Source organism: Girardinichthys multiradiatus, chromosome 15 (genome assembly GCF_021462225.1).
Source record: "Girardinichthys multiradiatus isolate DD_20200921_A chromosome 15, DD_fGirMul_XY1, whole genome shotgun sequence".
Classification (NCBI taxonomy): domain Eukaryota; kingdom Metazoa; phylum Chordata; class Actinopteri; order Cyprinodontiformes; family Goodeidae; genus Girardinichthys; species Girardinichthys multiradiatus.
This window is the reverse complement of record NC_061808.1, coordinates 20,472,313-20,616,491: the sequence shown is the minus strand read 5'-3', so window position 1 is coordinate 20,616,491 and position 144,179 is coordinate 20,472,313. Positions and strand designations below refer to the sequence as shown.

The 144,179-nt window shown below is 39.3% G+C and overlaps 5 protein-coding genes across 9 annotated transcripts; 1 reads left to right on the top strand and 4 right to left on the bottom strand.

Annotated features, from left to right (window-relative positions):
* Nucleotides 1–48,606: 48,606 nt before the first annotated feature.
* Nucleotides 48,607–50,091, bottom strand: LOC124882295 (mitoregulin-like). The gene is made up of 3 exons (XM_047388600.1): nt 49,875–50,091; nt 48,956–49,193; nt 48,607–48,840 (listed from the first exon to the last, which is right to left on the bottom strand). Exon 2 carries the CDS (start codon nt 49,127–49,129, stop codon nt 48,959–48,961), a length of 171 nt encoding a protein of 56 aa, XP_047244556.1. The 5' UTR covers nt 49,130–49,193; nt 49,875–50,091; the 3' UTR covers nt 48,607–48,840; nt 48,956–48,958.
* A 7,154-nt stretch (nt 50,092–57,245) lies between these two features.
* On the bottom strand, nt 57,246–79,328 carry scml4 (Scm polycomb group protein like 4). 5 transcript variants are annotated; one of them, XM_047387282.1, is made up of 7 exons: nt 79,174–79,328; nt 76,572–76,854; nt 67,879–68,081; nt 66,136–66,265; nt 60,864–61,073; nt 59,202–59,347; nt 57,246–58,277 (listed from the first exon to the last, which is right to left on the bottom strand). In XM_047387282.1, exons 2-7 carry the CDS (start codon nt 76,813–76,815, stop codon nt 58,152–58,154), a joined length of 1,059 nt encoding a protein of 352 aa, XP_047243238.1. In that variant the 5' UTR covers nt 76,816–76,854; nt 79,174–79,328; the 3' UTR covers nt 57,246–58,151. The 5 variants fall into 5 exon arrangements, with proteins under 5 accessions (XP_047243238.1, XP_047243237.1, XP_047243239.1 ...); XM_047387281.1 differs by having other exon boundaries at nt 60,864–61,076; nt 79,174–79,325; XM_047387283.1 differs by lacking the exon at nt 76,572–76,854 and having other exon boundaries at nt 60,864–61,076; nt 79,174–79,311.
* Nucleotides 79,329–84,729: 5,401 nt separating this feature from the next.
* Nucleotides 84,730–101,755, bottom strand: sec63 (SEC63 homolog, protein translocation regulator). The gene is made up of 20 exons (XM_047388477.1): nt 101,498–101,755; nt 100,794–100,893; nt 97,989–98,103; nt 97,734–97,846; nt 97,578–97,639; nt 96,313–96,371; nt 96,149–96,199; nt 95,945–96,053; nt 95,645–95,739; nt 95,357–95,489; nt 94,830–94,922; nt 94,586–94,731; nt 93,324–93,471; nt 93,055–93,137; nt 92,840–92,908; nt 92,584–92,736; nt 92,314–92,496; nt 92,003–92,203; nt 89,314–89,418; nt 84,730–87,196 (listed from the first exon to the last, which is right to left on the bottom strand). Exons 1-20 carry the CDS (start codon nt 101,619–101,621, stop codon nt 87,059–87,061), a joined length of 2,280 nt encoding a protein of 759 aa, XP_047244433.1. The 5' UTR covers nt 101,622–101,755; the 3' UTR covers nt 84,730–87,058.
* A 2,034-nt stretch (nt 101,756–103,789) lies between these two features.
* Nucleotides 103,790–108,267, bottom strand: iyd (iodotyrosine deiodinase). The gene is made up of 5 exons (XM_047388096.1): nt 107,939–108,267; nt 105,073–105,264; nt 104,779–104,938; nt 104,495–104,651; nt 103,790–104,347 (listed from the first exon to the last, which is right to left on the bottom strand). Exons 1-5 carry the CDS (start codon nt 108,135–108,137, stop codon nt 104,165–104,167), a joined length of 891 nt encoding a protein of 296 aa, XP_047244052.1. The 5' UTR covers nt 108,138–108,267; the 3' UTR covers nt 103,790–104,164.
* A 1,555-nt stretch (nt 108,268–109,822) lies between these two features.
* ppp1r14c (protein phosphatase 1, regulatory (inhibitor) subunit 14C) lies at nt 109,823–135,954 on the top strand. Its single transcript, XM_047388098.1, has 4 exons — nt 109,823–110,338; nt 127,396–127,479; nt 129,386–129,418; nt 133,014–135,954. Exons 1-4 carry the CDS (start codon nt 110,105–110,107, stop codon nt 133,086–133,088), a joined length of 426 nt encoding a protein of 141 aa, XP_047244054.1. The 5' UTR covers nt 109,823–110,104; the 3' UTR covers nt 133,089–135,954.
* Nucleotides 135,955–144,179: the final 8,225 nt, after the last annotated feature.

The following is a 144,179-nucleotide window of genomic DNA, read 5'->3' as shown; positions in this document are numbered from 1 at the left end:
AAGCTGGCATTACTTAAAAATTATGCATAAATAGGGCTCCACATGAGATTTAGCTTAACTCCATAAAAGTGAGCAAAGTTATTTAAAATTGTATGTAGACTTAAAAGTTGAAACTCTGAATGCCCCTAAGACATTTCAATACCCATAATACTTGGCCTAAAATATCATCAGAAGTATTAAAAGAAGATAAAGGGAATCTGCTCTTTTTTAATGAGGAATTATTCAATATTGAATGCTGTGAGCAGCAAAAGTGTGCAAACATCTAAGATTAGCTGTCAGTTCATGGGTGCAATCATTTTTATTCAGTAGAATGACAATCAGTGCTAAGTCTTTCTAAAACGGTCTTTAATTAATGATTAAAGCCCTCTTTAGACAGCACATTAATTAAATTATATTAGTAAACACCAGTGTATGAAGTGTGTATGTAAGGTTTTGAACTGAACAAACTCAAAAACATAGCAACGTCTGTGGTTTGCTCATTTTGAAGGTCCCCTACAAAGGAACCAAATGTACTAGTAGTTAAAAATATTCCAGAAAGGGACTCTTAATGCATTGATGACATAATTAACCTTTTATGATTTTTTTGTCCCGCACAATAAAGTAACAAGCAAGACTGACTCTGATATTGCATCCTCACATCTGAACACAGGGGTTACTAATGTCTTTGAAACAATAATGGTCAAACTAACAGTGAAAGTTAACCTCTTATTGCTGCTGACCTTACAAAAGCAATGAAATGCCATTTTAAGCTTCAACCAAACAATCAAATAAATGTGTTTGATGGTACTTTATTTAATAGACCTACACAAATTTGTTCCTAGTTTCGAAGTGGAAAGACCATCTTTCCTGTTCCTGTTGAGGAAAAGCTATCACCACCAGGTATCATTGTAGGAATGGTGTTCTCAGGGTGATGTCTGGTTTTCCACTGGACATAGCGTGTTGCTTGTAGGTCAAGAAGTTGTGAAAATAAAGTGGACAACAATTTAAACACGTTTGACGTTCTGAGGAGCTTTGTTCTACTTGATACACTTGTGAATATTAAAAACAGTTCACAAAGTATGCTTCTGTTCTTTTGAGTGGACAAAACATTTCAAGCTGTGGCCTAGTGGTTCTGCTTGGAATAAGCTGTTAAATATTTATGAGTCACAAATCCCATGAGTTGAGTTCTGCTCGCATACAAAAAAAACATCATAAATGATTTCCAAACTTTTCCTGCCTTTAATGCGACATATATCATGTACACGTCAACTAAAAAACAAATCTGTTCAAAATAATTAAAAAGGTTTAAAAACCTGGTCGCTAAGATGTAAACATCCATCCAGTACTTTGATGAAGCACCTTTTGATATAAAAACAGCATTTCATCCCATATCTCAACTTGGCAATATTTACTTACAGTTCTCCAAAGCTTTGACTTGAAAAAAATGAGTTCCAGCTAAGCATTATGCTGCCATTACTATGTTTTACTGTTCATATGGTGTTTTTCTTTTTGTGATGTCTAGTACAGGGGTTGAACAATGAAACTGAAACACCTGGTTTTAGACCACAATAATTTATTAGTATGGTGTAGGGCCTCCTTTTGCGGCCAATACAGCGTCAATTCGTCTTGGGAATGACATATACAAGTCCTGCACAGTGGTCAGAGGGATTTTAAGCCATTCTTCTTGCAGGATAGTGGCCAGGTCACTACATGATACTGGTGGAGGAAAACGTTTCCTGACTCGCTCCTCCAAAACACCCCAAAGTGGCTCAATAATATTTAGATCTGGTGACTGTGCAGGCCATGGGAGATGTTCAACTTCACTTTCATGTTCATCAAACCAATCTTTCACCAGTCTTGCTGTGTGTATTGGTGCATTGTCATCCTGATACACGGCACCGCCTTCAGGATACAATGTTTGAACCATTGGATGCACATGGTCCTCAAGAATGGTTCGGTAGTCCTTGGCAGTGATGCGCCCATCTAGCACAAGTATTGGGCCAAGGGAATGCCATGATATGGCAGCCCAAACCATCACTGATCCACCCGCATACTTCACTCTGGGCATTCAGCAGTCTGGGTGGTACGCTTCTTTGGGGCTTCTCCACACCGTAACTCTCTCGGATGTGGGGAAAACAGTAAAGGTGGACTCATCAGAGAACAATACATGTTTCACATTGTCCACAGCCCAAGATTTGAGCTCCTTGCACCATTGAAACCGACGTTTGGCATTAGCATGAGTGACCAAAGGTTTGGATATAGCAGCCCGGCCGTGTATATTGACCCTATGGAGCTCCTGACGGACAGTTCTGGTGGAAACAGGAGAGTTGAGGTACACATTTAATTCTGCCGTGATTTGGGCAGCCGTGGTTTTATGTTTTTTGGATACAATCCGGGTTAGCACCCGAACATCCCTTTCAGACAGCTTCCTCTTGCGTCCACAGTTAATCCTGTTGGATGTGGTTCGTCCTTCTTGGTGGTATGCTGACATTACCCTGGATACCGTGGCTCTTGATACATCACAAAGACTTGCTGTCTTGGTCACAGATGCGCCAGCAAGACGTGCACCAACAATTTGTCCTCTTTTGAACTCTGGTATGTCACCCATAATGTTGTGTGCATTTCAATATTTTGAGCAAAACTGTGCTCTTACCCTGCTAATTGAACCTTCACACTCTGCTCTTACTGGTGCAATGTGCAATCAATGAAGACTGGCTACCAGGCTGGTCCAATTTATCCATGAAACCTCCCACACTAAACTACAACTACAACATCAACTACAGAACTCTGTGACAACAACACCTCGGCCCTAAAGTGAGAACAGCAGCTACCAGAACGCATAATTAGACTGCAGACCATAAGTGGAAAAAGAAAGCCAGTTTTTTCAACGATGACTGGAGAGGCAACACCGTAAGTGCTTCCTAAGTAGCATTAAGAAGAACGCCAGACACAGACCAAAAGGCAGTGATTTCATCTCAGTTAATGGAAAAAAAAAACAATCTTCTTATAAGTCACAAAATGTCAGAGATGTTTGGAAAATAGTAACAATTATCTACTAAAACGTTCAGAATGTTTAAAAGAAGTCTTATTTTTTATTGTTACCTAACTTTTTGATGGTATAACTATGTCTGTGTGCAAGAGGAAAATAATGAACAAGTAAAAAAAAAAACCCTATTTTTGTTGAGGAATAAATAATGACACCCTGACATTTATTACTTCAAAGGACTAAAAAAACAAAGGCATATCAGAGGCACATAATTTGAACATCAGCATTTGGAAGGAGGTTTGCCCTGTCTTAACAGTTAGTTTTGTGCTCCTGACAGTTGAACTGAGAGTGAACACCATGGCAAGTTATGGATGTGGTGTTCAGGAAGAACATTGAGTGTGTAAGGGATTTAAAGAGGTCTCAAAAGAATATAGTATAGGAAATTCAAAAAAAAACATGCCTAGGTCTGGCTGTCCTAGATAGTTTACCCTAAAAGTAGATTGAAAGATGCTAAACAAGGTCTCAAAAACCCTAAAATGTAATCAATGTACCAACAGCAGATTCTTGTTGCTGTTGATATGAAAGCATGTCTATACAATCAGAAAGTGACTCAGTGAATCAGAAGTTTAACTTTCATGGGAGGTGTGCAAGAAGGAAGCTTTTGCTGTCACGGAAAAACATGAAGGTCATCCTGAGGTTTGCCAGAGAGAGTGAAAAAAGACCTGGGATTCTGGAATAATGTTCTTTGGACATCTGAGTCCAAAATGTGATTATTTGGACACCAGAACAGAAGGCATGTTTGGCTTACACCATATACAGTATTCCAATAAAAGGAAAAATTCAACGCAACTGGGAAGCATGGGGGTGGAATTGTGATGGTTGACAGATGTTTGCTGCAGCAGGACCTGACCAGCTCACAATCTTAGAATCCACCATGAATTCTACTGTGTCAGTGGGTGCTTACAGTAAACGTAAGGTTATCTTTGAAAAAAGATTAAGTTGATGCTGAACTGGACCTTGCAACATGACAATGACCCAAATGATACCAGTAAATCCACTAGATGAAAATTAAGAAATGGAAAACTAAGGTTATTTCAACCAAAGGCTTTGGTTGTAAGGTGTCCCAACGGTTTCCACAAAAATACACAATCTCCTCTTGTCACAGTCTTGTCACTGATTCACTTTATCGTTAATTATTGAATAAAATAAGACTGTTGTTTAATGTTTTCCGTACATATAATTGAACAACTCAACAACACAAACTTAAATAAAAAACAAAATTTTGAATAATTTAGTTTTAAAATGTGGGTCCTAATTTTTTCACATGACTTTAAAGAGATCTAGGCACTAATAGCACAGCAGTAATGATCTGAGATATTCATGCCTCCAAAAGTATAATTGAGATCATTATAATCATTGGAAAAGATAAAATGGTTTTAAAGATTTTTTGTGACTTATGACTGCCATTTATGCTTTTTAAGTTAAAAATTAAAAAACAATGTTTTTGCCTCCTACATGCAGCATTTTAACATGCTGTGATTACTGGTTATGACTTCTTTTAAGGACTTTAATCCTTTGCTGTCTTCAGTTTCTTTACTGTTAAAAATGTTTTTATGAAAAGTAAAAGTTTAAAGTTTAGGTTGTCAAAATATAGGGCTTGAAAGTAAAATGTGTGGCAAATATTTGCATAAAAAGATAATTTAAAAGAACAGGAATGGAATTATACACTCATGACCACACCATATGTTAAGGTCAGTTCCCTGAACTAAATCTGGGTCAAGGTTGGGGATTTCAGGAATATTTCAGGACACACACCAATGCAACAGCCAAGCTCTATATTTTTAAGTATAAACTTGATGTTTTTAAAAGGCTAAGTCACTGTTCAGCCATAAACCTGAAATTCCAAGGACAGATCTGAAATGAATAGTTTGAACTATTTGTTTTTTAAATCATAATGGTGGCAGAACTCCTCATAATACATTTTAATTTCAATACTTAAATCTGTACCCAACCTTAGGTAAAAAATAAAAAATCAGTCACCATTTGGCTTTAATTTCGCAGTGATGCAATCACAGCAAACATAATTATAATTTACCCTAGCGGCTGATGTAAAATTAAAGAGACAATCATTCGTCTACTTTTTGTTTTCTTTTTTGTACCTAATAAAATATCATGTAAACTAAGAAAGGAAGTCAGACTCAATTGGGAAAAAAGAACAAATAAATGAAGAAGGTTTTAGCCTGGATGAGCAGCAAGAGTAGGCAGATGGCTGACAAACTCAGGCGTAAGCATAGACAACTCTCCCAAAGGGGTCTACAGAAACATTAAGCAGAAAACCGTTCCTTTACATAACACAGCCACAGAATTATGTTGCTTTTGCTTTTCAAATTTAGTAGAAATCACTTATTGTCAGAAGAACTTTGATCTTGGTACATATAGATCACTAGTAAGACTAGCAACATCTAAATCACACCTATATTAAAAACTACTTAACACATTAAGTGTGGCATTTTTTGCCAAATAGTAACAATCAGGTAGAATAAACATATCATAAAAACTCAAATAATATTTGAACAAATACCTTGGACTTTTAGACAGCTACTTCTCAAAGTTCTTGTTGCAGTTATAGAGTTGAGAAAAAGTTTTTCTTCTAGATTAGATTTCCTTTGGTTTTTGCACTACATGTTACAGATCGTTAAACAAATCTTAATATCAGACAATAGTAAAATACCTAATATAAAAGGCAGTTTTCAAATTATTGTTTCATTTATTAAGAGAAAAAAGCCATCCTGACTAACCTGGAAAAGGCTACCATACCTGTAGCCAAAAACAATTACTTACCTAGAACCTGTCTGACAGCATGAAGAAGGCAAAGAAATCTAAAAAAGCCACACATCATTACCTGATCCAAAGATACATAACAAGAAATAAGACACAAAATCACTGACTTTTTATTCTTTAAAGGGTAACAAAGGCATTTGTAAGGTTTTAGGACCCCAGTGAACCACAGTGAGAGCCATTACAAAGAAATGGAGAAACTTCGAACAGTGCTGTTCATAATTCAACAATAACAAAGGGACAATTGAGATAAAATTGAATCCCTGGGAGAGTTTCAAGGCCAAAACCAATGCTGCTCAAAAATAATACAAAAGCCCATTTTACAAATCATGGCTGAATTAAAACAATTCTTCAAAGAAGATTGGACCACAATTCATACACAGAGATGTAAAACAGTCCCTGCCAATCAACCCAAAAGCTTGATGGCACTGGCACAACCAGGTATTATAGTTAGGGGGCAATTACTTTTCCACATGGGGGCAGCTTGGTTTTGATAGCTTTTTCCACTGAATCATTATATAAAAACTATCGTTTTTTCTCAGGTCTTTTTCTGATTTTAAACTTATTGATGATCTGGTGACATGTAGCAAATTGTGACAAAGAGAAAGAAAACAAAAACAAGAAATTTATAAGAAGGCAGATGTTCTTTTTCACAGCACTGTAGATGCCCTGCAACCCATTTTTCATGTTAATGATTAAAATATAGATTTGCAGTAATGGTAAAGCCTATGGTTCTTACATTTGTGATGCTGTTGATCAGAATATGTGCAAAAAAAGCAGATATAGATGCCAGTGTTTGTTTATGTACCCATTTATTTATATATTGGGAAGCGCAACATTCTCTTTCCCCACCCTTGCTGCCACATTTGATTCATTTAAAGAGCAACGTATTTATCCTCTGTGATAAGGTAGTGATTTGGTGATGTGTATTTCAGCAAATGAGTGCTTCAGTTTGTTTTAAAATGTTGCTGGGCTTTGTTAGATTCACTTTTATTTGCCCCTTTTCCCTCCAGTGTAGATGCAGATTATTTGCTAATCTGTGCCAAGGAGCAGTGGATCTTGTTTTCCTTTTATTACGCATGTCACGCATCTATAAATTACTGACAACTGACAGCTCTTAGTTAAGCTTTATATTCACTGATAGAATTTGCTTTTCAAACCGCTGAGTGGGCTGTTTCAATCAGCAGGGTCAGCCATCCAATTAGCCTGTTGTCGAGACCAATAGTGGCTTCAGAAATGATTGAGTTTTGTGTGATCGGGCTGTAAGTCAAAGTGGAGGGCTGTGGCTGTGTGTGTGATTACCAAAAGGTGTTCTGTTTCTGGAGCACCACAGCGTATAAACTGAGCCTGTTATTGGCACTCTTGGGTTTATCTTAATGAAATGTACGTTACAAAAGAATTATAAATAAATAAATTGTGTAGAATGAGAAATATTTTATATTTTATAAAATTTCCTTCCTAACTTTATTCATCATTCCCAGTTTTGTATTAAAAAAACGGATTTGACAACCACCGCCCCTCAATAATGAATGCATAAGACTTAATGCAGCACACAAATAAGGTAGAGAAGCCTGTAATTTGTGATCGATTCCTAGAGAGGACATATGCGTTTCACTGCTCAATCTGCAGATCAGACAGCATGAAGCCTAATATATATAAAAAAAAAGATTTCACATGTATGTCATTACACAAGAGGCCTTCCATGGAGAGAACGATTAAGGCTACAAATTGTTCACCCACAGAAGATAACTGTGGTTTGAAAATTGGATTTGTGCCAAATGCAACATGAAAGAGGAGCGACAAAGGAATAGCGCAAGTCAATTCAGGACTCATATCATTGACTTATACTATGGTGACTCAGAATAATATGAATACCTCTTGAGCATTTTCACATTTTGTCACAGAACAACCACAAATTTTAATGTGTATTTTGTGATTTTACATGCTAGACCAACACAAAGTTGCATATAATGGTGAACTTGAAAACATAAAGTGGTTTTCATTGTTTGTATTTTTTCTGTTTTTATACATACAGGGGTTGGACAATGAAACTGAAACACCTGGTTTTAGACCACAATAATTTATTAGTATGGTGTAGGGCCTCCTTTTGCGGCCAATACAGCATCAATTCGTCTTGGGAATGACATATACAAGTCCTGCACAGTGGTCAGAGGGATTTTAAGCCATTCTTCTTGCAGGATAGTGGCCAAGTCACTACGTGATTCTGGTGGAGGAAAACATTTCCTGACTGGCTCCTCCAAAACACCCCAAAGTGCCTCAATAATATTTAGATCTGGTGACTGTGCAGGCCATGGGAGATGTTCAACTTCACTTTCATGTTCATCAAACCAATCTTTCACCAGTCTTGCTGTGTGTATTGGTGCATTGTCATCCTGATACACGGCACCGCCTTCAGGATACAATGTTTGAACCATTGGATGCACATGGTCCTCAAGAATGGTTCAGTAGTCCTTGGCAGTGACACACCCATCTAGCACAAGTATTGGACCAAGAGAATGCCATGATATGGCAGCCCAAACCATCACTGATCCACCCTTATGCTTCACTCTGGGCATGCAACAGTCTGGGTGGTATGCTTCTTTGGGGCTTCTCCACACCGTAACTCTCCCGGATGTGGGGAAAACAGTAAAGGTGGACTCATCAGAGAACAATACATGTTTCACATTGTCCACAGCCCAAGATTTGCGCTCCTTGCACCATTGAAACCGACGTTTGGCATTGGCATGAGTGACCAAAGGTTTGGCCAAAGCAGCTCGACCGTGTATATTGACCCTGTGGAGCTCCCGACGGACAGTTCTGTTGGAAACAGGAGAGTTGAGGTGCACATTTAATTCTGCCGTGATTTGGGCAGCCGTGGTTTTATGTTTTTTGGATACAATCCGGGTTAGCACCCGAACATCCCTTTCAGACAGCTTCCTCTTGCGTTCACAGTTAATCCTGTTGGATGTGGTTCGTCCTTCTTGGTGGTATGCTGACATTACCCTGGATACTGTGGCTCTTGATACATCACAAAGATTTGCTGTCTTGGTCACAGATGTGCCAGCAAGACGTGCACCAACAATTTGTCCTCTTTTGAACTCTGGTATGTCACCCATAATGTTGTGTGCATTTCAATATTTTGAGCAAAACTGTGCTCTTACCCTGCTAACTGAACCTTCACACTCTGCTCTTACTGGTGCAATGTGCAATCAATGAAGACTGGCTACCAGCCTGGTCCAATTTAGCCATGAAACCTCCCACACTAAAATGACAGGTGTTTCAGTTTCATTGTCTAACCCCTGTACATAGCAATATGTATCTACCAGCTTGGTATGCATCGAGACTGAAAGTTGTGATCATTCTTCTTTGCAAAATAGCTGAGGCTCGGTCAAACTGGATAAAGGGTGTCTATGAACATCAATTTTCAAGTGTTGTAACAGATTTGCTGTTGAATTCAGGTCTGGGCTTTTACTGGGCCATTCTAACACATTCACTTTAATCTAAAACATTCTGTTATAGTTCTGGCTACATGTTTAAGGTCCTTGTCCTGCTGGAAGATGATCTTCCGACCCAGTCTCAAATCTTTTGCAACCTCTAACAGGTTTTCTGCCAAGATCACACTGTATTTAGCTACTTCCATTCTCCCATCAACTTTAATCAGTTTTCATGTTACTGCTGAAGAAAAGCATCCCCACAAAATGATGCTGTCACCACCATGTTTTACATGGGAAAATACACTAAAGTTTGTAGATGTAACTTGACAAAATTTGAAAGAATTGTCAGGATTTTGTAAGTCAGTGTGTAATTTATTTAAGCATGCTATTTTACAAGACAAGCTGAAGCTATGCTGTACTAGACAGAGACACTGCATATCTCTAAAAAAAATCTGTCTATAGCTTGCTTGGGTTTGCACCAAAAAGGCAGGGCAGGTTGTAAAAAAATGTGATACAGATTCTACCTAAGGGACTTAATAAAAGTGAAACAGAATCAGTCACATTTGTTGCATTTTGCTGTAAAATACACTGCAGGTTCCATGAGAGTAATCATTATGAGTAAAAAAGATTTCACTGTGTGACAGATTTTGAGCTCAACTTTCAATGGTATTTGCCTAAGACTCGGGTGTCAAAAAGACTTTCCTCTAGCTCGTGTGCTTGGGTGGATACATCCATATCTGTATTATGAACTGAGATAGGTTAAATATGTAATTGTACTGCACCTCAGCCTTAAATTAATTATTTTAATATAGCTTCAAAGTGTGTTTCTTTCAGTACGTTCTTCATCAATGATGAATGCCTTACATTTCTCTTAGCTGCATTGTTAAACTCAGTCTCTCAGTCTACTGTAGTCAATGTTTTTGATATTAAGAGGAGATAAATAAGTTAAAGGCTTTGCTTACGCAGGAGGCAGCTTCATAGTGTTCTCGAGCTCAATGTTTTGGCTTCACTACCTGCAAGATTTTGATTAAGTGTGACCACTTGTATTAGTGTTGGTTTCACCAAAAAGGTCAAGTGAAATTACACTGTCTGTCCACACTGAAAAAATATATGATGGAAAATTTAGCTGCAGAGGAGCAGAATGAAAACTTGATTGAAACCATTATGAAGCTAAAACAAAATTGTATGTTGGACTTAGAAACAAATTACATCTTCTTCCCTTCGCCTGAACACAGAAGGCCTTCATCTGAGCAGTCTGACAGTTAAACACCATGTTATGTTGCTCCAATAGTAGAGAGGAATGATTAAATAAGTTCTGCTACAGGTTTGTAATGAGTATGATGGCTTGGCAGTTGTCAGTAAAACACATGTACTGTTTGACCTTTGAAAACGCTCCCTTTGTGTTTAACCTGTGTGCTCTGCTGTTCTTTAAATGGGATTGACTGGCTCAATGTTTAAGTAACATGGAAAGCTCAGAGCAGTGGGACTGATTACATTTTAAGCACTAACCCTGAGCCACTTTTCAACCAGATGAGGACAGAGGAGTGGTCAGGTTGACGAGTCTGGTTTGACTTGACCTTATTGAACGTGTGCCTAACTACTGTTATGTTAAAAAAAAAACGGCAACAGGGCTGAAAAAAAGATTTTGGTTTTACAGTGAGATGTGCTTGCCCCAGTAAAGATTAGTTTTTCTTTTAGTTTCCTTTTTTGCCATTATTAAATGTTTCAGGTCACTGAACACATTTTGAGTTCTAGATTTTATGAAGAATCCTTCTTTGTACACTGACCTCCAGAGGTGGAATCTGAGAATCTGGTGAATCTGAGAGGTACAATATGTGCGATCGCGCAATAAAAGCCAGTAATAAATGCGGTAGCAAGTCCAAAACAACTCATTCTGTGAAGCTGAACCATTTAAACTGCTTTATTTCTCATTTTATGCAACCAGATACTTTCATGTGTTTTGTTCTACGGTGGGTGAGTACACTGAGTGCAGATAAGCTATATTAGTTGCTTAATTGGCGCATTTAATGCTTAATTTCTCGGCTAATTATATCTTAATTAACCCAGCAACTGATTTAATGTAAACAACTGCTAATATATACACGTGTATATATACATATATGTGTGTATTTATTAATATAGCAATATCTAGTCTGTCTTTAGTGAATTATTTTTGAAAATCCTGATGTGCTCGTTTCTGTTTCCTGGTGGTACATTATGATTCATGCATATTGACTCCAGCCGTGCTCCAGCATCCGGCAAAAATAGACTCCAATTGAATTAGATGGCTGTCCGCACGCCGCAGAACTAGTGCTCAGCCATCTGATGAAAGCTGACTTCCTTCTCCTGACTCTGCTGCGTCTCTCTCTGATAGTGACTGAAATATATCTAAAGAAATATCAGATTCTCCGCTGCTGCCTGTGTTGCTGGCCATTTTAGCAGCAGCCAGGTTACGTGCGGAGGTTCCCCTTTGTCTTCATAAAAGAGCGCAACAAAATCGCAAAGGAGTAGTCTGGAAATGGTTTTTTTAGTGAAATTTATGACCATATATCTCAACAACTGTTCATTTTAAAAAAATATTTTATCAGTGTTTCCTGTCCATAAATGTAATTGGATTTATTATGAAAATTCAACATCACAGGCACTTTAAGCTCAAGCACACTTAGGTTATGAAGCAGAACTATGATCTGAAGTACAAAAGCACATCCACCCCAGAATGTCTCAAAAATTTATAAATCAAATGTTTTGAAGTGGCCTGCTCAAAGTCCTGTCTTAAAGAAGCTGTGGAATGACTTTAAATAGCCAGTTTATGTTCCAAAAACTGTTCATTGTGGCTGAATTAAAACAATTCTGAAGAGTGGGCCGGATTTCTTATAATTAATGTAAAAAGCACTTTTGCCAGTTATTAAATGTCTCTTGGCAGTGTACACCACCTGTTTTTAGGTTTAGATGTTGATCAGGTTTTTACATCAGGCCAAGTTAGTATGGATAATTTGTTCCTTAAAAAATGAAATCATTTGAACTGTTTTTTGTATTTATTTAGTTTATCTTTGTCTACTAGTATATTTGTTTGATGAACTGAAAACTTTAAATGTGCCAAAAAAGCAAAAACAGAAAACAATCTGTAATATATATAGCTGTATATATAAACAGCTATGGTCATAACAATCTGGGATTCATCAGCTTTACTATGTGCAAAAAAAAAACTATTTGAGTGGTTGCAGTCACTTAAATTCGTTGAGACAGACACAGCCAACATGCATCAAAATATTGAATCTCTCCATGGGCATCCTCTCTCTTCCTTGCTCCTTTCCTCCATTCACCCAATCCAGTGTTCTGTCGGTACACAAGCACAAACTCAATCAGCTTCTAATGATTGCTTTATTGACGAGGCGGGGAGCTATTCACTAACGCAAGCATGCAACAACTACAGTCCAAACGAGCTGAAGAAAAGGGAGTAGAAACATGGAACCAGCCAGAGATGGGGAGCCGCAGGAGTTGACTGGAATTATATATACTCTCCACTGATAAGACTGCAGATTAAATCACCATGAGTTTTGCATAGTTATGGCCCCAGGGGCTTCTAAATCTATCTCAAATTAACATTTCTGACCAAAAGTTAGACATAACCTTAATGTTGAACCGGAATGTTAGATTTAAGGTTTAGTTTGAATTTAATCATTGTGATCATTGTTATGGTTCAGGGTTCTTAAAAGTCTGCTTAACCGCAATTTCCAACATGGCTGCCACATGTATATAACTGAGGGATAACAGTGGTAATTCATTTTTACTTGGATTTTTGAAGTTTTGTTTCTCGCTAAATCACTAACACATAGTATTCATCCTCGAGTAATAAAACTTTTGCAACAGTGATTGAATGTACACAATGCAGAAAAAATTATATTGTTATTGCCTAATGTTCTAGGACACTGAGATCAATCAGAAAATGCCACTGCTAGCACAGATACATTTGTTGGTAACAAAGAGTCCCAAATGTAAAGAATGCCACTTCCTAATAAATTAATACTATGACACAATGGTGTAGCAATCATGCTCTGGAGGCCAACCAGGAGGCATGGAGGACCCATGGAGAGCCTTGCGAGGAGACAAGTAGATCGGATAAATTCACAGTGAAGCTCTTCATCCTGGTGCACACGAGTCTGGACACCACGATGGAGCTCTGGAGAGCTGCACTGGGGCTGCTAGAACCCTTGGAGGAGCCCTGGACAAAGTTCAGGAGAGTGACTTAGACACCAGGGGTACTCTCAACAGAGCTTGGGAACAAGAATCTCAGATGGAGGCGAGCCCATCCCGGAGAACTTGGGATGACTAACAAGAGGCTGAAGTGGAGCTATATTGTAGAAGGCTGAGGCAGTACAAGATATATCAACAATCTATCCTGCACATATGAGGAAAGTAATAATAATCATGAAGTGTGAGTCACACTGTGAATCTCCCTCAGAGACACACAGTGCAAATCTCTGAGGAAGAACCTGAGACATGAGTCTCTGAAAAAGGGGCTGTGTTGGTGTGAGTGCTGCAGAAGATACCTGGCACTGACATCGAAGGTGTCTATGATGCCCAGTATTGTGTTGCACTGGGTTGGGTCGTTGACTACTTGGGCTGAAGCAGACAAGGACGTAGAAGCTGCTGCTGCTGCAGACGAGTTTGTGGGAACCGCTGCTTCTGCTGACTAGGGAATTGCCGCTACTGTTGTTGCTGCTGTGGATGTGGAAGCTGCACTAGGCTGTAGACCATGCTGTGGTGTAGAAAAGGCTGAGGCTCAGGACCACAAAGGGGAGGCTGGGGCTTGAGAGCGCTGAGGTAATGTCAGCTTAAGGTGAGGAGCAGGCTTTTGTGCTCAGACCACTGAGAGGAAGACCACTGGGAGGTATTGAGGAAGCAGCGGGAGGTCTGGAGAAGTCAAAGATGCTGGGGCAGGAGTGAAAGTGTCAACCAGACTCCATCTCTTCCAACAGCAGTGAAGGAGGCAGGATCTCTACATTAACATATAAGTTTCGTGCCTCCTCGAACTGCTACTGGATCCAGTTCTGCAGGGTCCCTAGGGCGACTGTCTGCTTTGTCCAAGTTTTGGCTGGATTTTTCTGTCAGGTTGTGTGGGCTTTGTGTGCAGACAGGAACTCAGGTGGAACATGTTGAACTATATTTAATAATAAAACAGAAAACTTACAAGTCTTGAACAGATCAAGCGGGACATGGAACACAGACGGTGAAAGGGGGAGTGGAACAGACAGAGTAACAGTAGAATCCAGCAACAAACTGTGAAAGACCCAAAGCTTAAATATTGATGCACAGGTGGAAAATGATAAATGAACCAGAAGAGCTGATCACAGGAGATGTGAAACAGCTGTGGCAGAATGTGAGCAGGGAAACTAAGGAAGGGAGACTAATTAACACAAAGAGGGCTGAACTATGACACAAAGAAACTACTAACTAAAAGAAACAAGATTTACACTGATCTAAGATAAATATATCTAAAGAATAAACTAAGAAACTAAACAAAGGAATGAACTAGAATGGAAACACCTTACTAACAATAGCAATAACACAGACAAATGAACTGAATACGGCGGGGCCAATGGAGCACAAATAAACAACAAGGAAATGATGAGAACACAAATGGAAACCAAAGCCCAGACACCCAAGTATTGTAACGCTCAATGTCTACCTGCAGGATGTTGAGATCGTTTTGAATTATAGTGTCTTGAGCAATTATATCCCATACTCCATGCAAAATATTGAATTTTGAATTGAATTTTGAAATAAATGTTCGCCCAGAGAACTTTCATTTTGACCGTGGCTGTCTGCTACATAAATATTACACACAGTCATGCTGTTATAAACCTTTATTACTTATTCATACGTGTCTCCAGAAATGTTTCCATATTTTTGACCCTTGAGTAGAGTGCTATACAAACCTATTTCAGCCTTTCATTTTAGATGGGGCTTGTAATCGCTACTCAGAGTGAAACACTCACAAACAAATCTTAGACTATTTGGCCTGAGACATGAAGGAGGAGGAGAAATTAATGACTTTTTTTTGTCTTCGAATCTGGAAGATAAATGGGTACAATCTGACTTGTTTTTATTTAAAAAAAGAGTTAGATTAAAACAGATATTTGCTGAAATGATTGTGCTACAGATGGAGAACAATCGGTGCTGTGTATAAAAAATGCATTTTGCTGTCCTGTATGCCAAGGTAAAGGTCAACATACAAAATCAACAAAGCAGCTCAGCATGAAACTACTTGCATAGTTGTTGCAGAAGGTGTCCTGACTAAACCGTGCCCACATTGTGCATTCAAGCTCTGTAAGCACATTTGAATAATGGCTAAGGATCCAAACAAATCACTTCCTTGAAGCATTTTCCTGCAGAAATATTTTAACTGTCCTTGTCGTCTGACACATTTGAGGCAGGGAGAACTCCTCTGCAACTCAGCCTTGTACATTATGTCCTCATATCTGAAGGAAATCCATCAAAATGCTTGCTTGTTTGCTACACAAAAATATGTGTGTGCAGATATGTATGCGTCACTGCCAAAGCTACTGGAAAGAATGAAGATGCTGACGGGTACTGGAGCAGGCATTGTGAATCAGCTTTCATGCCATCTTCCACCTCTTTTTACTCTTTGTCTTGTTTACATGTGTAAGCTGCTCCAAGAGCGGATCCCTGATTAGGGATGTGCCTATCAGTACTTTCCATATATGTGTTAACATTTGCGAGACACAACAGACTCAAAAAAGGGATGGGAGTCTTTTAAGGTTTGGGTGCTTGTGTGGCATGCTTCAGCGAAAAAAAGAAAAAAAAAAACCTTGTGCATCCAGTAGTCTGTGCATGTTTGCGTGGGTATTTGTGGTGTTTTGTAAAAAAAAAAAAGCATCAGAGATTTCTTTCAAAAGCGTCCCCCGTCTCTTCTGTGACAGAATTCTGAGTGCCAGAGCTGCCGACATGCCTGTTCTGTTCTGTATGGCATTCTGCAGAGATCCTGACACTGCATTTGACCATTATATAAACTAAAATTGCATAAGGAAACCCGTGTTTAAGTTACCTTGTACCTCTTGCATCTTTGAGAAGGATATTTAGATGAAATATGTGGCAATATAAAGTTTACACTGCACTGTTTGCAACTAACTGGATTTACCTTAATGTGTATTCCTGAATGAATGTTATGGCCTGTATCATATAGAGTACAGACGCAGCACAAACAACTGCATTCTCTCACATTTGCTGGATGTAGGTTATTGGATCGGCGTTACTGCGGCAGTGTTGAGAGCCTGACTTAGTTCAAGGGGACTGACAGCATGCATTTATCACAGGACTCTGCAAATTAGCATGCTAGCCTGTGACCAGCAGCTAGCACTTGCTCCTGGGGGAACCTGAGTTGATGTTGTGCATTGAGTGAAGGCGTTATCACTGCCCTGACTTGGCGCTCTGACACAGGTTAGGGCTAATCATCCCCTGCGGGAGAATCAATAGCAGGTGCAATTCAGTTGGAAAGCACAAGAGGGAAGAGAGAAGGCAAAGAGAGGAGAGGTGGATAAACAAGGATTTAACACAAGGTGGAGTTTAGGCATACTGGCACATGTGTTAGCACAACTGTTTCCACGTTTATTGGAAGCACAGCTGGCAATATTGCAAGAACAGATATCAATATTAACTGATGACCTCTGAGGTAGCAAATATTTCAAAAATATGTTTAAGTGTGTTTTAAATGGATGCAGCTGCAAATAAAAAATACATTGACTCGTTTTAACAAGTTAATTTATGTTTGGCAAGGGCCCAACAGACTGTTTTCCACAGTGGTCTAACAGAGAAGAGCCAGCTACATTATAAGTCTCACAATTATTTGCAATAAAGTGACCTCAGGACTTTAGTGTTGTATTTTAGAAGGTCATAAAATGCTTTTAGTGTTCCAGCAAAGAGCTCTATCGTGATTTAAGAATAGATGGAGAGTTTAATACAGAACTCAGCATGATATTTCACTGTAGCTTTCAGCCAAGTGTAAATTTTTAATGTGGTAGGTATTATTTGGATGCGAAGATATTACTTACATTGCTTCAATTGTTTGCAGATATTTGTAATACAACAATCATATATACTTTACTGAAAAACATTCATTTAAATGAGGACCTGTGCAAACCTGATTAACTTTTTGAATGCAATACAAAACATTTAAATACCATCAGTTGATAATTTTATGTTACATACCATCTGCATGTTGTAGTCTGACATGTTGGGTCATTTTTTCTTCTGATTTTGTTTTGTATTTTGGTGCATTTCTGTCAGATTTGGATCTTTGTTTTGTACTTATGCTCCATTTGCACGCATAAATCAGACTCTCCAGGTTGGAACAATCAGGTGGAACATGTTCTTGTCAGGATCTGGGTTTGTGTTTTTGTGCTTGCCACATGTCCTCATTCTCAGGTGGTGCTGGAGCTCTCAGGTGTGCTGGGTGACAGGTGCGACTTATTCCACTGATTGCCAGGAGGAGTACTTAAGCAGGAGGCTGCCAGCACTTCAATGCATGAGTGTTTTGCCACAGTGGTACAAACTCGAGCCACACTCCAAGTTATGCTTCGTACTTCGACCTGGTTTAACTTTTTGTTTTGTTCCTCTGCAGATTTTGAAAGCCTAAGCTTTGAATCTATGTCACTGAGTTTTCTGCACTACGTTTCTGAAAGTTACTCTGGAGGATCAAGCCTGTCTTCGTTGTGAGGATTCCTATCCTGTGATCTACCTCCGTTTGGATTTGCATCAAGCTGGCAGCTTCCTGTCCTCTTCGTCTCCTGAGCCAAGCCACAAGCGTACCCTGTCCACCCTCCAACGTCAGCCACCGCACATCAAACTTCGTTTACTGTAACCTGAGCTCCACAGAACAGCACCAAGTGAACTCTCTACGGATATACCTGCTTAAGACCTGGATCCTGAATCTCATTCCCCCTGGCGACCTGACCATCATAACTCAGTAAGCCGATCTCTGTATCAATATAAACTATTTGCTCTTAGTTTTGTTTTTCCCTCCGTTAACCGTACTCATCCATTCTCTTCACTTCTCTCCTTACAGTAAGATATTTTGTCCGTTCCGTTCCTGACTATATCTTCAATAAACAACCTTTATTTTACTTCCTCCTCCTGAGTGTTTTCTGTATGTGGGTCTGAGCTATTTCGAACATAATGACAGAACACTCTCGCCAACAAGACCCAGCAGAAGAACTCAGGAGGGCTCTCTCTCAACAGGCTAACCAGATCCAGTTTCATGATTCCTCTCTTCGTTCCCTTACAGAACAGCAACGTCAAACCAACCTACAGATAGAACAGATTGCCACCATGTTACAACAAACGCTAGGTACTTCATCCACCACTCCTCCAGATGGCGCTTCTGCGTTTCCGGAATCCTTTCAGTCACCCCATTTTCGTGATGTCACATCCCCTAGTCTGGAGAAATTCTCTGGTGAGGTGGGAAATTGTGTTTTTTTTTTTGCTTCAGTGTTCTTTGGTGTTTAACCGGTCCCCCCAGTCTTTTCCTCATGATAATGTAAAGATATCGTATATAATTGGATTACTGACCGGCAAAGCTTTGCAGTGGGCTGAAGCCCATTTCCCTGATTGCAGAGAGTTTGGTAGTACTTTTGATGACTTCATTAAGGAATTTAGAAAAACGTTTTCACCTATATTCGACAAATCCAGTGCTGGCTGACGTTTAAGGGCCTTAAAACAATGTCACAGACCCATTACTGAGTTTTCTATTGAATTCCGTACACTGGCAGCTACATCTGGCTGGAATAATGAGGGTCTAAAAACCTTTTTGCATGCCTTAGATGATCCTCTAAAGGATGAAGTAACCATGGTAGAGGAGCCTCCTACTTTAGGTGAGGTTATTTCATTAGCAACTAGGATAGATAACAGAATAAGATAAAGAAGAAGAGCCCGAGCAGAAAGGTCATATTTTCACCCCCAGTTAAGGAGTAATTCTCCATCCGTTGTCAACGCCTCCTCAAAACAATCAGCTACCGAACCCGAGCCCATGCTGTTAGGAGGAACCCGCTTATTTTTTGAAGAAAGACAAAGAGGAATAGTTTCTAGGCAGTGTTTTTAATGTGGTTCCGCAGATCATTCCGTAGCAACCTGTCCTGCCTGCCCTGGGCCGTTAAAAGACAGGGTCCACCGGCTTTGAAGGGGGGGTTGGTGGACAAAGCTCAGAATAGTAAAGCCCCCAGATTCAGCGTACCTGCGACTCTTTTAGTGGGTCAGCGTACATTGACGGTATCTGCACTTATAGACTCCGACTGCGAACAGAATCTCATAGATCTGGATTTTTAGTAAACCAGCCAGGAATAGAAGCGGAGTCCCTTGAATCACCACGTTCAGTTTTAGCTTTACAGGGAAAGAGACTACAAGAGATAACACAACGAACCAAGCCAGTGGAACTACTGTTATCTGGCAATCATGGGGAAAATACATCATTTTTTGTATTTCCAGTATCTCAAGGTTCTCTGGTTTTAGGATTCCCCTAGTTACAACAGCATAATCCACATCTAGACTGGTCAAGGTGTCATATAGTCCTGGTCCGCTAACTGCCATTCATCTTGTCTAAGATCAGCGTTCACACCAAATCTACCCCCACAGGCTAGCAGTGACGACGAAGGAATCGATTTGACTCATGTACCTCAAGAATACCATGACCTGAAGGGAGTGTTTAGCAAGAATAAGGCTCTATCATTACCTGCTCACAGACCCTATGATTGTGCAATTAACCTTCTTTCCGGCACACCTTTGCCCTCTAGCAGACTACAACATTTCACGTCCTGAGCAGAAATCTATGGAAGACTATATCAATGATTCCTTATCAGCAGGTGTTATTCGTCCTTCCTCATCACCACTAGGGGCTGGTTTCTTTTTTGTAGGGAAGAAGGATGGTTCATTGTGTCCCTGTATAGACTATAGATCACCATTCAGAATAAGTACCCACTTCCCCTCATCACTTCTGCTTTTGAACCCGTTTATGGTGCCACGGTTTTTTCTAAATCAGATCTTCGTAACGCTTACCACTTGGTCAGGATCCACCAGGGGGATGAGTGGAAGACGGCTTTTAAAACGCCGTTGGGTCATTTTGAGTATTTGGCCATGCCTTTTGGACTGTGTAATGCTCCTGCAGTTTTTCAAGCTTTGGTCAACCACGTTCTCAGGGATTTTTTGAAAATTTTCATCTTTGTATATTTAGATATTCTGATTTACTCTAAGAATATGCAGGAGCATCGCAAACACGTTCGCCAAGTTCTTCAACGTCTCCTGGAGAACCGCCTGTTCGTAAAAGCCGAGAAGTGTGAGTTTCACTAGTCATCAGTCACCTTCCAGGGCTACATCCTTGAGGGTGGACAGGTACGTTCTGATCCAGAGAAAATAAGAACTGTACTAGAATGGCCGGTGCCGGACTCACGCAAATCTTTGCAGCATTTTTTGGAATTCGCCAATTTTTACAGACGTTTCATCAAGGACTATAGTCTCATTGCTGCATCTCTAACAGCTCTAACTTCTTCTAAAATCTCCTTTTCCTGGTCATCCGAAGCCGAAGTGGCTTTTTGTACCCTCAAGGAGAAGTTCTCTCGCGCCCCCATCTTGGACCATCCGGATTCTGCAAGACAATTCATCCTGGAAGTCGACGCATTGGACGTCGGGGTTGGAGCAGTGCTGTCGCAAAACTCTGAAGATGGAAGACTTCATCCTTGTGCTTTCTTTTCTCGCAGGTTCAGCAATACAGAGAGGAAGTACGATGTGGGTGACAGAGAACTCCTGGGGATAAAGTTGGCCCTTGAGGAGTGGCGCCACTGGCTTGAGGGGACCAAACATCCCATCCAAGTCTGGACTGATCACATGAATTTGCCCTACCTACAGTCAGCCAAAAGGCTAAACCCACGTCAGTCTCGCTGGTCCTTATTTTTCTCTCATTTCGACTTATGTATTTCTTTCAGGCCCGGACCTAAGAGTACTAAGCCTGATGGCCTCTCCAGACAATTCGCCACAGACGATTTGGTGAGGAAACCTGCCCCCATCATACCGCCCAGTTGGACGGTCGGGGCACTTAGATGGGAGATTGAGGACACGGTGTTAAAGGCTCAACAACAGAAGTCCGATCCTGGCAATGGGCCACCTAACCGTATCTACGTCCCATCTACAGTGCGAGCTCGATTAATTAACTGGCTGCACACAGCAAGGTTTTCGGCTCATCCAGGTGTTAATAGAACTATCGCATTGGTTCAAAGGAGGTTTTGGTGGCCAACATTACATAAAGATGTGAAGGAATTTGTTCATTCTTGTGCTACTTGTGCTAGGAATAAGCCTTGTAACCAGCCCCCTGCAGGTCTTCTCCAACCTCTTAGCATCCCAAGTCATCTCTGGTTCACATAGCTTTGGATTTTGTTACTGGTCTTCCCCTCTCTTCTGGTATGACAACTATTCTCATTGTAGACCGTTTTTCTAAAGCCTGCCATCTCATCCCTTTCAGAAAACTTCCTTCAGCCCTTCAAACCGCCAAACTCCTCACTAAACACGTCTTTCGTCTCCATGGAATTCCACAGGACATCTTGTCTGACCGAGGTCCACAGTTCATTTCGCAGGTTTGGAAACAGTTTTGTTTAGCTCTCGGAGCCAAGATTTCATTAACTTCAGGTTACCACCCACAGTCTAATGGTCAGACCGAAAGATTAAATCAGCAGCTAGAATCAACCCTACAATGTCTCATGTCCACTAACCCTTCTGACTGGTGTGCATATCTACCTTGGGTAGAGTGTGCTTTAAATTCTCACATCTCCTCTGCCACTGGACGTTTGCCTTTTGAGGCCTCACTGGGCTATCAGCCACCCTTGTTTGCTGCTGATGAAAGAGAAATCACTATGTCATCTGTCCACCAACATGTTCGCCGCTGTAAGACCATTTGGAACTCAACTGTCCAGAGCCTCAACCGCACTGCAGATCAAAACAAGTGTTTTGCTGACAGCAAACGCAGACCTGCACTGGAGTATCGACCTGGACAAAAGGTTTGGTTGTCGGCACGTGATGTGCCACTTAAATCCATGTCTAGGAAGCTTTTGCCTCGTTTCATTGGACCCTATGAAATTGAGACGGTAATTAGTCCGTCTGCTGTTCGTCTTCGCCTTCCTGCAAGTCTTCGCATCAATCCCACATTCCATGTTTCCCAGACAAAGCCAGTGGTCTCAAGTGACTCGTGCTCTCCGGCCGAACCCCCACCACCCACCTTGGACCATCAGGGGCGCCCAGTCTACGCTGTCCGACGGATCGTGGACGCCCGTCAGCGAGGTCGGTTATGTGGGTCCGAGCTATTTTCGAACATAATGACAGTCTTGAAGTCGGTTTCAGACTTTAAAATTTGAAGATTTGTCATTGACCCCAACTTGCAATCCAGGTGGACACTTTTAAGTAATTTGGTCACTTATAAAGCACATTGGTTGGGATACATTTTATTTAGAGGTAAAGGACTGAACACATTTTTATTTATGAACATGTATATTTGTATTCACCTTCATCAATACTTCCGCAAACTCCTGCAAACGTGCAGTTAGGTTCCAATTATTTATACAGGTAGCACATTTGTGTTTAAAGTTAAATTTAAAGTTAAAATTAAATTCATTTAATGAAGCGGGTTGTTTCTGATTGAAAATGACACAGGCATCTGCTAACAAGATTTTTGTGTGTCTGCACTGGTACATTTGACCATTCTTCTTTTTCAACAAGCCTTAAGTCTTTGAGTTTGGAAGGCTTACATTCCCTCCATCCTTTTCATTTGCTCCATCCACAGATGCTCGATCAGATTTCAGTCGGAACTCTGGTTGGTCCACCTAAAAGCAAGAATGTTTCTTCTAATCAGAGGAAACATGTCGGTAAAATTCAAAGATGACTTACCTCTAAGAGATGAATATCTGTTAGGGGTATGAATAGGTTTGAGCTTAGCTTGAGCAACAAAAAGTCTGTACACTTTATTTGGTTAATGTTTACAGTTAATTGTTGTTTACCATTAGCGCATTGCCTTAAAGTACCTGTGACATCGAATTGTCATGAAATTAAAACAATAAATCTAATTACATTCATGAAAAAGAAACATTGATAAAATATTTTAAAAAGTAACTTCATGCCACTGAAATGAACAGTTGTTACGATATATGAATTTAAAATTCACTTAAACAGCATTTCCAGACTGCGCTTTTGATTTGTTGCTCTTTTATGATGACAAAGGGGAACCTCCGCACATAAACTGACTGCTGCTACAATGGCCACCAACAGAGACAGCAACGAAGAATCTTATATTTCTTTAGATATATTTCAGTGACTATCAGAGAGAGACACAGCAGAGTCAGGAGAAGAAAGTCAGCTGTCATCAGATGGCAGAGCACTAGTTCTGCGGCATGCGGACGGCCATCTAATTCAACCAGAGTCTATTTTTGCCGCATGCTGGAGCACGGCTGAAGTCAATATGCATGAATCATAATGCACTACCAGGAAACAGAAACGAGCACAACATCAGGGTTTTCAAAATAATTCACTAAAGAAGGCCAATATCTCGCTATCTTAATAAATAAACACATATATGTATATATACACGTGTATATATTAGCAGTTGTTTACATCAGATCAATTAGATCAGTTACTGAAAACTAAGGTATTATAAACCGAGCAATTAAACATTAAATGGCTTATATTGCACGATCTACTTATGATTCTTGGAGTTTCTCCGGGCTCTGCAGCTCTGCAGACCAGAGCAGATACAGAGTAAATCCAGGGTTACAGTAAGGCACTAAGTGAAACAACCGGAGGTGAGGCTGAGCAGCATGGAGCAACAGCAGCAGACACAAGGGATAATTCAAGATCTAAAGACACCAGCTGATTGGTCATTGTTTTTAACTTATTAGAATCTTTAGAGAAACATTTATTTAAATATAACGTATGTGCATGTTAATTATCTTATTTTAATAATAATAATTGCGGATTATTATTATTAAAAATAAAAATAATAATTTCGGATTTTTTATTTTTAACAATAACTGCTGATATCTAAATTTACTTTTGCAACAAGGAGGTGTAAAGTAGTGTAGACTAACGGCTGCTGTCGTGGTATTGCTGCCACCACCAGCAATGCACCGTTTCACCACAACTTGGCTTCTACCTGAGTCTTTTATCATTGACGCTCACTCAATGAATGACCAGAGACCTCCCCTAAATGTAATTTCCAATTAACTTTGGTCTTGCAAAATTTTACATTGAAGTATACTTATTTTGTGTCGCAATTGTCTTTTATCACGTCGTTAATATTATGTCAAATACTACCCAATTCCTTCAATATTAAGATGTTTTCTTTCAAGTTCTGCATTTGTGGGAAACGTTTGTGTCACAGGAACACCTTTGAATACAAATTTTTATTTTTGTTAATACAGATGAATTATCTTTAGTTGTAAAGTTCACGCACAGATGCCACGTGTCCCAAAATGAATATATTAACACTATATTAGGGGTGAAATAGCTTGTTCTTTGAAATATGTTCATTTTCAAAAACGGATAATTTCAACGGCTCTTTTGAATGGCTCTTTGAAATGAACGGATCCTGAGGATTCAGTTCCTTTCAAAGAGCTATAAGTCCCATCACTAATGCACACATAATATCAGTAGTTCTGTATTTAAAGAGCTATTAAAAGCCTGACTACAAATACATTTTTACTCTTGAAACTGCATCAACAGTGGCACATTCAGATACTTACCAAAAAGACATCAAACACACTTAATGTTGAATAGCAGTGGAAAAAGATCAAATTAATGATGGTTGAATTTGATTTGACTGCTTCTATTATAGGGCTTGTGATTCCGACTCACTGCTGCATTGTAAAAACTTCCTAGGACACTTGATTGGAATATATTGCCAATGTTACAATGTGCTACTCAAAATACCTGCTGAGCAAACCCCTGTGAATATTTTCCTCCTATAAGAAAGCTGCCTCACCTCCCATCTTGCATTCAGATATGTGAACGAATCAAATTAAATGGAACAGCTTCGGATTATTAAAAATATGGAAGTGAAGTGATTCTAAAATCAAAGAGCTACACCTTTTTCCCCCACTGGCATCTGATAAAACAAACTCAAGAGGCTCACAATTCCACAATCTTCCTCTAATGTAGACATTTAGAAATTAATATGTGCAAAATGTAACTTAGAATATTCAAAAAAGGACCATGATTTAGTATTGTAATGAATAGCTTCATTATGTATGCTGGAACACTTAAAATGCTGTTTTGAATATTGTTGAAAGAACAAATTACACTGTGAAAGAGATTGGAGTATTTTATTCTTAGTTTGTGGCTGTTTTAGGCAGCTTCTTCTCAGCTGGTACTGATGATGACCTGTCCTGTTAAACAAACATAACAAATGGATAAAATACCAGTATTGTGACCAGTCTTTGGAATTAATTGTTTTCCAGTGTATTGTTAAACAAATGACTTACCTCTGTCTCTTCCTCTGTAGGGTGTTTGGGCTAAAAGATTCCCCTTTGGCCTGAGCACCTTTTAAAGGTTCCAGAAGAGACCATTATAAATTGAAGGGGAGGAGTAAACTGTGTTCATGTTAGTCTTTAGTGTTAACGACTTAAACCTAGGTAGAGACTTGTTTTAGAGATGTTTAGTAATAATGTTTGTTAAATAAAGTGATGTTTTAGCTACATTGTATGTATGTTAGTGTATATGTTTGTTTCGCCTGTCATGGTAGGTCTGTTAATGGGAGAAGCTATAAAAGGCTGCCGGTTAACAAACGGACGGTGGCTGTAGCTGTGACCATGTGTGACTTGTGTAACAGGGTCTTGTACCTGTATATCTTCAGTGTTGGTGAATAAACACCCAGTGGGCCTGCACCTTTTCTCTGCCTCAAGCCTCCTGCCTTAATCAGCTGTCAAGGGCCATTCTAACAAGTATCATAATACTAAGCCTGATCTACAACAACATTTTATAAGTGTTCTACAGTGTTTTTGTGGTTCTTTTAGCAACCATTTACCAAAGGAAGCTTGCATTTTCCTGCCCTGATGTGCATAGCATTAGCAGCTAATTAACAATCAGATTTCTCTCCATGTGATGTCAGCTTTTACACCCCCTAACTGCATAGATCCGGTTTTGCGCTGGAACTTTATTTTGTTACTGACTAATAGACATCTGCTAAAGAGCACAGAGGATGCAGCTCTGCTTGTGAGACTGTTAATTGTATTTTCTCTCTTAAAATAATTTTTTTCACTTGGTTATATATCATATATATGTGTATATTTATATATATATATATATATATATATATATATATATATATATATATATATATATATAGATGACCAACAGCTCCTGTGGAAGGTTGAACTTCTTGAGTTGCCTCAGGAAGTACAGTCTCTGCTGGGCCTTCTTTTGAACAGTGTCTATGTGTGAAGACCATCTCAGGTCCTCAGAGATGGTGGTTCCTAAGAACCTGAAGTGGTCCACGGCCGATAGTGTTGTTGAGGATGGTGAGGGGGGTGTATGGGGGTGGTGTTCTCCGAAAGTCCACCACCATTTCCCCAGTCTTGAGTGGGTTCAGTTCAAGGTAGTTCTGACCGCACCAGTGTACCAGCCGATCCACCTGCTGTCTGTATGCAGACTCATCACCGTCCTGGATCAGTCCAATGACAGTGGTGTCGTCTGCAAACTTAAGGAGTTTCACGGACGAGTCCGATGAGGTGCAGTCATTTGTGTACAGAGAGAAGAGGAGTGGGGATAGAACACACCCCTGGGGGGCACCAGTACTTATTGGTCTGGATCGGGAGAAGATGCTCCCCAGTCTCACCTGCTGCTGTCGGTCTGTCAGGAAGCTGTTGATCCACTGACAGGTGGAGGCTGGGACGTTGAGCTGGGTGAGCTTCTGGTAGAGGATGTCTGGTATGATGGTGTTGAAGGCCGAGCTGAAGTCTACAAACAGGATCCTGGCGTACGTCCCTGGGTGGTCGAGGTGTTGCATGATGAAGTGTAGACCTAAGTTAACAGCATCATCTGCCGACCTGTTTGCTCGGTAAGCAAATTGCAGGGGGTCCAGCAGGGGGCCTGTGATGTCTTTCAGGTGCTTCAGCACCAGCCGCTCAAAGGATTTCATGACCACAGACATCAGGGCTACAGGCCTGTAGTCATTTAATCCTAGGATGGTGGGTTTCTTGGGAACCGGGATGATGGTGGATCGTTTGAGGGAGGAGGGGACCTCACATTTCTCCAGTGACTTGTTGAAGATCCTTGTGAAGATCGGAGCAAGTTGATGTGTGCAGGCTTTCAGACATGATGGGGAGACGTTATCAGGTCCTCCAGCTTTCTTTGTTGTCATGCGCTGAAAGAGAATATTCAGTGAGAATATTTCATTCATTCAGATCTAGGATGTGTTATTTGAGTGTTCCCTTTATTTTTTTGAGCTGTGTATATATATTGTCCCTTTGCATCATCGCAGTGCGATGTCACAAACTCCCACCCTCCCTGAGGTTTGGCAAGAGTCCAACATTAAAGCACAGCATAAAACTCCTAGATCTGAGAGGTGAATGCAATTTTGAAATCCTAAAATGGTTGTTCACACGAATACACACTAAAGTTATTAATAAATCAAGTCAAATTTTTTTCTCAAAATAAATACATAAATCTAGATTATTAGAAATATATTACCATCCTGTCTTTCAGTGTTTAATAACCCTGTCACTCTCCTAGACATAGCTTTTACTAACAATATGTGGTCTTTTTTCATACGCTAGACTTGAAAACTGTCCCAGAGTTTACCTGCTTAGGTGTTTTTCTCTTCTTGATGAAGCCACTTAAGGAGCTACTACTGCCTTTAATGTTTTACTTTTCTTTTACCTAAAAAGTACTCCTAGATCAGTGCTTCTGTGTTCTCTTTGTGTCTCTGCTCTGTCCTCTCAAACCCCCAGTCGGTCATGGCAGCTGGCTGCTGACACTGAGCCTGGCTCTGCTGGAGGTTTCTTCGTGTTAAAGGAGAGTTTTCCTTTCCACTGTTGCTACATGCATGCTCGGTATGAGGGATTGCTGCAAAGTCAGCAACACAATGCAAGCGGCTGCCCACTTGCTCATCCAGGATAAGTTAATATTGCAAGTCACTGACTCGATGCTATCTGCTGGGTTTCTTTTGATAGAAAACTTTTTAATCAATTTAAATAATAAACTGAATTTCACTAAATTGTTTGATAACTAGGATGTATGTTCTTGAAAACATTGAAGCCTGCTCATCTGTATGCCCCTTCCCCCATTATCTCCTGTCTACCAAACATCTAACTTAATTTGATCAAAGTGTCTGAACTTAAGCAGATTAATTAGGCAAAAGAAAGTGCGTGCTGGGAGAAAAATTAGATGTCAATTTGTGCATGACATTCATCATCTTTGTTTCAGTCTGTCTCGTTTGGGTGCCTCTCAGGTGCTTGATTTTGCAAGCAACAGCGTCTAAACTCAAAGCAGAAAAAAGTGTTTGCTGTGTGCCGGTGAATACATTTATGTTCTGCTTCATAAATATAAATAGCAGTGTGGCTTATGTAGTGGTTCCTAATGTTTTACAGGATGCTGTGGCAAATCCACTGATTAAAAAAACTGCCTTGAACCCCCTACTCACATTTTGACCAATCTTAAAAGTCCTGTTTTTTTTTCAAAAATATTGGAAAAAAAACTTTTTATGCAATTAAATGACTTTCTGGATCTTGGAGATTTTCAGTCTGGTTGTAAATATCAACATAACTCTAAAACATTGTTGAGGGTTTTAATGATGTCCTTTTAGCAACTGATTCTGGAATTTTTGTGATTTTAGTACTTTTAGGTCTAACGGCAGCATTTGATTCTTTAGACCACAGTATTCTAATACCGTGTTTGGAACATTGAGTGGGGATTAAAGGTGCAGCTTTTCACTAGTTTTGTTCATAGCTGCAGGAAGAGTTTCTCTGTTCATACAGAAAATTGTAAAACCATTTCAGCACTTCCCTCCTGTGGAGTTTCTCAAGGTTCAATTTCACTTTTCTACGCAGTATTTCATGCATGTAAACAGTGTTGAAACATCTCGTCTTAAAAACACTGTAGTAGGACGTGTACAACTAACTAAATGTTGCATAAATAATAAAGAACTGCTAAAAGCACTCAAAGTAAGAATGGTTTACTACTATTGCTGTGAGTAGCAACCATCTTGAATGCGGAAGTTGGGTATGGTCATGTTGCCCCAACTTTACGACTCGTAATTGGGACTTTTGGGGGCATTCCAGTTGAAATGTCCTATTCGGAGAGCGGAAATTCCGACTACCAAGTACAAATGGAAAGCACCATTACACTACAATCAGTCATCCACCCATTCATACAAACTTTCACACACTGACTGTGGTGGGCTACATTGTAGCCACAGCTGCTCTGGTGCAGACTGATAGGAGTGGGGCTGCCATACAATCGACAACACCGGGCCCTCTGACCTTCATCAGCAGGTAAGGTGGATGAAGTCTCTTGCCCAAGACTGAGATAGATGGAGCCGGGGTCCGAATTGGCAAACCCAACAATTACAGAACGAACCCCTACCTCCGGGGCCACCGTCATCCCCATTCAAATGAGATCACTGTAAAACCACTCATCAGATCTCAATCCAGTAAAGTGTTGTGATTCTGTGGAGATTTGCATTATGGATGTGCTGCCAACAAATCTGCAGCAACTGAGTGATGTTAATATGTCAATATGGATCAAAATCTCTGAGGAATGTTTTCGACATCTAGTTCAATCTCTGCCGCAAAAAATAGAAGTTGTTTTAAGAGATAACAGATCTCTCTGAGCAAGTAGCCTTAACATGGCACTGTATTTATCAGTGTAAAGGTTGTGGACTGTTCTTTTCAGCTACTTTTGGTTGTAGCTAGAGCACAAAAAATCTTTGTAAATATGTTCTAATAGCATGTTTTTTAAAAACATGATTTGCATGTAATGTTTATCTGTTACAGAAATGTTCTAAGACTTGCTGTAGTTTTGTTCTCCACTTGTCCAGTGTCTATAGATAATTTAAATACCGGCCAGTGTTCAAAACTATTATCTATTATTCAGTTAAATCACTTCAGACTTTTTTTTACATTTCAACCTTAAGCTTCTTTAAGCCTATTTAATAAACACTTACCTTCTTGGATGCAAGAATTTATCTTTATAGGATTATGTGATTGCTTTCCTTTTCTGTAAATACCAAAACCAAAGAAAGAAATGAAAGAGATGAGAAAATAAAATGTTCCAAAATAGCTTTTATGTATCTTTGTAGATATGATCCCACGTTCTTTGTTCATGTTCCGTATAAGACCAACTGAAATCTGCCATTCAATGTAATGACAGGGATGTCAGTCACCAATTTTGCCTAAAATACAAAAAACGTAATTACTTTTGATAACTGTGACCGGAGAAGATCAGCAACTGACTCATATAACGTTCCCTGGAGAAAACATAAATCCAGCTCAGCTTATCTCACACAGACACCTTTAAACTCCCTAAGAGGGGAGATAAACAATGTCTGTCGCTTGAGTGTCAGTATTGATAAGCCTGCATGAGCTCACCTTTTCCCTTACAAAAATCAAGAGGAGCTGTGATAGCTTGCCATATTAGACATGTTGATACAGCCTAAACACTTCAGGGGAGCCTTTTGAGAGCCAGTGTTTGCAGGAGGTTCTTGTACATCATCTGTCTTCATTTGATTATTCAGACAGCCAGAAAGACACTTGTTTTGTTCTGATGCTGGGGACGTAGGCTTGCCGACAGTCAGGCGCTGGAGCAGGAGTGCGTCTTGTTAGCTGAAGTGATTCTGGGCTGTCTCAAAGCCGAAACATCATGAAGCTAATGCAATCCAAGTAACAAGCAGCCTTTGATGCCACGTTTGATGGTGAGCAGATGTTCCACAGATGATAGCGCTCCTCTCAGCGTGCATAGTGTTTCTGTGGATGTGCCATGTCCATGCGTGTACAGTGTTTCACTAAAAGCCTAACACTTTCTGTCTTCTTTCTTTGTGTACAAGTGTAAGTGCTGAAGCAGAACACAACTGTGGAGTCAGAAATGTAAGATCAAAGGTAAAGAAAGAAGAGACAGAAGATGAAAGAGGACAATCAGGTTGAAATGAGGGGGTTTCTGCATTGCTTTCTGTTATTGCATGGAAACGGAAACATTGCCCATTTTTTTTGCTTAGAAGTTGCAAAATCTAAGCAAAAGGCACCACAACCAAAGGTTCTATTCTGTGCATCCATTTACACAGCCGTAGCGGATGTAGAGTGTTGGAAAATGTCCAAGTGTCATTGGACATCTGATTAAACTGCAGCACTGACACATTTGAGGATGAATGTATGACGCTCTTCAGAGTGAGTTCCCCTCAAGGTCCGAGATATAGATGAAAAGACTGGATAAAAAGGCCAAAACGAACAAAACCTTTCTTGTGTGGTGTTTCTTACAAAGGCCTGAATGCTGTGGCAGGTAACTAAACAAATTAATTAAACAGATAACAGTTAGTGGGAAATCCCAGTGTCCTGGGCCGAGGTCAGGCAGCGGGTAGTGGGGGAAGTCCCAGTCCAACCAGCCGGTTAGCTTAGCAGCAAGACCGTTCTGTAAGCAGATCTCCGCTGCTCTGAAAACTCCGAAAGAACATTTCAAAGTAGGCTTATTCTTGATGAATTGACTGCACAGATTACGTTTTGAGGTCTACTTTCTCATTTAAAAATATCTTTTTGTGACAAATTAATAGTATAAAAATTATACATTTGTATACTGACCACCGCTATTACCACAGCTGCTGTTGCCAAGCCTCGCTGAACACAACCCTGTCCCTTTAACAATGCCAGGGAAATCTGGAAAGACCGGTCTCCAGACGTACTTCAGTCCACGACCTTTTACCCATTAAATTTAAATTACCCTGGTAAATTTCTATCGAAACACGACCTGGGTTTTCAAATGCCTGCAGCTTTCTACAAGCAATTGAAAATGCCAAATGGCCCGCACTTGTATAGCGCTTTATCAAGTCACCAAACACCCCAAGCACTTTACATTACAATGAATCATCCACCCATTCACACACTCACAGTTGTTGGCTACATTGTAGCCACAACTACCCTGGGGCAGACTCAGAGAATTGAGGCTGCCATACAATCGGCACCACAGAGCCCTCTGATCACCATCAGCGGCAAGGCGGGTGAAGTGTCTTGCCCAAGGACACAACAACTGAGACAGACAGAGCGAGGGCTCGAACCAGCAACCCACCGGTTACAGGACTGACCTCTACCACTGTTTCTCCAAGGGGCAGCAAGAAATGAAACAGATTCTTTGCATACTCTAGGGAAAATTTAGGAGTAGGCATATAACAATTAAGCAGGTCTTTGAACTCTTGAAGTTCCTCTAATGTACCAGAAAAACAAAGAATATTTCATCTATATACCGAAAAAAAACATTTAAATTTTGGCACAAAATCACGTGATCATCTTCAAATTTACCTATGAATAGGCTGGTGTATTTAGGTGCACATGCACTAACTCCTGCAGGTAGAAATAATTACCACATTTAAAATTGTTTTTGTTCAACTCTAATTTAGACAAATGCAACAGGAAACCTGTGAGGGGTACAAGACTTTCTCTCTTATTCAGATAATATACTAATGCTTCTAAACCCTATTTCTAGGGAACGTTAGTATATAGACTGACGATATCCATAGTGTAGAGAAGGTCTGTATCAGAAAGACCTGGATTGGATGAAATAAGGTTTAAGAAATCTGTAGTATCTAAGTGACTTAGTATGAAAATTAATGTATTTAGAAAGGGTTTCAGTAAGAGACTGATTATCTGCAACTATGGGATGACCAGGGACAGGTTCTTCTTTAGATTTATGTATTTTAGGACTTGTATAAAAGACAAGTCTTATACGGTGTTGTTGCCACAAAAAGTCATATTCTGTTTTTGTAATATAACAATCCTTAAGAGCTTTATCTAAAAAGCTCTTTATCTCTTGTGCAACACCTAATTTAGGATCGTAGGTCAAAGGTGTGTAAAATTATCTATTTCCAAGCTGCCTAATTTTTTTTGTCCTACTTTTTCTACCCTGCCAGTGTTTTTATAGACCTGTTTCTCTGATTGTTATTCATCAGTTTGTCCAGAGCTCTTCTTCCTCGTGTTATCTGGATTCTCTATTTTCTTTTCTTTCTTTAAATTATGAGACATATTTTCTTTTTTTTTCTTTAACACTGAAGCTGATCAATGGTTAGGGGGAAAGAAAACAAAGAGGTAGAAATATTGAGACCTATTGTTTTTAAGCATCAGTCAACATTTTTGCAGTAGTTAAATCATTTCCCCTTCCACCAGTCTACTAGGGAGAACTGTTGGAAGGGCAAATCCAAATGGTAGAAACTTGGTGACCATGAACAGCATAAAGCTTAAGTCCAGTGAGGCTGCATATCATAACCTTTCTTGCTAGTATTAACAGGTATTTGTCTTGCAACACCTTCTCAGTTAGGCCTGGACTTTGACTGATACAGGGGTTGGACAATGAAACTGAAACACCTGGTTTTAGACCACAATAATTTATTAGTATGGTGTAGGGCCTCCTCTTGTGGCCAATAGAGCGTCAATTAGTCTTGGGAATGACATATACAAGTCCTGCACAGTGGTCAGAGGGATTTTAAGCCATTCTTCTTGCAGGATAGTGGCCAGGTCACTACGTGATACTGGTGGAGGCAAACATTTCCTGACTCGCTCCTCCAAAACACCCCAAAGTGGCTCAATAATATTTAGATCTGGTGACTGTGCAGGCCATGGGAGATGTTCAACTTCGCTTTCATGTTCATCAAACCAATCTTTCACCAGTCCTGCTGTGTGTATTGGTGCATTGTCATCCTGATACACGGCACCGCCTTCAGGATACAATGTTTGAACCATTGGATGCACATGGTCCTCAAGAATGGTTCGGTAGTCCTTGGCAGTGACGCGCCCATCTAGCACAAGTATTGGGCCAAGGGAATGACATGATATGGCAGCCCAAACCATCACTGATCCACCCCCATGCTTCACTCTGGGCATGCAACAGTCTGGGTGGTACGCTTCTTTGGGGCTTCTCCACACCGTAACTCTCCCGGATGTGGGGAAAACAGTAAAAGTGGACTCATCAGAGAACAATACATGTTTCACATTGTCCACAGCCCAAGATTTGCGCTCCTTGCACCATTGAAACCGACGTTTGGCATTGGCATGAGTGACCAAAGGTTTGGCTATAGCAGCCCGGCCGTGTATATTGACCCTGTGGAGCTCCCGACGGACAGTTCTGGTGGAAACAGGAGAGTTGAGGTGCACATTTAATTCTGCTGTGATTTGGGCAGCCGTGGTTCTATGTTTTTTGGATACAATCTGGGTTAGCACCTTTCAGATAGCTTCCTCTTGCGTCCACAGTTAATCCTGTTGGATGTGGTTCGTCCGTGGCTCTTGATACATCACAAAGACTTGCTGTCTTGGTCACAGATGCGCCAGCAAGACGTGCACCAACAATTTGTCCTCTTTTGAACTCTGGTATGTCACCCATAATGTTGTGTGCATTTCAATATTTTGAGCAAAACTGTGCTCTTACCCTGCTAATTGAACCTTCACTCTCTGCTCTTACTGGTGCAATGTGCAATCAATGAAGACTGGCTACCAGCCTGGTCCAATTTAGCCATGAAACCTCCCACACTAAAATGACAGGTGTTTCAGTTTCATTGTCTAACCCCTATACATTCTAACACATCAGCATGCTTTGATTTAAATCATATAGTGCAGCTCTAGGAATATTTTAGGGTCACTGTCCTGCTGAAAGGTGAACCTGATTCACCTGAGCTGTAAATCCCATGGGTCTCTTGGCTGCTTCTTTGATTTATGTTCTCCTTGCTATGCCTGTCAGTTTCGGTGGAGATATCTTGGTAGGATGTCAGCTGTGTGCTTTCCATCACTAAACAATCCAAGGATCGCTAGAGTTTTTTTAATGTAGGCCAAATAAATTGTTTTTGAATTCAAAATCTTTTTTACTTTATCTCTGTGCCAATGAACACAGAGATAAATTATAGACAAAAAGCTCCTCAGATGGCTCCAAGTTGCTTAGGTTAACTTTATTGATTCATCCTTGAAATGTATTTTGCAAGTAAAGTTTCATAGTAGATAATTCAGTATTCAAAAGAGAATGAAAGCAAAATAGCAAAAAAGAAAATGCCTTTTTAAATATTGGTTGTTCTATAGACATTAAAAATATCCATGTGTAACAGTCACTTTTGCCCTTTGGTACTTCAGGAAGACTTCATAATTCTGATCCTATATCCATAAGGAACATGCATTATTCCATGTGCTGGATTAAACTAGCATCTTTGTGCTTCATGCACCATCACTCACTGCACACATACACAGTAGTTTAGCTGTTTGACCACATTCATCATCACCTGGAGGCACATCAGTGATGGCTCAGTATTGTGCTTGAGCGCTTTCAAAGGAGCACTACATGAGAGGCATGATTTCCTGAGAACTTTTTTTTTAACCTAACGAACTTGAAGTGAAAAACCTTGACGACAAACCTTTATTGCTTTATGCCCAAAAGGGTCACCCTGGGAGTAAATGATCTAGGCCATGCAGCCAGCCTGTTACACATGCATAGTATGTCTGTATTACTTGTGTTTTACTGACAACATGAGACAGCTGTGACTCTTTTGAGTATCTAGCTTGCATTTCTATGGTATGGATATATGCAGCTTTAAGTAAATTCCACTTCAGCATTACCTTTCTACACATCTGATACTTTAGCATATACAGTTTGATCTCCACCTAATCGTAGGAATAAATGACTACAGGCCTGTAGCCCTGACGTCTGTGGTCATGAAATCCTTTGAGCGGCTGGTGTTGAAGCACCTGAAAGACATCACAGGCAAACAGGTCGGCAGATGATGCTGTTAATTTAGGTCTACACTTCATCCTGAAACACCTCGACCATCCAGGGACGTACGCCAGGGTCCTGTTTGTAGACTTCAGCTCGGCCTTCAACACTATCATACCAGACATCCTCCACCAGAAGCTCACACAGCTTAACGTCCCAGCCTCCACCTGTCAGTGGATCAACAGCTTCCTGACGGACCGACAGCAGCAGGTGAGACTGGGGAGCATCTTCTCCCGATCCAGATCAATAAGTACTGGTGCCCCCCAGGGGTGTGTTCTATCCCCACTCCTCTTCTCTCTGTACACAAATGACTGCACCTCATCGGACTTGTCCGTGAAACTCCTTAAGTTTGCAGATGACACCACTGTCATTGGACTGATCCAGGACGGTGATGAGTCTGCATACAGACAGCAGGTGGATCGGCTGGTACACTGGTGCGGTCAGAACTACCTTGAACTGAACCCACTCAAGACTGTGGAAATGGTGGTGGACTTTCGGAGAACACCACCCCCATACACCCCCTCACCATCCTCAACAACACTGTATCGGCCGTGGACCACTTCAGGTTCATAGGAACCACCATCTCTGAGGACCTGAGATGGTCTTCACACATAGACACTGTTCGAAAGAAGACCCAGCAGAGACTGTACTTCCTGAGGCAACTCAAGAAGTTCAACCTTCCACAGGAGCTGCTGGTCATCTTCTACACTGCCATCATTCAGTCTGTCCTGTCTTCATCCATCTCAGTGTGGTTTGGCTCATCCACAAAACAGGACAGGTCCAGACTGCAACGAATAATCAGGACTGCAGAGAGAATAATCAAAGTTGACCTTCCCTCCATCCAGGACTTATACAGGTCCCACACACCCTTATACAGGTCCCACACACCCTGCACATAAACTGTTTAGAGTTTTACCTTCAGGTCGCCGCTACAGAGCACTGTTTACTAAAACCAGCCGCCACAAAGACAGTTTCTTCCCCCAGGCTGTTTCTCTGTTGAACATTCAATAGGGTACAGAACAACAGCATACAAATGTTGCAAATGCACCATTTTATTATATATGTGTAAATTGTAAATTGTAAATTTGTATATTCTGTAATGTGGAATATTGCATTGTGCATTGTATATTGTACATTGTAAATTGTAAATTGTAAATTTGTATATTCTGTAATGCAGAATATTGCATTGTGCATTGTATATTGTAAATTGTAAATTGTAAATTGTAAATTGTAAATTTGTATATTCTGTAATGTGGAATATTGCATTGTGCATTGTATATTGTACATTGTAAATTGTAAATTATAAATTTGTAAATCCTGTAATGCAAAAACAGAACAAAAGAGCAAAGTGTACCAGAGGCAAATTCCTTGTTTGTATGTACGAACTTGGCAATAAAGCTGATTCTGATTCTGATTCTGACCTAGGTAAGGCTGCCACAGGTTTATACAGACATATAGAAAAATGTCCATGGTACGAATGTAACAACTCTGAAACCCTATATATACAGTATGAATGCACCACTTCTACAGAATTGATAAAAATGCTACACAAATGTTGCAGCTATGACCCGATGGGAACATAACTTCATCTCATGTTACGCTATGTCTGTCTGCATTAATGAAAATTAACTCCACATGCCAAATCCCCAAAATAGCTGGCCAAACAGAATAATAAATTGTTTACCCTTTATAAAACGTAGTAATGGTTTATTTGCGGTATTGCTAAGTCCGACTTAAGTGTTCAAAGTACGACTAATTGGGGTTTTCTCTATGTTTTTAATTCATATGTGTTCTTCGAGGGGCTCACTTATATTTTGTACAGCCACAAAAACCTGTACCCACTTTGTTTCCCATATTGTTGTGAGATTTCCATAACAAATCCGAGTCCAAGTTAAGAAGTCGTAGATTTTTATTCAGCAACAAAAGACTCATGGAACCTGGTCATAAAGAGAACCAGGATTGACTGGAATAGATGAATTTATATTTCCAAGTACCAAATATATGTCCAACTGGGACCTGTAAAACAACCGGATCATCTGCTCCTACAAAGAATGTTCAGAAGGCAGACAGACGGATGACTGGTTGATTTGTGGAACCAGCTAACCCAAATACAACACAAGAAACATAATCCAAGGTTTGTTTTAATTACAACATAAAGAATAAGGTGCGTTGTAGTGAACTTAGCCGTTGTAGTGAACGTAGCACCTGATTCGGTTCTGCACAGGTCGCACAGTTAAGTCCTCCACTCTGTTTAGTGACTTTAGTGTTTAATGTAAATACCAGTGGGTTTGTGTGTCAGCTGTATTGCAGCTGCGCTGGGGTGTGACATTTTTGAGGTGAAATCAATAGAACACAGTGCTTAGGAGTGGCACACATGCATAAAAATTAATTAAATAAAAAATATCTTACATAAATATGAATAGATTTATACCTCTTTAGGTTCTGAAGGTAATCATTATCCTTGTCACCACTTGTTTCTACCACTTGTTAGCAGTCATCGTGAAAATGTAATCCACTTTAAAGAGGCTAACATAACAGGGGAGCTAACTGTATTTTCTGATTAATTCAGCTGATGATTATTGACCATAATGACCCCTCGTCCCATTGCTAGCTGATAATCAATTGTGGAAAATAAACAAATAAGATGTCTCCATCTTACTGTAAGTAGACGCATCTGTCTATCCAATCACAATACAAAATGGGGGAACATCTTGAATGATGCACATATTTTACATAAGTAACAGGACTTGTTTCATAAAATGTGGTACATTTCTTCATATTAGAAGACACATACATGGCAGGTAAGAAATTGTGTGATTGCTGTTTATCCTAGCAAGCCAAACCTTGGCAGTGGAATGAAGTAACAAATAAATTATCTTCGTTCTGCCAATTCTGACTTTATTCCAGCGGTGCGTTGGTAAGTATTGTCAAAATAACAGCACACAAGTTTTCTATTTGTTTGTGGGATTTTTGTGGTCGTTAAATTTTAATGTCGTTTTTTTTTTTTAAATGGTAAACTATTTATATAATTTAGTCCACTTTTAATCTCATGAACTGAGCTTTGTACTTGTTCTTGTGAAGGGAGGAACTTGCATAACACTGTCAGTCGATCAGCTGGTAACTTCCTCTTCTGATACCACACAAGATACCAGTGCCCACCAAAGTGTTAGCAAGAAAAAAAACCTGTTGTAGGATTATGGTGCCTTGCAAAAGTATTCAACACAGTGGGCAGTCACTTGCATTGTGTAGTTAACTCTGTAACAATCCCTTTCCATAACAAAACAGAGTGCAAGTTAAGAAGCCGTAGATCTTATTGGAAATGTTGTAAAGAAATAATATGGGGTGTTCAATGAGTCTAGAACCAATAACTTTTTCAAATAATCTACAGAATTTCTCTGTCTCTGAACCGATACATACAATTGTATGTGTCACAACCCCCCACCCCCCAGGATCTAATTTCTCCTCTATCCATCTGAATTACAATGCCGTCATTATTATTCCAATGCTGGAATTATACACTCCGTCAGCTGGAATGAGCAGTTCGCACAGATGAGCTGACTCTGTGTATGTGTATGCATATTATCCTAGCTGGAACTGTGTGTGTGTGTGTGTGTGTGTGTGTGTGTGTGTGTGTGTGTGTGTGTGTGTGTGTGTGTGTGTGTGTGTGTGTGTGTGTGTTGTTTGCATTGCAATTTTGGAACATTTTCAAAAAAAAGCGCAAACACAAGCTGTCACACTTGGAATTTTGCTTTCCCATAGTAAAACGTTAATTTTATGGCCCAGGGGAATTACAGCAAAGTCACAGTCTGTGTCAAAATTAAACTTTTCATAAAGGAGTTACTGCCATATGTGAAAGAATACGTAATGTAACACACTGCAATGTAACACACTGTTTTAAAACAGTATGTGTGATTGATTCCCCTTTGGGAAATGTCAGGGCTTTTGGATTATGCTACATTATTTAGAAGGAAACTATAGTTGGACAACATGCCTTTTTCTGTCTCTGTCCAGCTGTGCTTACATAAGAACACAACCGGCTGTTGTCAATCTGTCCTCGTATTAGATATGCAGGTATAGTCACAAATAGGCCTTGTTGTCATACAACTCTAAACTAATGAAACATGAGGTGAGCTGAGGATACTTTCACTGTAGCAGCTCTGCAGACAAATTCACCCGTTATGCGGAGCACATACTGCTCCATTGACCTTCCATAAGTTTGTTTTTCAAACTCTAAATCCTTTGCTTTCTTTATATTTCCAAGCTGTGTCTTCAAACTGGTTTTAGCATAATCATTCAGTCAGTTGGAGCTACAGAGTGGCATCTGGTGTATCTAACTGTCTGATTCTGGCCCTAAACCAATTATTGAATTGGTTTAGGTTTTCTTGTTCTCACAGGAGTATTTTAAAACTGTCTTTATAGAGTATACCTAAAACTGTCTTTTATTTTACATTTCTACTTTGCCTTTGTTGTTTTTTGACGAGGTGTTCCGTGTTTTCAGGTCAGGTTTTCAGCATCACTGTCAGACATCGCAAAGACTGAGCTCTTTGGCCACTCTGATGAAGCATATTTGGAAAAAGTCAAAGTATGCTTTTAAACCTAAAACATTTTGCCATATGTCGAGCATGGTGGTGGTAGCATCATGCTGAGGAACTGTTTCACTGCCAGTGCTACTGGTGTGTTGTTTGGGTAAAATAATGAAGGACTACCCCCAAATTCTTCAACTTTACTTGATATTAACAGTTTGCTGACTGAAACACACAGCAAAACTGGTTTTTATCAAGCATAAAGCAGACTATTGGAATGGTGCCGACCTCAACTTTTTTGAATATATATATATACTGTGCATAAAAGCAAATTCCATGCAGGGAAATCAACCAATTTAAATGAGGTCTTCATACTCTGATAAGAGTAGTCAAATATCCAGCTAGAAGTATTCCAGAAGTTGATGACCTTTTGATGACTAAAAATTATAATATAAATGGATTATTAAGGGTAACTTTGTCTTGAGTAGACCCATTGTTAGAGAATGTAGAGAGCCACAGTGTGTGTTTTTCTGGGAATTATCTTTGTTTAGAAACACTATATCCAGAAAATTATTTTAGTGGCTCTTCAACTACCAGTAAAGGGATCATAGTGGGAAGGTTTATATCTTTTAACTGAAACAGCGAATGCTCTTTTGAGAGTGGATTACAACAAAAAAACATAAAGACGAGAGTGAATGACCTCAGTGAACAGTCTGCAGCATTACTCCTAACTGCTTTATGTCATGGCTGTCATTTACTTTGGTGCTTTTATTCAGAGCATGACCTTCAATTTAGACGCTCTCTGAGGGTAATCCGAGGCAAACACAGTGGTTTCTCTGCCATGACCACACTTTGCATTAAATTAGAGAAAGCAGCAGGTTGATTGGAATGCAAATATCCAGATCATTAATGTGGAAGGAGATGGGAGTGAATAATTCTATTGCTTACATTGTCATACCCATTTCTGATGTTGTTTCAATAAGTTAAAAGAGAGCATTTTTTTCCACCCTCTTTTGCAACATATGTTTTCTTATTAAATACAGATAATGGGAGAATTAAAACACTGTGCAAAATCTTCGCAAGTAAATCAAAAAAGGATGACTCATGTTCCTTCAACCTGTATTTTACTTACCATCCTCAGCAACAAAGCAACGTGAATTTTAGAAGTAGCATATTTGGGATACAAATTTTCTTGATGTAGGCAGATACAAGCTTGTTCACAATGAAGAGAAGCCATGTGGAGAAGTCTACATCCCATAAATATATACAGAAAAAGAAAGTTCTCAGTGTTTCTTGAGTTCCCTCAGACATCCAACTGCAAGACAAACTCACAGACAAGCTCCCACCCACATTTTGTGTGCTAGCTTTATCGGTTATGTCTGTATAATGAGGACACGGGGTACCATGGACTGTCGTTCAGAACAAGTTCACTCAAAGCCCAGGCAAATATACACGCAATGCATTATGTGAGCAGTAGAGTCTTATGGGAACAGTAGTTTTACTGCTAAAATATGCTTTTAAAATACACATCTTAACTTAAATGATTTATTACTTTTACTCAAACAAACACCTTTTGTAATTATTTAGTACATCTAGATTAGTTTACCTAAACTTATGTTTTTTTTTTTTTTTATATATGATCACAAATCCATTTGATCAGGTGGATTTGAAACTCAACCAAACATGGTAACAGTCCTTGTAGGCCTAAGGGGATTTGTGTCTCTCCTGAGAAGATCTTGGAGTGTGGGCAGGCCTAATAACTGTTATGGTAGTACCAAAAAGTGGTACTGAAATTTAATATTTGTTTGGCTTTTACGCTTTATAGTTTAGTAATATCACTTTTAGGAACATGTTTTTGTTGTCAGGTGGGTTGATAAGACAACAAATAAAAGGATTTTATTAGTGATTACTTTAATGTTACTGGTCTTTGTCTAAGATAAAGGTTTGTAATAGTTGTATGTTGTTAATATAATATCCCTACCAACTCAACCAATTCTTAGCTGTCACACAGAACAAAGGAGTTGTGACTTTGTGTTTACATAAAAACCTTCTAGAAAGGATGCTTCCAAATAAGCCTAGAGCAAATAATGTGAGGCAAAAATCACATCACAATTTTAATGGAGATCTTATTTGAAATTTACAGCTGAAACCAGAAATTTACACAGATTTCTTTTTTCTAAAATGAACCTAAAATAATACTGTTAAGATCAGATAAGATAACCAAGATTATTTCTATTTGCTAAATATCAGACTGATGATAGAATATATTTTCAAATGTCTTCAAGGTAGGAAGTTTACATACATATCCTTAATATTTAACAGAATTAAAGGACAGGTTAAACATTTTACATATCCTTCTATTAAACACAACAGTTGTGAAAGGACTGACAGAACTGATGTAACTGAATCAGGTTTGTAGGGTCCTTTGCTCGCACACACCTTTATCAGCTCTAACCACAAATTTTCTGTGTGTAATTTGCCAGAATGATTATGCTCTTTGACCATTTGGAAGACCCATGTGTTCCCCAACTTCCTGGCTGATGTCATGGGTTGTTGCCATAATATTTTCTACAAGATGTTCTTTACTCATGATGCCATTTATTTATGTGAAGTGCACCAGTCCCTCCTGCAGCATTGCATTCTCATAGATGCTGATTCAAGCATACTTCATTGTTAGGATCATGTTCTCAGACTTGCAAGCTTGTAATCATTTCCTCCAAATGTAACAATTGTCATTATTGCCAAACAATTTAGCTTTGCTTTTCTCAGATCAGAGAACATGTCTTTAAAATTGAGGTCTTTTCTACCTGAGTGCATTTACAAACTGTAATCTGACTTTTCATTTATTTGCTATAGAGTAATGGCTTCTTCCTTGCTGAGTGGTCTTTCAGCCATTGTCTGTACATTTCTCGTTTCACTGTGGATATTCACTCTATCTTAAAATCTTCAGCCAGCATCTTTACGCTTTTGTTTTGAGGTCAATGCGCACATTTCACACTTAAACACTTTCATCTCTGGGACACAGAACCCCTCTTCTTCCTGTGAATGCCATCATTGCAGGACATTCCCATGCTGTTAATACTTGCATATTATTGATTAAACATTTCTTTTTCTGATACATTGGCTGATTTCTTTAATTATTTCAATAATATCACTCTAGGAAACAATGGGTTTGAGGTGTTGGCTTAAAATGCATCACCAGGTTTGCCTCAATTTAACTAACATGTTGTGAATTTACCTATCAGAAGCTTACAAATACATAAAATCCTCATCTAGGCTTTCCAAATTGATTGTGTTTATGGGTGTGTTAATTGCCTAAAAAAATATTCACTATTGAGTAATATTAGAGAAGCAGCAGTGCAAAGGGATTGGTAGATGTCACAGTACAGTCTTTCTCTACATTTTCTTCTAACTCTCTCATATAACACCTTTTTATTTCTACCACAGCAGAAGCCTTTATTATTTATCTGCTTCCTCTGTCATTTGGATTGTAAAAAAACTCCTTTTCTCCTCTTTTGTCTCTTCTCCTCTGCTCCCTTGCACTCCCCCGATGGCCAGCGGGCACAATCACACAACCACAAAGCCATTCAAGGAACTTATTAAACATGACACTCCCTGAGCACACTCAATATAGACGAAGGACACACGCTCTAAGGTCTTTGTGCCAATTAGGAAAATCAGATCAATCACAGCAGTCAATGTGAACCCTTTCTGCCGCACATTATCTCCTTCAGTCACTAAGCTGTCTCGCCTCACTTTGAAAATGCATCTCAGCCCCACGAACCAGCACTACCTGTTGCACACAATAACCCACAGCTTGTCTCAAAATAAACAGGGAAGAGACAGTTGGCGTCGACACACATGCATGCGCTTGCACTTCACTCCAGAAAGCTATTCATCACAATTTAGTGGGAGTATTAGACACTAAGGGACAATAACACCTGCCTAGGATCCAGGAAACAAAAAAGTTTCACATTTCTTCCCTCATGGCACACATGGTCACACTTTTTTAGTCCTGGTGGGCTGTTGTCAATCCTTTAAATTTATCCTTTCAATACTCAATTTGTTTAAAGAAAACGTTTAAAAAATCTTAATACATTTTCATACATTCTATCCAATGTATGATGGATGAAATTGTTATATAACACAATTTTTTTTATGTTATTTAAATGTTATGATATATTTGGCATAGATCTTATAAACTAAAGGTTGTGATTCCTCATGTTCCCAGGATAGCAGAATGCGTATGTCTCCGTTTGGCACATCTTGCAATTGAATCTTTGGTCCAATATTTTTACTAAAATAGCACCAGCTCAGACTGGATGGAGAACATCTGTGAACATAAATTGTCATGTCTTGCTACAGATCCATAATTAGATTTCGGTCTGGACTTTCATTGGGCCTTCTAACACATAAATATGCTTTATACTAAACCAATCCATGGGCTGTATGTTCAGGGTCGTTGTTCTGTTGAAAGGGGAACCTCTCCAGTCTCAGGTCTCTTGCAGTCTCTAAGAGGTTTTCTTCCAGGATTGCCTTGTATTTAGCTCCAACCATCTTTTCATCAACTCTGACCAGCTATCCTGTGTCTGCTGAAAAGAAGCAACCCCACAGCATGATGTTGCAACCACCATGTTTCACAGTAGGCATGACATTGTTACTGATGTAAAAACAATTAGGGGTATGAATAGTTTTGGAAGGCGTGTATGAAACAAAACTTGACAGATTTGTTGTGAGATTTTCTTGATCAAACAGAGCGCAATTTAGGAACTCTTAGGTTTTGTGGGAAACATTTGTTCTCGCTGTTTGTTTTTGTTTTCTGGGGGTTTATTAAGATCAGATCCAATAACTTGCATCCCTAAAAAGTGTCAATATTTGTGTTTTCCTTCATGATTGCTCAGTATTTTCCTTTACCCATCTTCTCATCAACCCTGACAAGCTTCATATTCCCTGTCAAAGATATTTCCCACAGCATGAAGCTGCCACCACCATCCTTCACCATGTCAGTGATGTGATTTTCAGGGATACCTTTCCTCCACATATAGAGGTTTGCAAGTCAAACAAATTTTGTTCTCCTCTGACCAGAGCACCTTCTTTCACGTTTGGTTTTTTCCCTACCTGGCTCAAGGCAACTTGCAAACAGGACTTATGATTTTCCTTTAACAATGGCCCTTCTACCACAAGATGTTACTGTTTGCAGCAGGCAATTCTCAGGATAATGGGAGCTTTCTATACTCAGGCCTAATGAAAATGCCAAAAAGAGTTCACAGGGGAACAGCCCAATTAGCTATCTAAAAGATGTTTTCATACAACTTAATGTGGAATATTCAAATTACCTAAGCAGAATATGACCCATACTGCATCTGGCTCCAGAGTTTTGATTAAAGCAATTAAGTTAACTAAAACTCACCCCTAGAAATTAGCAAATTTTTTCTTGTGTTAATAAAAAGCATTGAATCATCTCCTAAAATCTCCTCGAGCCAGCAAATGTGGAGCATCATGGTATAAGTATGTATATACATTGAAATTAATATGTATTCTTGGATGAGTTAAACTCATTCGTCTCTGCTGATAACCCCTCTTATCTAGCCTCTCAAGTCGCCGATGTAGTGCTATGTGAAAAAAGGACATTTTAAGGTTGTGTCAAAAGCTTGTTGAGACATAGTAATAGGGCTGCACATCTGGTGATAATGAAAAGAGATCTGCTCAAAATATATAATTTCAGAGTCAGAGCTTGGAATGCTGCAGGCAAAAAAAGTTGTTTTCTGCAGCATAATTTGCTAAAGAGCACCATCTCCCCCTACAGACAGGCTCCGAGTGGTCAACATTTACAGCAGCGATGGACTAAGGTTTTAGGGTTCTTAAGGAGATTTTAAATTGGGCCCACCAGTTCATCACGAATTGTCATAATGCTCATGGTTGTTCGTATTTAAAAATCCAAAATCAATCCTATTTTGTTCTTTTACTTTCTTCCAAGCAGCCAGAATTTCTTGTATGCTTTAAAAGGAGACTAGATCAGTAACTCTCCCAGCTTTTTAAATGCTTTTCTAAGGAAAACAAGTTGTAGGAACATAAGGTTAAATATGACCCAGAATGTCATATGACGTTGTTTGTTGTAAATTGCATCATCATTTGTGGCTGCACTATGAGAATATTGTAACATTTTATAATGAATATTATGTCAGACCGGGTGAATTCCTACCACTCTTTCCCCCCCAAGTCTGTATTTTGATAAATGAAGTAGTTTAGATAGTTTGGTGGAGTAAAATAAATACTACTAACAATCTTGTATTTAATGATTATTTAAAATTACAAATTTTTTCTCCTTGACATTTGTTTTATTTTGTTCTTTTATAAAATATAAATCTAACTTTAATATTAATTTATATGTTTTATTGAAGCATTTGCTAGTTATTGACCCCGTTGGTTTTTAAGATGATGACAGCATCAAAGCACCAGAGCTGCAGACCGCTGTTAAGACTATAGCTCTGTCTCCTGGGCTGCAACTTGGATTATGATTTTGGAGGACTAACACATTGGACCTTTTCCTATCACTAAAAGCCACCTCAACCAAACAGCGATGAATGCCATCTCTACTAATCAGTCGGACCTTTGTGAAAGAGTCAATCAGGCAGATACTGTTTATGTTTTGATGTGGCTTTACTTAAAATACTGCAGAATACTCAATACATCATAGATCAAAAATCTTGTTTTTTTGTTGTAAACTATGCAGAAAGAGGAACAAGGTCTCAATGCAAAGCTTAAAAATTGTATTTTTCTTGAAAATTTCAGGACAGCGGGGTGGCTTTGATTAGCGACCTCCGACACTTCAAGACCACAATCAGTCTCTCTCAGCGGAGTTATGTTCTGCCCATGTTTTTGTGGGTTTTCCATAGTCTTGTTTTTTATCCCACAGCTCACAAATACCATCAATGAGTTAAATGGAAAACCTAACTGCCCCCAATCAGTCAGCCACAACCAGTCACTCTAAGCCAGCTGCTTTAGGGTTAAATAATTTTTGAAATGACATTAAATCAATATAGTCCATCATAATTTTTATAAATATATATGGTTACATAAATATAGGTCTGTAGCTACTAATTCTGTAAAAAGTTGGCAACCTATGCACCATACTCTTCAGCATCTGTTAACCCCGCTCCCTGATTTTACTACTCCATGGCTGAGTTGCTGTCGTTCTCAATCTCTTCCACTTTGTTATAATAACACGAACAGTTGACTGTGGAATATTTAGTTGCAAGGAAATTTCACAACTGGACTTGGACAGTTGCACAGGTAACATCCAGTTTTGGTACCACACCAGTGATTTTGAAGAGGTGACCCAGTACTTTTAACATAGTATGTATGCTCACAGAATGATGATTCATCTGAGTTGTATTTCACTCGGAAATGAACAAGGACATCATGCGTATGTGGCAATAATAACAGCCACATACCAGAAGGCCTAGAATGTGTCAACTTTAGAAAACTTTGATGATTGTAGCTTATATTTTATATATTTGATTTAGAAATGTTCATTAACACACTTTTAACAAACTGGTCTAGTCAAACATTTTCTTTTTGATCATGGTTATAATAGGTTTAAAAAAAAAGCTATTATAACCCCCAATTTGCTGTTATTCTTGTCTTTATATAGATTATAATTAAAAATTCTACTGTGAATGTCTATGTGCAGCCTATTTACAGGCTGTAATATCCTCTTTTATCCAGCAGATGGAACAGTCACGCCAGAAACGTATATTATTCAATGTGATTCACTTTCACGGTCAAACTTTAGGAATATTAGCCATTCACCACTCTGTTTAACCTCATGTGAAGTAATCTCTTTCAAACAATAACGAAGGGAAAAGGAAAATATAATTTATTTGCTCATATATGAAAAAGTTCCACTGCTACAAAGACAAATGTGCAGCTTCTTCTATTTTGTACATGTCCACAGAGGATGTTTCTTTCTTTTAATAAAGGTTTCTTCAAAGGAGCTTTTGCAGGTACATCAAGATCAGACTTGCTTTACAAGGTGTGGTAAGACCAAACATGAAGAACAAGCAGGATGAACCAGCTTCATGGAGCAGACCGCCACCTGTCAGATGAGTAAGATAGAGAATTAAATGGCTGAAAAGACTCGTTGATTTATCTTTGTAGCTTGTGATTCCAACAGATCAACAGACATGAGCTGAACTCTGACGTCACGTTACCATTCAAGCCAGGTCCAGCTTCTTCTGCGTCTCCGCCAGTTTGTCCTGCAGCCGCTTCTTCCTCCAGTCCAGGAACTTCCTCCTCATTCTGTTGGCCTGCCAGCCCGTCAGGAAACCCACGGCAAAGGAAACCACCACGGTCACCTGCAAAGTCCTCTCCGAGACGTCTCCCATGTCAACCTCCCGGAAGCAAACCGCGTGTTTGCGTAAGTCCCAGGACACCGGAAATAGGTGGTGTCTAAGCAACACAACGTACATTTCTTTTCAAAATAAAGGTCAAAAGACTCCTTCAAGCTATTTTGAATTTTATTTTTCCTTCCCCAAATCTTCAAGACCACATAAAACCTAACTCTGAACGTTTAAAACAAGAAAGTATCACCAATCTAATAACTTAATGAACTTTTTCACATTTTGTTACATTACAACAAACTTCAAGTCATTCTATTGATATTTTATGAGATAAACCATAACACTAGCATAACACTAGCAATGATCAAAATGATGTCATCTTAAAAAGTGTGATTTTCTTTCATTATAGCCAACGTTGTCTTTAGCCTCCAAGGCTAAATAAAGACTGCCCCGTTCACTTTGTACCAGGCCTAAAAAGTAACTTCGCCAAGGCCTACTAGTTACACAATTATCTGCCTAACAAAATTAAAACGGTGCCTTTAATGTTGGTGAGTGGTGGCTTTACATTTACAAATATGTCTAGAATTATTGGATTCTCTTGTAAAGGCTGCATAGCTGCACAAGCAATAACATATTATATTTCTCCCTCTCTAATATTTTCTCTAAATTGTATTCTTCTCAAATCATATTTCAGAAAACTGTCAAACTAAAACGCAAAATTACAGAATGAACTAATTTTTTTCTGGACACACAAGCATGACCAAACAACAATCATGTGAACATGACCTACCACAGTGTGTAAAGGAAGCTGACTGCTCTTCATCACTATTACTATCCATAGAAAGCTGACAGGCCTTTTTCACAGCTGCTACAGATCCCCAAAGACTCACGATCACTAGTAGTGACTCAGACACTTTTTGAAGATTTAGGTCCCAGGTTCGACTCCCGGCCAGGGGTCTTTAAACATGGAGTTTGCATGTTCTCCCCGTGCATGCGTTGGTTCTCTCCGGGTACTCTGGCTTCTTCACACAATCCAAAAACATGACTGTTAGGTAAACTGGTCTCTCTAAATTGCCCTTAGGTGTGACTGAGTGTGTGCATGGTTGTTTGTCCATGATTGTTTGCAGCTTCTGTGCTGCTACCCACCCATTACCCTATTAAGACAGTGTCTCGCCCACGGCCAAAATTGAATAGACTAAAAAATAATCTAAAACGAGGAAATCAGGAAAATCTAATAAAAATAAACACAACTCAGACTAAAAATAAAAATAAAACAATTAAATGTGGCTTACTGAACACAAAATCTCTCTCTTCAAAGACTTTGCTAGTTAGTGACCTGATTTGTGACAATCAGATTGATTTATTTTGCCTCACAGAAACCTGGCTGCATCAAGAGGATTATGTTACTATAAATGAGTCAACTCCTACTAATTGTTTAAATTTTCACATTCCTCGAAATACTGGGCGAGGAGGAGGAGTAGCAGCCATCTTTCAGTCCGATTTAGTGAATAGTCCCAGACCAATCAATAGCTACAACTCTTTTAAATATTTAATCCTTAATTTTCCTCATCCAAATTGCAAAGCACTAAAACCATTTCTGTTTGTTGTTTTATACCGTCCACCAGGCCCTTACTTTCAATTTTCAAATCAGTTTTCAGACCTTTCATCTGATTTAGTGTTAAATACAGATAAGGTTATTATAGTAGGGGATTTTAACATTTATGTTGACAGTGAAAGCTTAAATATAGCCTTTAATGCTATCTTAGACTCAATTGGCTTTGCTCAAAACATTAACAAACCTACCCACCTTTGTCTTCATTCTCTGGACCTTGTGTTGACATATGGCGTGTTCCCTCTGATTAATAGCCCCATTTTAGATGTGATTAATTTATCTTTAGTAAATGGATATGTACCACAAGCTTTTAAGGTAGCTGTAATTAAACCTTTGCTTAAGAAACCTTCGCTTGATAGAGATGACTTAATAAATTACAGACCTATATCCAATCTTCCATTCTTATCTAAAATCTTTGAGAAAATAGTTGCTAATCAAATGTGTGAGCATTTACACAACAATAACCTGTTTGAAGAGTTTCAGTCAGGCCTCCAAGCTCATCATAGCACTGAAACAGCTCTGCTGAAAGTCACTAATGATATTCTTATGGCCTCAGATAATGGACTTGTGTCTGTACTTGTCCTGTTAGATCTCAATGCTGCATTTGATACAGTCGATCACAATATTCTCTTAGAAAGGCTGGAATATACTGTAGGGATCAGGGGAACAGCGCTAGGCAGGTTTAAATCTTATCTGTCTGACAGATTCCAGTTTGTTTATGTAAATGATAAATCATCTTTAAACTCCAGGGTTAATTGTGGAGTACCACAGGGTTCAGTACTTGGGCCAATTCTCTTTACTATATATATGCTTCCAATAGGTAAAATTATCAGGCAGCATAAAATACATTTTCACTGTTAGACTGATGACACTCAGCTTTACTTATCCATGAATCCTGATTAGCCCAACCAGTTAGATAGACTACAAGCATGTCTTGAAGACATAAAAACTTGGATGACTTTAAATTTTCTGCTTCTAAATTCAGACAAGACAGAAGTTGTCGTCTTTGGACCGGAGTCTTTAAAAAAGAAACTGCTTAGTCAATCACTTAACCTGGATGGCATTAAATTGACCTCCAATAATAAAGTAAAAAACCTTGGTGGTATTTTTGACCAGGACATGTAATTTAAATCCCATATTAAACAGGTTTCTGGGATTTCCTTATTCATCTCCGGAACATTGCCAAAATTAGAAATATCCTACCCAGGAGTGACGCTGAAAAACTAGTCCATGCATTTGTTACTTCAAGGCTGGACTATTGTAATTCATTACTATCAGGATGTCCACAAAATGCAGTTAAAAGCCTTCAGCTGATTCAAAATGCTGCAGCAAGAATTTTGATGAAAATTAAAGTGAGAGAGATCATATTTCCCTTACTTTAGCTTCCCTTCATTGGCTCCCTGTTAAATCCAGAATAGAATTTAAATTTCTCCTCCTCACATATAAAGCTCTTAATGATTTAGCTCCATCATACATCAGAGATCTGATTGTTCCATATGTTCCTAACAGAGCACTTCGTTCTCAGACTGCAGGTTTACTGGTGGTTCCTAGAGTCTCTAGAAGTAGAATGGGAGGCAGATCCTTTAGTTATCAGGCTCCTCTCCTGTGGAACCAGTTCCCAGTTTCAGTCCGTGAGGCAGACACCCTGTCTACTTTTAAGGCTATGCTTAAAACATTCCTTTTTGATTAAACTTATAGTTAGAGTGGCTTAGGTTATCCTGAGCTATCTCTGTAGTTATGCTGCTATGGGCTTAGGCTGCTGGAGGACATAATGACCACTTTCACCCTCTTCGCTACATTCTCACACTACTCTCCAATTTTGCATTATTTGCTGTTATTTCAGCTTTTAACTTTGTTCTCTCTTTTCTTTTCCTAGAAGCTACAACTGGCTTGACTCTGTGTCTACCTGTGACACATTTCTGGAGAGGGGCATCGTCCAAGCTTCTGCTGGCAACAACTTAATGCTCAACCTCTACCGATGATCCACATGGCCCTGTCTTTCAGTGTTTAACCCTTTCTCTCTCCTAGACATGGAAATTGACTGAGCTTTTACTGTGACTAACTCTATGTGCTCTCTTTCAGACTCTAACCTTGAAAACTGGCACAGAGTTTATCATTCTTATTATTTATTCTTTCTTTCTAGGTGAAATGACTAACGGAGCTACATCCATTAACATTCAATTTTCCTTCCCATAGAAAGGACTCCTGGATCAGTGCTTCTTTGTTCTCTTTGTGTCTCTGCTCTGTTCTCTCAAACCCCCAGTCGGTCGTGGCAGATGGATACACGGCACCGCCTTCAGGATACAATGTTTGAACCATTGGATGCACATGGTCCTCAAGAATGGTTCGGTAGTCCTTGGCAGTGACGCGGCCATCTAGCACAAGTATTGGGCCAAGAGAATGCCATGATATGGCAGCCCAAACCATCACTGATCCACCCCCATGCTTCACTCTGGGCATGCAACAGTCTGGGTGGTACTTTTCTTTGAGGCTTCTCCACACCGTAACTCTCCTGGATGTGGGGAAAACAGTAAAGGTGGACTCATCAGAGAACAATACATGTTTCACATTGTCCACAGCCCAAGATTTGCGCTTCTTGCACCATTGAAACCGACGTTTGGCATTGGCATGAGTGACCAAAGGTTTGGCTATAGCAGCCCGGCCCTGTATATTGACCCTGTGGAGCTCCCGACGGACAGTTCTGGTGGAAACAGGAGAGTTGAGGTGCACATTTAATTCTGCCGTGATTTGGGCAGCTGTGGTATGATGTTGTGTGGATACAATCCGGGTTAGCACCCGAACATCCCTTTCAGACAGCTTCCTCTTGCGTCCACAGTTAATCCTGTTGAATGTGGTTCGTCCTTCTTGGTGGTATGCTGACATTTCCCTGGATACTGTGGCTCTTGATACATCACAAACACTTGCTGTCTTGGTCACAGATGCGCCAGCAAGACGTGCACCAACAATTTGTCCTATTTTGAACTCTGGTATGTCACCCATAATGTTGTGTGCATTTCAATATTTTGTGCAAAACTGTGCTCTTACCCTGCTAATTAAACCTTCACTCTGCTCTTACTGGTGCAATGTGCAATCAATGAAGACTGGCTACCAGGCTGGTCCAATTTAGCCATGAAACTTCCCACACTAAAATGACAGGTGTTTCAGTTTCATTGTCCAACCCCTGTATGTACCTGACTTTTGTGAAGTGCTTTGAGATGACGTGTTGTGAATCGGCACTATATAAATAAACTGAATTGAATGTCTCTGTGTTGCCCTGTGATAGACTGTGCGACCTCTCCAGGGTGTACCCTGCCTCTCGCCCGTAGACTGCTGGAGAGAGGCACCAGCCTCCTGTGACCCACTTTGGAATAAGCGGTATAGAAGATGAATGAATGAATGAATATATATATACAGAGAAAGAGAAAGAGAGAGAGCATTTCCCCATTGTCATTCAATTTCTCATTTTTGCCTCTGCTACTGATGCACTGGCTACTGCTGCTTTCATGGATTTACAGTTTTACTCATCAATAGTTCTGGTCTGGATACATCATTATGTCCCAATGACTTTCTCCGTTCTCTTTACAATGCTTGGCATGAGATCCTGGACTCTATTGCCCCAGTAAATTAAAATATTCCAAACCCAGATCTGAGCCTTGGCTGAACAACAGTACCACTTGTCAACTCGAATAGCAATGCAGAAAGGCTGAACGGCACTGGAAGAAAGACAAACTGCATGATTCTTTGGTTTCCTTACGAAACATTCTTGCTCAGTAACAAAAATCTGTTGAAGAGGCAAAATATCAATTTTGTCCATTATAATCACTAACAGCAGCCATTGCCCCATAGTGTTATTTAATACAACTCTGTTTTACTGCTAATGCTAAGCTTGAGCTTTCTGTTGTCTGTGCTAGATCTTTTTTATTCGCATAGTTTGAACCAGTGTCTTGTTTTCTTCTCGACAACATAATTAATATTATAAAACCTACAAACTGCCCCTTTGACTTTCTTCCCACGAAATTGATGAAAAAGGTTTTAACCCTTCTTTAAAAAAAACACACACACACACCTTGAGCCTTTGGTTCTATCAAATTTTAGACCATTTCTAATCTGCACTTTCTCTCCAAAGTTTTAGACTGTTTCGCTATGCAAATTCAACAAATTGTAGAAGAAAATGCTGTTTTGGAAAAATTCCAATCTGTCTTGAGATTTCAACGTAGTACCAATTTTACCATGTTCTGTTCAATGGCTTCTCCTCATCTACTGCTCCTCTTTCTTTGTAGCCCATCTGCTTTTTTCCTTATATATCCAGCCACTTGAATCCGTCGTAACCCATGATTTCAAATTCCATTGCTATGCAGATGTTTGCAGATTTATCTGCTGTTAAGGCCAGGATGCAGTAATCCACTACATGATCTTTTAGACTGCATCTCTGCAACCAAACAGTAGCACAGCCAGGATGTTTCATTTTTAAACTAAGAAAACACAGAATGCCAAAGCTGCTACTGACTTTGGACTTCTGAATGCTAAATTCAGGGACTGTGACAAAAACCAAATGGTCATATTCGAGAAGGATTTAAAATTTGACCAAGAAATCGCCACTGTAGTTCTGTCTGGCTTTTATCATTTACACCTTCTAAGGTCAAGACTTTTTTGTCAGTTCCAGAATTGTCTGTTGCGACACTTTCTATGTTGGTGTCCTACAGTCATCCCGTAGTTGCCGAAAACTTGTTCAGCATGCAACAGCTCGTCTTTTAACTCACACTCCAAGACAGGATCACATTACACCTGTTCTATCCTCACTATATTAGCTTCCTGTTTATTTTAGAATAGATTTTAAACCTTTTTGTTTTTAAAGCTCTTACCGCCCTTTCCCCATTTATTTATCTATCTGAGTTATTGAGTTTTTCCTTTCCCAGTTCAGACAGTCAACATTTACTCACGGTTTCACCAACAGAGTGATTTTTAGAGTTAAAGACTGTATTAATATGCATGTTAAAGTAATACTGTTAGGCTTAATACTACATTGAAAAGACTAGACATATTTAGCAGAAACAGATATACATATTCATACTTTCATATTCAATTACATTAAGTGTAGCAAAAGGTCTACATACCTTTTCACTTTATTTCAAACAACCAAAGAACTACTAACAGAAGTTTAGTCAGTTTTCAAACAACCAAACTATCAACATTTACATACTTACCCTAACTCGAACAAAGTACATAAAGTTAACAGAGAAAACTCTTTAAATATTTTTGCTTGTCCATAAAACCAAAGTTTGCTGCTGTGTTGTGCACACTGCTGTGGTTTAGGAAAGAAAAAAATATAAAAACAAATATTGGAATTCAAATTGTAGTTTTTGTAACCATTGTTTAACAAATCCCTTCCCTCCTGTTAGGTTATAAAACAACATCACAGGTGTTGGACATCTCAAAAACCACTCTTCAATCCATAACAGAAAAAAATATGCAAACCTCCCAAGATTGATGGGTCCTGTCAACTTGAACTGACAGGTTGGGTGAGGACAATATTAACCAGAGGAGCAGCCAAGAGGACTATGGTAACTCTGGAGGACCTGCAGAAATTTACAGCTCAGGTGGGAGAATCTTTCAACAGGATTTTTTCAACTTAACTAAGAAGGATAAACTAAAATACAATTGTGAAGGACATGGGTACAAAAATTGTTAATGGGAATGGATGTAATGGCATTGTGTGGGTGTGAAATGGGGTACAATTTGGTAAAATATCCGACTGACCCAGATCCAGATTTGGGACATTAATCATAAATAGATGGAAGATGAAACAAAAAATGGGCGGAAGTGCAAAGAAATCCAAACCCAGAAACATGACCTTCCCTGAGTACGGAACCCATGGACCCCTTTGTTTCACAATACATATACAGTACTGTGCAAAAGTTTTAGGCAGGTATAAAAAAAAAAAAATGTAAACAAAGAATGCCTTCAGAAATGTAAATGACGATCGTTTATTTTTATTAATTTACAAAATGCTAAGTGACCGAACCCTAACAAAGCCAAAGTCATTAAGAACCATCCTTAGCGTAAAGAAGAACAATAATTACTGGAAGTGATGGTATGGACCCTGCAGAGCCTTGACCTCAACATCATCAAGTGTGTTCCATGAAGAGACAGAAGGATGTGAGACAGCCTACATCCACAGAAGATCTGTGGTTAGTTCTCCAAGATGTTTGGAACAACCTATCCATGTTCCTTCAAAAACTGTGTGCAAGTGTACCTAGAAGAACTGATGCTGTTTAGAAGGCAAAGGATGGTCACACCAAATACTGATTTTATTTAGATTTCTCTTTTGCTCATTGACTGCAATTTAATGAAAATAAATGATTAAAAATTCCATTTTTGAAAGCATTCTTCATTTACAGCATTTTTTCACACCTGCCTGAAACTTTTACACAGTACTGTGTGTAGCAAGCTCAGTAGGATTTATTGGCAAACTAGGCAATAAAAACATTAAGTCATAATTACACATCCTGTACCTCATTTTAATACAAATAACCAGTATAACAAGTTTTAAAAAAAAACATGTTTAATGAAAGGTTTGCCATACGTTTACCACGTGTCACTAGTTTGTCTTGCACAGCATGAGATTAGACAGTCATTCACTTTAACAAAACGTTTGTTATACAGCATCACATGAGAAAACTCTTAATGCTACATAGCTTCCTTTTACAATTTTACAATCAAATACTCCTTCAGCTGTGGCATTTATGCTCAAAATGATATGATATGAGTTATTGCATAAGATGAATGACATCTTGTTGAGAGTCAAAATTAGATAGTAATACAAGACATGGTTTACCTATATTAAGTGTAGATGTAGTGGCAGCACCAGGTTGCAAGAGTTTGAAAAAGGCTCTTATTGGAGAAGCACCACTGATCCATTGTGCTATACAGCAGTTTGTGGTGGTAAAAAGGTTCACAGATCAGTTTCTTTCTCTCACTTGTTGATGAAATAGAGAAAAGACAACAGGAAAGCCCAGATACCACCGCAGCAGCTGTTCGCTGTCAGATAATCTTAAAATCCACAATTTAAAAATGGGTTTTACAGTTCCAACCCGGAGAAAAATTACATTTAGAAAGAAAATATTGTATTAACTAAACTAAGTAGTACTTCTAAACCTTTGTAGACCTGCAGCTGAGCACTCTGTGGTCGTGATTATAGTCTGATTAAATTAATGCTGCTGATAATTCTTGTTAGCTGACGTCTGTGTGGAGCAAAACTATTTACAAGTTAAAGCCACTTAAGTATCAAATAAACACAGTTGCAAATAGTCCCTCTATGTACATATAAAATGTTCAATTTGTCAACAAAAAAATGGTTCAGATGCAGTGAAAGCACCAAGGTCTCAACTCCACCTTGTGTTCAGGACATTGAGGTGATGTTTTTTCAGCATGAGCCTTCAATTCTCTTACAGGAAATTACGAGCGATTCTGTCTGAGTCTGTCGATGTGGTAACAGAGTTTTAGCGCAGGTCCCAGCTTCAGTCCCAGGTACTTCATCATCATCTCACTTTTTAGCAACAAGAGCGCATCTCCGTCTATTTCCTGAAACACAACACAGCCCCTTGTGAGTAATAGCTGCAACATGAACCTCGAATACAGGAAAAAATAATACAACACATAACAGACACATTAAAATAAATACTTCTTTAACACGTGAAAGGATCAGTTTGGTTAAAAGGTTATAAGTAGTTAACATTTCACTTGGAGAAGATAAGTCTGGTCCAGATTTACTGGTCCCACAGGCTGAATCTAACAGCTAGGCTAAAATGGACCAAAACCAAAGCAGATTTCTACCATCCTAAAACACTCTGACCTCTAGAATAATCTTTAACAGTTTTTACGTTTGCAATGGCTGTTTTTACACAGAAGTCGATGATTTATTCACACAGGACATTGATGTAGGCACAGTTTGCCACAAATGACCTTCTTGTGTGAAACACCTACTGAGAACAGAACATGTAAAGCACCTGAAGACTAATCGGAAGAATAGCATAGTAAGCAGTGTTAAAATCCATGAAAATGGTATTCACTGAAAGCACTATGACACTAGCTTTAAATGCCGCTTTACACTTGTTCAAACACATGTTCTACCCTTGGTGCATTTGAAGTTTCAAGTTATTTTGAGAGGGTATATCTCTTTTGGTTTTTGCCACTCTCAGATTAGCCTCTAGCATCAGCCTTGGGAAGCATTAATCTGGACTTAGCCGAAATAAAAATGTCAAGAGGGTTATTTAATGTGGCTAAGATATTAACTGTTTATAACAATTTCACAGAAGGTCACATCACAAATCCTGATCCATTTGTTTGATAACAGATAACCAGGCCATGGATAAACAGAACTTTTATGGTTTATAATTATAGGTGTACCCTATCTGACAGTGAATGCTCATACTGTATATGAAGGTTTCTTCTTTAAAATACTTTTATTACTACAACGGGAAATGTAATACTAAAAGTATAACTCACATGCTTTCTGAAGGCCTCAGCATGGGGTGCCAGGGCTTGAGGGTCAGCTTCTTTGATGAACCACACTACATCCTCTACACCCCAGTTGGATGGGTCCTTTCCAGCAAGACGCTTGCCATCTCCAGTGTCTGGCAATGGGCTGAGGGCTAAGTAACACAGAGGACACAAAAAAGTGAAAACGATGAAGTCACATAAATACATCATATACATCATATAAATACTAACAAGACCTAATTTGTGTTACAATCCAGGCTCCATAGGTTGGGATACAAGTTAGTACTATATTTATTTTTTATTTTTTTAAGGTTTTATATATAAGGTCATAGATACAACAATCTCATCCTTACCTAGTTTCAAAAAATAATCTGAAAACCTCAGATGAACAACATATGTTACATCACACTGTGTCGTAATTTAAACTTTAGGCTGAATTAGACAGTGTTAACTTCCAGCTTTCTAAATACACCTAATGAAATTATCTGTACCACATAATTTAAGCACCTCTACAAAAACATGAGTTTTGGTAACTTGCCGAGGCGAAGCCCTCATCTGTGTTTAACAAAATGAATCTTCACTAAATGGAAACTCAGTTTAGTGTTGCAGAGTTGCATCCAAACAACCCACAAGAGAACTTGAAACAATGTCCTTTTTGAGAGATTGTAGCTGTTGACATTTCCCCCTCAATGAGCCAGCCACTGAGCTTGTCTGTGTACATAAGAATTCTTAAATACTACTTTTTTATTAAATACTACTATGATGCCTTGTAATTTTAAATTTGTGGTTCATCTGAGCTTGTATTTACCTAATTTTATGGTAGATATCTGATGTAATTTATCCTGCTACCGGTTACCTCAGAATAAAAATACAGTGCATTTACATTTTAAATTTGCTATGACTGCATACCAAATTTATAAAGATGGGTTCCGAATATGGGTTTTAAAATTGCTCAAACTTTCTTTGAAATGATCTCTAATATAAATATGGACATCTATACTAAAGCCCATTTCGCAGAAAGGAAACTACATACAGTGCAAGTGACAGACAGAGGAGTCAGAAAGGAAATAAAGGGCAGGATGTTATGTACACTGATTTTGTACACTTGGACGGAAGTGAAAGAGACATAATAGTGTGATACAACTTTAAACAGGGGAATAAAGATAAAAAAAAAAATAGTTTTACATGTTCCAATGGTAGTCACTTCTGTTGCATGTTTAACCTTTTTAAATAAAAAACTGACATCTCAAGGCATAGAACAACACAGCCATAGAAGTTGAAACAGAAATATAGGTACCCATTTAACAATAAGACTGCCTTCATACATGATTTAGAAATGCTTAACAATTCGTTTACCAATTAGGTGGGAAAAAGGTTATAAACAATTAATAAAACATTTGGTGATAATTAATCAAGATTAACAGTAAAACTGGGAGAGCATAAATACAAAAAAATGAGTCAATACTGTCCCCTTTATTAAGTATGTGTTATATTCATGTTATATTCTGTTGTGTGTTTAACCTTTTGATTTAACATGTTATATTCCTGGTTTATAACATGTTTATAGCTGAATAAATAAGTGGCATAGTACAAATACATTAATTCTTTATCAGTAGTATAAAGTGTTTCCGGTTTCTAAAAATGCATTAACAGCCTAAATTGCCTCACCATTTCTGTTTCCGTCCTGGAAACTTGCCGGGCTGGAAGCTTGTCTGCATAAACCTAATGGAGTGGAGCAGCTGTTGCTACGATAGATGTAAGAAGGCTTGGTTTGGTACTGGGATGCCATGATGTTGAACGCAGAATCACTGGGATCTACGGTGTAGCGCTTGGAGTCTGCAGGCGGGTCACATATGAAATCATCAGGCAGGGATGTGTCTGCTGAGGGAAGGAAAACAGGAAGTAGCGTAATTATTTAGAATCACTGTTTTACTTATTTAGTATTGTTTTCTTTTAGTATAGCAGCATTTGTCTATGAGCACATCAGCACATTTTAGACTACATAAATTAATCTAAATGACATCAATAGGTGTAACTCTATGGGACCTCATGGATAGCTGTAGTAACTTTGAAAACAGCAAGTCAACTTTTCAACATGTCTATTAAAACTGTTAGCTGAAGATTAGTTTGTTTTGAATCTTGGTGCCCCTTGGTGTGAAACAGACGCTTTGTTACCCACAGACCCATACCTCCGCTCACATGTTAGCACAAACCTCATTCTCAAAGCTTACAAAGATTACTGTCTATTAATTCTATAAATGTGAATTTTCTTTTACAGATTAAAAAGTGTGTTTTTATTGGAGTAGGTGGCTATGCATACAAAACAAGGATGAGCATTTGCTTATGGCTGACATTCCCAATCAAATATGAGGGGGGAAAATTCTTTGTCACTCTGCTGTTCTGGAGCCTGATAACAGATGTGAAAGACAAAGCTTCAAACCCTTTCCTTCTCCCACGTTTGCCCTTAGATCGAATATAATTCAGAATAAGAGGAGAACTTTTATACAAGGTTTCATCAGTAAATACAGAGTGGGTGGATGTCCTTAAATGTCTCTATCCTCATTTCAATTAAACATCAGATTTGAGCGATTTATCCCCAAAAATAGGGCTGCCAGTTGAAGTATTGTGACAAAGTTAATTTTCCTAAACCAACCAGGAATGCCATTATTGAATACAGCACCCTCCCCAATTGGTTAGGAATAAAAATTTCCTAGATAATCTATTTAACTTAAAAAGTGTAATAGAAATAATAATGATAAAAAAAACCTTTAGTTATATTTATTTTATGTTAAATGCTGGGGGTGGCATTAATTGTGGATAAAAAAATTGTGATAACTATTTTTTTAAGGTGGGATTGTTAAATTTATTAAAAGGTGTGTGTTTTGAATTTTTTCCGTGTAAGAATATGCTACCATAATATCAGAAAGCAGTGTATTTCTTTATTAATGCCAAACATCTTTCTATATTGCTGTGCCATTGTATTTCTGCAGAGTTGCGTCTGTCTAAAATATGATTATCTTATTTTCCTTTTCCACACAGCAGACAGCAGTTTATTTTCCATACAAACCCTTTATAATGCAGATATAAAAATAAAGAGCTAATCTTCAGTGCAGCTATCACAGCCCATTCATCGTGTGGATATAAAATGGAAGAGAGGCAGACAGTAATTCCCCTGTATTTGTTTCCTTTGTGTCAACCAGTTTTCAGCTCGTCGATAATTCAGATGCCTTCTGGTTTTGACCGAGCAAGGCAGTTATGGATTTGCCCGACGGTGGATTTATAAGATGGCAACCACTCCACAGAGACGCTTCTGGATTACCTCAACAGCGTGCTCAGGCAAAGGTCAAACGTATTTTATTGTATTCAGAAAAATCAATTATGGGATAAGATCTGTGAGAATGAATATGAAGGATTATGTAGACACTCACATACTCCTTATATTTGTAAAGTACACACATAAAGAACAGAACAGGCTTCTTGTTGGCTAATATGGCTAATGGCTAATATTGAAGTGAAACAGTAAAATGTCAAAATCATTTTTATTACAGGATGAAAAATTAGCAAAATGCTGGAAGTGTTTAAAATGCTTCTCCATTTCACCAGAGCAATGCTTTACATATCTGGGTGACACCACAGGAAGCGCACAGATTCATGCATGAGCCAAAATGCACTCCTGTGCCTTTCTCGGTTAGTCCACACTCTGAGATCAAACACTTTTTATGATTTCCATAGAACAAAGAGCTGAAGGCCAGTCCTCAAAACAAGCGATTCCCACTCTAATGTCAAATACAGCAAAGCCAGTATTCGGTTATTTTAAAAAGGACATCCATTTCAGGTGGGAGAAAAAGAAACTCAGATGGATTTCTGAATTCAGCATTTCCTGTTTGTGAGTTTTAATTAAAGATACATGTAGACAATAAAAGTAACTTTGAAGTATTAAATGGAAAAGCAGAATACTTGCTTTAGTTTGAAAGTATCTAGTTTTAAGGTTAAACTATTCAAACATGCACATGGATGTATTCGGTACTAAGTAAGCAGACCTCTAGGCACTTGTGTCTTTAGAGATCATAGCAGACAGGTAACATTTGCTTCTAAAGCTGGATGCATTCACCTTAGTTAGAGATTATATCACTGAACGGAATAAGAGGATAGAAAAAATGAAATATAGAAATAAAAGAAAAAAAAAAGGAGAGTTGCATGTGTACAAGTCCTTCTCAAAAAATTAGCATATTGTGATAAAGTTCATTATTTTCCATAATGTCATGATGAAAATGTAACATTCATATATTTTAGATTCATTGCACACTAACTGAAATATTTCAGGTCTTTTATTGTCTTAATACAGATGATTTTGGCATACAGCTCATGAAAACCCAAAATTCCTATCTCACAAAATTAGCATATCATTAAAAGGGTCTCTAAACGAGCTATGAACCTAATCATCTGAATCAACGAGTTAACTCTAAACACCTGCAAAAGATTCCTGAGGCCTTTAAAACTCCCAGCCTGGTTCATCACTCAAAACCCCAATCATGGGTAAGACTGCCGACCTGACTGCTGTCCAGAAGGCCACTATTGACACCCTCAAGCAAGAGGATAAGACACAGAAAGAAATTTCTCAACGAATAGGCTGTTCCCAGAGTGCTGTATCAAGGCACCTCAGTGGGAAGTCTGTGGGACGGAAAAAGTGTGGCAGAAAACGCTGCACAACGAGAAGAGGTGACCGGACCCTGTGGAAGATTGTGGAGAAGGGCCAATTCCAGACCTTGGGGGACCTGCGGAAGCAGTGGACTGAGTCTGGAGTAGAAACATCCAGAGCCACTGTGCACAGGCGTGTGCAGGAAATGGGCTACAGGTGCCGCATTCCCCAGGCCAAGCCACTTTTGAACCTGAAACAGCGGCAGAAGCGCCTGACCTGGGCTACAGAGAAGCAGCACTGGACTGTTGCTCAGTGGTCCAAAGTACTTTTTTCGGATGAAAGCAAATTCTGCATGTCATTCGGAAATCAAGGTGCCAGAGTCTGGAGGAAGACTGGGGAGAAGGAAATACCAAAATGCCAGAAGTCCAGTGTCAAGTACCCACAGTCAGTGATGGTCTGGGGTGCCGTGTCAGCTGCTGGTGTTGGTCCACTGTGTTTTATCAAGGGCAAGGTCAATGCAGCTAGCTATCAGGAGATTTTGGAGCACTTCATGCTTCCATCTGCTGAAAAGCTTTATGGAGATGAAGATTTCATTTTTCAGCACGACCTGGCACCTGCTCACAGTGCCAAAACCACTGGTAAATGGTTTACTGACTATGGTATCACTGTGCTCAATTGGCCTGCCAACTCTCTTGACCTGAACCCCATAGAGAATCTGTGGGATATTGTGAAGAGAACGTTGAGAGACTCAAGACCCAACACTCTGGATGAGCTAAAGGCTGCTATCGAAGCATCCTGGGCCTCCATAAGACCTCAGCAGTGCCACAGGCTGATTGCCTCCATGCCACGCCGCATTGAAGCAGTCATTTCTGCCAAAGGATTCCCGACCAAGTATTGAGTGCATAACTGTACATGATTATTTGAAGGTTAACGTTTTTTGTATTAAAAACACTTTTCTTTTATTGGTCGGATGAAATATGCTAATTTTGTGAGATAGGAATTTTGGGTTTTCATGAGCTGTATGCCAAAATCATCCGTATTAAGACAATAAAAGACCTGAAATATTTCAGTTTGTGTGCAATGAATCTAAAATATATGAATGTTAAATTTTCATCATGACATTATGGAAAATAATGAACTTTATCGCAATATGCTAATATTTTGAGAAGGACCTGTACCTACCAATTGTTTTCCATAGGTGTCTGTGAATCATTTGGAGTACCGTATTTGAAAAATTGTTAAAATCTTTTTTTTTTCATAAGCACCATTTGATAAGGTTAAGCATGGAGAAAATGTGTTGGGACATTTAATTTAATAACATCAAATTGAGATAAAGGATGTGTTCTTTTGAATACATATTAATAAATAGAGTTATTTTAACCTATAGAGAAATTATTGTGAAAATCACAATAAAACAAAAGGACTACCTATATATCAGTAGTCCAGCATGACAAAGTGTAATGACAACTAGACTGAAAGATAGAGCTGTAACAACACATTTAGCTCACAAGATGACAATATGAATCTGAATTTGTGCAGGGAGGTAAAGATAAGGGTTATGGTAAAGAAGCCTTCCAACCTCAATGACGTGGAGCCTATGCCTTCTGCAACACTAACACAACAATCACTCATTTTGCCTTTATAACCGCTTTGTGTCCGCTAACATAAGATATCATTACCTTGAAAAAAACAGCTTTTTCTGCTAATTTTTTGAGAAGGACCTGTATATTGAATGCAATAGGTCAAACCTGCCCATACGCACTCCTTGCACCATTGAAACCGACATTTGGCATTGGCATGAGTGACCAAAGGTGTGGCTATAGCAGCCCGGCCGTGTATATTGACCTTGTGGAGCTCCCGACGGACAGTTCTGGTGGAAACAGGAGAGTTGAGGTGCACATTTAATTCTGCCATGATTCGGGCAGCTGTGGTTTTATGTTTTTTGGATACAATCCAGGTTAGCACCCGAACATCCCTTTCAGACAGCTTCCTCTTGCGTCCACAGTTAATCCTGTTGGATGTGGTTCATCCTTCTTGGTGGTATGCTGACATTACCCTGGATACCGTGGCTCTTGATACATCACAAAGACTTGCTGTCTTGGTCACAGATGCGCCAAAAAGACGTGCACCAACACTTTGTCCTCTTTTGAACTCTGGTATATCACCCATAATGTTGTGTGCATTTCAATATTTTGAGAAAATCTGTGCTCTTACCCTGCTAATTGAACCTTCACACTCTGCTCTTACTGGTGCAATGTGCAATCAATGAAGACTGGCTACCAGGCGTGTGTATGTGTGTACCTTTTTGGACCTGTGGCGTGGCGGAGTGGGGGACAATAGCAGCATCTTGCGGGATAGACCCCATCTCAGGTTCTGGTGTGCTGTTGGGAGGAGAGTTGGCGAGTGGGGACATCACCATTCTGGGCTTCAGCTGCACAGGTATGCACACAAATTAACATTTTGAAATCAATGCTGCTCTAGTATAGATTCTGTTCTCTGAAAAACAGAGTGGACTGGAACATATAGTGCCATGCATTAGCATCCTTTTAATCCTATCTGATTAAAGGAATAAAATCTAATCAATGTTTAGATACAAAAGCTATAGATAACATGTAAAAGCCCCTATAAACAAACCTCTGAGGATGAACAGCCACTGCTTTCAATTTTAATATGTCGCTGCACTTCTGAAACTCATCTTGAACAGAGGATGACCCAGACCATTTCAGTTATCACCTTCTGGGTCCTCTTGTATGCAGCTACAGTGCTGCACTGAGACCCAGGATGAATTCACACTCACAACCACAGCTCTGTAGAGGTTGCTTGTAAGGAGTGATGTTTGGTATGGTTTACTACTGTTTCACATTCCCATTGATCAGGTCTTTAATCCACTCATAGAACTGCACAGTTGCTCCTTTTAAAAGACACATCAAGTACTATTGGTGTGCAAAACAAGAAGATCAGTCTCCAGGAAAAAGGTGTTCTTTTCTTGCCAGTATTGGCTACACGATTTAGCCTCTTCTAAATTCACCAAAAGATTTAGCCCCCAAAAAATTCACTGACGTTGTTTCTACAAATAATAAAAAAAAGCTTAATTTTGACAGACAGACTTATCAGTGTTTGTCTGAATGTGTTTGATGTCACTGCTGCAGGTTGATGATTGTAGGAGGAACTTGAACATGAAAATATTTTGTGTTTTACCATTAAATAACGTGATATTGTGTCAGGTTTTCTACTGTGTTCTGTCTGATTGTATGTGAAAGAAAATATGATGCAATGTACCCACATCATGACTGTGCTGTGGTCATAAACCAATTTGATTCAGTCTCATTTAACACAGTTAAGTCAAGAGGAGGCCCTCTGTGGAGGAGTTCTCCTCTGTTCTTTTCTGCTGTGATGTCTTTGCACATCTACATGTTTCATAGCCAAAGGTGAATCCTGCAGAACATTTGGCCTAAAAATATTTGCTTTAGCCTCACATTTTCACCTCCTGCGCTGAGAATCCAGAATTTGTTGCCGTTTTTACCTTTTTACACTTTCCCCCAAAATTATACGCCAATCCATATAGGTATAAAAAAAATATTGTAATTGGTTTTATGTCATGTTAATTTTTCTGAGAATTTGGGGGTTTTGTTAGCAGTAAACCATAAGCAAAAATAAATTATTTCAGTTTGATTCAAGATATTTATAGATCAAGATTTCAGAGATTGTAGGTTGTGAAACCTTAAAGGGCTCACAGCTTACTTCAACATATTTTCTGAATACTAACGTATACATTTCTCAGTGAAACTACTTTATAATGAATAAAAAAAGCAGTCAGTCATAATTTCTTGATGATCAATCATGTCTTTTGCAACCTCTGAGAGTGGTGGTGTCTGAGCCAGGCAAAAACTCATACTTTACATGGTTACATCCTGTGTAGACGTACAGATATCTGCTGTTGTATTTTTCCCTACACAGCTTGAGTAATACATTTTTAACTCTTAAAGGAAGAATAAAAATAATAAATTCAATAGTTGTAATTGAAATAAAAAAAATTCTAATGACCTTAAAGCCGGGTTTCCTTCCCCTTTTCTTCGGGACCTTCAGGGGCAACAGAGAATCCACATAGTGGCTCTGGAAATCCAGCTTTCGGATAGGTGGCCGTCCTCTCTTCCGGCCAGTTACTTTAACCTGGGGGCCCACTATGAATTGGTCTTCCAAAGTTGAAGTTTGCATCTCCGAGCCAGCAGATAGGGTATTCATCCAACCTGAGAATTAGCAAGATGTTCTTCAACACAAATGAAAGTAGCAAATGGAAGCCTCTTATCTAGAATCAAACTTTGATGTGCAACTTGAACGTCCACACACACACGATGTCACACTTTCACAAACACGCAAAGAGGAATGATAGGAAATAGTAGAAACAAAGCCACATAAAGCTTTGTACTCAACCACACCCCTCCCCCCTCTCCAGCTGCAAAGATTGCAATAAATATCATTACTGCTCTGCAAGAGACAGACAAAGCCCCACATGCACACACACACACACACACACACCGACACAGAACGCTTACACAAACACAGGAAATAAAAGCGAAGCAGGTAAACCCACAACACTCACACAATTTACCAATCAATGAAGTGTGCTGTCTGTAGCTTTGAGTGTTTGTCTCAGTGCCTTTCATTTCAATGGCTATTGCTGTTAGATTGCAGCACCTCAGCACCTATTCATGAAACCTGATCAATAACCTGAAATATTTTCTGAATATTAACCCTGCTTCCACTGAAGCACAATGTCACTTTTTTTGTTTCTGCATAAATACCAAAACAATCAGATTGACTGCGGTGTTAACAAAGTGTGAAATATGTGTTTGAAGATGACACGTCATTTGTCACTGCATAAACAGACAGTGAGGAACAGAGACAGACAGATCACGTGAGGTGCTGCTTTTTTTTTTCTCCAACTGAAATAAATAAAAACCAAAGCTTTAAACTGACCCTGAAGCATCTTGAGCCTTGCCTACCATGCACACAGCTGTCTTGTAATTCCTGACTCCGAGTGACGCTATCCACCAGCTGCAGGTTTCCGGAGACTCCCCTGACAGCTCTGCTTGTTCCCAGCTGCTTGCTCGCTCACTGCTGTCAAGTCGCTGGCAACTTCACGAGCCTTTCTCTCTCTTTTTCTCAATCTCGGACTACACCCCCTATCCCCGCCCTCTCCACCCCAACCACCCCTCCCTTCTTTTTTCACTTCTCCTCTAACCCCCTCTTCCTGTGTGTCCCCTTTCAGTAGTCATAGCAACACGCCTCTAACATCCCATGGCAGCCGGCAGACGTGCTGTGCTCAAAGTGATGATGGGTGTGTGTTCGCATGCATGCGTGCGTGTGTGTGTGTGTGTGTGTGTGTGTGTGTGTGTGTGTGTGTGTGTGTGTGTGTGTGTGTGTGCTTAGTTATAATGTAATTACAGTTGCTGCAGCTCGGGGTGTTTCTTGCCTTCACAAAAAAAGAGCCATGGGATTCAAACCGCAGTGTTTTGTGCTGCAAGGCGTTAGGGTTGCAAACTGTAATCTCTGCTTCATTAATTAAGGAAATCCTTTTCTAGAGATAGATTTTAGAAATATAAACAACTAATATTTGTAAGTTATTTTCCTGTAAGCATCTCAAGGTTACAACAGATTGTTCTGCTTTGGATAGAAAAAATATCAGTCAACACTGCACACTCTCATTTCACCTTTCATTTGCAGACTTTGCCTTTGCGTCAGCTACCACATTGTTGTTGTTTTTATAATTAAATATCACAAACATGGAAACAAAAAGGAAATAAAAAAAACCTTAGCAAGGCTCTGTAGTTTCTCTCCAGAAAAAAACAGGCTCCACAATTATTATTTGGTCTTACTGGTTACAGATGTTTTTATTTCTTACTACAGATTTGTTGCTCCCAGATGGTCGCGTGAAATCCTGTTTACGTTTAAAGTTAAACTCAATAAAAATTCAGGTAAGCTCTTCTCCACAGAAGCTTCCTCTGCCAGCATCTAAAGAGATTTGTGAGGATTTGTCTGAATAGGTTGCTCAAGCTGTGACAACTCTTGATATGGGCAATATGGCTCAACTCCCAGGGCGGTACAGGTCGGGGGAAGAAGTAGAAAAAAAAAAATCAGACTTATTTGCATGCAAAGTCAGTGCAGAGAGGCTCCTCACCAACATGGTGAAAAGTGTAAGTCCTGTCAAAGATTATGCCTATATGGGCACAGGGGTTAAAAACACCTGACCCAAGTACAGAGGTTTCAGTCCAGAAATGTGCCTAGACTTCAGTCCAGGCACATTTCTTCCGCCCCCTCTCTTCACCCTTTTCATCAACCTACTTAGTAATAAAGGCCACTAGTGTCGGTAAAAAATCTTAAAAAAAAAAAAGATTATACCTACATCAGCATGATGCAAAAGTCTTTGTCTTTATTAAGCTTTTAAGGGTGACCTATTGCTTCCTTTTAAACATTTGGGATAGGTCTTTGGGCTATACAGAACATGTCAATTATTTTTTTCGCACAAAGTCATTCTCAGATAATGAGATTTCACCCCATCAGTTAACCCTTTTTTAAGCTCCTTTCAGAATGAGCCGCTTTAGGACTGTCACTTTAATGCAAATTAGCTATATCTTGAAAATGAAACCTATAAGACACAACATTAAGTACTTACATTTCTGTCATCTGCAGGTTTGCCACAAACAGTAGGGACTGTATTTTTCTTCAGTCTTTCTGCAAATCCTAACGTGTACTGATGTAAGTTCTCAAAGCAGTCTGTGGGGAAGTGATTCGCGCAAACTAGTACTGTCTTCGGGAATGTGACTGGAACATTGCCCTCAAAAATAAAATGAAGCCACGAATCTCTGTTATCCGACAGCGGGAGAATGTGCATGGACACATGTGGGTCTTTGCAGCAAACAGCAGAACATCTGCCTTTGAGGGTAGCCATTGTAAAGCGCATGTAAGGTGAAACCACCCAGCAAGACATGATCCTCTGCTGAAAATTATGCTGGTGGACCTCTGCTTCAGTTGGTCAGGAGACTTGGCTAACGTTGCTAGGTGCCAGTGTAATTGTGACGTCACAATTGCATAGCTTTTGGAAGCGCACTTTTTCAAGAAAAAAATAAAACATTCATTTATAGCCAAAAAACGGCTGAATGGTTTGGGGTTTTTTTTTGCGTTTGGACTGTTTGTAGAAGCAAGACTCAAATGGAAGTATAAAACCGATCAAAAAGTGAATTTGGCATAATAGGCCCCCTTTAATATTGGCTCTAAATTAGGTTTTTTTTCAAGAATTCCAGACTGCATTTGATCACATTAAAGACCTAAAAACCTTTGAAGAGTCTTAACTGGACCACAGTATTCTACTCCAGGCACAGACCGGTTACGATTATCAAGGTATACCAAGTTTTAAACAGCTATGGTTTCTAGACCACTTAATTTTCTTGCCATATCTTTTAAAAAAGTATGCTCCATCTTTCAGCTGTATGGAGCATCAATTAATACAGTGCGACCACTCCTCCCCCTGTTGCTGCACACTGCTGTTCAGCTGGATAAAATAGGGCAAAGTTTTTTTTCATGCTTACAGGTAAGATCAATTCAGCACTTTGCTTAAGGACAGAACCTTATATCAGCCCATGCCTATTCTATTGAAGAGAGCTTCTTTAAACACAGTGAAATATTTATGTAAACCTTATTTTAATGTTATTTCTAAAAAAAAATAAATCTATATGCCTATTAAAATTAATACATATTTTTGATCTAATGTTAGCCTGCTATAAATCTGTATCTATAAGATCAGTATTCTTTCAAAGTTCTTAACTCTTAATAAGATAGATGGTTAAAAGTTACTGTTTTTTACAGAATGGGCTTTGTCAGGGCCAAGGATGTGTGTGTAAGTGTGTATTAGGTGATGAGTAGGACAGTGAGCGAGGTGAGTATGGTAAGTGTGGCTGTGTTTTGTGGCATTCATACTGGAAACACCTCAGCTCTCAAGCTGTTTTACCACCAAATGTGACAGCCTAGTTAAACGATATTGGTGACAATAAAACACAAGGTCTAGGGAAATGAAGCTAGCCACTATCTATGCAGGAAAATTGCCTGTATGCCTTCATCTCTGACTGCAACCATAGGAGGCCTGTTAGTGTGTGTGCTCAGCAAGGGGGACCCATTAATCAGGATGGTAATTACACATTGAGATTAATCCTAACGTCCCTCCTCACTCAGTCCCGCCCCATTCCAGCGCATCACATTATACATGGAGACAAACTGGGAGAGAACAGATAATCATCTCTTAGTTAAAAAATGGGCTAATATGAAGGGGAGAGCAGCAGTGTTTGCAAGAAAAAAAAAAAAAAAAAAAAAGAGGTGCACCTCTGAGCGTCAACTTTGCATGATGCATTAGAGGACCAAAGACTAATTTGTTTATGGTTAATTAAGCAATAAAGAGTTCACGTGAACCTTTGTGCACAGCTTTTATTTTCTCAATTAAGGGACATTTTGTTTCTGTAAAGTGGAGAGATAGATGAGATGTTTTGAAGCTGTTGGTGTCACAGCAAACGTATTGCAGCAGCAGTGATTAGCATAACTTAATCACTGGCTTCAGGGACAAGGGAGATTTGAATCTTTCTTCACTTATATATGCAGGAAAAGGTAACTGTACATGCAAATGGTTCCAAAAATTTAACACATATAAAAACTATGCTTTAATCATGCCCCAACTCATAAACTCATCAAAATAAAAGCAAATAATTTATGTAACTTAATGCCAGCTCTCAAATCCCCAGTCTTAATTATATACAGAACCGATGTGTTTTTAATGTGTTTTCTAATCAGTGTTACATTATTCCAGACCCCTGGTACCCCACTCTGAATTTTATTTACATCTCCGACTGTCATGATCCTGGTGTGTGTGAGAGAGATCTTTCACTGAACAGAGTTTCTGTTGGAGGGCTTAGCTGTCCTGCTGCAGACTGCACACCTGTCTGCAATCACTTCATCTGACTGCTGGGGATTTAAGGAGCTATTGGATGACCAGACGTCGTCTGATGATCAGCCTTCTTGGTAGAGCCATGCCCCATGTGTTTTTCTTCATCATTTCTCCTTGAGTATTCTGCTTTCCTTTGTGGAAGATTACTTTAACTGTACCTGCTTACTTCTGCTCGGTTATCTTAGCTGTGCACATTTTGTATTATTCTAAGTAAACCTTTTATCTCTATTTCATTATGAGTTATGTGTGTGATTCTGCTTGTGGGTCAGGAAACTATCTAAAAACATGACACAGGCAAGGTGTTGCTATGGCAACAGATGGCAAAATCGGACCCTGCTCCAATGTCACGTGAGAAGGTGTGAATGACCAAAACGCATACACAGGAATGTGCATTAAATCCAGTCAAGCACTACTTCGAAGTGAATTCATTAGACAATGAAGCAGAAAAGAAAGGCGAGTACTCCTTAGTTCACCATAAGTGGGTGTCGAGGTAAACCGCAAGACTTTGAAATCCTTCTAAAACACATCTATAAAAAGGACACGAAAGATTGTGTTTAAAAGAAGTGAATAGTTTTGTAACCTGATAGTGTTAAATACTAAAGCACATTCAAGTGTTTAACATTTCACTTTCCTTTTTTGGCTCATTTCATCGTCCACTATAGACCTGATTTTATTGTTTAAGCAACATGTAGAGCTTTATATCTAGCCTTGGTTTAGACCGATATGTTTCGTCTACAATTAGGCCTGGTCAAAAAGTGGTCTAAGCCTTAACTGTGTATGCTCCACAACAGTCTGCAAAAATACAAAAGAGCCTATAGCTAAATTTAAAGACAGCTTCAGTTTGCGTATGAATTAATTTCATCCCTTTTTTCATTTGTTATTAAATTATTAAATCATTTATTATTAAATTAATAAAGTGTAAAAATAAAGTGCAGAAGCGTTGGTTCCATACCTAAACTTTAGAAAATTGTAGTAAATATGACAGCTTATTTATATATTTGTGCTATACTGGCAGATGAAACCGTTGACCGTGGCACATTTTTGTCTAAAGTGTTAAACCTCTAGGCTGTGCAGGCTGTTCACTGACAAGATGGAAATCACCAGAAACAAGATTTAGTTTGTTTTCATAATAAAATGGCAGCTGTTAAGCATGACTGTTAATTTCCAACCAGTACTACACAACAGCAGCACTTCTTTTATCAACCATCTCAGTATCTTCTTACACAGATGATACCGACAGAATGTCTTTGAAAGTGATGAGGAACAGAGTTTAATTTGTCAGTCATTCATTTTCTATACTGCTTCTTCCATAGTGTGTCGTGGGGAAGCTGGTGCCTAACCCCAGCAGTCTATGGGTGGGAGGCGGGGTACACCTTGGACAGGTCGCCAGTCCATCGCAATGCAAGTTTAATTTGTACATGTAAAAAATCCCTGAATTCTCTATAAACAAATTTTAATAATTGAGAGGACCAGAGATCAGCACTGGCTAATTCCTCTACCAAATACAGGTCCTTCTCAAAATATTAGCATATTGTGATAAAGTTCATTATTTTCCATAATGTCATGATGAAAATTTAACATTCATATATTTTAGATTCATTGCACACTAACTCAAATATTTCAGGTCTTTTATTGTCTTAATATGGATGATTTTGGCATACAGCTCATGAAAACCCAAAATTCCTATCTCACAAAATTAGCATATCATTGAAAGGGTCTCTAAACGAGCTATGAACCTAATCATCTGAATCGAGTTAACTCTAAACACCTGCAAAAGATTCCTGAGGCCTTTAAAACTCCCATCCTGGTTCATCACTCAAAACCCCAATCATGGGTAAGACTGCTGACCTGACTGCTGTCCAGAAGGCCACTATTGACACCCTCAAGCAAGAGGGTAAGACACAGAAAGAAATTTCTGAACAAATAGGCTGTTCCCAGAGTGCTGTATCAAGGCACCTCAGTGGGAAGGAAAAAGTGTGGCAGAAAACGCTGTACAACGAGAAGAGGTGACCGGACTCTCAGGAAGATTGTGGAGAAGGGCCGATTCCAGACCTTGGAGGACCTGCGGAAGCAGTGGACTGAGTCTGGAGTAGAAACATCCAGAGCCACCGTGCACAGGCGTGTGCAGGAAATGGGTTACAGGTGCCGCATTCCCCAGGTCAAGCCACTTTTTATCAAGGGCAGGGTCAATGCAGCTAGCTATCAGGAGATTTTGGAGCACTTCATGCTTCCATCTGCTGAAAAGCTTTATGGAGATGAAGATTTCATTTTTCAGCATGACCTGGCACCTGCTCACATTGCCAAAACCACTGGTAAATGGTTTATTGACCATGGTATCACTGTGCTCAATTGGCCTGCCAACTCTCCTGACCTGAACCCCATAGAGAATCTGTGGGATGTTGTGAAGAGAACATTGAGAGACTCAAGACCCAACACTCTGGATGAGCTAAAGGCCGCTATCGAAGCATCCTGGGCCTCCATAAGACCTCAGCAGTGCCACAGGCTGATTGCCTCCATGCCACGCCGCATTGAAGCAGTCATTTCTGCCAAAGGATTCCCGACCAAGTATTGACTGCATAACTGTACATGATTATTTGAAGGTTGACGTTGTTTGTATTAAAAACACTTTTCTTTTATTGGTCGGATGAAATATGCTAATTTTGTGAGATAGGAATTTTGGGTTTTCATGAGCTGTATGCCAAAATCATCCGTATTAAGACAATAAAAGACCTGAAATATTTCAGTTAGTGTGCAATGAATCTAAAATATATGAATGTTAAATTTTCATCATGACATTATGGAAAATAATGAACTTTATCGCAATATGCTAATATTTTGAGAAGGACCTGTACCTACCAATTGTTTTCCATAGGTGTCTGTGAATCATTTGGAGTACCGTATTTGAAAAATTGTTAAAATCTTTTTTTTTTTTCATAAGCACCATTTGATAAGGTTAAGCATGGAGAAAATGTGTTGGGACATTTAATTTAATAACATCAAATTGAGATAAAGGATGTGTTCTTTTGAATACATATTAATAAATGGAGTTATTTTAACCTATAGAGAAATTATTGTGAAAATCACAATAAAACAAAAGGACTACCTATATATCAGAAGTCCAGCATGACAAAGTGTAATGACAACTAGACTGAAAGATAGAGCTGTAACAACACATTTAGCTCACAAGATGACAATATGAATCTGAATTTGTGCAGGGAGGTAAAGATAAGGGTTATGGTAAAGAAGCCTTCCAACCTCAATGACGTGGAGCCTATGCCTTCTGCAACACTGTAACACAACAATCACTCATTTTGCCTTTATAACCGCATTGTGTCCGCTAACATAAGATATCATTACCTTGAAAAAAACAGCTTTTTCTGCTGAAGATGAGATAAGTTTAGATCATCTAGCAGGCCTCAGGGCTATTTGAGGTCCTCAGAATGATTTAGTAAATTGGTACAAATTTGGCCCACCTACATTAAATACAGACATGTTTTTTAAAATAGATGCTGACAAACTAAAATTGTTCAGAAAACCCTGCCAGCACTTTTCTCATTCATTATTTTTGTCCACATGGCAAAAAGTTAGAGACACTTCTGATCTAGAGATTTGACAAGTCAACTCGTGATCTTAATACACATAATAATAGCATCTTCAATAAACATTTATTTTTGCAATCAAAATTGTGTATAGTGGTAAAAGGTACTGTTTTTTTTAGCTTTATTAGTACTGATAAAGTCTCCCCTACTTTGTGTGCAGGCCTCAGGGTCTGGGCTTCTCAGTCTCTTTCCGACCAGCTCTGACTCTCCCTGCAGGTCTACTAGGTGCCAACAGCCCCGCCCCCGGTGGTCATAGCGATCTAGACGTAGACACAAACGTACACCCCTCCCGAGGACGCTGGGACGCAGCCAGGTCACGGGAAGTGAAGGAGGTGGAGCAACAGATTCTTGGTGGGCGGCGGCAATAAAATCCCGGCCACCACGCAGTCTCATATCCTCACACTCCACCAGAGGAGGGCAACGTTTATCACACTGGATACAACAGGAAAGAGAATCTCATGATACTGTGATTCTAATTATAAGGTCTGAGAATTGATTAAGACGTCTACAGATTAATTTGAAACCCCTTAACCTTTGGGTTGTAATTAGTTCAAAACTAAATAAAAAAATGAGGACAGAACATGAATGAAAAAAAAAAAAAAAAACAAGAGAGAAATTCAATGTTGGAAGCTGTGAAAGAAGTTACTACCAGCATGTCTTCAGAGGTCACAGACAAACTGGGAGACTGTTGTTTTATTAAGGATCAAAGTGTTGAAACAACGTGCCTTTGGACAGAAACATGAATGACATTTGGCCTCCAGGGACCTGTGTACTGGGACGCGTGTTGCCAAGCTTTAGTCTCCTTTTTATATAACAGAACAAACTTGGAACTAAAATCCCATGTAGGGAGCAAATCTTATTTTCTGCTAATTTTTATTTAGTTTACCAATGCCTGGGCTTTATTTATCACCTTGAAGTGCTTTGAGGACAATCCTTTGCAATTACAGCTTTTTCTGTCTTTCTTTGGGGATAATTGGCTTTTTGCCATTATTGTTGTTCAAATGTTCAGAGACTCCAACTTGTATAATATAATGTGTAATATAATTACGTAAAACGTACATACACGCACCTCATAATGCAAAAGTGCCAGTCATTATTAGCAAATAAAGTTTGACAAGTGAGAACCGAAAGCCATATTATCATGAAATAATAATTTTGTCACCAAATTTGCTGATATAAATTGCAGTCATGATTATGTTTTCTGAATAAACACATTGTAATTAGTCCTCAATGCAACAGTAAGGGGACAAAAAAAGGCCAATAATCTTTTCATATGGTTAAGAAAAGGGGATAGTGTTTAACAAAACATTTTGTTGATGAAATGCAATTAATTGCAAAGTTTTTTAAAACCCTTAAATGTTATGCCTGCCAAAAAATGAACAGCTAGCATTATGTCAGTGATTATACAATTAGCTCAGGGAAAAGTGTTAAAGACAAGAGATATCACTTTTGACTAAATTTAAAAAAAGCACACCGGTTGCACCAACACACACACACACAGGTTGGACAATGAAACACCTGTCATTTTATTGTGGGAGGTTTCATGGCTAAATTGGACCAGCCTGGTAGCCATTCTTCATTGATTGCACATTGCACCAGTAAGAGCAGAGTGTGAAGGTTCAATTAGCAGGGTAAGAGCACAGTTTTGATCAAAATATTGAAATGCACACAACATTATGGGTCACATATCAGAGTTCAAAAGAGGACAAATTGTTGGTGCACGTCTTGCTGGCGCATCTGTGACCAAGACAGCAAGTCTTTGTGATGTATCAAGAGCCACGGTATCCAGGGTAATGTCAGCATACCACCAAGAAGGACGAACCACATTCAACAGGATTAACAGTGGACGCAAGAGTGAGCTGTCTGACAGGGAGGTTCGGGTGCTAACCCGGATTGTATCCAAAAAAACAAAACCACGGCTGTCCAAATCACGGCAGCATTAAATGTGCACCTCAACTCTCCTGTTTCCACCAGAACTGTCCGTCGGGAGCTCCACAGGGTCAATATACACGGAAGTGTACCACCCAGACTGTTGCATGCCCAGAGTGAAGCATGGGGGTGGATCAGTGATGGTTTGAGCTGCCATATCATGGCATTCCCTTGGCCCAATACTTGTGCTAGATGGGCGCGTCACTGCCAAGGACTACCGAACCATTCTTGAGGACCATGTGCATCCAATGGTTCAAACATTGTATCCTGAAGGGGTGCTGTGTATTGATTCAAAAGATTTATCAAAATGATAAGACATGCAATCCTCTCTACTCTTTTGCTATGACCTTGGCAGGCTGCTATGAAGAGAAATGATGCAAACCTTTAACATGTATTTTCTGTGATTCTACTTTGCATTTCTACTGAATGGACCTAAAACCCAGGGATAAATAATTGCACACTGCATTTTTAATTAGGCAGTGACATATCCGTACCACAAAAAGATCATTGTTTACATACTCACATATATAAAATCAACCGTTTGGATTAAAAAATAAGACGGTAGAACTGCGTTTAAATAAATATCTTTAAATTACCTTGCACGTTGCGAGGCATAAATTAATCAGAAAGCTCGGACGCTTGAATACTGCCATGGCTTACGTCAGTCTAACAATAATCATCTATACAGGATGTGCATAAAATAAGATTCCAAAACAGAATTTTCATTTGTTTTTTACAGGTAGTGATATTAAACCGTATTTAATTTCCATGTCCATCGATTCAAACAAAATGGTTGTTCATCATAGCTCTGGTTTTATTTACCTTTCTCCATGTGGTTTACAATCCCCAGGCAGCGCACCGCTGCAGGCCGGTTGGGTGAGGACTGTTACCCGGAGCATGAAGCAGCAGGCAACGCAAAAAGAGAGCAGGACTCCCGGTCTGCCTGGCTGGATGAGTCCGGGTTCTCCTCCTCTGCAGATGCGGCTGAAAGCCGGACTGGAGTCTCTGCGAGCGGGAAACAAAACTGCAGTGTCACCTTTCTACAGATAAAGAAAATAGCTACGCAGCGGGAAGGCGTTGCACAGAATTGGTCTCACCTGGGCGCAGGTAAGAGGGACGTTAATGGATTGAGGGGGGGGGTGCTTGATTGTCCTATCTAATCTTCCAGAAAACGACGCTACTAAACTGAAATGCTGTAGTGTTTGTAATGGTTCAATCGCAGGTTAATATGGGTCAAGAACATTATTTCCATTTTATCGTTACACTTAGTTACACAATGACCTTCTTGGACAGACACTGACTATCTACAAGGGAAGAATCAGCCAAATCATTTTGTTATCTGGAAAAAAAACTGACTTATATTTGCAAAACGTACTGACAGGGAATTCCCACACCTGTGCAGCCGTTCATCCACCACATGTAACACACACACACAGGTGCATCCTGATGAATTAGAATATCATCAAACAATTAGTACAAACAATTCAATTCAAAAAGTGATAGCAAACATTACACACAGGGAGATCAAGTGTTTATTTCTGGACATTTTGATTATGGCTTACAAATTATACCATTTTAGTTTGTCAAGCATGTTGAGTATTGCATAATACACTGACTTGACAGATGTCCTTTAGAAATTCATTGACACCCTCCTTAAGCCACAAAAAGATATTGCTGAAGTGCTGTATTAAAGTATATAATTGGAAAGTTGAGTGGAAAGAAAAAGCATGATAAAAAAAGTTTCACAAGCAAAAGGGATAACTGCAGCCTAGAGAGGATTGTGAAGCAAAGCCCATTCATAATTTGTCCTAAACCAGAGACAACATCAAAGGCATCTTTCTTGGGCTGTTGCTCTGTGGTCCAAAGTCCTCTTTTAAATTGGTATATTTTTCCTTTCATAGGAAGACCAGAAAGGCACAGAATTCAAACTACTTGAGGCTGAATGTGAAGTTTCCACGGTCCACAATGATTTTGGCAGCCATGTTCTCTGCTGGTGTTCATCCACTGTGTTTAATTAAGTCCAAAGTCAGCACAACCATGGACAAGCAGCTGACAAACTTCATGGAGACGCTTATTTAATTTTCCAACAGGACTTGGCATCTACTCACACTGCCAAAGACCAACATTTTAATGGTTTTACTTATTTAATATTCACATTTTCTGGGACACTTAATTTTATTTTTCAAATTTAATTGCTAAAATAAATGTAATTTTGAATGAGATTTTAATCTACTGAGCTGTACTCTATAAGTAAAGAAAAGTACTGGACATGGTTGAAACAGCGGCCCTCTGCAACATACAATATAGAGTCTACCTTAGATGTTACTGAGCATCCCTGAGCTTCAGTGATGAAAGTTTACTTTTAGGATAACAAGTACTAAGGTTGTTTGTGCTTGTAGGGCTTTTAGCCACTCTTGTCCATTAAGCAAAATCAGGCTAATTAGTGAAATTCACTATTAATGCTGTTTGTAATGAGATCAAGGAAAGTGCAATGATTTAGTGCACTGTTTACATGTGTCTTTTAATGACAATAAAGTTATCTGTCCATCCATCCAATCAGATAATGCTCTCTAAATGTTCCCTGAAGGTTAATAACAACTTAAAGGCTCCCTACATCTCCCTAGAGATGTGTCTGCTGCTAGAACTCTGTGTGGCATTGTCCTGTTCTCTAATCTGAGCTGCTGTTAACCTGCGATTTCTGAGGCTGGTGACTCGGATGAACTTATCGTCCGCAGCAGAGGTGACCCTTGGCCTTCCTTCCTTTCCCTTTCGTTTTTCTTTACTGAGCTGCTTTTTTCTTGCCATAATACAAATTCTAACAGTCTATTCAGTAGGACTATCAGCTGTGTACTGTATCCACCTCCTGCACAACACAACTGATGGTCCCAACCCCATTTACCAGGCTTGAAATCCCACTTATTAAACCTGACAGGGCACACCTGTGAAGTGAAAACCATTTCAGGTGACTACCTCTTGAAGCTCATCAACAGAATGCCAAGAGTGTACGTAGCAGTAATCAAAGCAAAAGGTGGCTACTTTGAAGAACCTAAAATATAAGACATATTTTCAGTTGTTTCACACTTTTTTGTTCAGTATATAATTCCACGTGTGTTAATTCATAGTTTTGATGCCTTCAGTGTGAAGCTACAATATTCATAGTCATGAAAATAAAGACAACTCTTTGAATGAGAAGGTGTGTCCAAACTTTTACACACACACACACACAGGGATTGGACAATGAAACTGAAACACCTGTCATTTTAGTGTGGGAGGTTTCATGGCTAAATTGGACCAGCCTGGTAGCCAGTCTTCATTGATTGCACATTGCACCCGTAAGAGCAGTGTGTGAAGGTTCAATTAGCAGGGTAAGAGAACAGTTTTGCTCAAAACATTGAAATGCACACAACATTATGGGTGACATACCAGTGTTCAAAAGAGGACAAATTGTTGGTGCACATCTTGCTGGCGCATCTGTGACCAAGACAGCAAGTCTTTGTGATGTATCAAGAGCCACAGTATCCAGGGTAATGTCAGCATACCACCAAGAAGGACGAACCACATCCAACAGGATTAACTGTGGACGCAAGAGGAAGCTGTCTGAAAGGGAAGTTCGGGTGCTAACCCGGATTGTATCCAAAAAACATAAAACCACGGCTGTCCAAATCACGGTAGAATTAAATGTGCACCTCAACTCTCCTGTTTCCACCAGAACTGTCTGTCGGGAGCTCCACAAGGTCAACATACACTGTAAATATTATTGAGCCACTTTGGGGTGTTTTGGAGGAGCGAGTCAGGAAACGTTTTCCTCCACCAGTATCACGTAGTGACCTGGCCACTATCCTGCAAGAAGAATGGCTTAAAATCCCTCTGACCACTGTGCAGGACTTGTATATGTCATTCCCAAGATGAATTGACGCTGTATTGTCCGCAAAAGGAGGCCCTACACCATACTAATAAATTATTGTTGTCTAAAACCAGGTGTTTCAGTTTCATTGTCCAACCCCTGTATATATATATATATACACACTGCTCAAAAAAATAAAGGGAACACTAAACAACACAATATAACTCCAAGTAAATCAAACTTCTGTGAAATCAAACTGTCCACTTAGGAAGCAACACTGATTGACAATCAATTTCACATGATGTTGTACAAATGGAATAGACAACAGGGGGAAATCTTTGGCGATTAGCAAGACACTCAATAAAGGAGTGGTTCTGCAGGTGGGGACCACAGACCACTTCTCAGTACCTATGCTTTCTGGGTGATGTTTTGGTCACTTTTGAATGTTGGTGGTGCTTTCACACTCGTGGTAGCATGAGACGGACTCTACAACCCACACAAGTGGCTCAGGTAGTGCAGCTCATCCAGGATGGCACATCAGTGCGAGCTGTGGCAAGAAGGTTTGCTGTGTCTGTCAGCGTAGTGTCCAGACAGTCTGGAGGCGCTGCCAGGAGACAGGCCACTACACCAAGAGACGTGGAGGAGGCCATAGGAGGGCAACAACCCAGCAGCAGGACCGCTACCTCCGCCTTTGTGCAAGGAGGAACAGGAAGAGCCCTGCAAAATGTCCTCCAGCAGGCCACAAATGTGCATGTGTCTGCACAAACGGTTAGAAACCGACTCCATGAGGATGGTATGAGGGCCCCACGTCCACAAATGGGGGTTGTGGTCACAGCCCAACACCGTGCAGGACGCTTGGCATTTGCCAGAGAACACCAGGATTGGCAAATTTACCACTGGCGCCTTGTGCTCTTCACAGATGAAAGCAGGTTCACACTGAGCACATGTGAGAGATGTGACAGAGTCTGGAGACACCATGGAGAACAATCTGCTGCCAGCATCATCCTTCAGCATGACCAGTTTGGCAGTGGGTCAGTAATGGTGTGGAGTGGCATTTCTTTGGAGGGCTGCACGTCCTTCCATGTGCTCGCCAGAGGTAGCCTGACTGCCATTAGGTACCGAGATGAGATCCTCAGACCCCTTGTGAGACTATATGCTGGTGCGGTTGGCCCTGGGTTCCTCCTAATGCAAGACAATGCTAGACCTCATGTGGCTGGAGTGTGTCAGCAGTTCCTGCAAGATGAAGACATCGAAGCTATGGACTGGCCCGACCGTTCCCCAGACCTGAATCCGATTGAGCACATCTGGGACATCATGTCTTGCTGCATCCACCAACGTCACGTTGCACCACAGACTGTCCAGGAGTTGGTGGATGCTTTAGTCCAGTTCTGGGAGGAGATCCCTCAGGAGACCATCCTCCGTCTCATCAGGAGCATGCCCAGGCGTTGTAGGGAGGTCATACAGGAACGTGGAGGTCACACACAATACTGAGCCTCATTTTGACTTGTTTTAAGGACATTACATCAAAGTTGGATCAGCCTGTAGTGTGTTTTTCCACTTTAATATTGTATGTGACTCCAAATCCAGGCCTCCATTGGTTAATAAATTTGATTTCCATTGATGATTTTTGTGATTTTGTTGTCAGCACATTCAACTTTGTACAGAATAAAGTATTCAATGAGAATATTTCATTAATTCATGACTATTTACATTGTACGTAGATTCTCACTGAAAGCATCAAAACTGTGAATGAACACATATGCAAATACGTAGCAAACAAAACATTTTAAAATAACTTTGTTTAATATTTTAGATATCTTAAAGCAGCCACCCTTTGCTGTGATGACTGAAATAGGGTTGCTATTTTAAAGAATTTAAATATAAAAATGTTTCGAGTGATCACGCACTTTTTGTTTACTATATAATTACATCTGTGTTCATTCAGGTTTGTTGCCTTTGGTGAGAATCTACAAATAGTCAAAATAGAGACCCATTAAGTGAGAAAGTGTATCTAAAACATTTGACTGGTAGTGTGTGTGTGTGTGTATATATATATATTCTTCTAAATGTTGACTATTTCAAAATTTTTCCATTTCACAAAACCTATATCCAAGTAGTCCAACATTTTTGTAATGTGTTTTAGCTTATAGATAAAAATTATCAAAGTTATTTAACAAAATATATTTGTTTTGTTCAACTTCTCTTTCTGGTTAATGTGAAGTTAAAAGTGCCTCATGGACTTCTACTAAAATCAAATCATGGCTGAATAGACTCACCTGTAATTTGTATCATTTGATTTGCCCTAAATCTTACTAATACATCAACTTATAAGGAGGTGCGTGTTTTAAGGTTTAAATTAGGGAAGAATTTAGTTTTAGGGAACATTTGCTAACCCTGCCAAGATATTTTAAACCTATATCTCTATAATTGTACACCTTGACACCAAGGCCGGAACTTAACAGGGCAATACATATTTTCTTACATCTAGCACAATTTTAAATACCAGTTCTTAGTTTGGAAACACAGCAAGCAAACTCATTTAAAAGTTTTTATTTGAAATGATTTTAAATACAAATAATATATATATATTTTCCCCATTTACAATGACGGCTTCTTTGTAAACAAAAGCGGCAGATCGATAGTCATTTGGGTAGTCTCTTGTCCAAACTGAGGCGTCCAGCTGGTCAGTCACCTGGATAAGGGAGGGATGGTGGAGCCTCAATGTAGCTTTTTCAGTTTAAATTTCTTCCCATGTAGCATAATTTACTGACGCTACATTCTGTTGCACAGGGATGAGTACCTGTTGGTGTACACCTGCTGTGACCTGTTACCAGATGGGGGTATTGTTTAAGTGCCTGTGCTCTAGTGACAGAATATTCAATAATTCTCCCACACTAACATGACACACCAGTTTGTGTTTTGGAGAAAAATAAATGTGCAGACTTTCTTAATGAAAGACTGTAAGAACTGAAACTGCCCAACAGTGAGAGCTTACAGAGCTGCTGGATGAAGCTCCGATTTTTCTTAAAACGTGTACAAATAAAGATGAGAACGAAACAAAACTGAATACATGCTATCACATCTTAACTGAGACAAAAAAGCTTTAAATGAAAGACAGGTCCATTTGCTTTGCAATCCCCAGATTAAAAAAAAAAAAAGGGTCAAAAGGAAGCTGGTTCTGCTTATGTTACGAAAAATGACATTTAGTCTGAAACCAAAAGTAACTTCCAACAAGCATTTGTTTAGTTGTGTGTGTTTGTATGTGTGGCAGCAACATCCCAGTCAAGCCTTTAAATATTTAACCAAAAATTAGGAAAATAACTATACTAACTCATGACGAGGTGAGAGATATGCAACTCCACAGCGTGGACCGACAGTTTACTATAAAGAAACACTTTAGATGTTTTTTTAATGGGGAAAATAAAATTCGCTCGCAGGAACCGCCAGTGCATAGCACCAGAGGATGCTGTGATTTCTCAGTTGTATTCATAAGGCCTTTATAGGACAGTGACATACAATGGAATGTGCTACAACTGTGGAAAAAACAAGAGGAAACCGAAGTAATACACTTCTCCAAAAAGCCAGGAGTATAGATTGCTTTCTTAGTCATTTCAAAAGCCTGTGTTGTTTTTTGGTTTCAAAATGACATGATGCACCGATCATTTTTTTTCATGGTAGACACAAATGACTGTTTTTACCTCCAAAGTCTAACCTGCTGCTGATTAATATAAAACAGGAAAAAAAAATGTGCTGCAAGATTTTTGAGAGAGGTAGCAGTTTTGAAGCATGCAGAAATAAATACAAGATTATTCCCATTTATGCATCAAAGCATTTTACCTTAAATTTCGTTTTTTTTTTTTTTGTAGTCAAAAAAAGTACATCAATACCATTATTTTGATGCGCTGATTTTCAGTATATGACCTCCTGATCCCCAAGTAGATTCTGACCTCTGGCCACTTGATTAGAGGGTTTCTATTTTTCATATAAAAAATAGAAAATAATATAGGTCAAACATCTCTTAACACTGCACATTTTGTCATTTCTCAGTGAAAAACAAAATACGTCAAGATCCTGCAGCTTCTTCTCCAAACAGCTGTTTCTTTCAGAAAATAAACATGTTGCAGGGGCAGAATGGTCACCTTGAAATAAATGATCAGTTTTCTCTTTGCAGACATCTCCCTAAACATACAAGTAAATACAAAATGTTGAAATCAAATGCAGGCGTGATGCTGGAAAGAAAGAAAAACACCAAAACAAAAAAAAAGGATGCTACCCCCTCCTGCACTCAAAAGAGACAATGCTTCTTTAATGTACGCATCTGCAGATAAAGGGTATAACAAAGTATCACTGGTGTGGAAAACATCGGTGCAGGATTTCAAAACCCACGATTGAGAGTGGGGACAATTTCCGTACAGTTTGTTTGTTTCTGTTAGTTTTGCAAATGGATGTAGCTGTTATTTATCTGCCTCGAGGAAAAGAGCCCATTTTATAATAATAGCTCCTTTAGTCCAAACTGTGTTTTTCCTCTCATACCTGTACAAACACATTCACTTTACACAGCACACACACTCATTTACTCACACACTCAGGCCCGTTAGTATTCACAGAAATCTCCACCTGCAGCAAACGATGACATAAGTCTCTGTAGAAAGGGGGAGACAGGAGCAGGACTTGGGGTCACAGTTTATGACATTGTAAAAGTAAAATGGTGGCGGGCTCTGAGTGTATAAACTCTCCTCAGTGATTTATTCATTCTGCGTGTGTTTTTGTTTATGGCAGGCACGGCTTCTCCTCGTCACTAGTGAATGGGCAGCCACTCCGGGGGGGGGGGGAGGGGCCCAAAAGGTGTTCTCATCGGCCCCTTCAGTCATTGTCCTCATCCTCGTAGTCGCTCTCCTCGATGCCGTCGCTGTCCTCCTGCTCCTCGTCCTCCTCCTCCGTGTCGGGGATGTCCCACTGCGGGTGGTTGTCCATTATGGCCTTGGCCTCGTGGACTTCCAACTAAGAAAACACAAAAATAAAAGCCATGCTTTTAAAACTACAGCTTTTTTTTCTAATGAGCTCCTTAGAAATAGTTCAACAGTAAATCTACTGAGGTTTGCGGAGAGCGTCTCAGCAGATGGAAAGAATCTCTACCAAAAACACGGGACCTCCAGCTCACAGATGTTTGTGCACTTGTAGTAGTTTCTTGTTTGTTCACCCAGTGTCCAAATGCCCTGAACTCGCACAACTATTTAAAGAACGTTGTTGTTCATTTCTTGGATATTTGAAGATTTAATCCCTTTTCTCATGGGAAGCCCTTATGTTAAGGTCAAACATGGGTTTTTAAAACAAGACTAACAAATATGACATGTTGGAAATATATATTTTTAACCAGTAACTTCATAATATCAATCTTGATATCTTACAGATATTAAGATTAATATGGAGAATAATGTCTTCTTATTCTACTCTTACATTATTTCTATGGTTGGATCGACCCAAATTTCTTCCTCTGTCCAACTTGGACAGAAACCGTCTGTATTTTTAGGAGCACAATGAAAGATAAAAATATGGACTTGTTGCAAAATACCGTTAATATGTTTTTAACCATAAATGTATATGAATCAGAACATAGTAATGTTCATACATTTCTTGCTGTATCATAAATCATTGCAGCTTGTGGAAGAAATACCAGTTTGCTTTTCCTGCCATATTCCCTTTTCTGTCATGTGTGAGTCAATTTGTCCAGTGAACAGTTAAATACATCACTAAAATGCTTATTACTACTTAGAGAGAAAAAAGTTGGGCATTTGACTCTTTAAGCGTCAAACTAACTTGACCATAACAGCTTCCTGTGTGTAAAACAACATGTTACACAAACTTCCCGCTGCGGAGTTGACCCATTCCCGGTAGTGGAGATAAATGGACTTTTTGTCACTTTGGCAGAAAAAGATTGTCTATTAACTTCTGATCTTTCAACAGATACAACAGACTACATTATAAAAACAACTAAATACATAAATGCATTAATAATAGTCATGTGAACCATTAAACATTCGGTCCTTTATAAAGAAATATTATCTTGTCTTGTTTTTAATCAATCTATGGACAAAAAAAAAAATCTCATTTAATTACAGGTAAAAAGCCAAAACACTGTTTAACTCATTAAAAAAAGGAACAAAAATTTTAGCCAAGGAGAATCTCTTATAGCTAGTGGTCTACAGCAGCCTTTAGTTGGAATAACTTCTGTGAGATGCTTCCTGCATCAATCTACCAGCCTTTGACATCAGTCTGAGTAAAGTTTGATCCATTCCTCACTTTCAGATGTGAGATGTTTGAGGGCTTTCTTGTATGAAAAGCCTGTTTGAAGCAGTTGTTCTGAACATCCTCCGCTTGTACACTGTTTTCTGTACAAATGAATGGCTGATTTCTTATTCTTTTGAGACATTTTAAATCCTTTACCAGACTCATAAGCTGCTCTTTAAATCTTTCCATGTTTACTCCAACTTTAACAGTCAGCAGCACATCAAACTGAAGGGAAAACGTCCTCTAAAATGCTGAGTAACAAAGTTTCCATCGTGTACACGGGATGTGATTTAACTCATTTTAGATGGGAATAAATGTGGTAGTGTCCTAAATTATTGTTAACACTGGTATTGAATATTTGAATGTCCAAAAACGGTACAAAGACACAGACTTCTGTTGGATGCCCAATAGAAGCCCAACTACCGTACCTTTAACAATCACTTGTTAAATATAGTCTATTAAGATAAACTGGTTAGAAAACAGCTAATGTGACTTGCTGAGCTGCATTAGAACAACAAGAACCTGATACACCATCAGTTCTCACTGGCTGCTTTAACACGTGGGACTTAATGTCCCTATAATACATTATTTCAAACAGTGAGAAATCCAGCAGCAGAAACAGCATCATTCTTTATAACTGCTAAGGATTGTATTACAGTTTATTTTATCTTAGACAATTATTGTGATTTTGTTTGTCATTTTTGCTTGTTGAAAAGAATTTAAAATGATATAGAAAAACAATACAAACTGAACAAAATGTAGTTTTGCAGTAAACTACAACAAGAAAAAGATAAAACACATTGAATATGTGCATAAAACCATCTCATCACCTTAAGTGGTTTGATCTGATCCAGGCCGAGGTAGGAATCAGAACGGAGGATGACGGAGTACTGGTAGTTGCCTGTTTTGGAAGGGGCTGGAAACTTTAGCTCCACCTGGAGAAAAAACAAATAAATGAAACACCTTTGATTCAATTTAACCAGATCTAACTCCCAAAGCAGAGCAACATGATCCTAAATAAGAGAGAAAGCAGGAGGCATCAAACTCCTAAAAAGATGCAGTCATTTAAAACAGTCATTTAAAATCTGATCTTAACTCTTCATTTTAAATAAATGTCTAACGTTTTATTTAGGAGAAAAAAGTCCAGCCTAATTCATTTAACTCAGATGTTTCAAAGTTATAGATTTAGTTCAACACATTAAGAAAACAGACCGCAGCGAAACAATCTAACCTTTAAAGATGTAAACGACCTCCACCACACACAGGTATCATGGATGACTTGAAGACTTGCTTTTGCAAACTTAAACATGATGTAGCGAGGCTACCCAAAGAAGCCTTATTATGTTGAGCGACCATGAGAGTGGCACCTTTTACTACTGGACAGCTAATATGTTCCTTTAACTATTGGTCACAGTTCAGAGGAGTCTAACGTCTTGGCAGGCGATGGAGCTAGATTTGGTCCAGGAAACTACCCTCACCCCTTACTCGGTTTTTCTTCTCCTTTATTTGTTGGTAAACCTGTTGTTAATCCAGTGATCTGTCACTGGTGTTGGATTAATTAGGCTAGGCTAATCTGGACGACTGAGGTGTGACCTCCGGTAAGTCACAACCTCAGTCTTTCCTTATTTTCATTTTACAGCTCCATATTATGCACCTACTTCTCATCCTATCCACTTAAAAAAAAATATGGAATAAAGCAGTATCATTTGGTTTGCGGTCTGAACAATCTTATTATATTTTTGAGGCCCATGACCCAGAGGTTGTGGGTTATATTGTCTTTTTCCTGCTCAGTTACCTTTTTGATACTTGTCTTTTCAATGCAATCCGCTTGAAGCGTTGGTTCTCACTCGTTTATAATAGGTTGAGCTCCTCTTGTCAACTTAGAAATAAAAACACCGCTTTAAGATCACAGTTTACCATTGAAGTGATTCTGCACAAGGCTGTGTGCATTTCGGCAGCAAACCAAAGCTTTGTGACTGAGACTATAATAGTATCACCATCTGCTAAATGTAGTTTCAATAAAACTGCTACGTTGCTTTAATTTAGAGAGAGAAAAGTGGCTGCATTATACAAGCTAACTTTACAAATGATGTCTAAGAAGGAGAGGGCACCGATGTAGGTAATCACAAATTACCCAACTTGTGGTGATAAAGGGGTCTCACTATGAATTTTACCAATCCTACCTCGGGCTGTGATTACCAGGCTGTGCAATTACAAGTAGCAAACATCTAATTATCAGTGCAATGAGTCAATTTATTATTAAACGAGAGCGAGTTAAAGACAGCTGCTGTAGACAGCCCTGTCTGTTATGCGAAAGCAACGTGTCCCGGAAACAGATCTGCCACATACGCAAGATACAAATCTCACAATGCAAACATAGGAGAAACTATAGAGGTGGCAGCCTAATTGACCAGTAGCCAGTGACCCATCATGCATGAAAGGGGGCAGCTCCTGTGGCTACGGTTCCCTCGTAGTGGTGACAGCTGGCCGTGCAGCGTTACACGGAGCCCTCATTAAGCTTTTACCTCATTGTCAATCTGGGCCGTTGTAGGAAGAAACCAAAGTAAGAGGCGCAACGGTTCATGATAAACATACACTACCTTCCTGGACGGAGTAATGACCGGTGCAAAGGCTTGCTTGGAAAAAGGATTTCAGGATAAGTAGATGGCTACAGGGGAAGCTAAAGATGCACCTATCAGAGAGTTTCTGGGAAGATAAAAAAAAAAGCAGATAAAAAAGCTCTGACTTTCCGACAGACTATTGTTTTTGTTTACTAGTCCTTGATGATGAAGACAGCAATGACATCACTGCAGGATCAATAGTCACAGTAACTGTCACCTTAAACAGAAAGCGTATGGCAAGAAGCATTTAATTTGGCTGAATACTGTGAGTATCTAGAAAGAAAATATATCCCCAAAAAAAAATAATCACAAAATACTTTTTATCCTACAAGATTCATTCAAATAAAACCAAATATGTGAGAGAAAAAAAGCTCACTGTTATGTATTAGATTGGTAATTTATTCATTCTAGCCATATCGGACCCTTAAGCTCTTAAAATTAGGAGCAGAGGCGACCCTAACTCTAGTGTGATTAGCATCTTTGTGTTCTCCCCACAGAATAAGACACCTGCCTTTCACGCATCCTCCAGCTTCGTTTTTAAGACACCTCACTAATACTGAATGCAGGCAACTTTAAGTCTTATGTCCTCAGTAACAACTTCCAAACTGAAGAGTCTTGTCGCGCTAACCTGTCAGTACTAAAGCTTGATGCTGAGAAAAAGATCGTTTGTTTTTGGGTCAGTCAACCATAAAGTCATCACTATAGTAATGAGCTGATTTCTAGGTCCACCCCTACAGAAAACAAATAAATACTTGATTTTTATACACCTGCAGTGAGACATTTACATTATTTTGAAGACATAATTTGCATTTTTAAACCAAACATGTAATAAGAGGAAAATGTGTGGTGGTTTTCTCTGTGGTACTTTGTACAGTGCTTGTTTAGAAGGATGTCTCACCTCTTCTGAGTCTTTTAGTGTGCAGACGTGGTAGGGCATGGAGACGAGCGTCTGATCTTTGCGGTCGGCGATGTACAGCCACCACCACTCCTGCTTCTCTTCTGGGAAATAAAGGCTATAGACGGGGTGCGTCACCTTCGACTTTGTTTCCAGCAGCGCCCGCTCTCGCCGTTGGATGCTCTGCTGCAGCGCCTCCCACTCCTAAAACGTTGGATAAAAGAAAAATCAATTGAGAGGCTGGTTCAACCTCATTTACTTTAGGTAATAACAATCTAATGAGAATCAGAGAATAACAAAAGCATCATGCTGACCTCCTCGTCGTCTCCAGCCCCCTCATCGACCTCGGTGTCGCTTTGTTTGTCGCTTTCTTCGTCTCTTTCGCTAGGGGAATCCTTGTTGGCTTCGCCTTCATCTGACTCGCTGCCTTTATCTGAAGCTTCGTCATCTTCTTCTTTTGCTGCAGATGCTGCAGCTGATGCTGCAGCTGCCACTTCCTGAGACCACAAACATAGCGATGACAAACTGAGACCAGACGGTCGTCATCGTTAGAGTTGCATTTAGCCAAGATTGTGGATGCTTACATTCCCTGCCACGTTGCCATTAGCCTGCTTGGCTTTAACAGGAGCAGGTGTGGCTTTCTTCTTTGTTAATTTCTTCTTCTTGGACTTTGCGGTCTTCTTGGCCCCTTTATTCTTGTTCTGCCACACTTTAGTTTTGGCTTTATTAGACTCTCCCTGATTTAAAGACCAGATTAAAAATGTTATTTTAGTTATGGTAAGATTCTTAGAAACAGTGACTTCATCCATCTCCAGATCAAAGATGGCGTGTTATTCTTACTGCTTCCTCTGTATTGGCAGCTTCTTCTCCAGGACATATTGAAGCTTCCTGTTCCTTCTCAAACATATCCTACAAACAGTGAGGAAGGGGATGGTGGGACACTTTTAAAGCATTTAGATAAACGATGCACTCTAGTGGTGACACTAAGTAGTGTATGCACCACGAAGAAATTTCTTTCTGGATACTCATAGTATTCAGCCAGATTAGATACTTACTGCCATACGCTTTCTGGTTAAGGTGACGGTTACTGTGACGATTGACCCTGCGGTGATGTTATTGCTGTCCTCATCATCAAGGACTACAAAACAAAAACAAAACGGTGAAAAGCTGCTGGCTAAACTTAACACATCTATACTTAAAACATCAGATATTGTGCCCAGAAAATGGCCGTAACAAGTATCTATGAGTTTCATCTAACATCTTTCCTGACAAGAAAACTAAACGTAGATTAAATATTCTATCCTGTGTTGAAGTCCGGACTAACCCTGCAGCTTGATGTCCATGATGATATGAGGGAAGCTGCCAAGCACAGCCATGACCTCATCGTACTTCTCCTCCCCAAGGAAACGTAGCATGCTGCGTCTGTCCGAGTCCTTCAGACTCACCAGGTCCTGCAGGGTCCGCACCTTATACTGCAGAACACACGAATCAGAGGACAGGAGAACAACTCATTAGCGTTTCATACAAAACAACTATTTTCTTTTCATCTTTTTATCAAACAAGCAAATCAGTAAAATATGAAATAACTCACAAACAGGCACCTTCTAGGGATATTATTTTGCTGCCATCTACTGTTTTTGTAGTAATCAAAATTAAGCGTTTTAGTTTTTAAGTGTACGTCGAGGCTAAAAAGAACTCCTAGTTTCTTATTTTCTTCTATCACAAAGAAAATATATATAAACCTTATAGATGTGTACTGCAACTACTACAATTTCAGAAGAAAATATTTGCTCTAATAACTTAATTTCCCAGCTTTGCTATGTCTCCATATAAGGGGCTGCATATCCCTGAGTATGGCCAAATGGAGCGCGAAAATACTAAACTAAAAAAAGAAAAATCTTAGTTGTCCATTAAATCGATTTTAAAGAATTTTCTTTAGTTTTGTTAGAATTTCTTCCAATTTATTTCAAGCCTTTTAAGACTCAAGAGGACAGAAATGGAACAACCCTCAGTGTTTAAAACAAATGCATCACAAGAATCAGGATTTATGGTGATAACAATAAACTGATGATGTTTGCGTGGGGATCTTTTATTTTTCAGTTTGAACTTTGATTCCATTAGAGTTTCATTTACCATCAATATATTTTAAGTTGGGATTCAAATCAATTATTGCACACTGCTTAGCGACATAATTTCACCAATTTATATAATCTGGTGCACTAATGTAGTTTATTAAATAATGGTAAGTTTCATTTTTAGAGCAGCATTTGTTTGTGGGGCTCTGATTGTATACGATGATGCCAATTCATTTTTTAAAAACCTTTTGCATTTAGTTTTATTGTTAATGCATTAAATGCCACAAAGTATAATGATAAAATTTTGAATTCATTTCAGAAAGCATTTTCTTTATGTATTTAAGTAGTTTTGAGGGGCTGACAGTGGCAGCGGAGGTAGGGGTCCATCTTGTAACCAGTGGGTTGCCAGTTCGAAACCTCGCTTCGTCCACCTCAGTAAACATTTACTGGAAGTCCTCGACATCTCCTTACACAGACTGACAACAAACATCGACAATTTTTTTAAGTGTACCTTCTTAGAAATGCAGTAGCGGAGGTGCTCCTCTTCGAAATGAGGCAGCTGCAGCAGCGGTGACTTGGACTCCTGCAGGCCCTGCACGATCATTTGGGTCAGCTTCATACAATTCTCAATGGTGACCAGTCTGGGAGCGTGGAAACCTAAAGAAGGGTAAACGAGTGTGCACAGGTTATTACTAACAGAAAGAAAACACAGGCACCACGATGCTGATTGGGACTGTAACCATAGCTGTGTGTACCTCCTCTGCTGTTGGCCATCATGGTGAGCTGACAGCCCACGTTGATCATCTCCTGAAGGAGAGCTGGACTTTTCCTCACCACAAATCTCTGATCTGATCAAAACAATTGCACAGAACTTGATTAATGTTTCTAAATGTAAACCATTTTTACTTTAAATGACCTTTGATCATCACAACTAATGTAAAAAATGGGATCTTATAACTCCATTCTGTTTTCCTTCCATGTGTTTGAGTCTGTTCCAGTTTATCTAAAGCTCATTAAGGCTCAACAGCTTGTGCTGCTGCTTTATTACCCAAATGGAACCCTTAAGAAGTCATTCTCATCCACCTGAGCAACTCTGGAGACTTTTACAGGCATATGCTCGCAATACACAAAGTTATATTAACAAAATTACAACACAGCTGAGACCCCGGCTGGTAAATAGAGACTTGATTTAGCTGCAAACAAGAAGCTTGAGAAATGTTTACGTTTAAAAGAAGTAAACAACAAAGGATGAACTAAATATTTCAAATGTAATTCAACCCACCTTCCTCTAACTCCTCTGACACCTCCATGCGGGCCAGATGTGAAAGCACCAACACCCTGGCCTTCAAACTGTATGGGTAACAGAACGGAGGCTCCTTCTTCTTCACATTGATATTCCCTAACTCACGGATCAACTGCAACAAACGTACAGACACAAAACAGATTGCTTTGGGGGTTACCACGTTGCACAGCCTAGCTTAGTCAGACGGTCATACAAGATTCTGAGGGTTTCCTCCACGCCCATTTTTTAGGAAAGTCATTATTAACTTCAGTCTTCAGTTGTTTTTACCTGTGGCACTTCGATGTTGTCTGTGGGTCTTATGGTTGCTTCTTTATTGCTGCGAGGATCAAATTCAAAGGCTGCAGTCAGCACCATGGTTAATCCTGGAAGGCAGGTTCGGTCAGTTCCAGCATAAAAAACAAAACCCCACATAAAAATGCTATTTTATTTGACTTAAACACTCCTAAAGCTAAATGTAATATAAGTAATTACACAAGAAGATCGACCAATCAAGTACATGGGCATCGACAATTAAATAAAAGCCAAGGTAGAGCATAGGAAAACACTGGCAGACGAGAGAAAACTCACGTTTCATGTTCATGTTCGGTGTTTTGTACATAAAATGCATAAAAAGCTGCGTGGTGCTGATGAGGATCTGGTCTCCACTGTATCGGATCGAGCGGTACCACCATGTGCCCTAAAGCACACAGGCAAAAATGAAGCAAAGTAAATTAAAAGAACACCATAGTCAGTACAAACCCCAGTTTAAAAGAAATCCTGCGTAAAGCTTACCACGACTACAGGAAGGATGACCATGAAGGCAAGGCCATAGACCAACAACACCTGCAAGAGAAAAGTCTCACTGTCAGTGGAGAACATGGCGTGACATTTAAATGAAAGGAACAGAAATATCAGCCCAAACAATGTTGGAGTTATTTCTGGCACTAAAATTATACCAGCATGGAGTTCTTCTGGTCAACGATCCAGGCAGGCAGGGCGATACCAAAGCTGGTGGCTAGCAAAGGAGGAATAAAATGGACCAGAGCAGAAAAAAGGTTATACATCTGGAAAGGAGCCTTTTTATGTATCTCTACACCTCCTGCTGCCTTTATTTTAAAGATTTTTTTCTTTTAAAATGGACAGGGTTTTGTTTTTATGCATTTTTTTGATTAAAAAGGGAAAAAAGGGATCTGAAATAAATTGTCCTGAGCTAGAAAAGCAAAAATCCTTCAACACAAACACAATGCAAAACTATCCTGGGTGTGCCATTCTGAGTAACTATGTAACAAAACATTCCCACAGAAGAACAGCAGCATAATCGGAAAATAACATTTATTTGGTTTCATGTTTATTCTCACTATAAAGAAAGCAAGCCTTCCGTGACTCAACATAATTTTGTCTGATATAACAGTCGATAAACATCATTATTTTTTAGTCAGCTCATACTTTTACGGAATACATCTTTATTCCTCTAAACTTTTTAACAAACGTCACGACTTTTGGTTCAGATTGCTTTATGTAAAGAGAGTCCTCCGGCTGCAGGGGTACGTGCACATCAGTGGTCATGCTGCCAACGTCACAGACGAAGTTTTTAAGCTGCAGAGCGCACTCGATGAAATTAAAATTGTAGTCTGTCTGAATCAGTTTTTATGGAAATGCATAGACTGATATTTCATTAACACTATGCCTGCATGTGTTGATGTGCAGATTTTGTGCAGTCAACCATAATGATTTAACTGTATTCTGCTTTAATCGCACATAATTGTGAAAACAATGTTACCATCCAAGTGAATTAATTTTAAACCAGGAAACCTTGGTGTATACAGTGCATTGCAACTATGATGACTATAGGTCATAAAAAAGTAATTTGTATGCAACATGTAAACATTACAGTCTCCATTATTTGGGGGTTACATTAATCACCAAATTAAGACCAGTGTTTGTTTATTTACAGTTTTCCTCATATTTAACTTTATGCAATTGTCATTGTTTGTTTTTGTAGAAAATACATAAATAATAAGAGCTGCCCTTTATTTGTGTCATGCATACATACATATATTTCAGATTTTAAAAAGCTCATCTTTGTTTACATCTTACATTTTGTGGTGTGCACATGAAATAAAGCTACAATAAATTGCAAAACAAATAGATGAATTTAAAGTAAAGTGGGTATCGGCAGCCCGCTGTAGAGGTTGGGCTGACACAGGTAGCTTTAGCTTACCTCCTGGTCCATCTGGGTTACCATACGTTTCCCAGTTCTGTCGCGATTGTTCATTGGTTAAACTACAGGAACAAAACAAAAAGACAAAATATGTTCAATTAATTCAAAACAGTAACTAAAATGTTGATATAACTTAAGTAAAAATAAAACACCTACGCAGCATAGGCCTTGGCGATTCTCATGAATGTGGCCTCATCACCGCCTTTGTCAGGGTGGTACTTGAGAGACAGTACACGGTACTGCTTCTTAATTTCTGACACCGACGCACCCTGGAGTCAAGAACCCAGACAAAGCAACAAGTTCCTTCAACATATTCACCATTTAAGCCAAAACTAGGTTTGACTTTAACGCTGCTGCCCTTTCATTAAAGTGATTGTGAAAAACACAAAGTCATAACTGGGATGAATTTACCTGGTCCAAGTTAAGGACTTCATATGGGTTGTACTCCTGGTACTCCCTGTCCAGCTTGGACACCTTGTAGGCTAGCAGCAGGAACACAGCCCACCCAAACAGCAAGGCCGTTTTTCTGAAAAGGATCAAACACAAAGAGGAGATAAAGAAATCATTCTATCGTCATGAATATCTTGTTTTTTTCCTAGAAACTCTGAACATGGTCTTCTTTTCTTTTGGGTGTTATTATTCACACTTTTGGAGTACAGTGGTGGAAACCACAGTGGAGAAATGCTTGAAAAAAAAAAAAAAAAAAAGGGGGAGGTAGCGGAAGAAAAACATTTGGGAAAGACGATTGGTTGGGAATTTTACAGCTTACATTTATAGTTAGGAAGTAAGGCTACTTATATATCGCTGTGGTACAGCTTTTAACAGATAAGATGCAATAACAGGGATTTCTTGCCATTTAAACAATTCAAAAGCATAACTAAGCAATGATATTGATATTTTAACACTTGGTTTTGTGTCACTCAGTTGTTCAATGTGTAACTATTGGAATAAACAAAAAAATGTGTCTGCATTGATGGCTGAAAGTATCCCATGGATCATCAGAAACCAGAAGCAGTTTATCTTCTCTCTAGATGAAAACAGTAAACATACGATCTGGCCACTAGAGATATGCTCTCGTCTCCTAGGAAAAAAAAAAAAAAAAAGAATCCTTTTAACTTCTCTTTCCTTCATTTTAATATTGATGGAGCAAACCGACAGATCCCGGGTCAAAGCTACAAACACCTCCAGACCAAACTAGGCAGCTGCTCTAAACTTACAAAGGTGTTTCTGGCAGGAAATAAAATGATGACAAAGAAAACAAAGGTGAGAAAATGTGTAAAAACAAGGCTTCTAAACTAATCACTTTTTTTTACCATCCGGGCTCTCTGTTAGGGGCTTTCCCAACAGAGAGCCCGCTAAGAATTGTCTACAACAGGCAACATAGTAACAACTCAGGCATACTTAAAAAAAACAAAAACCAACTATGTCTTTAACAGACTAGGAGGTTGCATTTAATGTACGGGATGTTGAGCGCAGCGTCGCTGTGTTTTTATAAATGGAAACAGAAGAGTACAATCAATCTATCTTAGCTGAGCAGAAGGGACCAGAGGTTCTGGTTTGTTGTAGTTTGTCATTTACGCATGGATGTTGAACTTGTCACCATGACAACAGCAAAATAAGAAAACATATGCCCAATCAGTTGCCACAACAACAGCTCACTAGTCAACACCAGCTCAGATGTCTGAAAGCATAACTAGGGATGCAGAAGATGATTCCCCCGTAAAGATTGTAATAAGTGTGAAGCGACAGTGATGAGCAGAAAAAAGATAAGAGTCTCTTTCTCATCCAACTCTTTTTTTTGGACCTTTAACATATTGGGTGCTTTCATCTGACTCCCACGTGTATGTGAGGCTGCATATCTTATTGGCATGCAAAGTTTGACTATTATACTTGGGAAATAACAGTCAGAGATAACAGTCAAATACTGCTTTTGTAAACCAATTCACTTTGCATCCAGTGATATCACGATGAAAACAATGCGGGAGTGTGCAGTCCTAATCAGTGTCGCACAAAAATGCTACGATATAAGAGATTTTTCTAAAAGCTAAATGTTAAATTTTAGAGGGTAAACAGGATGTGAGTGTAATGACGGAGCAAAAGTTATTAAATACGGGCGTCAGAAGACAAACTGCTGGGAAGCTGCTGTAAAAGCTCATGGAGATTGAATATAAACAGCTCTGAGGAAAACATGTCAGGCTATAAAACATGTTTAGAGAGACAACAAACATCACTGAGAGATTGAAACAAAACGCAGTCAAACCCCTCCCCTCAACAAGCTGCCCACACAATGCAACGCCCGACCTTTTAGCACACATCTCAGTCTACATGTTGAAACACACTGAGCAAACAGCTCCAAATAAGAATATTCACACAGTCCCAAGACACATCTGTGTAATTGTTGAGTGAAACAAAGTCCTGGAATGGGGGATTAGTAAAATGTCACCAGCTACAGGGAAATAATTTCTCTACAAAGAAATAAAAAAAACTCAGAACAAAAGCCAGCAGGTGATCAGCCATGATAAGAAGGAATAGCATCTCAAAAAAACAAAAAGGCATTTCTAGCTCTTGGCTTTTCGTCGGACAGCAATGTAAAGCACCATCCTTAATCAGAGTCATGTGACCAATCAAGATCTTTTACATCAAAATATACACAACAGCTACTAGACAGCCAAAGCCACAGGCACAGTGGCGATATTGCACATAATAATAAAAAACAATACACATTTAATCTGATTATATGCTGGGCTATAAAAAAAAAAGTCCCTACACCACAGTTAGACAAGGGATATCTTGAGGTGGGGACTTTCAAGTGAGTGAAAATTACAACATCTCAGTAGTTCACTAGAGGTGTGTCCCTGGAGGTTTCACAGTAAATAAAAGGATGACCCCCTTACAAAATCAGGCAAACATCTACATCTTCATTAAGACCCTTGAGTGATGAGGTTTCTAAGGTCGAAATTCAAAATATCCCACATTTTAAAAGTTAGGTATCATCTCCACCTCTTCTTGACAACTGAACACATTTGATCCAAACACGAGAGGTTTCCCTCCAGAATTACCCAGTAAATGTTGCTTGGATTTTCACGTCACAAGTGATTGCACCTTGGTGCTACAAAATGCTGCAATAAACCGATCAGAAATGGTGTCCTACAGTGTGCCTGCCTTTTAGTTCATTAAAAATAAAAAATAAAGTCCGACCCAGTTCTCTGGACTCACTTTAGTGTTGGGATGATGCTCTGCTGTGACTTCATCAACCTGAGCCGATACCACAGACACCTCCCATGCACCCTCCTCAGGCTCTTCAGACGCAGTTGCTCTGAAAGGAAGATGGGAGAGGGGGCGGTTACTGACACAGCACTATCAGAATGATAACACCCCTGTAATCTGAAAGAAATGTCAAACACAGAGGTAATAGGTTGATTTCAATCTGATACTTAATTTAACAGAATGGATCACTTTAGGCATCCATATACAGGGACTGCTATTCAGCAACAAACAGATGAACTTCGTCAGATTAAGTTACATGGGAATAAATGTATTGTTGACAAACAGATAGCAGAACTAAGATAAGGACCTCCAGAATGAGATCGAAAAGGGCAAACCCGAGATCATGAGGAAACAATTTAGAACTACAAATGAAGCTTTACATTATATAAGGAATTAGCTTAATGATAACAACCAAAAACATGCTATGCAGGCTAAATGCCCAGGCAGACAGAGAAGAGACATGGGCATCATATTTCTGGCGTTTGTTAGCTTCTGTTCGCATAATGGTATATTCCTGGCTGTGAAGACAAGAACACGCCAACTAGTTAGTTTTTTACAAGCTGATATGTTTGCCGCACCTAGTTTTCGTCTAGCCAGGGTTATTGGGTTAATAAGATATACAAGTTAGCAGAGAACCAGCCAGCAGGCCTTACCAGCGTTCTGATCCCGCGGCCACAGGTAATATGTGGCCGGGATCACAATAAGTCCGACGAAGGACGTGAGGAAATAGAAAAACGTATTGCCGCTGTCATCATACTGGAACTGTTGTCCGGCCATTTTGAAGGGGTGCTGGGGTCGCCCTTGTTCCCCACCGTTGCGTGTTTACCCCCTTCAGACTTTAGGTTCACTAGCCTGCTAGCATCCAGCCGAGAGAGCTCGATGCCTCGGTGTACGTGGTGTACGCCTGCGCAATGTGGCTTCTCTTCTTCTTCTCCTCAGTCAGGGTATGCCAGACAGAAGGATAGCGCATTGCTTCCCCCCTCAGGTCCCTGTTAAAAAGTTGGGGGTTATCCTAGTTTGGGCAAATATATGTATAAAAATAAATATAGTGTTTATGACTGTAATATTCCATATGTTAGATTATTTTAGCAGCAGTGACAACGCCTGTTTGGCAAGCTTGTCTGTTTTAATTAAAAACAGTAAGATTAATATATGCACAACTTGAAATTGGTTATACATACTTTTTTATGACAGTATGAACAGCACACATATATATTTTTTCAAATCAGCCCAGGGCACCTCCATATGTAGTCCTAATTCAAATGTCTATCTGATGTTTTTCAATGCGACCATGTTGCATTTCACCCAACTTTTACAAACTGTGACATCTTTGCATGCGGTTCACTTCATGGCAAAGTCTGATGGTGGTCGTGTGTAAATTATGTCACCAGTTACACAACAACAAGTTGAGTCTCTGCGACAAATCAGAATTGAGTGTGACAAGTGACCTTTTCAGGGCCACCTCTCACCTGTTAATTGCTGCAGATAGCCAGTGCCTGCCTGTGATTTTGAAGGGATTAAGCAGGTATAGAAAATGGATAGAGAAAAATCATTCAAATCAACCCAAATATTACATGTTTACATAGCAAGAATACTGATTTATCTTTCAACCTCCTCTTTTGTAGCCATTGGGCATTGGTCACTTTATTTTCAGGTAGAAATCCTTAACCGGTATGCTGGGTAACACCCATAGCCCACATTTGTTTTAAGTTACCCAGGCTTTGGTCAATCCATATTTGATGCTTAGCTTGGTTAGAAAAAAAAAAAAGAATTGGATTTTTTGTAACTGAGCAGTTTTTAATGTGTAACGGCAACTGAAAAGAAGTGTTTAGTAGAGCTTAGCTGATGATGTAGTTAGTGCTTTTGCCTCACAGCAAGAAGGTTCAAATCCCGTCCGGAGCTTTTCTGTGTAGAGTTTGAGTGTTTTCCAGAGCATGCTTGGGTTCTTTCTGGGTACTCCAGGCTCCTCCCACAGTCCAGAAAAATCTATGTTAAAGTCATTGGCCTTTGTAAATTTGTCCTTAGCTGTGTCTGTATTTGTTAATAGTTACTTGGGACTGTATGTTTCCCTGACCGACTGACTGATTGGTGATAGGCACCAGGCCCATGCAAGAAATAAGTTAGAATGAAAGATACATTTATTCTAAAGGGTTATAGAATAATTAGATTCAGCATCTGAAATATTGCTCTTAAAGTAAAATCTATCATTTTGTAACAAAAGGGAAAGGATTTACCGGCGTAAACATGTCAAAAGTTTTCAAATAGGTCTTGATCAGTTTTGCTTTTTGTAATGGTAGTATATTCCACCCTTGGCAAGATAAGCAATAAAGAAGTTTATTAAACTTCTTTGATAAACTTAATAAAAAGCTTGTTCAACAAAAAGGTTGCATTTTATCTCTAATGAACAACAAAAGCTTCAACCTTCATTCTGTCGTATGTATCTGATCATCTTTGCAGAGTTATTGGGGGAGTGCCTTTCTACAGCAGTCATTGGGTGAGAGGCAGAGTACAGGTGACAGGTCACCAGTCCTTCACAAAGTAACACAGAGACACAGACGACAGACAACCATGGACACAAACACTCATACCTATGGGCAATTTAGAGTAATACATCGACAGTCATATATTTAGGTTGATAGAAAATTTTACCCAAAGAAAACCTATGCATGCACAGGGAGAACATGCAAACATTGGATTTGAACCTGAGACCTTCTTGCTGCAAGGCAATAGTGCAAACAACTATGGCACAGGGCAGCTCCTAAAAAATGTATTACTGTCTTCCTTGACATGTAGTGTTTTAAATTAGCAAGCAACAATGATACACAAAACACAATACTAAGTTTTGAGAATCACAGGGCACACCTACTGAACATAAAACAATATTATCCTTTAAGGGCAATATTTACAGGCCAGAATGGCAAATCCTACAAAAATACCAGCTTTCATACTTTGTACCCTTACTTTATTCATAAAAGTAGAAAAGTAACGCAACATGCTTTAAAGGTGGATCTTATGATTTCTCATATACATAATTGATTTTTATCCTTGTGTGATAAAAATGCACCACAGAGAAAATATTTCACAAAATGCTGGAAAATGTCCTTTCTCCACCAGAAAATCCACTGAAACATTATTACACACAATTTTGTGGAAAAATATGGGCTAAATTCATATGGAATTAGTTTGTGTCATTTGATCAGCAACTGATACAACAATAGCAACTAAAACAAACTTTATTTTTTCTATGCACCTTGAAGTAGCAATTGGGTTTTAAAGGTATTTGTTGACCACTTTTCCAGATGTTATATTCTCTGATTTGTTCAGACGGGCACCATGATCTCCTCCAGATGTTTGCGTTTCAAGTCTGGCACAGTGGCGTCAGCTGCCGGATAACCCACAGGAAGCAGCATCAGCAGCTTCTCGTTGGCCGGCCGTTTGAGGAGGAGCCTGAGCCGTGGGCCGCAGTTCAGGGGTGTCGTGGTGACAGTAACAAGGCCCACATTCTGGCAGAAAATGGGATGCTTTGTTAGACATTTGTCAGTATTTTATTTATGAATAGTTTTTAGCCCTTCATTTAGAGGATTATTAAATTTAAGCTTTTAATTCATTTAGTCTAAGTTTATATTTCAAAAACTGTTTGTATTTCTGACCTGTAAAGCAGCCAGCAGGATCCCACAGGATATGGAGACACTGATTTCATTGTAATAGTGGGTCTTTTTCTTGCCATTTGGTAGAATCCCATAAGCCCGTTTAAAAACAAGGATCAGGTATGGAGCAACATCCAAGTATTCCTTAATCCAGTTTGTCCTGCATTGCAGAAACATGTGTGATATATGTGTGATTAGTAGATTTATTTTAAACTGAAATATAACGAGTTGCAGATCTTGTCCTTTTTGTCATAAGCATAATGATAAAAAAAGATGTGGATGTTTACCTTAACCTGGCCAAATCATGGACCCACTTATCTCCCATCCTCTGGCGGTAGTTCACTTCCTCCTCTTCCTCCACAATCAGTCTGATCTGGTGCTTTGTCTCCAGATCCGACACAACAATAAACGTCCAGGGCTCTGTGTGAGCTCCACTTGGTGCGGTCCCTAACCAGAAGAACAGGTTGATGAGCACAAATATAAATACATTTAAAACAAACTAAAGAGATTTAAAATCCCAGTTTTGGTGACTTTTATTGGTCCTTAAATGCATCAAAAGTCTAAACTGATAAGTTCCATGCCTGCAGTGAGGATGATGTTATTGATGATTTCTCGTGGGACGGGCTCTGGGCTGATGAATCGGACAGATCTCCGCTGGTTCATCAAGGAGTAAAAATCCTTGGACCTCTGCAGCATGATCTCCTCTGGGTAACGCTGTGGTGAATAGGGCACATGCGCGAGGTCCTTCTCTTCATCCTGTTCCACCCATTCATCTTCATCATAAAAGATGTCAAAGAAATTCAACCTGACGCTTATGACATTTAACATTTATTTGTCAATGAGGGCATTTCAATGAACAAGGACACAGAACAAAAATATAGTCTGGCTTAACGAGGCACAGTGCACACAGTTATATAATAAGTATTTTCTGTCTTTATATAGAATTGGAAAATTGATTATTTTGCATAACTGCTATACTGACTGAAAAGTAGTTAAATGTGCTCATCTGTTTAGAGATGGGTTGAGAAAGGAGCCCAGGGTTAAACATCTGAATCAAAGTTACTACAGAAGGTGATATAAAAATATATAAATACTGAATCTAGAGCTCTGCCCATGAACATGAACTTGAAAAGTTGTCAACAAGAATTGATCTTCACCGCAAAAACACACAACAGTTGGTAGGTAAATAAGCTGATTTTAGAAGAAGACCATATAATCCAAACCTAATTCTTCATCTAAACTGACAGCTAATATTTGAATCACAACCAGTGGTTGATTTTAAGTGTATTTATCTTTATGAGCCATGCCTCCAGGCTGCTTCAGATGAACAGAAGAAAAGGAGGGAAACTGGAAGTGACCTAACATAGCTTGGAACCTAGATAGTTACACAAACTGTAAATAGACACAGAGTCGTTTTTGCTGACATTAAGTTAAACTGTTTTTTTTTCTCTTTTGAGCCAGTTGGGATTGCCAAGATTATTACTATTTGCTAAATCTCACAATAATAAGACAGGAGTTTTAGATCTGTTTTAATTACTCACTTCAAATCCAAATTTTGAATAAACATAAATTATTGTGGAAAAGGGTGGCTTGTCCTATTCAGGTTGGAGGGGAGTTCCTGCCTCAAGTGGAGGAGTTCAAGTATCTCGGGGTCTTGTTCACGAGTGAGGGAAAAATGGAGCAGGAGATCGACAGACGGATCGGTGCGGCTGCTGCAGTAATGGGGTCGCTGTTCTGGTCCGTTGTGGTGAAGAGAGAGCTGAGCCGAAAAGCAAAGCTCTCAATTTACCGGTCGGTCTACGTTCCTACCCTCACCTATGGCCATGAACTTTGGGTCATGACTGAAAGAACGAGATCCTGGATACAAGCGGCTGAAATGAGCTTCCTCCGTAGGGTTGCCGGACACTCCCTTAGAGATAGGGTGAGGAGCTCGGCCATCCGGGAGGTGCTCGGAGTAGAGCCGCTGCTCCTCCACATCGAGAGGAGCCAGTTGAAGTGGCTCGGGCATCTATACCGGATGCCTCTTGGACGCCTTCCTTGGGAGGTGTTCCAGGCACGTCCCACCGGGAGGAGGCCCAGAGGACAGCCCAGGACACGCTGGAGGGACTATGTCTCTCGGCTGGCCTGGGAACGCCTTGGGCTCCCCCCGGAGGAGCTGGAGGAGGTGTCTGGGGAGAGGGACGTCTGGGCGTCTCAGCTGAGTCTGCAGCCCCCGCAGCCCGGTCCCGGATAAAGCGGAAGACGACGAGTACGAGTACCACCTTCGCATTTGTGGGAAAAAAAGGTGAAGCATGTAAGCTTGACAACACTGTCCCAGCTTTGGAGCAGGTGGGTGGCAGCACCATGTTGTGTGGGTTTTTTGCTGCAGGAGGCACTAGTGGAAGTCACAAAAACGATGGCATCTTGAGAAAAAAATGTTATATAGAGATATTGAAGCAACATCCTAAGACAATGAACACTAACTTTAAACAGTTCTTCTTCTATAACGCTTATTCCATAGTGGGTCACCCTCATTCACACCTAAAGGCAATTTAGAGACACCAATTTACCTAACATTCATGTTTTTGAACTGTGGGAGGAAGCCAGAGTACCAGGTAAGAAGCCACACATGCACAGGGAGAACATGTAAACTCCTTGCAGAAAGACCCCCCCAGCCAGGAGTTGAACCCAGGGCCTCCTTGCTGCAAGGCAGCAGTGCTACCAACTGTCCCACTGTGCAGCCCTCTAACCAGCTCTGTCAGGAGAAATGGGTCAACATTCCAGCATAATGGGGCCTGTAGAAGGATACCACAAATGTCTGACACAAGACATACCGAAATCAATTTAAACTTCTGACTTTGCATTAAGTTAAAATATATATTTCTCTCCTTATTCTGCCATTTAGCAAATATAAATACCCTTTTAATTGACATAAAAACAAAAAAAAATGTTGGTTATACTGTAACACATTGAGAAAAAAAATGTTTGTGTCATTTTATACAGTGTAGGTAAATATCTGGTTTCAAGTGTATGTGCATAGACGTTTTTTAATACGGGTGAAGAAATGCAAGCATTGGAGTGTGGATTGCATTTGTGCTTAAAGTATGAGTGGTTTAAACACAGGGCACTTTGAATAAGTCTGAATTTCTTGGATTGTGTTCCTGCACCCCAGTTATTTTTTCATCATCATCATCATTTTTTAACAAACTTTAATTTTATCGGTTCTTTAAATCCCGTCTGTTAACTGTACATTTCTGTATGTTTCCCCATGCTTAGCCTTGTTTAGTTCAGTATTTATTTTTTGTTTGTTAATTTGACTATTATTGTTGTGCATTTGTTTTTAATGGTCTCCTGTTTTTATTTTATGTAAAAGCCCTTTGCTTTGGGTGGAAGTGCAAAGCATGAACACCCTTTTATGGAGGCTAGAAAGTGAACTCTGCCTAGTTAAAAAAAAAAACAGACACTCACCTCCTCCTCCTGTTGTTATTTCTGTGTCATCATGCAAGTCCTGATCCACCCAGGGTCTGAAGTCCTTTTTTGAGGGACCCTCGGGTTGATCAGCTCCTCTCGGACTGGTCTCTGGAGCCCGAGATTTCAGAAACAGAAAGCCTACCACCAGACACAGCACCAGCGCAAGGACGGGTGTGAGGACGGACAGGAGAGCCATGGCTGACCGGGCAGCTGCCTGTCTGAGTGGAACTACCTTTACTGAGTGCAGCCCTCATGTTATAAAACACTGCTTCTGTTATCTGAAGTGGCCCTTTATGCTGAGTCAGAACATGGGGAAAGGCACATGAGGGTGGCAATTTGGTGTAAGAAAAAAAAACATTCCCCGGTTCCACCAGGTCATGCAAAAATTACATCAACATGAAAGACTGCAAGTCTGTGTTTCAAAGTCCTGCACGGAGGTTAATATTTCACTTTGTTCTGTGCTGAGCTGAATGGAGTACGTACAAGCTGAAACCTCTGACAAAAACCTTCCACTAAATATGAAGTCTTCTTGAGCAACCAAAAACAACAAAAAAAAAAAAAACATTTTGGGATATAAGCAGCCACTTTAATATGTTTATAGATCAGTTCTGAGTTTCACATCTGAAACAACAGATTTGAAAATCTGAGTCTTATAAAAAGGTTGTACGATCAAACTGGCACTTATGCAGCAGACTGAATCTGTTAGCGTGACTGGTAAAGGTTCATTAGACGACATTTGTTGAATTGGCACTATATAAATAAACTGAATTGAATTGGAAATAAAAATAGAGTCTTTTCTCAGTAACACTGGGTTTAGTTTATGGGTACGCCCAAGTCTGGTTTTGAGTAAAGATTGCTGGTTTTTTGTACTTTTAAGTATTCAGTTAAAACGAAAGTAAAACAAAATGTGATTAATAAAAGACAAATGTTGTGTTGCACCTAACATTTTTGATTTCAATAAGATTTGATTTTATTTGCATCTTTTCTGAAAGGCCATCTTTGAAATGTCCAAGAAGTGTCAAAAACCTTTATTGGCAAGCCACATTTGTACCAATCCTAAATGTAAATTTGCTTTACAATCAATGGCAAAAATGAAAAGAATAGCCATTTTGAGGCAGCACACTTTGCTGTAATAAGGGATTAGTTATGCAAAGACCTTTCAGTGATCAACAATTCACACGAGCAAAATGTTTCACAACCTGGTCTACCACAGGTTTATGAATTCATTTGACCAATAGATGGCGCAAACATTCTTTAACCAAGTTATTTCTCTTGGTGTTTATAAGAAAGTGCAAATAAAATAAGTTTACTGAGATATTAGTATATTTTTGTTGTACAAGCAAGGACACCTGAACAATTCTGTTTGGCACTGATAATCTCTGGGGTGGCACATCTGAGCCCAAAACCTACATAAGAATTTCCAGATTTTTTTTTTAATGTAGTTTTCAAATTATGCTCTTACGGACATAATTTTGAGTTTTCATTAGCTGTAAGCTAATCAAAATCAACAGAAATAAATACTTATTTTACATTCCTCTGTGTAATAAATGTTAGTTTCACTTTTTGAACACAATTGCTGAAATAAATAAACTTATCGATTACATTTTAATACACTGAGATATACCTGTACATATGACTGAACTGTCAAGCAAATTTATAGGAGTAACCATCGTCCTCCTTTTGATGGCGCCACTGTCATCAGCACTGGTGCACATATCAACACCATTGAGGGAAATTGGTTGATTCACTGCAAAAAATGAAAACAAAGAAATAAATAAAAAGATATATGATTTAACAGAACCTGTTCTTGAATATGTAGATTTTTAAACCTTAGGACCTACCAATACCACGTTCCGGATGTATATTAAACTCTTTGTTGCATATCTCTCCAATTATCTGTCATCGTCACATTATCCTCTTCCCTTTTATTTATAGGAGACAGGAATTTTAATTTCACCCAAAAAAAAAACCAGCGCCTGCCATCCCGCATTTCTTCCAGTGCTCGCTCCGCCCTCTCGGCTCCACGGCGCTGCGCTTTAAATAGCAACTGTTTAAAAGCTGCTGCACATTCTCCTGTCTTCCGTGCAGCACCGTGGTGTCTCTCTTCCCCCTGCTCACTTTCATTAACACATTTATCCAAGCAACAAGCCCTCTCATCCCGCCATGTCGGCCGCCAGCACCGAGACCAATACCCCTCTGCCCACCGCCGGCAGCCGCGTCTTCTTCCAAGGTGCGCCTGGGGTGGGCTGCGTGAGCTCCAGCCCCATCAACGGGGACGACCCGGTGCAGAAGAAGCAGGGCAAAGTGACGGTCAAGTACGACAGGAAGGAGCTGCGGAAGAGACTCGTCCTGGAGGAGTGGATCATCGAGCAGCTCAGCGAACTGTATGACTGTGAGGTGAGTGAAGGACGGGTCACCCTCCGTTAATGGAGCGCCCTTCAAATCCACATGGAGACAGACTGGATCATGCAGGTTATTACCTGAATTATCTTAAGGATTACACGTTTTCATCATTTTGTGGTTGCACTGTAGCCACATGCAGACTAAATTAATCAGAATAAAACACACCCACGAAATCCAAACTTTTCACATCCGGAAGCTAGTCTTTTACTTTGCAGCATTAATATAAAGATATTCAGTGGTCTACGTGTAATAATTTGACGCGAAGAGTATTATTTGCTATATTTGTAACTGAGCAGAAGACGGATGACTGATTTTCTCAGGGCCGAAAGCTAAAGCAGAGAAACCGCATGGTTGTCCTTTTGCGCACCAGTCGCTCCCCATCTCCTCCAAAGCCTGCAGCTATAAAAAGGGCTTAACGTGTGCATCCATTTATATAGACTGTAAAATCTGTGTATTCTCTTGTAAAAGACACTAACAGCCCTTTTCATCAAAATCCTTGAGAGTAAAACATCTCATAAACCATCTGGTTTATGAGATGGTGCTGGCGTCGCAGTATATTCTTATGACGTTTATGTAGGTACGTTTTTGGCCTTTTAACCCATTTCCACTTTTCTGGGGTGCATCTGGGCTGCCAAATTACTGTAGCTTGCACGTCTGCGCGTCGCATTCTTTAACACCTAAAAAAGGGGGGGAGGGGAGGCCTTGTGTGCGCATGTGGGGAAAGAGAGACAGCGAGTCGGGGGGGTCCGGAGAACAGCAAATCCTCCTCCCACTATAACTCTCCTCTCTGCCACATACAGTATGCTGCCATGCAGAACCATGTAGGGGGATGGGGGTTTGAGAAGATGGAAAGAAGGGCACTGGGTTAAAAGGATGTGCTGATGCTGTGACTCTCCTCACCAGCCAATCACTTCCTCCGACTCGAAACCCCTTCTTGCAACCGAGGTTTTGCACAAGCACACACATGTGCACACACAATATATCTGTCACCTTTGAGTCAGCCAATCATATGTTTATATATACCTGAATCCACACATAGATTACACCATTGATAGATTATAAAAAGATGAGAATGTATGCAGCTGGTATTATTGTTGTCCATCTAGTTACAGTGCTTGGCAAATTTATACACTCACCTTGAATTTTGTTGCATTTTGGTGCATTACAGGCACAAACATCGATGTTTTTTTATTGGGATTTTATGTGGTGGAGCAACACAGAGTTGTGCCTAATTGTGAATTGAAAAGAAAATGATATATCTGACACCATGATATAAAATCTATTGCAACTAATTGCCTTTAGAAGTCACGTATTAAAGTTGTTTTCCCAAAGCTTCAGAGGTTTTTAAGAACGTTAACAAATAAACAGCATAATGAAAGCCCAGTTACCAAACAGACAGCTCAGGGGAAAATCTGGAGAAGTTTTAAACATGGTTAGGTTATGAACCAACATCTAAGGAGTTGAAAATCTCATGGAGCACTATTAAAAACTAACATCTGAAAGAACATGGCAGAGCTGCAAGGGAACAAAGACACGACTGTCCACTTAAAATTAAAGTCCAGGCAAGGAGAACATTAATCAGACAAGTAGCTAAAGGGATACCCTGAAGGAGATTCACTTCTCAATGTGTTAACAGGACAACTATCAGTTGTGCACACCACAAATTTGTTCTTTATGAAAGAAATGTACTAAGAAACATGTTTGTTAGGCTGTAGACACAAGCCATGTAGGGGACACAGTAAACATTTGCATGAAGGTGCTCTGTTCCGATGAGATTTTTTAACTACATGCAAATCCCTATGTGTACCAGAAGACTAATACTGCAGTGTTAAGACCTGGTGAAACATGGTGGTGGGATCATGCTATGAGGATGCTTTTCTTCTGCAGCGATGTGAAGCTGGTCAGTGTTAATGGGAGGATGGATGTGGCTAAATACAGTGCACTCCTGGAAGAGAAGCTGTTAATAGCTGCAAAAAACACGAGACAGCTGTTCACCTTCCAGCAGAACGATGGCTCTGAACATTCAGCCAAAGCTACTGTGGAATTGATCAGATCAAGTCATATTCATGTTAGAATGGTTTGCAGGGAGAGACATGCCCTCAAAAGACTGAAGAGTAATGGACACAACACTTTTCACATTTTTATTTGGAAAAAAATTAAAACCATATTTCACTTCAGATATCAGATAAAATATCAATACAATCCATTAAAGTTTGTGATTTTAACACAACAAAGTGTAAAAATATCAAGCTGGATGTGTGCATTGTGTTCAGTAGGTAAACATAAGCAAAAATCACAGCAGGCCATTGAATGCAACCATCCAAACCTCTGCCTAGAGAGCATTGCAATGCAAATATTTCCCACAATGGAGCCTAATAAACTCTGCATGTGTGCATCATTTCCCGAAGCTCCGTACTTCCACCTCCCCTATACTGAAAATACAGCAAACGTGATATTCTCTGGAGCTCTCCGACAAAGACTGATGCTTTTTACATGCCTGTCATCTTGTTTGCAAGCTTCTCCCTCTCTTTATGGCCCTATTTATTGCTCTGGTGTGGTTCTCATTCGAGCTCAATAAGCTGTAGCCTTGTTTCCAAGTGAAATGGATAAACATTTCAAGGCTGATTGAGCTCTTGGCTGCATGTCAAAGCAAACTGAATTTTAGATTTATAATGATAACTAAAATACTTACATATTTTCTCTGTTGCATGACACTCTTTCTAATTGACCTCAGTCCATGCAGTGTAGACATCCCCAGTTTTATGACCCCTCTTCATATCTTCCCAACTAGCAAACAGGATAATATTGCATGATGACCCCTCCACCAGCTCTACTGCAGTCTCTGATAAGCAGAGCATTATTAGCCTGAGGTGACTCGGAGTTTGGAAGGATTTCAAGAAAAGGCGGAACTGAAACCAGTGCCTGATGATGTTGACACGTTGTCATTTCAGCACATTGTTAAAGCTGTCTTTCACTTCATCACAATGCCAGTGTTTGAGCAGGTGGCTTTTATTGCTTACCAGTATTCGTGGCTTATATGGCTGTAAACAGGAAGTCACACTCCATCCACACCTCTATGTTAAAACCCAAATTGGATTCAGGAGTGTGCTTTAAGCATGTGTGTGAGATACATGTAGGTTGGGAGGCTGGAGATTTGACCATGGTGGTCTTGCCTAAAGGTCTTCCTCTGTATTAGTTTCATTAAAAAAAACCTTATGGTACTTTAGAGACTATCATATAGGGGCTTGTGTTCTTTTAAGCCAGGGTAGGTTGTTTATAGAAACAGAAATATGATGGAAAAAACTGGATTGTGCTTTTCTGTTGGTGAGAATTTGATTTTCCCTGGGTTACTAAAAAGGATGCAATGGGATTTTCCTACACAGTGATGATTTAGGTTGAAACAAGGCTAAGTGATGAAAATGGTGTTCTTGGTGGAGATGCCAAACATGCAAACGTACAATCTTACATTCGTACAATCTTGTCAGCAGGTCTGTTTATGGTTTGAAATCATAAATGGAAAGAGATATGTTATCAACTTACTGATAATAGTCAGCACCACAACCTTTAGCAAATTCCACCAGTTTTCTGACTTGCAACTAGAATACACTTACTTAGCTTTGAATTTATTGACAGATCTGAGCTCCAGTCAAATGAAATACAGCATCAGCTGAAGGTATTTTTTTTAAAAGTGTCATGTTATCTGAAAATCAATCCATTTAAACACCATCCATCCATCCATCCATCCTCTTTTGTTAAGTCCAAATCAGGTCACTGGAACAGCCTGTCCAGGGGGGAAACCTTGACGTCCTTCTTACTAGCAACACTCTCCTGCTCATTTGGGATGATTCAAAAGTGTTTGCAGACCGCACACCAGATGGAGTAATATACTCCCCCCATCAACTCTGGGTCTCTTCTCAGTGTGACATGTGCAGAAAACCTCCATTGGGACCCCCCAGGAGACATCCTGATCAGATGCCCGAGCATTCTCAAATGACACCTTTTGATGCTGAAGACCAGTTGAACTTCTAGCTTCTACTTCTAGCTCTAAGGCTGAGCCCAACCACCCTACTGAGGAATCTTATTCTATACACCTATATCGAGAATCGGATTCTTTCAGACACGATCTGTGTCTTATGACCATGAGTGAGGGATGGAACATAGATACAGAGCAATAAATTGAGAGCTTTGCTTTTGAGTCCAGCTCTTTCTTTTCCACACAAGACCGGAGCAAAGCTCTAATCCGTCCGCTTGTCACTCGGATATGGACCGCTGCAGTGCACAATGAAGATCATTGCTGAAAGCTGTCAACAGAATCACATAAAAGGTTCCCTGTGCAACCTAAAAAATTTACATGTAATTCTGCTTTGTCATTGTTTTTCTTTTTTTTCTGAACAAATACCTATTTTCTATTAGTCTCTGTGTGAGTCTCTGGTTCCTTTGCTCTGTGAGTAATTGAAAAACCAAATGTGAACTTCAACAGGGAGAGATGCCCTTCTGGTCTCCAGGGATTAGCTGACTTAGTTTATCTCTCTGTTTAAAAAACGGAGGAATAAGTGCAGAGAGCAGCAAGAAGTATAATGTGGAAGCTTCGACGACGGCTTACCATGCTTATCATTCACGGATGTTCTCAGATATTCTTTTTACTCCATCAATTTTGGTTGTGTTTTCTAATTCTTCTTTAGAAGAAGTCAAAAGTCCTTGTCAGTTTGTGAATACTGACCCACCAACACACCCCCACTCTACTTTAACAGATGATGTGGACTATAATGGAGTGCATGTTAATGCTGAGGTCCAGTTTAGGTGATTAAAAGGCAGAATGTGTCAGCACACTGATAGATCTGCTTGTGTAAGAGCAATCAATAAAGACAATGCAAGACCTAAACCCTTTCTTGACAGCAGTAAATCCATTATACACTTAAATGCTCCATGTTGTGTCATGTGTAAGCCTTCGAGATGCAAATGAGTAGAAGTAATGCCCTTCTTTTCAGCGGCTCTGCCAGCTCAGACACTGTTGGTATACAAGACTTCTGTCCTCAGGCTTTTGGTGTCTGTGGGTTTGCACGAAGCCATGTGGCCTTTTTTTAGGCTGATGATACTGCGATACTCTTAAGCAGATGCACATTGGGGACTTCTCATAAACCGATGAGCATGGCAGTGATCTGGCAGATCAGTGTACATATACAGATCAAATGGAGCAAATACAAACCTTTGAGTTTAAGCATCTTGTTGTCATTAATACAAATGTATCTGACTGCCATTCCTGCTTTTCTTGGATCATTACCACTATAGTGAGGTGTGCTGGTTAATTTCCAAACTGCATTTTGTATAGGAGGGCCTCAGGTAGTATTTGTGCTCGTGAATATCAGTAGGGAACAAATAAATCTGCATTTTGTTGCGGAATGCTGCCCTTCAAGTGTCAAGTGTCACTTCTACTTTAAAATGTCTTTCATCTCTGTCTCTCTGTCTCCTGCTTCACCGTCAATATGATTTTCCCCCCTGTGTGCCTGTCATGTGTTTCTTGCTGGGGAACAAGAGCAAGCACGTGAGCCTTGTATAAAACCAGAGGAGTGGAATTCTAGCTCAAGTCATTAGAGTCGTTCAATAGCATGCTAGGGAAAACACACGTCGGCATACACTGACAGGAGTATTACTTTACATACAGAGTTACTTAACATGACATGTTGCAGGCATGCAACCAAACAAGTACAGTGCCTTGCTAAATGTTCATGCTCGAGATTTTTCACATTTTGTCTTGAAAAACCTGAAAGAAGAGAATATTAAACCAGGGTTAGGTTATGAAACAATATCAAAAATCTTTGAACATCTCACATTTATTAATAGTTGTTTAATTAATTTTTCCAAAATGGAATATGGCACAACTAAAAAGGTACCAAGACATGGCTGCCCAACTAAGCTGACAGACTTGTCAAGGACAGCATAAATCAGAAAAGCAACCAAGAGGCCGACGGTAATTCTCTAGGGCCTGCGGAGATCCATAGCTCAGTTGGATTATCTGTTGACACCCTACAAATCTGGTCTTTTTTAGATTGGCAAGAAAAAAACTATTGCTCAAAGAAGAGCCAAGAAGTCATGTTGGACGTTTGCCACCATCCATGTAGGGTGTACAGTAAACATAATAAAGCAGATACTCAAGCCAGAAGAGATCAAAGCTTAACTATTAGGGCTAAATGCAAATGTTAGGTTTAGTGGAAAGCTAACTCTGTACATTGCCCTGAAGACCTTATCCCTATGGTGAAACATGGTGGTGACAAAATCCTGCTGTGGCAATGTTTTTTTCTCAGCAGGGATACTGGTCAGAGCAGATGGGAAGGTGGGAGGAACTAACAAAGTCAAAGCACAGATCTATATTAAACTGCCAGTCTGGCAAGACTTGAAAACTGCTCTTCGCATACAGGCGACGGTGGCTCAGGTTGTAGGGGTTCGTCCTATAACTGTTGAGTTGCCGCCTAGTTCGAACCCCGCTCCATCCATCTCAGTCATTGTGTCCTTGGGTGATGCCGAATGTATGGCAGCCCCACTTCTGTCAGTCTGTCCCAGGGCATCTGTGGCTAGCCTACTACTGTCAGTGTATGAATGGGTGGATGACGGATTGTAGTGTAACTAGTGACTTTGGAGTCCTCGGACTTGTTAAAGCCCTATACAAGTGCAGGCAATTTACTCTATTGCGTCCACTATAATTGAGATTGAGCTGCTTCGCTAAGAAGAATAGGACAAAAACATAGTTTGTAAATGTCCAGGTATCATTTTCCTGCCACTTCACAATTATGTGCTGCTTTGTATTGGGCTATCACTTAAAACATAAAAAAATACATTAAAGTAACTGGACAAAACGTGCAAAAAGTGCCATAGTTATGGACTTCTGCAATTCACTGTAGATTCCAAGTGAATATTTGGTTACCAGAATAGCAGCAATTAATTAAATTATTACAGCTGCACTGACCGATGCACAGACCAAGAGATGAAGGAAGGTCAGTCTTGTGTTTACAATATCCATGCTTGAAAATTTCTTATCGTTGCCATTTAAATCGCACGGACTAAAATAGATACTCGCCAAGCGTCTGTGTCCGAGGACACGTCCTCACATTTTACTCACATGCATGCATCTGCTGCTAATCAAATCAGAGGTGTTGACAAGGTGGCCTCTCCGCTAGCAGAAATCCACCAGCTGCTGAGACACACTGGCTGTGCTGAGTCTCAATTTCAAATATCAACACTGAGGACAAAGGTTATGGTGTGTTTAATGGCTCTTCATTTTTGCTCATGCTACTTTTTTGTATCATTTTTTTACTGTCTGCATTTTTCCACCTCCATTTTCTTAATTTCACAAATCTCCACTTTTTCTTTGTGATCTTCCGTCCAGCATTCTCACTTTGGGATCCCTGTAGATTTCATCCAAATAGATGTCAAACATTCTAGCAAATGGTGACCTTTAACACTTATACATTGGAACTGCAAGAATTATGTATGCCGTGAAGAACAGATAATAATCATCATACCGTCGGATCTAACCAAAATATCCATCAATGAAAGAAATCCTACATCCCACTTTAAAAATCAGTTCATTTCTTAGATATTTCATACTGATGTTCTTGTCTTCCCCAGACATCCCCCCTTACCCCAAACAGATCCGGTTAACTACTGGTTTCTCTGTCAGTAGGATTGTAAATTGGGCGTGTAGGAACACTGACTCTCACTGTCTGTGCTCGGAGCTGGGAGGAGGAGATGCAAAGCAGCGTCTGCATTTGCAGGGAGTAGATGGAAGAAAAAGAAAGGAGATGACGGCTGTTTTGACTCTTAAATTCAGACAGAAGTGTGCCTATTCGAGTGTGTGTATTTCTTGTTTATCCACCTTTGCATGGGCAAAATGGCTCATGCAAAAGCAAAAGAATTGGATGAGTTCAGTGAGGAGGTGTTCTTATTTCCTATTTCCTGTCAGCTTTGCTTAATCTTGTTTACATCACTTCCTTTAAAAAGAGGAAAACCTTTAATTTAAATACAATCTGACCGCCTGTTCTGCTTGTTGAATGGCTGGCTTCTTTTGACCTCAATGCTATTGATGTTTTCATGGTGAAAATGGGCCTCAGCTGTCAATTCATTTGCCTCAGGGAGGAACTGTTGGGATTGCAAATAAAGTAACATAACTTCTGCCTCCCATATCCCATCGTGGTATCTTTCTGTTTGATAATGAAATTGTAATATTTAACCCTTAAATATATAAACAAAGGCGATTCTGTCTAGCAACACTATATGCTCCATATGTTGATGTGAGCTGCTGGTGAGGCTGCTGATGCAAGCTGATTATGTAGAGCTGTAAGAGGGGTATTAGTTACAACATAGAGGACCCAAAGAGTAATTAACTGTATATTTCAAAACATCCATCAAACTGCCTCTGAGTTCATGAAGAAAATCAAGTTTAATAAAGTCTTAGTCTTTCAAAAAAAAGGTTGCATGCACACACAATTCAGAACACATTAGACTATTAGTGGCAATTCTACATCGCACTAAAACCTCCTCTACCCTGCCCAAGCTATTCCTAATAAAGAAATAAAAATAAAAGGTGGATTTTACTTGTTGTCTCCTCTGAGCAGGGTGGGTGGGGGGAGGGGGGGGGTGAAGAGCTCCACGCGTCCGCGGATACTCAGCAAAGCAGTCCGTTTTCTTCCTTGGTGGCCTCCGTGGCAGAAAGGTAGAAAAATTATGACGGACCGTCACTAGTCGACTGGTACAAAAACAAGGAGGAAAATCGTATCTCCTTGTTAAACTCACGTCTTCGATCGGTAAACTTGAAACTTCTGGCCTTCCTATTCCAGAAACTTCTTTCATTAATTTTTCGTTGGCCAACGGGGAGAATAAATGAAATCCACTTGGGACCTCTTCTCCAGAATGCTGCTTCAGTTGCGTGGTAACCGCGTCTTGGTCCCAAGCTGAAAGCATGGTGGGCCGTCTCATATTCTGTTATATAGTTGATGGTGGCCTCAGGGCTGCATCGTCCCCGTCTTATTAGCCGCGGTGCCCGCTGTGATTTGTAGGAACAGACTATCCTGCGGTACAAAATGGCCGATGACGTTGGAAAGGCATAGTGGCGTCTGGCAACGTGCAAATGGCCCAGTATTCAGCAAACTAGTGGTCCAACATGCCTAAAGGTGCCACTTGCATCTGTTTAAACAATTACATGGAAGGAAATGTCCAGTCATCGTAACGTTCATTAAGGAGGCAGATTCTTTGTCCCAGACATGTCTCATTATACACAGTGAAGCGAACACTGTATCAACATGGGGGTCATTGCTCAAAGAAACATAGAAAGTCAGATTAGAGTTTGCAAATTTATGAGTATGAAGAAAATAATTAAAAGATCTCGAAACAAAATCTGTCATTATCCTGGCATTTCTGAAATCTAATTTGTTTTTATAATCCTTACTTACTATATCTGCTTTACATGAAAACTACTGTGGCTTAGTGGGAAGAGTAGTTGCCTTCCAATCTGAAAGTTTTGGGTTTGAGTCCAGCTTGCTCCTGCCACATACCGATGTGGCCCTGGGCTAGGCACTTGTATTGGTGTATGAATGTGTGCGCCTTCGTAAGTGCGATTGGGTGAATGCAGCTCTAGTGTAAAGGGCTTTAAGTGGTTGGTATGACTGGAAAGGTGCTTTATAAGTTCGGTCCATTTGAAACCTGTGGTATTATTAGAGTAAAAATGGCATCAAGGTCTATTTAACTCTGTTTTCACAAAGCAGATTTTCCAATCAGTGGTAAATGATTTAAATGTTATGCATACAGAGGATTCGAGGGTCACTGTTGTGCTAATTATTAACATTTTTAACTGCAAGGATTTTCCCCCCTCCAACCCTCTGTTTTCTAGCAGTTCTCCTCTGGAGTAGAGCTGAATCAGCATGGGAAAAGCTGCAACTGCAGCTGCTAGCATCGCCCAGTAAAGTCACATTATTCACGCTGTATGGTTTCAGCAAACTGCTGCACCAAATGGCAATAGAGAGGTGTCTAAACGTGGGGGAGGAATAAGAAGAATGTAATCCATGTAGAGCCTAAACGTAATCTTCACAAGTCTCTCTGGTCTTCCAGAGAGTTTTTTAGTGTTTGTCCCTTTCCCTTATTTTGATCCTTCAGAGTAATTTCCCATCCCATCCTGTAAATTCTCTGTGGTTTCAGTTCCTCCATCCTCAATAACGTAATCTCAGGGGATAATTTCTGCCCACCTTGAGCTCCTCGGGATTTAGATGTGACACTGTGTGGTAAAAATAGAGGAAGAAAGCTGAGCTGTGAGATTTTACAGCGTTGCACAATCCTCCCCTTCCTTCTCTTCCTCATTATCATCATCACAGTGACCCACTAATCTGTTCTTACTTCATCTCAATGTATCTGCGTTTAATGTCTTTCTTAATCCATTTTATCTTTTCTGGAGCTTTTGCCCACCTTTTCTTTGTCTTTTTTGTTTTGTACACATCAACATTTTAGGATATGATACTCAACATTTTTGTATCTGTTGGAGATCCACATTCTCTTCTGTTTTCTCCTTGCCTATTACCTGCAGTGATGTGAAAAAACATTCATACCCCTTCAACTTTGTTACATTTTGTCAAGTCAGAACAACACATTTATATGGATTTTATTAGGATTGTAGAGCAACACAAAGCAGAGCATTCTTCCACCATGAACTTTGGATCTCAGCAGCTCCTACAGAGGTACCATGGGCCTAGTGTGATGTAATTTTTTTACTAGAAAACATTTTGTCAACTTTTTTTGATGAAATCTAGATACATTTTGCAGACTCCCTAGAAGTGTGGTGAAAATGACAAATTAAAAATCTTGATAAATAAGACCTAATTTTAGAAAAAATACAAAAAATAGCCACGGACAATTAATCTAGTGTTGACAAAAGTAAATCAACATCTGTGTTATGCAAAATCGAATTCGAAATCCACTCCATCCTAGAAAAACAGTTTCTCAAAGGTGAAAAGAAATATTTTTTCCTAATAAAAATGCATTATTTTTTTACTTCACATTTTAGCTAACTAAAATAAGTAAGATTTAGTCGGCTAAAATAAACATGACTACAGATTCCTAAATTGTGACTAAAATTTAATTACATTTTATTCAAAAGAATTATACTAAAACTAAATTAAAATGTGCTGACAAAATAACCATAGGACTTGTGGATGTTTTTCTAAGCAATGCTCCCCCTGACCGGCTAGTCGGTTCAAATGCCTTGCAGTTGAGCCATATACTTTCTCCACAGAACATCTGTATTAATGTTTAAGTTAAATTACACACAGGTTGACTTTGAGTAGTATTTTCTGTGGAAACATGAGACTAATAATGATCACAGGTCTCCATATTGTTCCAAGATTTTGCAAAATGTGTTGTATTTTACACTGCTCATTCTGTTGAAAACATGAGGCCGTATGCGTCTCAGTCCACCTCTGAATGTGGTCTGAGCAGTGAGATCTCGCTGCATCTACAATGTGTCTGAGGTGGAATCACACATTAGCCTAAATTGTTATCAGGCTCCTCAGACATGTTTTCATTGTTGGATGTAAATCCTTCACCCAGCACAATAATCACACAAATGATTCTAGGAAAGTTTCTGGCATAGATGTAGATGTAGGTCAGAAATGTAGATGTAGGTCAAATATGCATGACATATTTATAAGGCTAATATAATCTACAGAATAATTAAATAAAATAATATTTTACTATATTGTACACCTAATACCATAAAAGAAATGCAAAAAAATCTACATCTGTAATGTGTTAATTTGTTTAATCCTACTTATCCTACTTAAAAGCATTGGATTTTCTTTGCATTTCTTTGTTTCTAACAAACCCAGTAATTTATTTTTGAAACATATTTAAAAATTTTGACAGGGAAAGGCAAAGAGAGACCGATTATACAAGTATGAGATTAAATGAGAGTTGAGAGAGCTACAAATTGGGTATGTAAAAGCATTCAACCAAAGTTTAGTGTATCCAGTAGAAATTGTAATGTAGCTCAAAACCTAATTTGTATTGTAATTAACTGTATTAAGTTGTATTGGATTTACTGTCATAGAAAAAAATAAAGAATACGCCCTTTAAATTGGATTTCATATATTTTGTACACATCTAATGTTTTGGGTTGTACTTTGTGAAACCATTTTGGCTTTATCTTTGTTTCATTAAACATTGCATAGTGCAATCTACAGTGTGTGGTATTGCATGCAGCAATAGAAAAAAGGTAGGTGTTGTTTTTTGGTTTTGCAGACTTGCTCGACATTTTAACAGGCAAGTCAAAAGTCAAAAAAGCCAATAAAGTTATGAATATCCATTCACAATTTTGGCCTGGTAATATTTAAAACCAGTTTTACGTCTCTGCACTGAAACCAGTGAGTTCATTAGCGGTGGGGTAATTCTCTCCTTTAGAACTGTAATTATATGGAACTGGTCGGTCTGGTTTATGCAGTGAATCATTTAGCCAAAAATAAAAAAGCGATTGCTTGTATCTTTGTTCATGGATACTATTTGAAAAAAGTCTGAAAGGAGTTTGTGTTGACTCACAGGGCTGGGCTGTTCACATTAGCTTTGATTCACCTCACCACTGCTGAACCCAACTGAAAAAGCTGCCGGCTGCTGAGCTGACGGTGAAAACAAGCCTGACACACATGCTCCCTCAGCTGTCTGCGCACACTGCAAGCTCACAGGCTGACAGTCCAGCTTTGTGTTTTTCTGTCAGGCTTTCGGTTCTTTGCTGGATCTCGCACACAGTCTCCACAAAGTTGCCTTCACTACCATGCACACTGCTCCTTGTCCACACATCCTCTTCACACACCAACTCTTTCATCATTATATCTCTTATTTGCAAATGCAAATACACAAATTAGCCATTATCTGCAACAACTTCTACTTCTATGTATAGCAGTTAAGGACAGAAATGCCCCTTTTTAAAATTGCTTCTGCATTTAAATATTCGATTGGCTGCTTTACTTGTTATGTTGCCTGCTGTCATATCATTGACTTTAGCTGCTGTAGGCACTAAAACATATTTTCCCAGGAGTCATGGAAGGGGGGTTAGACTATTTTAAGCTCTCCCTCTCCACTAGGACTAAATATCTGCAGCGTGTGATATATGCATGTAGCATCTGATACATTTGAAGGCACTTGCACACAAAGAGACGAAGAGTCGAGTGCCTCTGTGAGGATTAATGATGGCAACAATTTGTTTGAATATGAGGATTTGTATGTAGCCTGGCAATTGCCTATGGTCATGCTTCACCCATATCTGTAGTCAACATCAATCACAGTGATGTGGGGTGATGGACTGCCTGCTGACAAGTGGAACAGTCAGACTCTCACAGAGGTCAGTGAGTGAGCGATGACCCCGACAGACGGATAGATAGACAGAGGGGACTGAGCTTTGCTGTACGTCCTCAAATCCTAAGGGAGAAGCTCAGTGAAGTCATCTGCTCACTTTATATCATTTGTCCTAATTTCCCTGAACATCCATGTTGTCATTTCATCAGGCTAGTTTATCAGAATCAGAATCAGCTTTATTGCCAAGTTCGTACATACAAACAAGGAATTTGACTCTGGTACACTTTGCTCTTTGGTTTTGTTTTTGTATTACAGAATATAAAAATTTACAATGTACAATATACACATATATAATAATATATATTATATATGTATATATATATGTATATATATTATGAATAATGTCTTAAAGTGTGATCATCTAATGCTTAATACAGTTAATTACTGGTTTCAAAATGTTGACTATTTGTATTAAAATTTTAATTCTATTAAAGACAGTGGTAGACAGTGTAAAAAACTGTGATTGTGAATGCTAATCTATACAATACAGTTCCTACTTTTACTCTGGTACCCCTACATAAAATCTAGTCCAACCAACTTGTTTTCATAAATTGTCATTAATTCTCAGTATAAATACTAGGCTTGTTAGAAAAGATTGGAGAAAAAACATTGTGAAGACCAAGGAACACACCACACAGGTAAGAGAAAAAGTTGTGGAGAAGTTTAAAGTGGGATTGGGGAAAAAAGAACAATTTCTCCAGCCTTGGAGCATTGTTCAATCTATCATCTGAAAATGGAAGGCATATGGCACAGTTTTTATATTTAAAATATGGCATTTCATTCTGTATTCTTCATAAATGACATAGTTAATGATGAATATATAAGTAAAATCTGACCTTGGATCAAAGTGTAACTTTCTTGTTCTTGATATCTGTTTTAATGTAGTTATGATTTGAATTTTTATCTGAAAACATATTTTGGCAATAGTGATTTGTTTCAGTGTGTATATATTAAGTTGTCAAAATTAAGAAATAAGAGTTCTCCAGAGATTTAGAAAAAGCTCACTGCAAAATCAGTCCTTTTGCTTATATGTAAATGGCTCTACATAATTCTTTGCCTAAAGTCTGTTTTTAGTTAGTTTTTTTTATATTGGAAACAATAAGCTATTATGGTAAAGCAGAACGTCTAAATGTCTAAAATTTTGTTATAATTATTTCATTAATTTATTTAGTTAGAAATTAATAACTGAGTTCCTTTATACAGTTGAAACCAGATATGTACATACACTGTAGAAAATACACAATTGTTTTTCTCAATGTGTGACATTAAATCAGACTAAAGCCACAACTATGGATATATTTTAAGGTAGCACCTCTAACTCACTGCTTCCTTGTTTGACATAATGGAGTAATAGCTTCTTCCTCAGTGAGGAAACCAGATATGTTTACAAATGCACTCAGGGATAAAGACTCTAAAGTTTGGTGACATGTCCTGTGTTCTGATTACACTAAAATTGAAGTGTTGAGCCATAACAAACATTAGTTTGGAGGAAAAAAAGGAAAGCTTGCAAACCTGGGATCCGCATCACAGCTTTGGAGTATAGGGTGTGACAACTTTATGTTAGGGGATGTTTTAGTTTTGCTGCAGGAAAGGGTGATGCACCTTGCAAAATAGATAGCATCATCAAAGAACATTATTTGGAAATATTGAATCAATATCTTAAACATCAGACAAGAACTTAAAGCCTTGGCCTAAATGGGTCTTCCGAATGGACAGTGACACTAATCATGGACTCAAATTACTTACAAAGTGACTTAAGGACAACAAAGTCAATGTTTTGCAGTGGCCGTCAAAAAGCCCTGATCTCAATTTTAGAGAATTTGTGGACAGAGCTAAAAAGGTGTGTGTGAGGAAGGTGGTCTCCAAACCAGACTCAGTTACAGTAGTTCTGTCTGGAGGAATATTATGAGAAGCTTGTGGAGGGGCATCCAGTATATTTGACCCGAGTCATACAGTTTAAAATGTTATTCTGCCAAATACGAAGGAAACATATGTAAATAACTGAAGTTGTAGAAGGTAAAGAAAATAAGTACATATCTGTAAAAAAAATCAGCTCTCTTATTATTTTGGCATTTAGCAAATGTAAATAACTTTAGTAATCCTAACTGAGCTAAAGTAGGACATTTTTACTCTGATTTTATGTCAGACAGTGACAAAAAAGATAATACAGTGCATACAAACATCTGGTTTCAAGTGATTTCTAATCTGCCGTAACCATTAAACGTAAGTTTCATGGATGTTTGGTTATTGCTCATCAGGGTCGCTTGTTACTGGAAAGACTGAAATACCAAAGGTTAGAAATAAGAATCGAGGTCTGCCTTGTGTGTACATGTGTGCATAATTAAACAAGCTAGGAAAGTAAATTAAAGCATCTTATAATATGTAAATGGTCTATGTTGACTTGTATTCATATTAACGATCTGCTAGAGAACAATTTGCTTAGTTTTACTAGTAATACACCATATTGCCTACAGTTCTGTCAAATTAATTAGCATTAGCATGATTTTAACATTACGCTTTAAGAATATAGGTTTATGCATTATTATAATGGTTATGTTTGACACTGATTTCACTTTGTTCACATCAACCTGCCCACACAAAACGAAGCGTAGTGACTATAATTCTGAGAGCTAATATCATCCCTGCTGTAATGCTCTCTGTCTTAATACCATGCTGTGCTCTTGGCTATATTACAGACACACACACAGAGGCCCAGAATAAAACTCCCGTTGCTGTGTTAGCAACAGAGATGAGAAATTATCTCACAGGTATTGTTATAAAAAGATGCTTAGTAGGTAGCTGTGAGCAATGTTCCCATCCTGCTGTAGTTAGATTGCACCTCCTGGACCTCAGTAAGGGGCTTCATTTTAACCTGTGTATAACAAAGATAGTGATGAAGCCTTTTAGCATGAGAGACAATAACTCTTTCAGCATACATACATGCACTTAAAAATGTATCATCAAGTCCTCATCACACACAAAGCAAATATATGAGCATTTGCACATTTCACAGATACATTTATCCAGAATGTTTCTGTAAGGTAACACATTAAAATGACAGAGAAATAGTGTTATCAGCAAGTTGAGCATATTGGCTTTTTGGCACAAAATCTGCTGTTGAAAGTCATTCTGTTGTGAAGGAATGAAGAGTAACATGCAAAAACAGCAAGAGAGTTTTGCCTTGATTGCCCACTAAAACCCAACCACCCAGAAGATGGTAGAAGGTGGTCAAAAGATCTTCTCTGTCTTGTTTGACAGCAGCAGTTACTTAAGTATTAATGTTTTATGTAAATGTCACGCAAACATTATGGGACAATAACTGGATTCCTTATAGAGCCTGCGCTCTATGCCTCCCTAAAGGACAGCATTTGTAGGACACGTCATGCGGTGGCTTGAAGGGAAATGTTTATCCTCCCTGCTTGCTTCCTCTGCAAAAACCTTGTGGTGAAAGAAAATGAAACATTGGAGCTCTGATGTGGCGTTGAGCCTCCAACCACAATGACATTTCCAAATATCCATAACAGGCAAAGACACAGCATTATCTCAGTGTTTATAGGCCTATTGCCAACACAAATATTCTAGTTCCATTTTTGTTTTATTTTTGTATCTTGTTTGGCATTTAAAGTATTTTCGTCTGTTTTCTAATAAAGAGTTGTCTTGTGTTTCAGGAGGAGGAGATGCCAGAGGTAGAGATAGACATTGATGACTTGTTGGAGGTCAACAGTGATGATGAGAGAGCTAGCAAACTACAGGTATATTCTTGTGAATGTGTGTAAATGCACAAAGTGAATCAGGAAATTTCTAAAGAGCTGTGGTTGGTTGTTTGGCTCTTAGACAATTAGACATTCTGGGTATTTAATATAGTCAACTGCTTCAAATACCTGTTTATCATGTGATGATAAAGGCTGATGCTGAGAATAAATCAGCTTTAAAAATTCAACACTAAATGTCAGCAGATGAGAAAATTTATATTGTCTGTCTGTTTCAAGAGTTGCTGTGTAATACTTTAAGTATTTCATATGGCAAATTTGAATATTCGCTCAGGCAAGAATATTCTGATAAACTATATTTACTTTTAGTTTTGCCCATTTCCTGTCAGTAATGTCTGCATTTAACAGCCAAACAATTCATTCTTCTTTCATATTAGCTGCAGCTAACAGCAAATGCAAAAAGTATAAGCTTGTGTTTGTTTTTATGTGACCATAAAGCCACTGTAAATTGGTGAATAAACTACATCTGATTTCGGGCCTTTATTAAATGCATTTTGCTTCTTTTTTCATGTCTGAATTAGACCTGGGCTCATATGAGATTCTCACAGAATGATAACCTTGTGTATAAACACCAAAGCTTTGTGGTATCTCTGTAGTTATACAGAAATACAAAAAGTATAATATACTCTAATTGCCTTTTTTCAAATTGAAATTGAAATTATTATCATACAGCTGCAAAACTAATGTAACATTTGGATTGTTGCAGTTCTAATAATCAATACAATACATTTCTGATTTTGTTTTTTATTCATATAAAAATTCAAAAGACGTACTTGCTAGGATTGGGGTAATTTGTGGCGCCTATTTAGTACCCACACCATTGCTATCCCATGTCAAATATCTCCAAATAGCCAAATTTGTCTTTGTTGTAAGCAAAGAAAAAGCATATAAGCCTACTTTCAGCCAGCTGAATGGCAGTGCAAAGCAACATAGGTTATAAGGGTGGCTCCATACAGTTGAAAAAGACATCTTAGTAAAATTACTTTAAAGCTTTAGAATGCTATGATGTAAAATCTCTGTGGCTTTGAAACAGGAATCGCTTAAAACGGTGGTATACCTTTATACTGGTTTCTGAGCCTGCCTGTCCTAAAGACAACTTTTTAAAATTATATTTTAATACAATCTATAAATAATTCTTGCCTTGAGGTTACACTTGTTGTTGTTTTCTTGAACAGTGCTCTGTTGGTAAAGGAATTAGCATTTCTGTCTTTCTACTCTATTACAGATTTCTACATCATTATTTGCATTATTTGCAACTGTGTTTTTAAAGAAATCTTGGAAGAAAGACACCAGTGCCTAACAAAGGTGGTGACTTGGGTTTTAGATTTACACTCGTGTTTTACTTAAGCTGCAAAAACTGACTTCAGACCAAATGTAGACTTATAGTCTGAGACTTTACAAATAATCTTTATTTCAAGTATTCCGGTATGAAAGCAAGCCCTTAATCTTAAAAGATTACTTTAAACCTAAATCTGCCAGGGGTATGAATAATTCTGGGCTTAACTATGCACGGGCTATACTATACTAAGTTATTGGCAATCTGGACGGTATGCATTTGATGAGAGCATGCTTATTTCAGTCATTAGAGACTTGACATAGACTTGGCACAAAAGCCTTGAGTCTTGACTTCGGAAAAATGACTTGTGAACATTGCTGGACTCTGATAATTTGCCATTTATTCTTAAAATCTCTGAACATTTTCGAACATTTATTTAAATGCACAGATGTTTTCTATGTTCATATGAATAAAGGCTAGATCCTAACAACTAAGCAGAATATCTGTTAGTTTGTTTAAGTAAAAGTCAGAAGTGCAGGATATGCTGTGGTTTTAAAAACAATGTTCAATTGTCTAATCTCAAAAACTGTTGTTTCCCCCTTGTTTCCACAGGAATCACTAATAGACTGCTACAAACCCACAGAGGTGAGTTTATTTGGGGCGCAGACACCGTTAGAACCACAGCCTGCACCCAGCATGTTCTAGTATGTCGATAGTTATCTAATTAACAATGCCCGCACAAGCACAAATAAGCTACCTGTTATGGGACTTCATTATATTCATTGCTTACAGTATTCACGCTAATGTGTTCACAGAGGTAGGAGTCTGTGTTTAGATGAGGTGGCATTAGGCTATTTGCATGATTAAAGGTATTACCAACCAATCACATTAACACACACATGGCAAATTTTCTCAGGCTGAGCTCCCCATCTGTCATCATGAATGTATTTGTGACCCCGTTACAAAGCCATTGCTATCAACAGCTACAAGCTGTTCAGCTGTAACAATGTGTGCTGAGACATACCACCTTTACACCTTCAACTACTTGCACACACCCTACGTTTATCAATTTTTATCAAAGAAAATGCCCAACAATTACATTTACCTTTGCTGTAATCAACAAATAACACTAAAAACCAATGTTTAATGCTCAAAAACAACTCTACCAATTTAAACCTATTCAAAGTTGTGTTTGTGAAATTTTAAGCTCTACCTACCCAACACAAGGATACAAAAATGGTGCACACATCTACCCATAAACATGTCCTTTCAGTCATGTGGAAATAAGAAATAAAAGACAGGGGTAATTGATATAAAAGATAAATGTGAAGGAAAGGTGAAAGAACACTGAGATTGCTTCCAAGTGGTAGAGCGAGGAAAATAAGAGAAGATTAAAGACATGAGGTTGAATGGAGGAGTTATGAGAAAGAGGTGTGTCGGAGGTAAATGAAAAAACACCTGCTGGGTAAAAGATGACTGCAGGTATAAAGGAAGGAAGGGGGAGTCATTTAGAATTAGATCATGAACACTGTCATGTATAATGAGGTAGCTTATACTCACGCCATCATAGACCTTGATATAGCCTCATGCTTGATTCTCTGAGAAAACATTTTATCTTCCTTTCTTATTGGCTAAATCTACCTTGAAGATACATTTTTAGATTTGTTTGTTGCTGTTTGCTTTTCTTTAATCAGTGCATATAACAATAATCTTTGCTTAGCATCTGATGTTACTTTTTTGCTTATCACCCATTGCACAAAAAGTTAATGTCATCAAGCAGCTGCTGGGCATCATATCTAGATTTACATTCCTCTACGTTCTAGAAAACAAGCTAGCAAATAATCATGAAACATAAAAGAGGTTCTCAATAGTTGGAAGTCTACTATCGGATATTTTTTACTTCTTGTAAAAATGTATTGGCATTGGTTACTGTTGGTTAGTGCTGAGACCCCGATCTCAGCAAAAATGGTGATACCGGACAAACGGTTCCCAAAGATGTTTTTTCATCAACTCTTAGGAACCAGTGAAGCTCAGACCTTAAAGGGCTGTGCCTATTCTCATAGAATCTAGGGTTATGTAACCCCAGATTCATAAGAGAGAAGCGTAAAGAGAAGCGTAAAGGCTTCGAGTGCGTAAATACGCAGTCAGAGGCGCCCCGCACAAATGAACAGGGAGGATAAATAATCTCGTCAGGGCGGAGGCTGACATGAAAAACCTGCTGCTGTTAACAGTGACGACACAACTGAACAAACTGTAACAGTGCAGAAAAGCAGGAGCAAAACATAACAGAAGGAAAAACATCAGCAGCAGGATCATAATGACGCAGCACAACAACTTCCTGCGTGCTTCAAGCGGCCAGAGCAGAGGGCATCTGTTCGCTACACGGGAAAACGCTCAGTGCCAGGCCAGCTGTGGTCCTCACTGAGTCCACAGGAGGATCCGCCGTCAGGAGTGGACGACTTCCCTCACAGTCCATGGCCTCCTTTGTGGTTTTGCTCCAGTTCGGCTGAACCTGCAGCCTCTGGATCGGGTCACAGTTCCTCCTGCAACCCATGGAGGAGCCGCAGGACCAGCGGAAAATAAAAAATTATTTTAGATAATCTTATATTAAATATTTAGATTTTCTTGCTATCGTATTGTAGAACAGTATAGAATTAATTAACGCATAATTAAAAGCTTTTAAAACAACTAAGTTTTTACTGAGTTAAAAACAATTAAATATCAGTTTCTATATTGGGTTCAATATAGAAAAAGCATATATTTGTACATCCGACTCTAAGGGCTTCACCAGTCATGGACCTCACCGCACGTCACTGAACTGAGATCTAATATAACCCGGGAAATACCAAATATGTGCATGTTACAGGCTATTATTATATCACAAATAATCCTAACAACAATTTATTAAGAACAATCATTAAGCCTACAATGATACACGAATAAGAATCATGATAAACAGTGGTGTTTTCATTGTTAACCTATTTTGTCAGATGTAATATATTATTAAAATAAAGAAAATAAAACATTTAAATAAAACATTGTCTTCTATTTTGTCGTTATGTTTTTGAACAGTTTTTGCAGAACGTCTGCTGACAAAACAACCGTTTTTTCCTTTTTTTCATATAAACCAATATTGTCTTTAATAAAAGAAAAAGTAAAACAGAAGTTCTCCATTCATTAAAAACTGTTTAATGCGTCCTGGTGTCTGGAGAGATTATGTCACGGCCATTTCTGTCTGGCGTTGCATTCAGAAAACGAAACAATGACCCTGACAGGCTGCCACAGGTCCTGATTATTTTATTCTTTTCTTATTTCAAAGATGTTCACACGAACAGAGAAGGTCGTTGCAGTTCTTTTCATCTGCCTGCATTTTCTCCACATAGCGACCTGCCATCGGTGCGCACTGAGCGGTGCTGTTGCAAATTGCAGCTGCCTTTGGGACACGCATGGATGACAGACTAATCATGAACGCAGCTATTTGCAGTTTTAGTGAGTTAATAACACTGCAGGTGTTATATAAACATATTGGCATCCACTCATCCCAGAATTTGACAACTTTGCGGTGAAACGTCCGGTATTGCACATTTATTCATAACAATCATGTTAACTGGACACGGGTGTTATTGTGCGCTTCCGATTTCATTGCGCATGTAAGTATAGCACGCTGTGCGTGTTTTTGCGGATGCTGTCAGGTTTCAAGAGGCACAAACGTTTTGTTTGTGACTCTGTCTCTAGACAGCGAGAGAACCAGAGAGGGACAGAGAGAGATCCGTCACAGCCTCTCAGCACAATCGGGTCCAGCCCACGTGAATATCTGGTGGGACCAGATCACAGCCGGTCAAGGCCATAAAGTGGGGGGGGCAATGGCCCCCTGGCCCCCCCTATTCCGGCGCCACTGTTATTGTTGTAGCATTGGGATTGCCTAAAATGCTTTAGCTACATCTCTTCCTAACAGTTTTAACTATTATTTTTTAATAATGTCTTAACATTTATAAATAGACAAATCTTTCAACAAAATTAAAGCTAGTTATTTTAAGGTTTTTGTTTTATCAGTTATCTACAATTCTAAACAAGGAGGTAGATGCATTATTATGTAGAATCAAACCAGCACTGAACAAAGGTTGATGACTCAAAAAAAACATTCCTTTGCTGGAAGCATTTAAATCCCTCCTTAATAATTTCCTTGAACTTGATATGTGTTGCTGAGCAGTCTAACTGTGTTTTCCTTTTCTTCCTTCAGGACTTTGTCCGCGAGTTGCTGTGCAGGATAAGGGGAATGAGGAAACTCAGCGCTCCAACCAAAAAGGGCCTATAATGGTTTTCTTGTCCAGTATCAACCAACCATAAACTATGTCACTTCAGCTTCACCTACTTTACTCAGCCAACATGAACTGTCATAATACAGACTCGTTTATCAAAACACTAGTAACCACTCTGCAGCCTGCCAACATGCATCACATTATCCATAATCTGGCACTAGTCATTTTGAAGCACATAGAATTACAAGTCATGACAATTTAAGACTGTTGACAGGAACGTACGCCAAAAAAGAAAAGAAAAGTAATTACAGTGTGTGTTTTTGAGAGACAGAAAAAATGTTAAGTCCAGGAATGTGCCCAAACTGCAAGTATGTTTATAACAAGAATATTACCGGCTAAATCAACGAGTTTAGTTCACATTTTTAAGAGCAAACTTGCAGAGAAGAAAAATCCATCAAGACAAAACAGCAAAGAAATTTCAAGGTGGTTAAAAAAGTTACAGTAGGTAACGTTTAGCTGTAGCACTATACAAGCACAGTGCTTAATTTTATTTTTACTTGAGTGTCTGCTGTTACATCAAAAACAAATGTGTGTTGCCATTTCTTGTTCACATGAGTTAAATGTGGTTTTCTGCCAGTTGTTGTGTTTTATTAACCTATTTGTCCTTATTACATCAGTGCTACCAGATGTGAGGGAGAGCTGATCTTTTGGTTGATTTAAAGCACAAAGCATTATAATTATGCATAATGCATCTGCTGAGTCCTTTTGTAATGTATAACCTCTGAATAGAGTAGGGACATATTTAACAAAACACTATCAATATTTTTGCTAGTTAGTCAATGTTGTACTTTTCATCTCAGCAAGGCATGATGGGTGTTGCAGTTCTCTGTTTGAGACTACAAAGACCTGTATGATTGGCAGCTTTTCATTGATCACGTTCTTAATGCTCCTACAGAGGGCTGATGTGACCATTTAGGCTCCAGCATTGTAGTTTTTTTTCTCATTTGTTTCATTTACTTCTGGTCACCTGTTTCTCTGATAATGGACAATGTTGCCTTTAAGGACATTCAGGATAAATTCCTATTTTTTGTCAGCAGTAAACCTTGACTACTAACAGCTGAAAGATAAACATTGTGCAGTCAAATCTGAGGCCAAGTGGAACCAGTGGTTATAAAGAGTCTACACACCTCTGTTAAAATGCCAGAGTTAGGTGATGAAAGAAACAAGACCACGACAAATTATTTCTGAGTGTTTTTCCACCTTTAATGTGGCCATTAACGTGGTTGTACATCCTTAAGCTAGTACTTCAATGAAGCACCTTTTGATTTCATTACAGCACTCAGTCTTTTTGTGTAGAAGTCTACCAGCATGGCACATCTAGACCTGGCAATGTTTGCCCACGCTACAAATCCTTCAAATTGTGAACATCTGCTGTGTTCTGACTGATACTTTTTGACACTGAGATCCCTTCAATGCTTTAGAAGCTCTTCACAGATAATGTTTGTTTTTGTAAGATGCGACAAAAAAAAGTCAGGAAAAGACTACTGGAACAGCTGATAACGCACTTTAAATTTAAAATATTTAAGTTTTTTATTGCCCTGTACTGCTTAAAGGTCATATTAAGGGTGTGAAAAGATTTGTTATGTTTTTACAGCACAAAAACCTGTCAAACAAACAGGGGTGTGCTAACTTTTTAGATCCATTTTAAATCTCGACACTCAAATCAGTCATGTCCTGTAAATAAAGGCGTGCCAAAAATGTGACATCCAAAATGTCATACGTCATGAGTTAATGTGATACTGAATTTCAAAATAGACAGTTTTTCTTAGGATTTGCGAAAAATCTCTTAGTCTGTACAAACTTTAAGGTGTTAAAAACATTTGCAATTTGCAGGAAATATGATGCAATTGCATTTAACTGAGTTTAAAAGAATGGCTCAATTAACGCTGATGGCCTTTTTTTGCACCAACAACACTGACAAACCTGTAGGCTCTGATATAATCATGCATCTATTATGGCATTGGAGGTGTACCAGCTAGATCGGGGCAGGCTCAAACCTGCGATTGGATCCATCAACTTTTAAAGACCAAACCAGGGCAATGTTGGATTAAAACACATGAGAAGCACCCATCTTGCATGCTAAGAACAGAGATTCAAAAAGAGTATAATATAACCTTATATTTAAGCAAATAAAATATCTTTTTTGGACTTGCCTAAGATGTACGACTTTGTAGATTATTTACTGTTGAGACAATGTGTCACGTTGGAAAGAATCCAGGAAAAATTTAAATGGTGCTGTTTTTGATGTTCTTCCCAGAATTTAGTTGTTTTAAAAAGCGTTTTCACTGCTGAATGATGCCAGAAATATGTTTGAAAGAAACCTGTCAGTCTAAAACTGGATTTAATCTATTTTCTCAGTTGATACTGGCCCAGTCAGTGGCTGCCTCCATGGTTTAACTTGTAACAAAGGTAATATGTTTTCCAGATGAAGCCATTAATGGAAACTGGGATGCATTTAGAGTCTTTGTTGTGGTAATCTAAACTATTTTCTCTCAAGGATCAGTTCAGGGACAAGAGGGTGATATTTTATAATTTATTGGATTTCACGTGGGGAGTGTTTTGAAAGTGACTGTTTTAGAAAGCTTTACATTTGCATGAATTTGTAAAGTAGCATGTTGAAGGGGGAAAACGTTTTTTTTCCAAAGTTTTTTTTAAGTTAATAAATTAAAACACTTTCCTTTTTATACATTTATTATGATTAATATTATTGCTATCATCACTGATATTAGGAGTAAACTGTTCAGGTTTTAAGTTGAACTTTTATTTCTATACATCCACAATGAGTATTCCAGTTTATAAAATGTAATGTGGTGTGTGGTTTGTTTTTTTGCTGAAAAATAAAAATAAAGAAGAAATGCAGAATACCTGTGTATTGTTTGAAAATGCCACTGTTTGTATAATTCTTTTAGAGGAATGTGGTATATTGGCATGTATTTATACAAAAAAATATAAATGTCAGACTACTGTACTCATGAGTATGGGAATGGGATGTTCTTCCACATGGCTGTGTTTTAGCACAGGGGGCATATTACATCTTTATATTTGGCACTAGTTTAGTAGGACACTCCCATATGCTGTCTGGTTCTGTAAAGAGCTCATTCGAGTGTGACATTATTGCCCAATGTGTGCATGAGTAGGTTTTCTCAGCTGCATGTCTAGCCCCATATGGGCTAGCCTACTGGCCTACTGTTCCCTGTTGCTAGGTAGAAATGTCCATAGATGTCTTGTGTCAACAGTTCAAACAGAGACTAAAACAGTAGAAGCAAAGTGGTATAATTTATTTCTTAAATGCATGAATGAATAGATATGGAAGATATGGATCAGAGGTGTCAACTTTTATTAACGAGAAGAATGTGATACTGGTGGTCTGCCTCTTTACTGACTCATTCTAAAAAGACCCTGTAGGAAGCAGGCGGGACTCACACCTGTACACAAAACACTACTGAATGTTTAGGGTTAGTGAGACAGGTGCCAGACCGGTGGCGTCACAATCCAGTGCTGAAACGGTTCTTGTGCCTTTAAATTTCATGACCCACTTTTCACAGCTGGGGTTGGCAAGGAGCGCTCATGCATGTGTGCTGCCTTGAATAATTGGGACTGCAAGGTGAATATGAGGAGAATAGTTAAAGACAGAAGCCTCCCTCACCCCTCGGATAGCTCGCTTTAGTATGCTGGCTGCACACCAGCGAGCTCTGGAACGTACAGCACTCGCAATCGTGGTGTTTGACGTGGGTTAAAACTGATGTGAAAAGACGATAGCTGTTTGGCAGAAGATTTGGAGCTTGTCTGGATCCATGACATAATGCAAAAAGACAAATGTGGCCTATTGATAGCTGCTGAAGATTGCATTTTCAAAGTTGAGCATTTCTCAGAAACAACAGGAACTGATAAATCTTAAGCGAAACATCCTAAATGACCCCATATAATTTTTATATATTCCCATCCCCCTCTTCAGTTTAAGCTCTCTCCTTCAAACCTACCTTTTCTCCTGCTTCTCTCTCTTTTTTTATATTGCTTTGCGGTTTTACCATCATTTCCCTCACAGATAAGGTGATCCATCATGCAAATACCCTACAGAACCAGTGAAAAGGCAGATGAATATTAAAAAAGACAGATATGTCATTTGACATAGGCAGTACAGAGATAAATGACAAACAGTGAGAGATGGAGAGTGGCACTGACAACATCTCCTCACAGTCCCCTGCAGTTGGAGGACAAACCACCCATCTCCGCTGCTGTGGAACTCACACAATATCACATAATGAGTTGATGTTTCACACTGCGGTGGCCTGCTTCCCCAGCCACATGACAGGCAATTCACTGTCTAGTGCTCTATGACACTCCATGCGTTTAACCTGTATACTGTTATAGTGCCTTAATAATTAATACCCCTTTAACCACAAAATTTAACGTATTTTATTTGGGTTTTCTATGATAGATCAACACCAAGTATCACAGACACATAAAGTTGTAGGAAGTAGTAAGCAGTGGTGTTATTTGTTTTTTTTTACAAATAAATAGAAAGTGTGGTGTGCATTTAGCCAGACCCATTTACTATGATATCCGTAAATAAAATAAAGAGAAACATGTGAAACATGGTGGTGGCAGCATCATGATGTGGGGATATTTTAGCAGTGATAAGAAAGCAAGTTAGAGAAATTTTTTCCAGCCACATACAAGGTCAGTATGAGGGATTGTTGCAAAGTTAATGACTTGATACAATCAACTGTGTGCTCTCGCTACATCAGTGGTGGGCAACGTCAACCCTCGAGGGCTGGTGTCCTGCAACAATTAGAGGTGTGCTTGATCCAACACACATGAATTAAATGGCTGAATTACCTTTTCAGTATGCAGTCAAGTGCAAAATCAGTGACTTGGCCCACAGCACGTTTGGTGTAGGAGTTTAAGCACGCAGCCTATGTACTGAGGCTTCAGTCTTCGACTTGGCAGTCCTGGGTTTATGTCCGGGCACCAGCGACATTTGCCGCATGTTTCCCCCCCCCCGTTTCCTGTCTGCCTGCTGTCAAAAACACTGACAAATAAAGGCCACTAGTGCCACAAAAAATGCTTTATAAAAAAATCTGTGACTTGATTACAATCGGCTGGGTTCCCTTTAAATAAACTTTTTACCAACTACTAGCCTAACAAATTAAACTTGACTGTATTGTTTTATACCTAGGATTGCATTGGAATGTATGTAATTGACTTTGAATCTGTCCATTTGAATGGGCTGAATTGACTGTATTTATGTATATATACTAGATCTGTTTGTTTTGTAAAGGGCTTTGAGACAACATTTGTTGTGAATTTGTGCTTATAAATACCCTATATTGAATTAAACTGAATCAAATTAAATACGGGGGCATCCTGGAACAAAACCTGGAAGAGGCTGCTATTCAGCTCAGTTCAATTCAATTTATGTACATAGCACCAATTCACAAGAAAAGTCTTCTTAAGGCACTTTACAAAAAAACACATCAATTTTGTGTACAGAACTGCATAGTCAATTCAGTTCACTCATGCAGACAATTAAATTCATTCTATTTTAATTCTAGTAAGCAATGAAGTCAAGTTCCGGTTGTTATTCAAGTAGGTAAAAAAAAATTTTGTGACTTGAGAATGGGGTAAACGTTCCACTTTGCACAAGACAATGAGACTAAACATATACACTCACCGGCCACTTTTTTAGGTACACCTTGCCAGTAGCGGGTTGGACCCCTTTTGCCTTCAGAACTGCCCTAATCCTTCGTGGCATAGATTCAACAAGGTACTGGAAACATTCCTGAGAGTTTGGTCCATATTGACGTGATAGCATCACACAGATGCTGCAGATTTGTCGGCTGCACATCCATGATGTGAATCTCCCGTTCATCCACATCCCAAAGGTGCTCTATTGGATTGAGATCTGGTAACTGTGGAGGCCATTTGAGTACAATGAACTCATTGTCATGTTCAAGAAACCAGTCTGAGATGATTCATGCTTTATGACATGGCGTGTTATCCTGCTGGAAGTAACCATCAGAAGATGGGTACACTGTGGTCATAAAGGGATGGACATGGTCAGCAACAATACTCAGGCTGTGGCATTGACACGATGCTCAATTGGTACTAAGGGGCCCAAAGTGTGCCAAGAAAATATCCCCCACACCATTACACCACCACCACCAGCCTGAACCGTTGATACAAGGTAGGATGGATCCATGCTTTCATGTTGTCGATGCCAAATTCTGACCCTACCATCCGAATGTCGCAGCAGAAATCGAGACTCATCAGACCAGGAAATGTTTTTCCAATATTCTATTGTCCAATTTTGGTGAGCCTGTGTTAATTGTAGCCTCAGTTTCCTGTAGTTAGCTGACAGGAGTGGCATCTGGTGTGGTCTTCTGCTGCTGTAGCCCATCCGTCTCAAGGTTCGACGTATTGTGTGTTCAGAGTTGCTCTTCTGCATGCCTTGGTTGTAACAAGTAGTTATTTGAGTTACTGTTACCTTTCTATCAGCTCAAACCAGTCTGGCCATTCTCTTCTGACCTCTGACATCAACAAGGTATTTACGCCCACAGAACTGCTGCTCACTGAATATTTTCTCTGTAAACCCTAGAGATAGTAGTGCATGAAAATCCTGGTAGATCAGCAGTTTCTGAAATACTCAGACCAGCCCGTCTGGCACCAAAAACCATGCCACAATTAAAGTCATTTTGAACGTGGCAGCGCTTTGAGTGCCTTGTTGCTGAAAAGCGCTATATAAATAAACTTGACTTGACTTGACTTAAATCACCTTTCTTCCCCATTCTGATGCTCGGTTTGAACTGCAGCAGATCGTCTTGACCATGTCTAGATGCCTAAATGCATTAAGTTGCTGCCATGTGATTGGCTGATTAGAAATTTGCGTTAAAGAGCAGTTGGACAGGTGTACCTAATAAAGTGACTGGTGAGTGTAGCTTTATAGGTCGAAGCCTTTTCAGGGTTAGAATGGCCCCTTCAATGTTTAGACTTAAATCCAATTAAAACTCTGTGGAAAGACTTTAAAATTTCAGTCTCTAGGTGTAAATCCCAATAAGATACATTGACATTTTGGGGTTACAATGTGACAAAATGTGGGAATGCTCAGTGGGTATAAATACTTTTCAAAAGCACTGTAAATGAAATAATGGATCACAAAGCTGTATTTCGAGGAGCATTATTTGCTTTGGATACTTGTCCCCTATTCTATTCTTTTCTAGTGTGACGTTCAGACCAAACCACTGAAAACAACGTCCCCTTTCCTCTACTTTATAAATACTACATGCACGTGTTCCACTTCCACACAGTCTGTGTGTGAGAGGTAGGGCGTATTTTAAAATCTCGAGGGAAATCCTTTAAATTTCATTACAATGAGTCCATTCTATTTTTTACTCACAAATGTTACAATTCTAAGCATGAAAAGATGTAGGCGGGTACAGCCGCATCAAGTCTGCTAAGCTATTTTCATCTATTTCTACTTTTACTAGTATAGCCACTGTTACAACCTGTGTTTCTAATTGATTTAAAGCTACTTTAGTAAAAGCAGGTTAAAGTAGATTCAATAATTTATGATAGTAGACATGCTAAACAATATATGGGATACTTTATGAACTGTTCATGAAACAAGGGAAGTAATGTGGATCATCATGGAAATAACAACTATGTCATTTTACAGTAAATACATTTCAACAGTTCTGTATATTTTAATGCTAAATTACAGTAAATCCAAACCCAACTAATGTCAATTCATGCAAAATTAATTAACTTTTCATCTGACCAAACCTTTTTCATTTATGAGATACACAAATGATAACCATTCTCTGAACTATTTTGAGATGATGGTCAATCAAATCACTAAACTTGTTGTCGTTGTACTCTTCGTCTTCTGGTTCATCCGGGACCGGGTCATGGGGGCAGCAGACTCAGTAGAGAAACCCAGACGTCCCTCTCCCCAGACACCTCCTCCAGCTCCTCCAGTGGGAGCCCAAGGCATTCCAAGGCCAGCTGAGAGACATAGTCCCTCCAGTGTGTCATGGGCCATTCCCAGGTCTCCTCCTGGTGGGACGTGCCTGGAACACCTACCAGTGGAGGGGTCCAGGAGGCATCCGGTATAGATGCCCAAGCCACCTCAACTGGCTCCTCTCAATGTGGAGGAGCAGCGGCTCTACTCTGAGCTCCTCCCGGATAGCCGAGCTCCTCACCCTATCTCTAAGGGAGTGCCCGGCCACCTTACGGGGGAAGCTCATTTTGGCCGCTTGTTTCAAGGAACTCGTTCTTTCGGTCATTACCCAAAGTTTATGGCCATAGGTGAGGGTAGGAACGTAGACCGACTGGTAAATCGAGAGCTTCGCTTTTCGCCTCAGCTCTCTCTTCATCACTAAACCCCATGCACTAAAATCAAAATGTGCTCAGATTTGCAAGCAGACTATTTTGCATGCTACTACTGAGATTTAAATCACTCCTACCCTGAAATTTCCAGGTCTTGGAGAATCTTTCCCCTCAGAAAGAGGTTGTCTTCTATTCTTAAGTATTTCAACACATTTGTCTTATAAAGTGGTAAATGGTCTGGGAAAAGAAATCCATTCCCATTCATAATTGTGGGAAAGCTGTTCTTGATGTTGAATATTTTGGTTTACTTACAAGAACAGCAGACTGCACCCTGTTGGGTAAAAACTGACAGTTAAACAATTTCTTCTTTACTCAGGTAATCTCTTCCAAAGTACAAGCATGGTTTTGTGTGTCTTAGAAAAGGGATAACTCCTTTGTGAACATTTGTGGAGGCTTGTTCTCCTTAGAAAAAAAGACTGGATTAAGATTTTAGAGAAACTAAAAATCAAGCATTGTGCCCAAGTTTTTGCTACTCATTTTTGTGCCTCTCAATTTAATACTTTTGCAGGTTTAATCATGCCTGACCTTTCCAGGTATCAAAAGGAACACCCTCAACTGTGTTTGCTAAGAGATGTTTTGGTTGGAATAGAGGTCATAATTTCTCACACTTCCTAACATAGACATGAACCACAGTCATTAAAAATAATATGCAATTAAACTTTGAGATCTTTGCATTTTGTGATTAACTGGCAATCACCATAATTATTAAAATACATAACTACCAAAATGCATTGGTTGGAACGAGAGCCACGAACTAACGAAGGGGAGAACAACTAGATGTTGGTTTTTGGCCTTGCCACTTACCTGCAAAGATTTCTTTAGATTCTCTGAATCTTTTGATTATATTTTGGACTGAGGTGATGAAATCCCTAAATTCTTTGCAACTGCACATTGAAAAATATTCTTAACCTGTTGGACGATTTGCTCATGCAGTTGTTCACAAAGTAGTGAACCTTGCCCCATCCTTGCTTGTGAACAGCTGTTCCTTTCTGGGGATGCTCTTTTATTTCCCATTCATGACACTCACCTGTTTCCAATGGGGGATTTTCACATGACGTCGTGGTCATGTGACCGCAACTCTGGTTCGCCATCTTGGGTGGCAGCTGCAGCCTGTTTTCTTTGTCTTAGCTTGATCAGTGAAGCAAAACTCCGGACCATTCTACCATAACTATGGTGAAAACTTGTTTAATTGTGGATTCTGCTGCGCGTGACCAATGTTCATTCTATTGTCTGCCAGCCATGATAGAAATCAGTGTGAGAAAACAAAAACACTGAGTACACAACATCGACTACTGTGGCTGAATCGGATAACCAGGGCGGATTTGGTAAATAAATATTGCTCGCCTACATTTATTGAAATAATATTCCGGAAAGTAGTCTGCCAAGACCGTGAGCTGATCAGTTGAATCTGAGGTGGGTGGCAGCACTGTGACCTACTTCAGTAAGCTGTGCTCTCACACCTTGATTTTTAAAACAAGGGGCTTTAAAACAATATATATACAAAATCAGTGAAAGCGCAAATAAAATAAATAAAATACTCATTCACGTTGGATTATATTCAGGTGTGTTGGTCGGGATCGGGTCGGGCTTTTATGGGCGCTAGCCCGTATCTGGTAAGGCTGGATTTTATGAGCACTATACTCAACCCCCACTTCAGTAATACCAGTCCACACATGAAACATTCTTTTTCATGCATAAAATAATAAAATCGGGGACATTTACGGAGACAGCTAGTCTAAAACGGGGACTGAAATTGGACATTAGGGACGTTTGTTCACCGTAGTCCAAACAGACCAGTAACATTTGAAATGTGTTATACACGAATAAATGAACAATATACAGTACAGACCAAACGTTTGGACACACCTTCTCATTCAAAGAGTTTTCTTTATTTTCCTGACTATGAATATTGTAGCTTCACACTGAAGGTATCCAAACTATGAATTAACACATGTGGAATTATATACTGAACAAAAAAGTGTGAAACAACTGAAAATATGTCTTATATTCTAGGTTCTTCAAAGTAGCCACCTTTTGCTTTGATTACTGCTCCGCACACTCTTGGCATTCTGTTGATGAGCTTCAAGAGGTAGTCTCCTGAAATGGTTTTCACTTCACAGGTGTGCCCTGTCAGGTTTAATAAGTGGGATTTCAAGCCTTATAAATGGGGTTGGGACCATCAGTTGTGTTGTGCAGGAGGTGGATACAGTACACAGCTGATAGTCCTACTGAATAGACTGTTAGAATTTGTATTATGGCAAGAAAAATCAGCTAAGTAAAGAAAAACGAGTGGCCATCATTACTTTAATAAATGAAGGTCAGTCAGTCCGAACAATTGGGAAAACTTTGAAAGTGTCCACAAGTGCAGTCGCAAAAACCATCAAGCGCTACAAAGAAACTGGCTCACATGAGGATCGCCCCAGGAAAGGAAGACCAAGAGTCACCTCTCCATGCTTCCCACCGTGAAGCATGGAGGAGGTGTGATGGTGTGGGGGTGCTTTGCTGGTGACACTGTTGGGGATTTATTCAAAATTGAAGGCATACTGAACCAGCATGGCTACCACAGCATCTTGCAGCGGCATGCTATTCCATCCGGTTTGCGTTTAGTTGGACCATCATTTATTTTTCAACAGGACAATGACCCCAAACACACCTCCAGGCTGTGTTAGGGATATTTGACCAAGAAGGAGAGTGATGGG

Coding starts and splice junctions, on each gene's coding strand:
- LOC124882295 (XM_047388600.1), bottom strand. CDS start 49,129: ATGGGAGACGTCTCGGAGAGGACTTTGCAGGTGACCGTGGTGGTTTCC.
- scml4 (XM_047387281.1), bottom strand. CDS start 76,815: ATGAGACTGCGTGGTGGCCGGGATTTTATTGCCGCCGCCCACCAAGAA. Junction 66,266..67,878: donor GAAGGAAACCCGGCTTTAAG/GTCATTAGAATT, acceptor ATACCTGTGCAG/CTGAAGCCCAGAATGGTGAT. Junction 58,278..59,201: donor CTGAGGCCTTCAGAAAGCAT/GTGAGTTATACT, acceptor GTTGTGTTTCAG/GAAATAGACGGAGATGCGCT.
- sec63 (XM_047388477.1), bottom strand. CDS start 101,621: ATGGCCGGACAACAGTTCCAGTATGATGACAGCGGCAATACGTTTTTC. Junction 97,847..97,988: donor AAGTCCTTAACTTGGACCAG/GTAAATTCATCC, acceptor TCTTGACTCCAG/GGTGCGTCGGTGTCAGAAAT. Junction 87,197..89,313: donor ATCAGATCAAACCACTTAAG/GTGATGAGATGG, acceptor GTGTTTTCTTAG/TTGGAAGTCCACGAGGCCAA.
- iyd (XM_047388096.1), bottom strand. CDS start 108,137: ATGGCTCTCCTGTCCGTCCTCACACCCGTCCTTGCGCTGGTGCTGTGT. Junction 104,939..105,072: donor TAACATCATCCTCACTGCAG/GCATGGAACTTA, acceptor TCTTCTGGTTAG/GGACCGCACCAAGTGGAGCT. Junction 104,652..104,778: donor CATGATTTGGCCAGGTTAAG/GTAAACATCCAC, acceptor TCTGCAATGCAG/GACAAACTGGATTAAGGAAT.
- ppp1r14c (XM_047388098.1), top strand. CDS start 110,105: ATGTCGGCCGCCAGCACCGAGACCAATACCCCTCTGCCCACCGCCGGC. Junction 110,339..127,395: donor GCGAACTGTATGACTGTGAG/GTGAGTGAAGGA, acceptor CTTGTGTTTCAG/GAGGAGGAGATGCCAGAGGT. Junction 129,419..133,013: donor ACTGCTACAAACCCACAGAG/GTGAGTTTATTT, acceptor TTCTTCCTTCAG/GACTTTGTCCGCGAGTTGCT.